This window comes from Thamnophis elegans, chromosome 2 (genome assembly GCF_009769535.1).
Source record: "Thamnophis elegans isolate rThaEle1 chromosome 2, rThaEle1.pri, whole genome shotgun sequence".
Taxonomy (NCBI): Eukaryota; Metazoa; Chordata; class Lepidosauria; order Squamata; family Colubridae; genus Thamnophis; species Thamnophis elegans.
In genome coordinates, this window is record NC_045542.1 from 90582184 (window position 1) to 90720288 (window position 138105).

At 40.0% G+C, this 138105-nt stretch overlaps 1 protein-coding gene and 1 long non-coding RNA gene across 3 annotated transcripts; one reads left to right on the forward strand and one right to left on the reverse strand.

The window, feature by feature from the left end:
* Positions 1-14683: 14683 nt before the first annotated feature.
* PDGFRB (platelet derived growth factor receptor beta) lies at positions 14684-117320 on the reverse strand. Of its 2 annotated transcripts, XM_032208652.1 has the most exons (24): positions 114246-117320; positions 107318-107410; positions 79794-79876; positions 73424-73699; positions 72286-72552; positions 70819-70958; positions 69611-69785; positions 67455-67647; positions 66498-66613; positions 63183-63309; positions 57809-58014; positions 57155-57249; positions 56244-56376; positions 49593-49697; positions 48581-48691; positions 38940-39093; positions 36880-37046; positions 34023-34132; positions 31960-32082; positions 24889-25000; positions 24555-24654; positions 24347-24452; positions 19942-20186; positions 14684-19551 (listed from the first exon to the last, which is right to left on the reverse strand). In XM_032208652.1, the coding sequence occupies exons 3-24, from the start codon at positions 79846-79848 to the stop codon at positions 19464-19466; spliced, it is 3204 nt and encodes a 1067-aa protein (XP_032064543.1). In that variant the 5' UTR covers positions 79849-79876; positions 107318-107410; positions 114246-117320; the 3' UTR covers positions 14684-19463. The 2 variants fall into 2 exon arrangements, with proteins under 2 accessions (XP_032064543.1, XP_032064544.1); XM_032208653.1 differs by lacking the exon at positions 107318-107410 and having other exon boundaries at positions 114246-117319.
* On the forward strand, positions 102179-106231 carry LOC116502747. Its single transcript, XR_004254586.1, has 2 exons — positions 102179-102281; positions 105236-106231. It is a non-coding gene; the product is annotated as an uncharacterized LOC116502747 (long non-coding RNA).
* Positions 117321-138105: the final 20785 nt, after the last annotated feature.

Genomic DNA, 138105 nt, shown 5'->3' on the forward strand with positions numbered 1-138105 from the left:
AAATTGGCAGCCAATGCAGCTCCTGCAGGAGAGGTGACACATGTGTACACCTGGGTCTGCCCATGATCGTGAGGGTTGCTGCATTTTAAAGCAGCTGGAGCTTCCATATTTTTTCCAAGGGTAATTTCATGTAGACTGTGTTGCAATAATCAAAGACGGGTGGTAACAAGAGTGTGACCACGAGTAGGGATTGTTGATGCAGGAAAGGATGCACAGTAACTGGTGCACAACCTGCAACTGTGCAAAGGCTGTCTTGGCCATGACTGCCACCTGTTCCTCAAGCAGGAGTTGTAAATCCAGGAGAAAAGGATTACGCACTGGGTTTGTTTGAGGCAATGCCACCCCATCCTAGATCAAAGATGGCAATTCTCCCTGAGAGAAAAACTAAACCCAGAGCCACTTGTTCTTTCCAGGGTTCAGTTTCAGCCCGTTGCTCCTCATCTAGCCCTTATCAGACTCTAAGCAATGTGAGAGGGAGGTCATGGCATTGCTTAACCTGCCATAGGGCAACACCAACTGAGAGTGACCACAGAGGAAGGAAGTAGACCAGGACATCACAGAGCCCCCCCCTTCACAACTTCTAAAGCCAGTCCAGAAGATATCATCGTTGATTGTATTGAAGCCACCTGAGAGGTCAAGTAGAGTAAGAATGGATGCACTACCTTCATCCAGGTCCTGGCAGAGATGATTAAAAAGTGTGACCATGCAGTTTCTTTCCCATATCGAGGTCTAAATTCTTACTGCTAAGGATCTAGAGGTTTCTGGATGAAATGGATTATCTAGACCTGCCATACAACTACTTTCTCAACCCTCCCCCCAAAAGATTTGAGATAGGTTGAAAATTATCCAACAGGGAGGAATCCAGCAATAGCTTCTTAGGAAGAGGTTGAACCACAGCTTCTTAAAATGTTGGGGCACTACCCACTTCTGCAGGGAATCATTACTCACCACCTTAACCCAGTGCATGTTGCCTCCTAGGAAGCTTTCACAAGCCAGAAAGGGCATGGGATTTAAGGCAGGTGCTGGCACTAATATTCCCAATGTTCACTTTCTCAGGAACAACAGATCATTTCCAAATAACAGGCGAGGACCTGCCCCAGGTGCCTCCACTGGACCAGCAACAATGCTGGCATATAAGTGGGGATGAAACTGAATGATTTTGTCTTCCAGAAAATCAGCAAATTCCTCAATGTGTTCCCTTAGATGACCTCTATATTCTTCTTCCCCGGGGAGGAATGCATATTTGGGCTGCAAATCCCGATGCTACCGATTCGCTTGTGCTCGTGATGCTTCTGCACATGTGCAGAAATGTCTGGGTGGGTGGGCGGAGCCTCCCGCCGCCACTACTACCAGTTTACCCAATCCAGGCTGAACTGTGAGCAACCCACATCTGAGAAGGTGGCTCACCTTAAAGAGGGTTGCTGGTCAATAATCTGCAGACTCAATTAGTTCACCACCCAAATCACCACAAGGTAGGCCTTAATAGCAGCTTTTACCCATGTTTGATCAAGTTCATCTCTTGTCTTGTATAAGCCATGCTCTAGAAGTCTCTATGTCCTTTTTATTCAATTCTGTCCATATATCACAGAAGACAAAGAGGTCTATGGGTTAGGAGAAGTTGCATAGGCACAATCCTATCTAGACTCTCAGTCGCTTCCTTTTTCTAAACATTGACTAAGAGGTTGACATGGCTGTGCAGCAGATCTGAATTTATAATCCTCAATTTCTTCTGAAAACTGTCTAGATTTATTAGTTGCCAAGGGTGGACCAATCTAATAGGTCCTGCCTTGCTGCAGGGGGATACAGCTCTCAAGAAACCCATTGTCACCAGACTGTGATATGACCATGACAGGGGTATGAAAGACAGGTCCACCAATTCCAGGTCACATAGCTACTGCTTCAACAAGAACACTAAATCCAGTGGTGACTACTCTTAGGTCCTGGATAATCTGAATCAGGCTCATGGAAGTCATGGTTTCCATGAAATTCCTCCAACTCCACGCCCAGGGATTATAGATTGAAGTTTGCCAGAACTATAATATAAGCCTGGGGTACTCTACTACTAACTAGCCTTGTGATATCCAGGAACCCAGGGAGGGAAGCTGCCACACAGGGAATTGATAAGTGATCATTGAATAAAATATGAGGAAAGGGAGACATCTTTATGTGCAATAAATGGAGATCTTAATATACAGTTTTCAGCCAGGTTTATCATTAATCAACACTTTTTTTTTAACCAACTTTCCAAAATTGAGGGGTTTTTTGAAATTTTTTTGATTCCCCTATTTATTTTTCCAGGAACAAATTAAGGAGAACTGACTCACTTAAAGGAACAAATATTAAATCTACTGCAAAGAAAAAGGAAACTATTTTTCAGTGGCAGATCAAGTTCTTTTGTTCAAAGATGTTTATTGCAGAAGAGGTGAGGCAGACATCAGTAGGTCATATCTTTGTATGCCTTTAGGTCAATGTTGATTCCTAGCAACTATCAGGACAAGTCCCCGCAGGACAAGATTTTTCAGAAGGCTGCCCATTCCTTGCTTCCTAGGGCCAAGAGAAAATGATTGACTCAAGGTCATCCAGCTGACTTTGTGCCCAAGGTGGCACTAGAGCACATGGTTTTGGGTTGTGCCTTAACCACTGTGCCAAACTGACTCTCTTTACTAAGTCATATGCCCTTGTTGAATTTTTAATCTTCATAATGATAAAATTCCTCGGACTGAATTCTACAGCTAGTTACCTAACAGAAGATGTGAAATGGGGAAAATATGTGGAAAAGGGGAAAAACACACACACTAAAGAATACTGGGAAACCTCAGGAGGTATAAAATACAACTGTGTGAGCAATTATGTGTGTTTATGATAGAAAACGTACCACACCTCTGCTTTATGAGCTGCATTTATTACCAGTTTGTTTTCGGGTCCAGTTCAAAGTGGTGGCATTGATATTTAAAGCCCTTTATGGCACAGGATCTGGTTATATGAGTGATCACCACTTCCTGATTTCATTTGCCCATTGTGTCACATCTGGCAGAGAAGGCATGTTACGGGTTCTGTTGCCTAGAGAGCCACACGTGGTGAGGTTTTTGTTGTAGCACCCCCCCCCCCATTGTAGAATCTTCCACCCTCTGAGGTAGAATGGTTGCGCTTCCAACCATTTCTGAAAGTGATTCTGCCAGTAAGGCTGGAATTCCAAGGCGTGGTTGAATTTGTGAGATGATTGTATTATTAGCATCCATTTGTTATCATTTCTTTAGTTTGATTTTTATATATTTTTTAGTCTATTAACTATTTTAGCTCTGTTATATGCTGCCCAAAATTGATCATTTATGAGACAGGTGGCTATTTAAATTGCTTTCATAAATCCCAAATAAAATCAAGTCACTTGTTCTAACACCTAATAGGAATTGAACAACAACGTTGTTGCATTTGAACAGTTGAGATTTTTACAAGATCTAAAATGCCAGGAAGAATGCATTTGCCAAGTACTGCAGAATAGCCCCCTGAGGCCCTTGTGTCAAGGAAGGCTTTTTTCTTACCACTTCTGGTGAGCACTGTCTCTGACAATGCCTCTCTTTCCACAATGAAAACTCCTCTGGGATAGACCTGGCTGTTTTGGCCATGCCCAGATCTACAAGACTGTCAAGACATTTTGGGTGTGCACTTTTTAGACTGCAAAGAACTGATGGCTTTTGTTGGAAGGAGAGAGTTTATGAGTGTATTGATTGGTTTGGTTTGGTTTTATTTGGTTTATATGCCACCCTATTCCCGGAAGACTCAGGGCCGCTAACAATCTGAAGGGGAGGGGGGTACAAAATAAAAATAAAAAGACAAACAATTTTAAATACAGCAACAGTCGTAACTTCGGATGGGGCTGGAAGATTCAACATCCCCAGGCCTGCCGGAACAGCCAGGTCTTAGTTGCTTTGTGGAAGGCCGGAAGAGTGGTAATGGTCCAGATCTTAATGGGGAGATCGTTCCAGAGGGCCGGAGCAGCCACAGAGAAGGCCCTCCCCCGGGGAGTTGCCAGCCGACATTGGCCAGCAGATGGAATTCGGAGGAGACCTAGTCTGTGGGATCTAATAAGTCTTTGGGAGGTAATTGGCAGGAGGCGGTCTCTCAAGTAACCAGGTGATGAGTGGAATAGGTTTTATATACACAATGGTTTATTCAAGATTATATATACAATGCTGTATTCAAGGAAATATGATAGGGAGAGGCAGAGCTTAACAATTATTATATGGAATACAACACAGCTGTTACACAAACCTGAAGGCTTATGAAGACATCCAATCAAATTTTCTCAAGACCTTGTTAGGTTCCCCCAATGCTTTGAAAAAATGGGAAATCCAGGTGCCTTTTGAAAAGAGCACCTTTGGGACATCCCCAATGCAGTATTAGGCTTGAAGCTAATATTCAAAGTATAAAGGCTGAAGCCTGGATCAGGATCTTAATCTCAGGTCTTAGAATCATGTTTAATCCTATAGGACTGATGTTGTCCAGACAAATTACCAATCTCATTGTCACCACATCTGCATGGCAGAATTTTATAGTCTCGATCTCAATCCTGAATATCTTGGCCAATTAACCCTGAGTGCCAAATCAACACTAAAAGAGAGAATCTGGGAGATTGATCAACAAAATTATATCACCGGTGTCCCTGAATTCTATAGACAATTGTTAGATAGTCCCAAGCCTTCTATTGTGGGGTACTTTCACGATTTAACATTAGGCAAATGTAGATGGATCTTTTCTAGAGTTTGTTTTGATGCCCTCCCATCAGCTCTACTGGAGAGAAGATTTCATGGGAACCTTTAATCACAGAGGATTTGCCCTTGTGGTTCTAGGAAAACAGAAAGTCTCACCCATGTCCTCTCATGGTTCCCTTTCTGTGATGCCTCAGGAGGTGTTCTGATTGCTCCAATCACTTCCAAATATGAGGGCCATGGAGACAAATTTTGTTTATTTTTAAAGGGACACTAACCGTAACCATTCATATACCTGGTGGGAAGGAATAATGTTGGGATAAAAAAACATGGCACCCCAAAGCCTTATGCTTGACCACACATTGGCAACAGAGCTAGTCAAGGGATAGGTAGCATACACAAATAGATTTTCAGGGCAGCAACTGGCAGAATCCTTGCTACTCTGCCCTTCCCCAGCCCGCATCATTTACCAGCAGACAAATGAAGTGCTCTCTTAAATGTATGGTGGCATTAGGATCAGAGGATTCCAGGTGCCTCCTGGCTCTTTATCCACAGTCAGCTGAAATAATGGGAGAGTGGATAAAGTCATTTTTAAAAATTTATTCCTATTTATTGCTGCTGCAAAATACTCAAAGAGACCCCACGTTACACCATTGCTTCTCTTCCTACTTTTATGCTAAGCTGTCAGCATCTTTTTTGTGTTGTTGATACACCGCTCCAAAGTGGGACTCTTTTTGTTATCATTTTGAGTGTTGCTTTAAGGAACAAAAGAGATTATTTAAATTTTACAGATGATTAAGAAATCAATCTTCCAATCGGTGAAACCTCTCCCCAAAGAGTTTGGGAAGAGTGGTACTCAAAATTTCATGGCTTGCAGCTTCTCAAAAGTTGGAGTCCTGCCATCCATAGGTACTGAAAAGATTTGAGACTGGGCAGGGCATGCGAGCTTTTTTTGGGGGTGGGGGGATTATGGTCCACTGTTGGCTTTTTAGTTAGAATAGGTTTTGCTAGGAGAGAGAACGGTGCAGCACTTTGAATTTAATAGCAAAAAAGGATGTTTTAGAATGTGTGAAGATGCATGTCTGGCACCTCTCTTAAATTACAATTGTACTCTTCCATGCTCCAAAACTCCCTTTTGCTTTGATTCGAAGCCCCGTGTAATTCTAGTGTGCACTGCTTTGGTTGTAAGGCCTTGTGATTTCAAATACGTATAAATGTTGATTTGTAGCTGCTCGATGCCGTTTGTGCTTTCATAGCACAAATACTTAGGGCATATAAATGCTTAATTTCCAAATACTGTTTCCAGGTTGGTTGTAAAGAGGAAAACCAAAAGACTCCTAACTGATTCGGGGAACTGTTTTGCATGGTGCGTTACATAAACAAATCTCTCCAGTGACTTCTGTTTGGAAGGTTGAAGTATAATAACCCTGATTGTGGGTATATTTGATTCCTTTCTTCCTCAAAACAACCATTGCATGAGCTGTTTAAAAACATGTCTTGTTTTCTTGGTAGGCAAGGCTGTAATTTCTTTCTTATTGACTCAGCTCTTACTGACTATTGATGGACAAAAATGGCCCATCATGTCTGCAACAGCTCATACTTCCCATGTGAATCAGGTCTCCCCTGATGAAAAAAAACATTTCTGTATCTCAGCAGTGATTCTTTTGCATCCCAGATTGCAGCTTGATGCAGCTCCTTGGCATCAAGAACTTTTGAAAGGCTATTCGACCTTGGGACAAATTCATTTCAGGATCTAAACAGTGAATGCAGTTGAAAAACTGCAACATCTCTCATTTCACATGTGTACACTTGAATCATCCTAACATCCAAGGACCATCATATATGCCACTACAAACAGTTGCAAAGAGGAATACATAGTATAATCCCAGCATAACTACAACTTCATTTAAAGGCAACAGATTTTTTTTTAAATGTTTTCTTTCTGCTTTCCAAACTCAAGGCAGCTATTTTATTTCCCTTTTTTGGTAAACATTATATTAATTATTTGGATCCAGTATCCCAAGGAAAAAAAACCCTAAAGCACATGTAATGACTGTAGTAACCATCATGTACGATGGGCAGAAGACTACTGGTAGCAGAGCACATCCATAAGCACCAACCAACAGTACAGTAAGAAGACATGATGACAACTCCTTATTTGCCACACATATACAGACTCAATCATAATTTCAACACAGGAGCATACTAGACCAAGTTAAATGGCAAAATGCTATGGGATTCCAAAAGCTTGGCATTCAAAGATATTGGCCATTGATAGAAACATAAACCACATAAACCATGGTATTCAAAGAGACTAAGATTAAAAAAACTAAGGAGAAAAAAAGATAAGAACCGATCCAGTAACCAACATCCCAATAAGCAGGAATTAACACCAGATAACCAAACATAATACCTAATCAAGGAACTACCAAAAAGAAAACCAACTCCTATCAACAGTGACAGGACAAGCTACTATTTATAAACTGGAAATAAACTTCACTAGTCCTTGTCAGGTAATGGAGACATCTGAAAGCAGACACAAACTCAGAGAGCTCCAAGGACTTCGAAGTACAAAATAACATTTTTGGAATGATATTAATTTCATTTGTTGACAAACATATCAAAACATTATGTCCAAAGATTCAGAACTTAGCACACTTTCATCCCTAGTTGAAGGTATATAATTATTTAATGTTATAATTAACATACTTCAAGGTGCTTCACAGGTTTCTATGACCAGTATGAAGAATGCCCTTAAGCTCATGCAGAAAAGAGCTCTGGAGTTCAGTGTTAGTGGATGGAAGTTGAAGGTGGAGGTTTGACTTTGTTAGGTTTGCTCATGTTAGACTGTTCATTGCATACTAGCTACTAGCCTGCTCTAGCCTGGAGACTTATAGAGGTATGGATTTGTTAGTCATGCTGGCTGAGGAATTGTGAGATCTTATTTGGAGGGGACCTAGGTTGAGAGAACTATTTAAATGCACCATTAATGTGAAGATATTACAAGTAAATCTATCGGTGGGGTTCCAGACTTACCTTCCATCCATCCCAACGATCTGTCATCTGCTCAATAATTAGGGCAATCCATTTGTTACCTATTCTCACTATGTCCTTTAGTTTATTCTCTTGCTATAGCTGCCTCTGTCACTTCTCTTGGTGCCACAACCAAGCTTTCTCTGTGCCCTGGGATTACACTAAGCGTATTAACATTTTCTGCTAACAGTGTTATCTTTATGTGCTAAAAAAAAAAAACAACTGGGAGAAATGTTAACCCACAATTCTTAGGATGAGCAAGAGAGATCACCAGGAGCAATTTTAAAAAGAATCTCCTTTAATTTTAAAAATCTTTTAAAACATTTGAAAAGTTTACAATGTAAAAATAGTACCTTGCTAAAATTTATGTGACTTAATAGCAATAGCAATAGCAGTTAGACATATACCGCTTCATAGGGCTTTCAGCCCTCTCTAAGCGGTTTACAGAGTCAGCATATTGCCCCCAACAACAAACCGGGTCCTCATTTTACCCACCTCGGAAGGATGGAAGGCTGAGTCAACCCTGAGCGGGTGAGATTTGAACAGCTGAACTCCAGAACTGCAGTCAGCTGAAGTAGCCTGCAGTGCTGCATTTAACCACTGCGCCATCTCGGCTCTAATGAAAGTCTTACATACAAGTTAATATTACATATTTGTTCCTTAATCACTTTCTTTTTACCTTTCAACTCCATCAGCATTTAGAGGAAGACTATATTAGAAAAAAATGTATTCCTTGTTCAAACTGTCAGAAAACCCCCCTACTTTTTCGACCATTTTTTAAAAAAAAACTTGGGGTAGTGCTTAAATGCATAAAAGTAGCTCAGGAGAACTGAGAGTGAGTTCCCTTTGTAAGAGTGCCTAGATTGGTTGACTTGGCTAAAATGCTTTCTACACAACTGCTTCATTTGCCTCAACTCTTCATTTGTCCCCCGTCTTACGAATTTTGCTAGGCAGCTATGTAATACTCACCTTCCTCTCCCTCAACTACCAGTATTCCCTCTAACTAGCCAATGGGAGAAAACTAAAAAAAGAAGGTCACTAACTTGTCCCCTTTTCTTGCTTTGTTTGCTTTTTGTGGGGGAAGGAGGAAAATGGAGGGCAAGAGAGCAACCTCTAAGAACGCCTCAGAGGAAGAAGCACTTTCACTTCTATGGCTCCTCACTCCTAGGGGAGAAGTATCCCATGGAGCCAGGATTTTTTCTGCCAGGGGGTGACCACAGAAGCAAAGATGCTGTTTCCCTGTTGCTTTTGTCCTACAGCATTTTCTTTGGTGCCGGATGCCATTCAGTTCTAAATTAGCATGTCGAGGGCATCGTTTGGGTGGTTTGGGGTATAGATGAAAAGTTGGGTATCATCAGCATATTGATGATACCGTACCCCAAAATGACGGATGATCTCACCCAGTGGTTTCATATATATGTTGAACAGGAGGGGTGAGAGAACCAACCCATGGGGCACCCCACAAGTGATGCACCTCGGGGTCGATCCCTGTCCTCCCATCAACATAAACTGCGACCGATCTGACAGGTAGGAGAAGAACCACTGCAAAACGGTTCCCCTCACTCCCAACCCCCTGAGTCGTCGCATACCATGGTCGATGGTATTGAAAACCACCGAGAGATCTAATAGGACCAGGACAGAGGAGCAGCCCCTGTCCCAGTCCCACCAGAGATCATCAACCAATGTGACCAATGCCATCTCTGTGCTGTACGCCTGAAACCCGACTGAAACGGATCCAGATAGGCAGCTTCATCCAGGTACTGGGGAAGCTGACATGCTACCACACTCTCGACAACCTTCGCTACAAAGCAAAGGTTGGAGACCGGACGATAGTTGGCTAAAGAGGCTGGGTCCAGGGAAGGCTTCTTAAGGAGGGGCCTCACTACCGCCTCCTTCAAGGCGGTGGGAAAGAGCTCCTCTCTCAATGAAGTGTTGGTAACCTCCCGGGAAGCTGAAACCAAGAGGGACACGGGTCCAGCAAAGAGGTGGCAGCACTGAGTTTCCCCATCCTTACTATCCATTCGTGCAGGCTCACGGCCTCCTGGGGGCACTCTGGTATTGGAACGAAGTCCACCCCAGTAGCTACCTGGAAGTGAGTAAACTTGGTACTACTGTGGACTGTAGTATTAGAGGCCATGTTGGCAAAGTCAGCCTGGATTGTTAGAGCAGTATTTATGCTGCTATGTAAAGCATTATCACAGCGTTAGCTCTTTCAGAGGCTCCATTATTAGTGCGGTGGAATACTGAACTGAGGCCTTGGGAGGACCCTATCATGGTCAGAAATGTTTGCCAGAACATAACGGTGAATTGCACTCCTCAATCAGATACAATTAGTGGCATGCCACGTAGGCAGTATATATGGGTGATGAATAGTTTTGCCAGCTTTCTCGCAGGCTGGAACAATGATGGAACCATGAAGTGGGCTTGCTTAGAAAAGAGGTCTATGTTCAGATCACCATGTTATCATGATTCCAAAACAAGCCAGTAAAACAAGAGGCTGCACTGTGAATAGAACAGGTCTCTTTACCAGAGTCTCAGCTTGGCACGTGGTGAACAACAAAGTAAAAGGGTTTCTAGCCAGCATTACTGGCTTCTGCTAGCCAGCTGGCTATATGGACTCAGCATGCTCCTCCTTCCTGTTCCTGGGTGCTCCCAGCTGACTCCAGCAAGTACTCTTCAGGCCTGGATGGGTTATGAACTGACCTCAGCTGGTTTGCCTTCCTGACTCCTCTCACAGCATGAGTCCCATCAACCGACATCCATCTGTGGCCCCATGCATCCCCTCCCCTTACACATATGTGGCACAGTGAATGCACTGAAACAGTGCATTGTGGCCACTTCGAATGGCATGCTGTCTTGGACATTGACATGTGATGCCCTGGCTCTCCAGGTAGGTCCACAATAAAGTCCATGGCCAACTCTTCCCATGGTCTGACAAGAGTTGCCACTGGCTGTAGGAGTTCGGAAAGTTTTTTCTTGCTGCTTCTGTATGGTGTTGTTTCATGATGCAACTCCATACGTAGTCGTCTAAGCCCTTCATCCGAGGCCACTAAAGCTGCTAATTTAGGTGTAGAGTCTTCAGAAATGCCCAGCCACTCAGGTGTTGTGGTAGAACTGCAGTATTTCCAGATGGAAGGCACTGAGTACATAGATTTTTGACCCCTTCCATGCTGCTAGGTCATCCCATTGGGTGAGTGTGTGTTGGTTCTCCTGGAACCATGGATCGGTCAGAAGTGCAGCTTGGATGGAACGGTGTATGTCCTCTATCTGTGCCTTCTGTTGGGTTGTCTCTGGTGCTTGTTGAGCTGCTTGCGCTCAGGGATGCAGTGTTGGTATCATGGTGTGAACTACTTCCTCTTGCCCACTAGCGTACTGTGGCTTCTGGGATACTGCATCTGCTAAGAAGTTCATCCAATATCTTAACAGTTAGTGCATCTGCTAAGAGGTTCCTCCAGATAAGTACTTCAGAGAGAAATTGAAGCACCTGAAGTAACACGCCCACTGGACTTGTTTGGGTGATAGTTTTCATGGGATTTGGAGGGCTTCCAGATTTTTATGGTCTGTCTAGATCTCAGATGCAACCTTCCTTCCAATAAGGTCATCAGGACCCATTAAACCACAAAGGTCTCCTTCTCCTATATCACCCATTGAGTTTGGTATTGTTTAGATTATGGGACATGTGAGCATATCCCTGTAGCACCCCCGCCCTTGTTGGTTTGCAAAAGAACAGCTCCCACTGCCACATCACTAGTGTCCGCTTGTACTATGAATGGCTTGGTGGGATCCAGGTGTTTTACTACTGGTTATCTGGTAAACAATGTTTTCAGTTGTTCAAAGGGTTGCTGACATGCTACTGTCCACTCTACAGGTGACGTAGGTGTGGTTTTCCAGCCAGATATTTAGTCCATAGGAGGCCCATTAGCGGGAAAGCCACATGAGTGAAGGATGGAATGAACTGGCAATAGAAATTAGCAAACCCCAGAAAACTTTGCAACTGTTTATGGGGTTTTGGGGCCTGCCAGTCCAAACATCACTCTCACTTTGGCAGGGTCCATTTCCAATCCCTTGGGTGATATGGAATACTAGATAGTCCAACTGTGATTTGTGAAACTCACCCTTGGATAATTTGATGTATAAGCTGCATTAGCACAGCTGGGGTACCTTGCAACCTGAAAGGCATGACCTTGAATTGGTAACTCCCCAATGAACAATTGAAGGCAGTCTTTTATTCATCTCCATCTCTTGATTCTATAATAAGCCTCCAATAGATCCAATTTGGTAAAGATGCGGCCCTCTGCCAGGCGGGCCAGCATGTCCTTCATGAATGGAAGCGGGTACGTGTGTTTGACACATACCATATTGATTCCCCAGAAGTCAATGCATAATCGCAAGCCCCCATCCTTCTTTTCCATGAAAAGGACTGGGGCTGCTATCCGGAATCCAGCCGATTGTATGAACCCGTTTCAGATTTTTCTCTGTATACTTCCTCATTTCTGCTAACTCTTGAGGGATCATAGAGTTCCCTTTTGGGCTTAGCAACCTGGCTCCTAGGAGTATCTCTATCACACAGTCCATGGGATGGTGGGGAGGAAGGGTGTCACACTCCTTTTCACTGAACACCTCCTTCAGGTCTCTGTATGTGGCAGGGAAAACTGCTGGCTCACCGCTGCTTTAGCCTCCTCCATGGTCCCTCCTCTGTCCCTCCCCTCTACTATGGTATGGACATACATTTCATGTGGGAGTGGGTTAGGCCCAACCCCTATCTGCAGATGCCAGCAACCCCCCCCCCCCCAATATCATTGGGCCCCACTTGTCAAGCCATGGCAGGCCCAGGATGACTTCCTCTATTATCTTTGGGACCACGATGAAACGTATGAGCTCTCGGTGCAAGCCTATTTCTAACGTGATCCCTTCAGTAACATGTGTCACAGGTTGGGCGCCCAACAAGGAGCTGTCCATTTGCTTGAAGCAAATGGGATGTGACAGTTTCTGGATTCTCACCCCTAAGCTGGTTGCTATGGCTGTACTCATAATGCAATGGATGCAGCCCAAATCAATCAGGGCTTTGCACTCTCGGCGCCTCTGAGCTATCAACACAACTGAAATCCAAAATGGTTAGATTTCCATACATACCATTGGATCAGCCTCTCCGTCAGTCTTCTTGCCCCCTCTTGTCAGCCAACTAGGGTTGGTGAACTTGTTTGTTGCTTCCTCATGACTTTTCTGGGGTTTTCTTGGCCATTTTCCTCATTGTTCCTTGCCACGTTCCTGAGGTGCTCATGGATGCTTTGGGGCCTGCTTTGGGGCATTCCGCTGCCTGGTGGCCCGGCTTCCCACAGTGGAAAGATATCACTGGTGGTGGGTGAGTGTGGTCTTCTCAGGCAGTGTCACTGGGGATGGTTGGGCCCTTGCGGTGGGGCTGGCCCATTGGTCCAGAGCTTTCTGGGGCTGCATGGTCAACTCCCCTCTTGGCCTATTGTCCCATAGCTGCACCTCCATTTTTGTGGTGGCCTGGAAGCAGTCTGCCATGCAGGGAGGCAAGCCTCGATACACACAAGCCTGCTGCAACATGCGGTCCAGGCCAGTCTTAAAGTGGTTTACCAACAACCATTCTGGCCAGCCCTGCAACTTGCCAGATAGCTTCCAGAACTCCCTTATGTAATCAGCTACAGGCCTGCCCCATTACCAGCCCACCAACAGTCCCCCTTTGCTCACTGGGCCCTGCTGTTGTCCTCAAACCACACCCAAAGGGCTGCTATGAACAGGCCAGTGTCCCTCAGTACCCTAGCATGTTCAATGTATAGATCTATGACCCAGTCAGCTGCCTCACTTTCCATCACTGCTGCCACAGCCATCACCATGGCCTATTGGGATGTATAGAGGTGTATATACCAATTCATATGATTGATCACCTGGCCCAGAAAGAGATCCACCTTATCTGGATTGTCAAAGGACTCTTGCAAGGCTGGCGGGTCCCAAGGTCCCAGTGGTCCCTGGCTGTGCCCTGCCGCAGCCTAGGCAGGTGTTGAAGTTTGCCTCTCATATCATAGGAGTCTCCCCAACTCCCCTCATTCTCCATATGGAACCTGGTTAGTCGGTGCAGGGTCTGGTGTTGGTCCCTAGTCCACCTCCCTAGTCTGTCCTGGCCTGTCCTAATGCTGGCCCACTGAAAGCGGCTGAAGCCCCTTCTGGGTGTTGGGACTTAAGAGGAGGCTGGGCCACCTACCCTCCCTCCCTTCCCCCCTCCGGACACTCCAAGGTCCTGGCTCCCTGAAGCTGGCCTCTCTGAATCTCTCATGCAGCAGGTCCATTGTTTAGCTATGGAGTAACTCAATTCGCCTTCATCATCCCTCAAGATATGCTGCTCCTACCACTGGCTAAAATGGCTTCCAGAGGGGGTAAGCATGGGAAAGGGAGTAAAAGGGCCCCACAGATCTGACAGTCCCTGAGGTTGTAATTACTAATCATACTAATTTAAGATTTCTGAAGTGTAAAGAGGTTCATTTTCTCTGTCTGGAGGATCCCAGAAAACAGCAGTGATATTTCACTGCATTTAGTACCATCATTCAGTTCATACATGCTCTGTAAGATACATTTTGATCACGTTGGCAGCCTTGTGTAAAATGATGTTTGCATTTTTCTACCGGTTTTAAACATATTGATGTATTCTGAACAGGAACAGTGCCACTTCATATAGCCAAAAAGCACCTAATATTTATTTCCATTTTCTAGTCTACAGTCAATAAAACATGGCGTGCATTAAAAAAGTGCATCTTAATGTTTATTCTGCTTTTGACTTTTGGTCCTGTGAACTTCATTGACCTGTTGCTGAATTTTTCCTTTTGCACTTATTAAACTATCTCTGAGGAGGATCTTGTGACAAAATTTTGAAAAAATGAGAACTGCAAATTTCTAAGTGAGACTATGAGGGAAAAAACGAAAGCAATATTCAAGATTTTTATTTTTAAAAAGGAAGGAAGATATGCTAAGTGGAAGATGGCTTTATGCAATGATAATCTAGATTATCCAGTAATTTAGGTGATAGAAATTTGTATGAAAACTTCCAAGAAGTAAATACAAAGGCCAGAGTAAATACATATAGAATCAGTATGATTCTCACTAGAAAACATGAACAAAATATGTTGGCTTGGTTACATCCCCTGTACTTTCCCATCTTGACCTAAATCTTCTGACTCCATATTTAATCTCAATTTCCCTTATTCAGAATTGCAAAACATATTCTCAAAGCAGGAAGGAAATGTATGCCACTATAGTTTAAAACATTACAAAGATGCAGGGATGATGATCAATGATTTATAGACTGCTTCATCAAAATTTTATTTGAAAATGGAAGTTACAAACCCCTTGCTTTGATCCATTTCCCTCTGAATCATTGTAGAGTAACATAAGAATCAGCTCCAAAAAAATTGAAAATTCTTCAAAGGATCTTCATTGCTGATGAAATATTCTTCTCTGATTTAACTCTAAGGTGGAAACTAAATTTCAGTTTGCAATGAGTAAATTGCTGAATAAGATTATGTCCATGAATTGAGAAAGGTTTCCCACTTTGTTTAAGAAATCTGTAATAATGAATAAACCAAAGTGAAGAAATTGATTTTCCAATCCCTCCTGATTGCCTCTAAACACTTGCTTGATTTAGAATTCAAAATGCCTTTGCAAGGTTTACTTACTTTGCAGGATCAACTTAAGGCCAATAAAGGCTTTAAATGCCAATACCCAGGCAACTTCCAAGAGAACAATTAATTGCATTGTATTCCCCATGTTTTAACCTACCAAAAAGCTTTAGGGAAATTGTACAATGCAGTGCATTTTTGTCAAATATTCCCTATACACTAGATTTTGTAATGCAACAAGCAAAACTCTACCCTATCCAATTTCTTCCAGTGAATGGTATAACCAATACAATCCAAAGGGAAAGGAAAGACAAATGATAAAAATTGTGTATGCATCATAAAGAAAAATATTATTTATTTTGAAAATAACACTAGTGTGACCATAGTTTTATAAAATCTGGCTAATAGTGGTTTCTGGATGTAGAAAGATACGTATTTATATATGAGCTTTATTGCAACAATTGTAGATTAAAACATTATAGAAAGATGGAAAAATAATAAAGATGAAATCAAGTTTGCAAAAATTGATAGATGTTCCAAGTTTATCATGTTTCATTCAAGACTGAAACTGTTGGTTTTGATTCACTCTTCTTAATATTATGAAACCAAACAAACATACAAAAGAACAAACTTGCAAACTAATCCAATAACCAAGCAAGCCAATTATCATCAATATAAAAGTACCGTAGTGAATGGTTGTTTAAAAATATTATATTATTATCTTATGTCAGATTATCGCTATTAAATTCATGACGGCATAAGGACCCTTTGGTTAGTTGACTCTTGCTTTCTCCTTTCCATCTAGCCAACGTGAAAGACTCATCAACATTGCTCACTCATCTAACTTCAGGAGGAGGAGCTAGAACTGGAAGGGCTTGGAGTCATTTGGGATAGGAGACCTAGCAAATCATAATGAATGGAAGCATCTGAGAAAAGCAAATGGCACCTAATAATTTGGAGTGAGGGGAAGGGAGATTTCTTATCACTTTTCTTTCTGACAGATTATCTGTCATTTAGCTTTTGAGTGAGAAGAAGCAGCAGCAGTAGAACAGTCTTCTATGAAAGAAAACTAATCTTTATTTTAGATCAACAAATGTTTCTGAAAATAAGGTCCTAGTACTTCACACTATGACATGGTGGTGATAGTGTAGTGTGGGTCCTCTATATTGGCAGTGTCCTTGGTTGTTTCACTTGGCCAGAAACAATTTTACCTAAAGCACTTAAACTCCAAGAAGTGCAATTGAAAAACTGCTCAGTTCAGTGTGCCGAAAGACAAATGAAGCTCCTCATCAAGGAAACTATTAAAATTAAAATAATAATAACCATCATCATCTTAGCTAATACTGCTGTGAATTGTATTTGGCCCTGCATTCTTAAAAAGCTAAGCAAATCTAAAACGATATCCCATCCCATCTCATCCCATCATTTTGTTAGCTGCCTGTCTAATTTTTGACCTGCCTCCTTATTATTTTAAGAAAAGATGCAAAGAATTCATATTGGGCACATCTGAAGTCAGGTGGCCTACCTGGGAACTAAACTATTTGACCAGTGAAATGATTAACTGTTCAATATAAATTTGTTTTAAATCAGTTTGTGACAAATGTGCAATGTGTGATTCATTTCAAAAAACTCTATAACTGTCTGTACAAAGTAGGCTAAAAATTAAAAATATATATCTTACAAATAAAATGTTTAGGAATGTAGGAGTAAGTTGTAGTGATGCTATATTATTAAAGACTAAAAAGCATGTCAGAGATCTAACTGTGGTTTACCTTCTCAGAAACCTTATGATACAATTAGAGGCCTGATGCTTTTTGTATTTTCAATAGACAATATAATCGATTGGGTGATAATTAGAAAATGTTATCACAAAATAATTTTAAAAGCTGATTGAAAAAAGTGTATAATATACGGTATTTGAAGGAGATAGGCATAGTACTGGCCATAATTTATAGAATAATTCATTTTAAGTATTGTAACATTGGACTTCAAATTGGCATGTTTGCCTGCAAACATTCCCTTACTCTATAGTTGCCACATCAACTAAACATTTAACAAATACTCTGTGCCTTAAAAAAACAAATATAACATTGACAAAAGCTAAGGAGGTAAATATGAATATTATTTCAAAAATGGGAAATTGCTAATAGATCAACCAGAGGGAAATAATCACTATATATACCCTCCTGTCTATCTGTATGATCCATACATACACGTACCCATATAAAATACTTTTTTTATTGAGGATATTGAGACACTTTAGAACTACCTCTGGTACGAAAAAAGACACTTGTATCCTTTTTTTAAAAAAGCCTTTTTGTAATAGGTTGCTTCTGAGTGAAGCAAAACTGGGATACATGTTTGCATTGTGCAGAGCAAAGGACACATTAAATGCGCAAAAGCATTTCAGCTTTCTGCTCATTAAACCTAAGTAGCAGCCAATGGGGAGTACTGAGGTATTGTCACTGGATTAAAAAAGGCAAGATGGCGGCCACAGCCAAAGCAATCCTCATCATTGTGCCATATTACTACAGATCCACTAGGGTGGTGGATCTCCAATTTATGTAGGGTAAGACACATAGGAACTGCTACGGGACCTACATCTCCTTGATTTTTCTGCCTAGTGAGTATAGATCCACTTTTGAGCATCCTGGAAGTTATTTTGGGCCGTGGATATTGCAGCCCAAAGTTATTAAGTGCTGTCTCCAGCCTCAGAAAGACTGAATAATGATAATTAAGTCCAATTACTGCAAGTGACAAATGCATGTCAATGAAGCTTAACTGGTCACAATAAAATAGCTTCTTGTACCCTGGGAAAGTTTTTCAATTTCCTGACCAGCCTACAGCCTTCGGATTTTGTATTAGTTGTTAAAATCCCATCAAAGACTAAATTAGGTCCAACCTCATTTCCCAAGATCTACCTGTTGCAACTGAATACCTCTAGGATTCAGCAGAATACAATGGTGGTTACCAATAACCCTCTGCAATAAACCAAAGGTATGGCTGCCAATTAGGCAGTGAGGCTTTTTGCTTACAAAGTGCACAAGCAGAAAGAGGGGAAAAAAAAGTATGATCCATTTTTCATCCTCTTACGATCTTGGATAAATCCAAGCATTCCTTTTAAATCTCTTCATTTCATCCAATGAAAAGGCAATCTGCTGAAAATACAGCATTGACTGTTCCTTTTGGTTCCTTGGCTAAATCTGTAGATGAGTCTCCATGCACTCTGTATTATTATTTCTTTCCACAAAAATTGCTGCTTTAGCTTACTGTCCATAGCTACTGCCTGGGCAGCTGCAGTATCTGAGTACCTGTAACTCATGAAATCATTTACCTTGGAATGCTGTAATGAAAGAAGTGGGGAACTTAAGAATAAAGCCAGGCCCCAGCTTAAATGTCTGAGTTTGAAGTTCAGTAATTATAAATCTTAAACAATGGACAAAACTTTTTTGAGTCTTGAGTGATTTCTATATTGGATTTTCCTGATCATCTGTCCATTTTCTATCCTTTCTAGGGATACATGTTTTAAAAGGCTTTCCGAGAAAATTCGGTAAAAAACAGTCATGTAAAGTTGCAAGAATCAAAAAGGCGTTTGTCCCAATTTAAATTGGTAGACTCTTTTGCTTGATCTTGTGGAATGTGAATTTGTCATGGGGAGAACCATTTCATCCAGAAATTATTGTGGCTATTAAGTGAAGAGAATGTGTCATAGAGTTTCTTCTGGCATTTTGATTTAGCAGGAGGAAACAGGAATGATGAACAAATGCATATCGTGATGGAAGAGCAAATTATGCATTGAAGATTGAAAAAAAAACCACAATCCCAATTCAGAAGCCACAATTAACACACAATACTGACTTGAATTGTTCTGATTTAGTCTGTGGTCCTACTCTGATACTCCTGGTCTCAGAAAAGACCTCTTTCAATAATTCCAGGCTTCTGTTTTAGATAACAGACAAAAGAGGGACAAGCTGCAACTGTATTTTGATATGACTGAACAAAGGGGGATATGCACGTTCTTCCGCTGGATGGAACTCCCCAGTACTACCATATACAGGAACACAGAGCTCTAGTAACCCTAGCAATCTATTTAGATGCTTTCTTGTTCTTCTTCCTCGGGGGCTAAAGGACTGTCACAAGATATAGTAGATGAAGTGTTTGCTTCATTCAGGGTTGAACTAAAATTGAGAAAGAAAAAGAGTGAGAATTAGGACCATTCAATTGTGGTAGACAGCTGAATGGCATGAATCTTCATCATTAGCATCCTCATCGTCACTATTATCATAGTCATTAGCATCAGAAACATCATCATCCAGCTTGATTTTGAAGCTACTGCTGCAAGATGACAGGAAAATTCAGGAAAACCTGCCCCTAATTTTGAGAAATAAATTTCCAGAAGATAATTTGGAGGGTTTATTTAATGAATATATTCTTCAAGAGAAGGCATTCTGCAGGCCTTAATTTTTTTTTCAACAATATTGTTCATATTATATGTTCCTAGTCAAGACAATAAGCAGTTGGGATGGAATAATGTCATGCTTGGCGATACAAGTTAAAAATATTCTAACCTTGCTCTGCTGCTAGAGGCCTCCGGGGGATGGTTATTGTCTCCCTCTGGTTTAGGATCAGGCAAAGGAATGATATAATCATTGTCCACTCCATTCTGCTCCACAGCTGTATAGAGGACAGAACTTGAACTGACATTGTCACTCGCAGTGGACCTAGAAGGACTGAATTCTGTGTTCCTGGGCCTTGTACGCATAATAGCAGGGTGATCACTTTTCAAGAACTCTTCATTGACCTGTTGATACTTCTGCTCACATGCAAGGCAATGAGAATAGAGAGAATGAATGAGTACATACACCTGTTCATCTACAGAGCTCTACATTGAAAAATGGTTTTAATTTTTTTTTTTTTTACTATAAACACTAATACACATTGACAAAAACGTACATAACACAAATAACATCGGAACTTCACGTTCCTTCTTACAGCAGATATCTATCAGCATCTTTATAAACACTATTTTCCTCTCAATAGATCTCTATGACATTTTACACTTATAATCCTATTATTTCTTACTCTTTTGCTAACCAGTCTATGTTTGATTATTTGTATCATGCAGTCTTTATTGTTCTTCTACTAATATATAACTATTCCTACTTTTGTAAATCCTACTTTCCTACATTCTTATCACTAATTCCTACTTCTATAATACAAACTCTTTCCAAACATTTTCCAAATTCTTATTTCCTATTTCTATCATCTAACAACTTATACCATTTTCCGCAAATTAAATAGTACTCTGTTTCCTCCTTTCCTTGAATTTCCTTGTTCAATTTATCCATCTCTGCACGTTCTAAGATCTTCCGTATTATCTCATCTTCATTTGGTATTGTGTTGTTCTTCCATTTTTGCGCATATGCTATTCTGGCCACTGTAATAATATGTAGAATCAGGTATAAAGTCTTTTTATTGTATTTTATTGTGGTTATGCCTAATAAAAATGTCTCTGGTTTCTAACCTACAGTATGTGATTTCCTGTTATAGTTTCCAACCAGTAAACCAGAATTTTTTGGCTGCCTCGCATGTCCACCATGTGTGATAGTATGTCCCATATGATTTCTCACATTTCCAACACATTGGGATAAGTTTGAAGATATTTTTGCAAGTCTCGCGGGCAGAAGGTGCCTTTGTACTGGTTTTCCTTGTATGCCACAGACATGGTCAGTTTCAAATTTGTTCTCCCAAATTTTTTCCAACTTTCCAATTCAATATTATAGCCAATATTTTTGCCCATCTTACCACAGTTTACCAAGTTTCCTTGACAACATCCTCTATTTTACATTTCAGCAAAAATTTGTATATTCTCCCAATCATTTTCTTCTACATACTTTGAATTATCTTATCTAATTCCTGTTGTTCCTGTTGTAGTTCGTATGCTTTAATGTCGCTATTGTATCTGGATTTGATTTACATGTATGTAAGCCAGTCTACCTTTATACCTTGATCCATCAATTCTTGTATTGTTTTCAAATTCACCTGCTCACTTATTAGGTGTTTATATCTTATTAATTTCTCTATGTCTGTAAAATTTGGGTGCTTCATTGCTTCTATTGTAGAAAACCAATTTGGGATTTTAATATAATGGGATTTTTTAATTCTTTGCCAATTTTGGAACAGCACATTTTTAATTAAGTGTCTTTGAAAATATTTGTGAGTTTTATTTTTCACATCCCACAAGAATGCGTGCCATCCCACTTGCAGGTCATGCCCTTCTAATGCCAGAATTCTCTTGTTTTTCAGTTCAATCCACTCCCTCAACCATGTTAGTGATACTGCCTGGAAATATAATTCTCAATCTGGGAGTGCTAAACCTCCCCTTTCCTTGCTATCCTGCAACGGTTTTAATTTAATCCTTGGCTTTTTTTCCTTACCATATAAATTTGGATGTTAATTTATTTAATTCTTGAAAAAATAGTTTGCCTGGATTTATTGGTGCTACTTGGAATAAAAATAAAATTCTTGGGAGTATATTCATTTTTATCGTAGCTATGTGTCCTATGAGCGACAGTTGTATGTTTTTCCAGCTCTCGAAGTCCTTTTTTATTTGTATTATTAATTTATTATAATTTATTAGGACAAGCTAGAACTGTAAGTGATTGGGAGAGAAAACCTAGCAAATCATAATGAATGGAAGCATCTGAAGAAAACAAATGGCACCTAATAATTTGGAGTGAGGGGAAGGGACGTTTCTTATCACTTTTCTTTCTGACAGATTATCTTGTCATTTAGCTTTTGAGTGAGAAGAAGAAGAAGCAGAACAGTCTTCTATGGAAGAAAACTAATCTTTACTTTAGATCAACAAATGTTTCTGAAAATAAGGTACTAGTACTTCACACTATGACATAGTGGTGATAGTGTAGTGTGGGTCCTCTATATTGGCAGTGTCCTTGGTTGTTTCACTTGGCCAGAAACAATTTTACCTAAAGCACTTAAACTCCAAGAAGTGCAATTGAAAAACTGCTCAGTTCAGTGTGCTGAAAGACAAATGAAGCTCCTCGTCAAGGAAACTATTAAAGTTAAAATAATAATAATCATCATCATCTTAGCTAATACTGCTGTGTATTTGGCCCTGCATTCTTAAAAAGCTAAGCAAATCTACAACGATATCCCATCCCATCTCATCCCATCATTTTGTTAGCTGCCTGTCTAATTTTTGACCTGCCTCCTTATTATTTTAAGAAAAGATGTAAAGAATTCATATTGGGCACATCTGAAGGCAGGTGGCCTACCTGGGAACTAAACTATTTGACCACTGAAATGATTAACTGTTCAATATAAATTTGTTTTAAATCAGTTTGTGACAAATGTGCAATGTGGGATTCATTTAAAAAAACCTCTATAACTGTACAAAGTAGGCTGTTATGCACTGTTAAGTTGTGCTTTGTGTTTTATTATCTCCTTTTTTTCTTTCTCTGACTTGTTTTGTGGGTCTTTCTGCAATTCTGCCTCCGCCTGAGTATGAGTACATACACCTATTCATCTACAGAACTCTACATTGAGCATACTTGAGTTATAATACAGCTGGATGGAACAGTAATAGTGAATATATTATCACTGCAATTCCAAAGATTTAGAAGTCATGGCTACTGAAAATGGATAGATCTTACTTTTAAGTAGATTTTTTTAGACATATATGAACTTGTGGTATCACCAGGAGTAAATGATGAGGTCAAATGCATCTCAACGTGGAATCTATGCATGCACACTGTGTTTACTTATACAATGCATTGGTTTTTTTTAAAAAAAAAGCCAAATGTTTTGGTCATGTATCTATACTTTGTTAACTTGAGATATGCCAGTTAGGTTTGAAGGGCGTTTGAAGGGCATGAACGAAGCTATTTGTCACATGAAATCTGGTTTAAACTGGGGCTGTAGGCATATCTTGGTTGCAGTCTGGTGCACCCAGCTGTAGCCATTACACTTCATCAGATTCCTTTTTCTTCTACATGCCTGACTTATTTCAGAATCATGAGCAAACTGACTGTCTTGTTGAGGTCACCAGAATGTAAGAGAGTCTGGAGAGAATAGTTCAGAAAATGCCAAATGTTAGGTTTGGTAGAAAATTGTTTAATATTTATGCTGTCATTCCCCGCCTCCAGAAATGTCAACAAATCGAGATTTGAATTTTGTAAATTACTAAGATTATAGCAGCAGTTCATAACAAGATGTTTAAAAGCTACAAAAGTAAAAAAAAAAACACCTATTAATTCAGTGTCACCTCTACAATGGCACTTTTATTTCCTGTCACTTATTTTACTTCAGATTTCAGGGAAACCTGAGAATCCCCTAAAATGAGGCTGATGTAGAAATTGGTTGGGATTCAACCCACAAATTTATAGCAATACATCTCAGGATTCCTACTACTGTTCCTAGTAAGTAACCTGATCCATGGTTAGAAAAATTATTATATTACAAAAGAGACCAAACTGGAGAATTTTGTTACAGCAATATGCATATAACTGGTTTATTTCCCAACCTCCCACTACCCTACAAAGTAAGCCCTCACCTACTAGTTATGATTGCAGCATGCTTTTTATAGAAAAAGATATTCGGATGTTGAGCTGCTTACTGAAACTGGCTCCCATTTATCATGATCATTCTAATATTAAATGACTGAGTACTGCATACAAAAGCCAAGATCTTTTAAGAGCTTATGACAATGAAGAACAATCGATCAAGATTTTAGAATTCTGGACGGCAATTAAACATTGGAATCACATCAAAAGTGCTTAATCAATAGAAAACATATTTTTTAGTACTTTCCCCAAATAATAGCCAACAACGATCAGATTTAGAGAAAAGTACTCAGTTCTCATATCCTTTTTATGGGTAAAAGAAAAGATACCTAGATAAGATTTTGATTTAAAAACTGATTCTCTTTATCTGTTCAGGTCAAATATAGTTTACCTTCTTGTAACTGTCTGTTAGCAGGTTCCCCATAAGTACTACCAGTTGAGAGAAAGATGGTCGGATCTCAAACTTTTCTTCCCAGCATTTCTGCATAATTTCATAGCTAAAAACATATGAAAGAAGATTTCAAGGTTTGGGAAAGTTTTGAAAAGTGGATGACATTTCCCTTACTTAAGAGAGACAATTGTTTACCCAAACCACTCACATTTCATTGGAGGCATGGGTAGGTTTGGACATCCGGTAGCCACGTTTAATAGCATTATAGAATTGCTCATTCATAGGCAATTCGGGATATGGCGTCCCACCTAAGAACAAAAGAGTGAACTTAAGCAACCACCATTTCTTTTTCAATTTCACATAATGACAGTGGTTGTTGGGAATGGTCCCGAAAAATGGATGGCAGAAAACACAAATATAAATCGAGAAGATTATGTAGATAAACTACAGAATAACAGTTTTATTTCATTTTAAAAACAGAATATTTGGAAGGTAGGATATATCAAAGGTTAAGCTGGACAATGTTGACCAAAGAGACATACCTAGAGTGAATATTTCCCATAGAAGAATCCCAAAAGACCATACATCACTTAAGGTAGTGTAGAGGTTGTTGAAGATGCTCTCAGGGGCCATCCATTTCAAAGGCAAGAAGGTCTATTTAAAAAAGGTAGAAAAAGGATTTTTTTAAAAAAAAAAAAAACTTCCCATAGAACTGACCATTGAAGAATTTTGAATGGTTACTTTGCTAATGATACTTTTCTGTGAATGTTAATGGCACATGTTTGCAACCTAGGAAGAACTAGGAGCCCTTCTCAGTCAAGAAGGGGAGCTCATGACTATAACCTTGCTATTGTCAGTCATACTCAGCACGATAGCAATATGACAAAGTGTGATTCCGATCAGTAGTAAAACACTTAATCAAGTAATAATAATACCAAATTCTGAATTTCATGTGTAGAGAATTGATTGCTGCTTCAAAAATAATTTACATGATGATCCCAACAGAAATCCAATTTCAAAGAAAGGACGGGTTTTTCAAAAACAGAGAGAGAGAGAGAAAAATCAAATACTCATTTCCTTCACAAGTTACAATGTATGGAGAAAATTCCACATATTGAAAACTAATAGGGCTTTAGTGAAGACATTATCTGTAATGTTTATTGGTCTCTGATCCAGTGGTGAATTCCTACCAGTTCCTACCAGTTCGGACTGGTTCAGGTGGAACAGTAACTTGGTGGACTGGGTCATTGAAACCGGCAGTGATCCAGGCCTACCACGTCCCCGAACCTGTTCTCCCGGTGGTGCCATAGGTGGTGCCATCTTGTTTTTGGCTTCTATGCACGCATAGAGCAATTTTCTTTTTTTAAAGAAATAGTTTTTATTGAACATTTTCAAGTTTAAAAACCACAAGTAAAAAGAAAAAAAGAAAAAAAACAAATAAAAATACAAAAACAAATACAAAACAGATAAAAACACAAGCAACATAACTATATAGTTTTAAGCTTATCATATCAGTATGTATATTCAGCTTTGTAGTTTATTATTTGATTGTTGCCTTCTCATAGTTTTTAACAATTCTAATACTAATGTGGTAATTATATTGTAATAGAATAATACATATAATCAGATTTTACATACATTTAGTTTTCTTCATAATATAATCAATAGTTTTAAAAAAATATTTTGTGTTTAGGCTTCTATTCGCTAACCACTTGTACAGTTTACTCCAAATTTTATAATAGTCTTTTAACTTCATAGTCATCCTGTCCATTTCAGCACATTTGAGTATCTTCCTGATTACCATTTCATTTGTGTGTGTGTATGTGTGTGTGTAGTTTTTTGTTTTTAATTTTACGCAAAGGCGATCCTAGCAGTGGTTAGTATGTGTAATATTATATATTGATATTTCTTGTCCATCTTTGGGTCTAGTATACCTAATAAACATAATTCTGGTTTCAATTTGTTCCGTGATTCCTTCCAGCCAATCCTTAATTTTAACCCAATATTTCTTGGCGTGGGGACATGTCCACCACTTATGGTAGAAGGTTCCAGATTTATGTCTACATCTCCAACATTCAGGAAGGAGATAGGTTTGGGAACATCTTGGCCTATCTCCCTGGTGGTAAGTGTCATTGGTAGAACATTTTATATAAATTCTCCTTATAAGCTACCGCCATCGGAAGCTTACAGCTTCTTTCTCACAATTTGTCACAATCTTCTAATTCTATCTTTTGGCTAAAGTTTCTGGGCCAGGTTATCACTGTCTCTTTTACAGTCTCTCCTTCCATTTTATATTTTAAAAGGAAGTTATATATTTTGGTAATCATTTTTCCTCCTGTTTCTTGCAATAATTTGTCTAATTCCAATTGTTTCTCATATATGCCATATTGTTCACGGTGCTTTTTAAACCTTGTTTTAATCTTTTTTTTTTTAAGTTTGTATGCCACCCTATTCCCGAGAGACTCAGGGCGGCTAACAATAAAAAGGGAGGGGATACAAAAAATAAAATAAAAAACAACAATTTAAAATTCTACAACAGCCATAACCTCGAATGGGGCTGGATAGTTCAACAGCCCCAGGCTGCCGGAACAGCCAGGTCTTAACTACTTTGCGGAAGGCCGGAAGGGTAGTAAGGGTCCGGATCTCCACGGGGAGATCGTTCCAGAGGGCCGGAGCAGCACAGAGAAGGCCCTCCCCCAAGAAGTTGCCAGCCGACATTGGCTGGCAGATGGAATTCAGAGGAGGCCTAGTCTGTGGGATCTAATAGGTCTTTGGGAGGTGACTAGCAGGAGGCGGTCTCTCAAGTACCCAGGTACAATACCATGTAGGGCTTTAAAAGTAACGACTAGCACCTTGAAGCATGTCCGGAAACCAATGGGCAGCCAGTGCAGCTCATGGAGGATAGGTGTAATGTGGGTGTACCGAGATGCACCCACAATCGCTCGCGCGGCTGCGTAAATAAGGCCACCATTCCATCACAATTCCTTCATGTTTCAAATCCTGGGCTGGTTTTAATTATCCTTTATTGTTTAATAATTCTGAGTAGCTCACTATTTTATTGAGGTCTGTGTTGTATGGGTAGATCATTGCCTCCATCGCCGATAACCAAATTGGGATCTTCATATAATGGCGTTTTAAAATTATTTCCCAGGTACCTAGCAGGGCATCTCTTAATATGTGCCTCTGAAAATATGAGTGGGTTTTATTTTTCCCCTCCCAGAGGAAAGCATGCCAGCCAAGTTGGAGATCGTGGCCGTCTATCATTAGTATCCTTTTATTTTTCAGTTGGATCTAATCCTGAAGCTACGTCATGGCTGCAGAGCAATTTTCGTTGTACTGCTCATGCGTGCATGCACGTGGCGCATCCCTGAGCGAACCGGCAGTAGCAGCTGATGGAACCTACCACTGCTCTGGTCATATCCTTGAATCTGCAGGCATACAAATGGAGCAACTTGTACATAGAGACCACTATTTACATTGTGAATATTACATGTATTAGATTGTTTCCATAGTGAAATACGACGGTGAGGAAGAATTGGAGATTCATGCAATTTAGAAAGACAATATACTGTAGCCGCAGACTTTTGGTGCCTCTTAAGTGAAAAGTAACTCTTGTGCTTCCCAAAATAACAGAATAGTTTCATTTATTTTAATAGTTTCTAGTTTTAATGGATTTTATTTGTACTAAAATACATCCTAAGAACTGTTAGTCATGGACTATCCTACATAAAGAGTGGATGTGAGCTTCTAGAGAGCAAAGAATTTAAAAACACAGCCTGAAATAACATTAAACTGGATAGGAAAAAAATGGTCTGGTTGAGCAAAAGACACCCTCAAAGGAAGGACATCTATATTATATTTGTTATCATCATTTCCTGTATTCCTCCCCAGCTTATGCTTTTCTGTGACATGCGAAATCAGTCTGCTTCTGTTTTTTTCCCCCTTGCTTGCGTGCTATTCTAATCACCATCTTCTAGGCTGAAAGAGGGCTCGGTTGTGCAACCAGCACCAAAAAAATAATAATTTCCAGGAAGAATTGCAAAGAACCAGGGGTTTCGTTTCCTATTTGTTGGGGAAAGCGAAGGGTAAGGGAGATTTAGAGACATGCCTTCTGTTTCCAGCTGTGCAGAATGATTTATATTGGGACTTTGATCATATTTTGGCTTCAGTCCCTGAAAGTCTCAACCTAAGTGTATGTATGCACCCCCTCCCCAAATTCAACATTCCCAGCATGGGAATGATAAGAAGATCAATAGGGTAATTTAAGTTTTATGCATGAGGAATTTGGGAGCTTGTGTATCGGTATCCATAATGATTTTTGTACTGTGTTAATGATATAACTATATAGCTATATCTATATAAGAAGAAACAGACATCACGATCTCGGGAAGTTAAAATATATTATCCACTTAGCTTTCGTTAGCCTCTGCTAACATCGTCAGAGTGTAGAAACTACCACTGAAGAGATTATTTGTCTTTATGCATCATTTATCAATTTGGCCATTGCATTTGTAATAGGCCCGTCCATCCACCTCCCACCTGTAGTTAGCTCTGTCATTTTTTGCTTCAGATATGTTAATCAATGGAGGCTTAGCTCCTGTTGCTTCCTCCCCTATTGCGCACCACTTGGGCTGCTCATCTTCAGGGAATGATTCTGAGCTGTCAGATGTTGCATTCTCTCTGCCCCCTTCCCACAAACCACCGCTCCTCCGCCTCACAGGCATATTTGATATATCAAACAGATTTATTTGTTGTTTTGCCCTTGATCTTGTAACCAGCCCGGCTCATTCCTCATTGCCCATGTCTATTATGGCTTGAAGCAGCTCTGCTGGGCTCCTCGGCATTCGGCCTGGGCTGGTTATACCTCTGCAGGACAAATCTGCATGCCCAAAGGGGTGTGTGTGTGCTGTTGATCTCTACTCCCCACTAGGAATCAGTCTCTGCTCATCCTGCATGATCTTTCTCGGTGCCTCAATGCTTGGTAATCTGGTAGCAGGTCAATGTACCTATTGATGGAATTATTGTTGGAAAACCAGGCTTCTTTCAGTAGGTGTCCCCCTTTAGTTGCATCACTGGCAACACCTTCTACCTCTTGAAAATTGAATATATGATTGTGCTCCTTCATATGGGTCCAGATCTGGGAATCGTGTTCAAGAACTCTAGTCTGTAGCTGTGTAGCCCTTTCCTCTAGATAGTTGCTTGCACAGTTACTGCAGTTAATACTGTAAACCATCAAGGATGCCTCCTCTTTGGTTAATGTTTCTTTTGGACGCATCACTCTCATTCTCAGTTGATCCAGTTTGTGCGCCACCTGACCCCATGCACTGAAGGGATGCGTGAGGCTGTTTCAGATATACCTGTATATATGGGAGCACCCTCTGTGCAGATGTTCCACTTGGACCCTCAATGGGCTGTCCGGTCCTGGGTGTAATACATCATCAGACAAAGTCCATAGAATAACTATTGAGCGTGCATATCTGATAGAGATGTGCCTGCTACTTCGCTTTGGCCATTAGTGTATTGCAGTGGGTGCCTACCCTATTGAATAATGCCCAAATGCAGCTAACTTTATGTGCAGTGGGACGGTTGCTTTTGTTGTGTAAAATGTGGTCCATGCTCATGATTTTTCAATACACACCTGTGTCAAGCCTCCTATCAGGATTGCGGCTGACAAGCACATCCAGGATGGCCAGTGTGGTATTGGCCTCCTCCCCCATTGTAAATTGAATCTCTGAGTATATGGAATTAAGGATTCTCATGAATCTGGTCTTGTCTTGCTGTTTAATAATTGCAAATGTGTGGTCGATATAACATGCCCAAAACTTGGGCTTGTAGATTTTCATTCCTCATATCAATGGTGTCATTTGTGATGTGGTCAAGAAGGGAGATGCCCGATATCCAATGGAGCATTCACAATTTTTCATGGCATGGGGAAAGCTTTCGGTCACTGTTGTTGCTGCCCAGCATTCAGTGCCATACAGTGTAACAAGGCGATGGTTCTCTTGTAAATCTTAGATTTAAGATGGGTTGGCATTTGTCTGTCACATAACACACCAATGAGTTCTAACCAATGCATCCAGGCTGCAATCACCCTTGCTCACACCTCGCCATTGATATTGCCATTGCCTTGGAGGTTGGACCTAGATACTGAAAAATGTCCACCTTCTTCAGGTTTTCTCCATTGATTTGAAGCATTCCAGGGGTGGTGACAGTCTCTAAGTTCTCAGTTTTCATAATGTTGAGGCGGAATTCGAAATGGTTGAGGCGATCATTCCATGTTTGAATTTGCTGCTGTTGTTCATGTCATTTGAACTTGCTGCTGTTGTTCGGTGGTGGAAGCAAGCATAATATCATCAGCATAGAGCATAGTTCAGGGTGTGTTTTGCTGAAGGTCATGTGTAATGATATCCATGACTAATATAAACAGAAGTGGTGACAGTGCAGAGCCTTGGTGCACACCAAATGTCACTGGGAATCTGTTGGAAAGGCCAGCTGGGCATCACAGTTGGCTGGCTGCTGATATTCTTGTATAGCGTTTTAACCCAGTCAATGACTGGTTCAGATGCTGTGATCCTGGAGAGCATACCAGATTAGTTGGTGTGGAACACAATCAAACGCTTGCTCCAGGTCTAGGAAAGCCACACCTTCTCATGGTGTTTTTCTATGAGTTGTTGGGCTGCAAAGATGGCGTCAGTTGTTCCACATCCTTTAACAAAGCCACATTGGCCGATGGTGAGTTGGGTGATTCTGCAAATGCATTGATCAAGGATCCTCTCAAAGATCTTCACAGTGTGACACAGAAGGCAGCTTGGGTGATAGCTGGTAGTCAGCTGGGTCACCCTTGTTGTTGAACATGGGAATTGTAACACTTGTTGACCAATCAGTTGGTACATGGCCAATGTTCATTATAGCAATGAAGAACTCAGTCAGTCAAGGTGTCTTGCATTTCCTTTAGTTTCTGGAAGTCCGCAGGCAGGTCAGGTCCAGGGGCCTTCAGGTTCTTCATTCTGTCCACAGCATTGTCAACTTCCCTCCCCAGTTATGAGTGAAATGGCTCCATGTGTTGGTGTGTCTTCTGGAATTGGTGGATGTGGGACTTCGATGTTGGAGATCTCATTGAAATGATCCTTCCATCATTGCAGGATCTCCTGTTTGTCTTGGAGTCATTTGCCATCCTTCACACATATGTAATGCTTGATGTCGTGTGCTAAATTGGTGAAAATCTCTCGTTAAATTCAGGAAAAAGTTCACATTCCAGAGACTTAGAAATGAAGATACTTCCATGCAAAATTATTTATGAAGAATGTCAAAACAGGTTCAATTATCTGGTGAGTGAGATCAAAACAATCTCTGTGAAATATTTTATGTTTGTTTCTGAAACATAAGCTCCTTGAGATACTTTGCGATTTCATGATAAAAAATAAGCCACACTTTAAACAAATGAATACATTTAAAGAAAACAAAAATAATTAAAACAGCAATCAAATTGTGAAAACAATAGCAAATTTGTGGGTATATGCCTTCCCGAAGAAATTAAAAAGATCAGGTGTAGCAAGGAACCTACCGTAACTCTCTTTATTTTGGATTACAGCCCAAGTAATCTTGCTACTCACATTTCCTTTGGAAATATAATTTGAATCCCGCATGATGTCCCTGGCTAGGCCAAAGTCACAGATCTTCACCAGTTTCCCTTCGCAGATCAGTACGTTTCTTGCAGCCAGATCACGGTGCACACACTGGATAATAAGGGAAAAGACATGCTGACTGTGTAGACATATACTTCGGGTGTCCTGATTTTTATTTCAAAAGTAATTATTGTGCCTCGGAATTCCTTGGAATTAAGCAACAGCACAACATGCAGTGAGACATGTAACGCACATGATGAAGAGGTTCTTGGGCAGCTGCTCTAGAGACATGTGGAAATACTGCTGTCTAAGCTTTATGACTTCATTTTGTCCTCTCACACCACAGCCTCATTTTGTAAACTTCACAATTCTTTAAAATACTCTGGAAAGGCAGTGCAGGAAGAGCCACAAATATGCAAGTACCAGTGTTTTAGAGGTACTTGCAAGACCTTTATCCCTGGCACTGTCACATTTTTTCTATTTTTATATTAGACATGTGAAAATATTCCTTCAGGTAGCAAGTGCCAGGAGCCCAGCACTTGGGCTCTTCTCAACTTGTTCATCTTGAATTTGGAAACAGAGTTTGCCCCCACCAAACCTGCAAACTACCTGGTTCCCCATGGTATACACATCCTATCAGCAGTGTTGAAAGAATATTTGGTAGTCAGTTGAACAAAGATTAGGGAGAGAATACTTTCTCAGATATTGGATGTCTTGGGTTAAATCTAAGGCTGCTACGTTCTACCTCCTTTGCCTTGCTTCACACACAAGTGTGTGGAAGTAGGAATTGCAACCAGTCACAAGAGAAAGAAAAACAAAAAAATTGTTTCTTCCCATTTCTTACTATATTGTGGCATTTTTGCTCATGTCCCAAAGAACCTAGAATCATACAAAATCAGAGAATATGATTTTGAACACTAAGTTTATATGTCATGTAAAGCCATCTTTTGTTTAACCACAGTTTGTTGAATAGCCACAGTTGCCTGGTTCAAATAAAATGGTGTGTTTTAGAAACTACAATGGCTGAATTCATACTTCATTGCAGAATTAATTCCTTGTACTTTGAGATGCTGCTATTCTTTTGTCCTTCAAATTCATTATTACATGTACAGTATATGCCACCTATCCGGCTATTCAAATTCATTGCTGGGTAGAACTTGAGAAATTCTCTGTCTTACATGTTTCCCACCCATATATTTTTTTCACTGTGTGGTACTAGCGACATCCATACTGTATGTGACATCTTAATGCCGGCTTGTGAGGATGCACTTCAGGAAAAACAACCACAGATTATGTGGTAACGTAAAAGCAGTTTCTTTGTCTGCACAAGTTTTATCCTTTTTCCCCCTCCTTGCCATCACTATTAGTCAAATGCCTCACATGACCAAAATCGCTCAACTCTGATCAAGATTATTACTACAAAGACATGCCAATGAGTGAGCCATTATGTCTGAAATGAACCTTGTGACACAATTAATTGGATTTGTTGTGATGCTTACTAGGCTGTACTACAAAGCTTTTTTTTTTACTACCTGAAGGAGAAAATCCCCCCCCCCCTTCATTTAATCCAAGGTTGTTTAATACCCCAAGTTAACCAGGTTTGGGAGCATGTAACGCAAAATATATTCAGAAAATCTTCTATTTAATTGGTAAGGAAGAAGACAAACCAACAGTCAGCTTCCCATTCACGACCTATCAAATCTGTATTCTGAGGGACTACCTCACTTTGCTTGAAAAAGCTGAACATACTGAGCTAGTCTTTTCTTACTGAATGTCATGGCTTTTGGTTGGTGCATGCAGGGGGCATTAGGTAAACATGGGTGGTTGTGAAAAAGGTTGCAGTAATGTCTAAACAAACAACATACCAAAGTCTAGTAACACCTACACTAACAGCCCTCCTATTTATGCTTTTGAGAGAAACACCCTTGTTCACCTCCACCTGTTTCTGCTTCTTTCTTGAGCACAAACACGTCCCCAACCACGTCCCCTTCTCCTTTGAAACCAGATATCCAAAAATATAGTTATATAATCCCGAGTGCAAATATATTTACGTTTTTAGAAGCTAAGAACTCCATTCCCTTAGCCACTTGGAAGCTAACTCCAAGAAGATCAATATAGCTGAGGAGAGGAGACTCGCTGATCAAGGTCACTTTTTCTGAAGCTGGAAATATAAAATAATAGTGTTTATTAACCCACCACCCCTTTAAAAGACAGACACATAAAACCTTTCTGCACACTTACATATAGCAGACTTGGTGGAATATAAGATCAATGGCATATAAGATCAATGGAATCGGAAGTTTCCTTCTCCCAGCATTAAATTATAGAGGTAGTCCTCAATTTATAATACAACTAGGACCAGAATCTCTGTCACTGAGTGAAGTAGTCTGTCATGCCTCAGCATACAATTTTTATATATACTGTTGTTGGTCTCTAGCCCCATCTAGCGGCCACCGGGACAAATACAATTATATTGTTTTGAAGCTGATCCAACTCTTTTACCCATCAGCCTGCACTCTCAAAATAAGTGCATGCTGGGAAGCCAGATGTTCTGCCCTAGTTCTCAAACATGACAAGCACATAGTTTTTTAACTAAATGTTCCCTTTATTAGGAGCACCAGCAACTCCGGCAAAGAGTCTTTTCCCCCCCTCCCAATATATATTTAATTATTTTTACATTTAAAACAATGCAGTACCGCGAAATCAAAGTGACCATACATTCACTTTATGTACAGCTAGTCTCAACCATTAACAATTAGCCTACTTAATACATTGTCTATCCTTCTGTCCAATCACAATATATACAGTTTGTTCCAGTCTGGTCACCTTGTCTTATACAAGTCATAAAATCTGTTCCAGACTTCAAAATATTCTGATTCCCCTTTATTTTTAAGTTCAAGAGTGAGCCTATCTGCGTCCGCACAGGCCAACACTTTTCTGATTATATCTAGCTCTGATGGTGTGTTTTCTTTTTTCCAATATTGTGCATAAGTTATGCACGCCACAGTTAGTACATGTATAATTAAATAAAGTGTATCTTTCTTAAACTCCTCTGGTATTATACCTAGGAGAAAAAATTCCGTTTAAACAAGATTTGGTCTCCCACCATTTGTTCTAACCATGATTGAATCATTTTCCAATATTTTTTGGCCTCGTTGCACGTCCACCACATGTGATAAAAAGTGCCTGGTATTTTTTTACACTTCCAACAATTTGGGGCCAGATTTTTAAACATTTTGGAGAGCCGTGCTGGGTGGGGGGAGATGTCATCTATAGAATATCTTATAAAGATTTTCTTTATTTGCCGTAGCCATTGTTAGTTTCTGATTAAGTATCCAAAGTTTTTTCCATTTAGCCAATTCCACACTGTAACCGAAATTTTTTGCCCAGGCGACCATAGTTTCTTTGACATGTTCCTCCTCTAGATTGTATTCCAACAAAAATCTATACAACACGTCAATAAGCTTGTTTTCTGTCTGTATCAGAAGTTTAATGTTGTGTAATCTTTGGCAATACCTTCCTTCTTCCTATCCTATGCAAACCTTGACTGTATCTGTAAATAAGGCCACCATTCTACTTGTACCCCTTGTGATGTCAATTCTAATCTAGTTTTGATCTCCCGCTGTCTGTTCAATAACTCTTTATATGTAACTATATTTTCCATATTAATTAAATTTGAGTGTATGTATGCTTCCATCGTAGATAGCCAAATAGGTATTTTGGTGTAGTGGTCATGTTTAGTTTTGTTCCATATTAATAAGAGGGACTGATATAATGTCTACTGAAATATTTATGTGCAGGTCCTTTTTCATACAAAAGGAAGGCATGCCATCCTACTTGGAGGTCATGACCTTTCAATTTGAGTAATCTTTTATTTCTCAACATTATCCATTCTCTTAGCCATGTTAGAGTGGCCACAGTATAATAAAGTTCCCAATCTGGTACGCCAAATCCTCATTTTTCCTTAGTGTCTTGCATAGTTTTGAGTTTTATTCTTTATCCCTGCCAAATACATTTCGAAACCAGTGGATTCAAATCCCTAAAAAAACCTTTTTCTAATTTAATGGGAATATTCTGAAATAGGAAAAGAAATTTTGGCAATACATTCATTTTTATGACTGGGATCCTACCCATCAGGGACAGTTGTAGGTTTTTCCACCTTTCTAAGTCTTTCTTAGTTTTATTGATCAAATTAGTATAGTTATCTTCTTTGATGGTCACAGACCTCGCAGATAAATGTATACCAAGAAATTTGACTTTTTTGACAGTTTGGATACCCAATTTCTTTGTTAACGCCTCGCAAAGAGTCTTTCTCCCTCAGCAGGATAATGAAGTCTAAGTTGTGTGGAAAGTGAAGCTTACTTTCCTTCGCCCTGAAATGGCTCCAACACACCAGGAGTCTCCCTCATTCACCACCCTCTTAACGAAAGTCATGGAAGGTGCGTCCACTTTTTTCCAAGTAGCGGAGACACACACATGCACACACTCCAAAGGTACACCCAAATCTCACTTCCTATTAACACCTTTCCTTGGAGAAAGGAGCCGAACTAGCACAAAACTGTGTCTTAGCCCCCATAGCTGCCACCCAATGGTTGATGGTACCAAAAGTCATTGAGAGGTCAAAGAGAAGAAGGATGGTTGCACTACCCCATCCTGCTCTTGCTAGAGATCATTGACAAGTGTGGACAATGCTGTTTCCATCCCATAATGGCCACGAGGGCCCTGCAATTGCTGCAACTTTGGCCACAGGCTTGTAAATTCTTTTGTTCTACACTGTTGTAATTTTGAATGGCCACTTAATGAATGGTCATAAGTTGAGAACTACTTCTCAACTGGATGAAACATTTAAGAATGAACAAACCTTCATTTTTTTTAATTTATGCAAACTGTTTTTCGGTAATCTCTTACCTGATGGCGAATAGCTGTCCAGCTCATAGGTCGCGCCATAATTGGAAGAATCAATGTCTACATACTTGATTTCACCCTTCATGTCAGACATGGGCACATAATCTAGTGATTCATCCTTACTCATGTCCATGTAGCCCCCATCGCTTTCTATTGATCCGGATGCATGGCTGTGAAGAGGGATCAGTTCTTTAAACCGTTTGTTCCCTTAGAACAGTTTTCTGATAATAAGTCCCCTCTAGTATAAAATCAGGAAGGCAAGAATCAAAACTTAACAGTGTTTTCTTTCCCCATTATTTGTTTGCAATAGTAAAAGCTGGCCATAGGCAAAGAAAAGGAACAAATGCAAGAGGAATTATTTCACAGAGGAAAAGAAAATTAAGTGCTGTGATTTATACACACATTATTTACCAACAAGACTGAATCAAAGACTACTGTATTTGAGACGTATGCAGAATGTGCATGTGGTCAAATATCTGAGTTATGAAGCATCTTTAGACATTTTTTTAGACATTTTATTAAGATTTATAGGCCGCCCTTTTCCCTGAGGGGACTCAGGGCGGCTTACAATCACAGGGAAGGGGGTGCAATATCAGAAGACAAACAATGTGCGAACAGAAGAAAATAATAAAACACAACTTTCATTCAACAGTCAACACTCGGGCGGGTAAATTGGGAACCTATCCCCAGGCCTGATGGGAGAGCCAGGTCTTGAGGGCTGCGCGGAAGGTCTGGATGGTGGTGAGGGTACGGATCTCGACGGGGAGGTCGTTCCACAGGGTCGGAGCTGCAACAGAAAAGGCTCTCCTCCGTGTAGTCGCCAGTCGACATTGACTGGCGGATGGGATTCGGAGGAGGTCCAGTCTGTGCGATCTAATCGGTCGGAGGGAGGTAATCGGCAGAAGGCGGCCTATTATCAGTAATTTAAGGCTATTATCTGCATAATAGGGCTGGACCTCTCACTTCCTATTAACACCTGTCCTTGGGGAAAGGAGCCAAACCAGCACAAAACTGTGCCACCCAGCCTCAGCCCCCATAGCTGACCCACAAAGGACACCATGGTTGATGGTACCGAAAGTCACTGAGAGGTCAAGGAGAGTAAGGATGGTTGCACTACTCCCATCCTGCTCTTGCCAAAGATCATTGACAAGTGTGACCAATGTTGTTTTCATCCCATAACTGGGCCTGAATTCTGAATGAAAAGGGTCTAGATAACATTTTATCCAAGTCCCTTAGAAAGTGCTAGGCCTTTCTACAACCTTCACCAAAAAGGGGAGGTTGGAAACTGGATGAAGGTTGTCCAGGCTGGTGGGTCAAACCATTCCCAAGTAACTAGGCAATGTCCCAGCATGTCATATGGATTTATTCTATGCATGAGAAGAAACTCGGAATGAATCCGAGCAACTTTGTTCATCAGGAGTTGAACATAGTTCACTGTACAGCCTTGAAGATGATCATCTGAGCACCTTGGTCCTAGGAGGGACTGGGTGAGCCAGTACAGAACTGATAGGTGACACACTGGGGATGCATTAAGGGAAGAGAAGTAATGGTGTTTCACCAGGCTAACTTGTATGAGATAGACCTTAATAGCAGCTCTAAGCTTGGAACTCCGTTAGGTTCCAGGATGCTACTAAGGCTTCAGTAGGATCGTGCAGTAGAACTACCAGGATATCTCCCAGTTCCCTTTGGAACCCAAGATGAGAGAAATCTGATGTAATTTTTTAAAAAAAATAACATAAAATGAATAAGTACAATCTGAGTTGAATTGACTTTTATTGTATTTTATATATAAAGAGGAAGTAATCCCCAAAGTTCTTTTTCAGAGTACCAGGAAAATTATAACTAGAAGAAGCAGGGTTTGGGAAGAACACAAAACTCCTAATCTCCAGTGCTGTGGCACATCAAAGAATAAATCTATTCTGGTTTTTCAGTGAATTTTTGCATATGATTCTATTTTGTGGGCTTTGTGATTTGTTATATTTGTGTTTATAAACTTAGACTCGCTATTGATTTAAGTTGGGTATGATTATGTAAACAGATACTGTAATTAGATTTATAGGCACCTTTGCAGCCGGTCCAGACGCATGCCATTCCCATATAATTCTGCTTCTTGTTTGGTCTTCTCACTGTAGCACTGCAGGAAGGTGTGTTTGTTCCTGTGAAGATAGTCCACCAGGTCTCCATTGCGACAATATTCGGTTATGATGTAGATGGGACCTGTACAGAAGGTCATTTTCAGGAAGTTAGAGAATACCCTTTTTTGTCATAAACTAATGATGGACTTGCTGAAGTTGCAAGTCTTTACAAGCATTCATTTGGGGTCTTGAGATAATTGAATGCTCCACTAAATTTCAAGACTACCATTTCCAAACAAAAGCTCATCTAGAATATTTCTTCTTTAAATACTAGATTTTTGCATGATGGAACATTTTACTTAGCGAAGCATGTATTTTGGGGGAATTTCACAGGTGTAGTGAATATAGTCCAAGTTAAAACAGTATTCCTTAAATGTGGGAAGTAGACTTCCAACTCTTTTTCTGTATCTGAGAAAGATATTGGTCTTTTTTCAAGGTTTATTTATGTATTCATTCATTCATTCATTCATTCATTCATTCATTCATTCATTCATTCATTCATTCATTTATAGATTTATTTATAGATTTATAGGCCGCCCAATCCCGGAGGACTCCGGGTGGCTTACAAAGTGAAGAAAAGTAATTAATAAAAAAATAAAGAAAACAATTTAAAACATCACCCATGCACCCAATCTGATTGGGGCTGGACCTCAGCAGTGAGGTCAACAACCCCAGGCCTGCCGGAATAGCCAGGTTTTTTTTAACAGCTTTTCGGAAGGCCATGAGAGTGGGCAAGGATCTCTGGGGGGAGCTCATTCCAAAGGGCCGGAGCTGCCACAGATAAGGCCCTCCCCCGGGTAATAGCCAGATGACATTGGCTGGTAGACGGAACCTGGAGGAGGCCTAATCTGCGTGATCTAATGGGTCTTTGGGAGGTAATTGGCAGCAGGTGGTCTCTCAAGTACCCAGGTCCAATACCATGAAGGGCTTTATAAGTGATGACTAGCACCTTGAAGCATATCCGGACACCAATCGGTAACCAGTGCAGCTCGTGGAGGATAGGTGTAACGTGGGTGTACCGAGGTGCACCCACAATCGCTCACACGGCTGCATTCTGGACGAGTTGAAGTCTCCGAATACTCTTCAAGGGCTGCCCCATGTAGAGCGCATTGCAGTAGTCCAGTCTTGAGGTCACGAGAGCATGAGTGACTGTTGCGAGTGCCTCCCGGTTCAGGTAGGGACGCAATTGGTGGACCAGGCGAACCTGGGCAAATGCCCCCCAGGTCACAGCCGACAAATGATGTTCTAAGGTCAGCTGTGGGTCCAAGAGGACTCCCAAATTGCAAACCCTGTCTGAGGGGCGTAAAATTTCACCCCCCAGCCTGAGTGATGGAATACTAGCCAAATTTTTGGGAGGGAAACATAACAGCCATTCGGTCTTGTCTGGATTGAGCGCAAGCTTGTTGACCCCCATCCAGACCCTGACAGCCTCCAGGCACTGGCACATCACGTCAACCGCTTCACTGAGTTGGCACGGGGCGGACAGATACAACTGGGTATCGTCTGCATACTGATGGTATTTTATCCTGTGCCGCCGAATGATCTCGCCCAACGGCTTCATGTAGATGTTAAACAGGAGGGGGGGACAGGACCGAACCCTGTGGGACCCCATATTTCAGGGGCCTAGGGGTCAACCTCTGCCCCCCGACCAACACCGACTGCGACCTGTCCGAAAGGTAGGAGGAGAACCACCGAAGGACGGTGCCTCCCACCCCCACCTCTCGTAACTGTCACAGAAGGATACCATGATCGATGGTATCGAAGGCCGCTGAGAGGTCAAGAAGCACTAGGACGGAGGTGTGACCTCCATCCCTGGCTCTCCAGAGATCATTGGTCAGTGCGACCAAAGCAGTTTCCGTGCTGAAGCCAGGCCTGAATCCAGACTGAAAGGGATCCAGATAATCAACTTCATCCAAGGACCGTCGGAGCTGAAAGGCCACCACTTTCTCAACAACCTTCCCAACAGAGGGAAGGTTGGAGACTGGACGGTAGTTATTCAGAATGGCTGGATCCAGAGATGGCTTCTTCAGGAGGGGTCTCACTACTGCTGTCTTCAATGGTGGAGGAAAGAAGCCCTCCCGAAGGGAGGCGTTCACTATTGCCTGGATCCAGCCCCATGTCACCTCCTTGCTGTTCGCGACCAGCCAGGAGGGGCACGGGTCCAGTGCACACGTGGCAGCACTCACCGCTCCCATGGCCTTCATCAGGAGTAATAAGTTGAAAGTCAGTCCAGAGATGTCGCTCAAGACCCTCCCCCGGTACCCTGGCTGGCTCTGCGCAATTGGAGTCCAGGTCTATCCGAAGCCGAGCAACTTTGTCCGCGAGGAACTGGACATACTCCTCCGCTCTACCTCGTAAGGGATTATCTGCAACCCTCCCATTCAGGAGGGAGCGGGTTACCCTAAACAAGGTGGCAGGGCATGACTCAGCGGACGCAATCAGAGTGGCAATATAGGTGTTCTTAGCTGTCCGGATTGCCAGAAGGTATGCTCCGATGCAAGCTTTTAACAGTGCTCGGTCTGACTCGGATTTACTGGACCTCCAGCGGCGCTCTAAGCATCTCTTTTGGTGCTTCATCTCCCTGAGGTCCTCGGTAAACCAAGGAGCCCTCCTGGATCCACTGCTGCGGATCAGCCATAAAGGCGCAATTCGGTGGAGAGCCTCAGACGCTGCTGAGTTCCAAGCAGCAACTAAGGTCTCCACTGGACTGCGGGCGAGAGTATCAGGCACAACACCAAGCGCCATCTGGAAACCCTGAGGATCCATAAGATGCCTGGGGTGGAACCACCTAGTCGGCTCCTCCTCCCTACATTGGGGGATTGGTCTCCGAAAGTCGAGCCTCAGTAGGAAGTGGTCCGACTAAGACAGGGGCAAGATCTCGTTACCCCTCAAACCAAGATCACAACTCCACTGCTTCGAGAGAAATACGAGGTCGAGTGTGTGACCCGCTGAGTGAGTCAGGCCCTGGATTATTTGAGTCAAGCCCATGGCTGTCATGGAAGCCATGAACTCCTGCGCTCCATCAGAGTGCTCACCGAGCGAAGGCAGATTGAAGTCCCCCAGTATCATAAGTCTGGGGAACTCAACTGCCAGATCAGCTACTGACTCGAGAAGCGAGGGGAGGGCTTTGGTTCCATGTAATTTGGTTATTTCCTTTCTCAAAACCTGAGCAACAGAGCTCAGGCAGCCATCTTCCTTCCTTGTGCATGAGTTCAAATCACCAGGACTGGATGGATTACACCCGAGGGTTCTGAAGGAACTGGCAGACGAGATCTCAGAACCACTGAACTATATCTTTCAGAGATCCTGGAGCACCAGGGAACTGCCAGAAAACAGCTAATGTGGTTCCCATCTTCAAAAAAGGGCGAAAAAATAGATCCAGGAAACTACAGACCTATCAGCCTGACCTCAATACCAGGGAAGATTCTTTTCTGATCTACCCCAGTTCCTTTTCTCCCCTCGGTATCTTGAAACGGACTCAACCCCCAGTTTTCATTTGAAATCTGAGTTATGTGACGCTCAGCAACGGTCTCTGGAGTTTTCTCCGGGAGAGTGTTAAAATGGCACTGCATGCTTTTGTAGAAACTTGTAAACATACTGTTAGATCGGCGCACAATGAATAGACTCTAGGCTTCAGAAACTTTCAGCACTTTTTATTTCCCTAGCCGCTGCAATATGAACTGCCGGCAGGCTGCCAGACCTCTCTATTTAAGGAGCTCCAGGAGACTAGCCAGCCACTGACAGCGCTTTAAAATTCCTGCTGCTTGGCAAACCAATCAGTGGTGACATTCAAATCTGTGTGACATCTGTCCATACGTAACACCCCTCCCCTCCTAGACTGAGCATTGTCCAATCCATGGCTGATGCAAGTCACGTAGTCCCAAAAGTAGGCAGGATGTTTAGAGTTCCTACTGGACCTCCACAATTCAGTTGTTCCTGTGGCTTCTGCCAGTGAAGTCAGGCCTGCTGTCGTTCAGGGATTTTGGGATGGAACCTCCTGGAACTCCTTGTGCTGCGAGTTGAATTCTGGCCTGCTCCTCCATCCTGTCTCCCGTCGCTGGACACCAGCATCCCCAGATAAGTGTCCACTTTCTTTCCTCAGGTTTGAGAATAGATTGTTGTGATGCCTTGTATGTAGGGCTGGTTCTTGTTTGCCGACCTCTTCTGTGTTGGGTGTGTATGCTCTGCAGGGTGGAGGCTCTGGCCATTTGGGGTCCAGTCTCAAGTCTGTTTGGGCTTCCTGGCTGCCTTGATTCCTCATTTCAGAGTCCCCCAGTCTGTTCCGGAGTTGGTCTTCCATACCCGGCCGTCCTCTAATTCTACTTGGTATGACTTGGACCTGGTAACTGTCACTACCTGGGCCCTCACTCAGGTTGAGTATCCTGCATAATTATGGGTGAACAACCTGTTGTTTATTGCGAAAGATCTGATTTTCTGGGCTGACTCCACAGGTGCTTCAGAGTAGTAGTTTGGGTGCAGCTGGTCCAATCAAGACCTCAATTTCTATCCCATCAATAGCTCAGCTGGGCTTCTGTTGGTAGTCACACTGGGTATGATGTGTTGTGCCAACAGGAACTGGCTGATCTTTTGTTGCCAGTTGCTGGGCCCCATTCTGGTGAGCATCTCTTTGGTCAGTCTCTCACCATTCATTCTGCCTGTCCATCGCTCCAACGATGCGATCAAGGTGCGTCAGATGCCTTGCTCCATAAGGAACAACTCCATGGCTTTAGCTGTCAGTTGTCAGACAGCAACACATCTGGTAGGCCGTGGATTGCGAAGATTCTCCAGAGTGCCCTGATGGTGGCCTCCATTGTGGTGGTTGACATGGTCACTACTTCCAGCCATTTGGAGTAGGCATCAACCACGATCAGGAAGGTTTGGCCCACGATTGGTCTTGCACTTTTGGACAGGTGTTTGCAGGGGTGCTGGTCTTGTCTCTTGGCAGGGCCTGTAGGTGACCACCCACTCTGTAACATCCTGGTCCAAATTTGGCCAACAAATATAGCTCCAAGCCAGCACTTTCATGCGCACGATCCCCGGGCACCCCACATGCAGCATCTCTAAAACTTGCTTCCTTAATTTCTGAGGTACTATGACTCTTTCCCCGATAACATGCACCCTTTAATTGTTGACAGTTTGAGCTGTTTGTTTTGGAAGCTTTTAAATTCGTCTCCCAACTTCTCTTGCGGCCACCCCCTCAAAACCCAGTTCAAAACTTTATGCATGGTCTTGTTCTTCCTGGTGTGTTCTGCAACGTCGATGGAGGTGACTGGGCTGGTTGGGTCAATGTCAATCATTAGGATCTGTGAGATGGGCACTGGGTCTTCTACTAGGTCAGGCACAGGGCAATGGCTGAGACTGTGTGCATGACTGATGCTCTTTCCCAGGCGGTGGACTAGCTTGTAGTTGTATCCGGTCAGGAAGATAGACCACCTGGTCATTCTGTGTGACATGTAGCTCGGGATTTGTTGGCAATGGTTTGTGATCAGTGAGGAGTTCAAAACTTCTCCCATAATCATATTTGTGGAAGTGTTTGATGCCCACCACCGCAGACAGTGTCTCTTCGTCGATCTGGCTGTAATTTCTTTCCACTGGTGAAAGTATCTTTGAGTGTTGTGGATGGGGTGATGGGGGCTTCTGAACCATCTGGCAATCAATGGCTGAGGACGGCTCCAATTCCGAAAGGGGATGCATCACAAGTGATCAGCAAGGGAAAAGTTTCATTGTACTGGATGAGGATGGCATCAGACAATAGAAGTTCCTTGACTGTGGCAAAGATTTGGTCCTCTTTCTGTCCCCAGCTCCACAATGGCATCTTCCCCAGCAGCTTCTGGAGATGTTCAGCAATGGTTGCCTTCTGTTTTAGAAAAATGCTATAGAAATTCAATAGCCCCAGGAACATTTGCAGTTCGGTTGTTGGTTGGGGTAGGGGCTTCTTTTATACTTTGCTGTCCTTGGGGTGGATATTTGACCCATCTATCAAGTAGCCTAGAAACTCTACTCGTTTTACGCCGATTTTGCACTTTTCCTCTTTGAGTCCTTTCTTTTGGAACCTCCCCACGCTCTCTCCTAATGGAGCCATAAGTTGTTCTGTGGATTTCCCCGAGATGAGGACATCGTCAAAATAGGATGCCACTCCTGGAATTCCCTGTAGGAAGTGCTCTATCATGCTCTGGAAGTTCTGGGGCCACGCTAACTCCAAATTATAGCCATGTGCATTTGAATGTCCCCCCTGTAACTATTGTTTGGGCCTCTGCAATGGCGGCGTCCACTGGTAATTGCTGTTAGGCCTGTGCCAAGTCCAATTTGACAAAAACTTTCCCATTCCCCAGTGAATGCAGCAGATGTAGCATCACTGGCACTGATATGTGCTCTGCTCTAGGACTTTGTTCAGAGTGCATTTATAATTGCACAGAGGTGGACTGAGCCATCTGACATGACTGGGGTGACTACTGGGGTCTCTCCCATGTGGCATGATCTACTGGCACCAGGATCTCTTGGGCAATGAGCTTATCCAGTTGCTCGTCCACCTTGGGCCATAAAACAAATGGGAACCTTTGGGGTCTGAGCCTGATGGAGTTACACTGGGGTCTAGGTTAAATCATACGGGAATGTCCCACAGTGGTTTGGTTGAGGTCTCTGGGAGTTGGGTGCTGCTCCTCTCGGCTCTTCCTTCCCTGGGGCCCAGGACGCATGTGTGATGATCTTCCCTGTCCCATTGTGGGCTTAGGCTGGTACAGGGTGGGTTATATTTTTATATATATATAAATATATATATATGTATGTATATATGTATGTATATATATACATACATACATACATACATACATACATGCATACATATATATACTTTATTTACGGTCACAGACCAAAACACAAGTACTATAAAAGAGACATAAGGGAATTGATCATAGCATTATAACAATCAGTCACCAAAAGCTTGACTAAGGGAAGTTACAGCATTCTCCTCTAATGGTTTCAGCTCTTAGAAACCTGAGAGGTGATGTATGAGGAGCCATCTCCAAGGCAATATACAAACAAATTACAGCCATTAGGTCTAGAAGGGGTGATTACAAGAAGAGACAGTAACTTAGATCTGTCTGTGTTATACATGGGGCAAAATAGAAGGACGTGCTCCACAGTTTCAACCTCGGCTCTGTCACAAGGGCATAGCCGCTCGTTAATCGGGAGCTTCTAAAAATGACCATCCAAAAGTGCTGAGGGCAAGACATTAAAGCGAGCTAGGGAAAAAGCTCTTTTATACTTGGGAATGGTTAAAGTATAAAAATAGGAAGCCATCCTCAATTATTGTTGGTTGAGAGTCAGGGGGGAGCAAGTTTTGTTGGCTCTGGCTCGTAGATATTGTAAATCAATGTGCACAAGCCATAGAACTACCCTAAATTGGGCATCCTTGAAGAGATAGGTCTCTCATGCCAGGAAGATCCTATCCCTCATCATTTCCTCCAGGTTGATGAATTCGCACTTGGTGGCAATCTCCCGTAGCCTGGCACAAAATCATTCATTGTTTCCCTCTCCTGTTGGTGCCCATGATAAAATTCATTGCATCTTACCATGGGGGTTGTTGATGGGACAAAATGGTCTTCTGCAACGTTGTCTATGTTGTGGCTTCCACAGTGGCAGGGGCGATCAGTGTCTGCACTATTTTATAGATTTTTGTGCCACAGTATGTGAGGAATGGCACGATCTTGGTTCTCCAGTAGATCCTGGTAGTTGTTCGCCTCCAGGAACATCCTGAACCATCCCAGGTAGGTGTGCCAGTCCTCGGATTGTGGGCTGAAGATTGCTCGTGCAGGGGATGTGTGTGATGCCAGAGCAGGGTCGTACTTGCTGTAAGATGACCGTGGATGCCATGAGGTGGATGGTCAAATCTTTTGTCCTTTATCTCCTGTGTCAGATCGATGCACAATGAATAGACTCTGGGCTACAGAAACCTTCAGCACCTTTTATTTCCTTAGCCACTGCAATACGAACTGCCGGCAGACTGCCGGAGCTCTCTATGTAAGGAACTCTGGCAGACTAGCCAGCCATTGACAGCGCTTTAAAATTCCCACTGCTTGGTGAACCAGTCAGTGGTGACATGCAAATCTGTGCGATATCCCTCCGTACGTAACACATACCCTGATATTTCCCAGATATAGGTCTAATTTTCTTTATTAAAAACCAATAATTTGATGTCAAAGATCATTATTATTGCCAAGTATCAGAATAATACAATGGGTTGATATTTTGGGGATATCTGATGGCCAAATTACCCTCTCCTTACAGCAGATGGGTCAATTCATACGCTTATTGGTTGATATTCTTCTCTAAGTAGTGGAACAGAAAACACAAAACTCCTTTTCCCAATGAAGAGACACAAGGAGTCCTGCATATAAATAGATCAAACACATGTGTGTGTGTCTGTTTGTGTGTGTGTGTGTGTGTCTATATATCTGAATCCATATAATCTATATATTTATCTATATGATCAAATCAATATGGATTGCAATTGCAATCAGGTTAAAATAAAATAGTGATTATAAACAAATGATCAAGCACATATTGATTGCACAGACAGATTTGTGCTGCTGTCTCTTGGAGCATTTATATCACACATCTGCCATCTGCTGACTATTCCACTACAAAGCAAGAACTTTTAACTGGATGAGCATATGAACCAGCTCCTGGTACCCTGTCCTCTCACTGCTTTCATGTTTCTTTTTTCTTTAAGAGTTGCAAATACCTGACAAATTACATAGTTTAGCATATCTCCCTTAACACTGGAACCTGTTCAAAACCAGGAAAAGTAGGCAGGACAGGCAAGTTATGATTTAACCGTAAACCGTAATGTGATTTTAAACATTTCAGTAGGTGGCAGTAGCTCTATCAGATGACGATCATGTTATTTACAAACCTGGCTATTAACATAATCTTATCAGCATAATTGAAAGACAGCTAGCAATTTTAATGCAATGCATTTAGAAAAGAGGACTTTCAGAACTAATCTCCATTAACATTTGAATTTATTTTGTGATCAGGACAGTCTCTATAATATTAAAAGTAGCAAATAAAGTTGTGGGTATAATGGATTCAATAAAACTAACAGAGCTTTCATTATACATCAAAGGTGGTTTCATTCAAACTGCACTCACTAAGTGGTAGCACACAACTGGCCTTGGCTGATCTTGAAAAGCTAAACATAGTTAACTGTCATCAGTAATTGGATGGAAGACCACCCGGGAAATCCATGGCTGTATATTAAACTGAGATGTTTAAAAAAACGTCCACATTCTAATGAAGAAACTGAAATATGTGTGGTTTGAAAAGAGGTAAATGGTAGTGTTCTTATTTGCACTGGATGGAAATTGGGAGGGTGATAAAAGGCAGGTTATGTCCTCTTCAGAAAATAGTCATACAGGAATAGCTCATTAAGTAATGAAAACATGAACATCTTCATCTATTTGCCAAACTCCACGCCAATTCAAAAGAGAGCAATTCCAGTACGTGGAAGCAAATGGCAACGGAAGAGACAGGCATCCGGGTTGAAGAGATTAAAATGAAAACGGTACCTCCTTTGGTGCAAGCACCAAGCAAGTTGACAATGTTCAAGTGAGGCCCAAGGTGGCTCATGATCTTCAGTTCTGACATCAGAGCCTGCTTTTCACTGCTTCGGGCTGTGGCTGTAGGGTGGATGAATACAGTAATGAAATACAGTTATTTCTTTAAAATGCAGTCCACACTGGGCGTATCCATGAAGGAAGATTGGGATGATCTCGTTGGATACTCAACCAGATTAATCATGTAAGCTATTATTTAGATAACAGTATACATTAAGGACACAGTTATTTATACCATGGGATTGCTACCAAAGATAATTGAATAGGAAGGTACATTAGTGGCCAAAATTGTAGAAACCTTTTGGGAAAAGTGTATTTTTGAGGTTTGCTGGCTAATAATATCACTTTTTTTTGCAGTAGTACCGTAAAAGTACATTTCAATGGGAATATAATTTAATCAAGAATGTAACGCAAGAAAGATTGTTCAATTATCTGTATTCTATGAAAAGTGATAGCCAAATATAGCCAGCAATAAAACCCAGTTAATAGAAGCAATCATTCAATCTTGGTTTCACATTATAACAGCTGCAGAACTAAAAGATTTGGTTCGCTCTGTTGGAAGATGTTGTAAGGCTGTAATTCATGCTAAAGGTTACCCAAGTAAGTATTAATTGACGTGATAATTTTTGTATATCTCTTTTTTTTCCATGTGTTTCACTTTTTTTCTTTCTTCTATTCTAATAACAAATCTTCCATAAAAGTTATTGCATTACATTCTTGATTAAGTTAAGTTATCTTTCCATTGATATATAATTTTATGCTACTACTCAAAAAAAGTGGTGTTATTAGCCATCAAACCTCAAAAATACTATACACTTTTCCCAAAAGGTTTCCACAATTTTGGCCACTACTGAAGATAAGCAATGAATATGACAACATATTGTTAACCACCCTAAAGGAGAAAGCCAGCATGATTATTTGTATTTCCATGTGCTGGGAGGAAGAAGAAACGGTCCAAACTCACACTTGAGCATTTTCACAGCAACTCTCATGGTGGACTGGGAATGGCTGAGGCTGTGAGCAATTGCTTCCACCACACGGCCAAAAGCTCCAGAGCCCAACGTACGCCCTGCAGCAACAGAACATCAAATAGCTTTGTAATTTTTGCTTCCTATAAAACAGTTGAGCATAACAAGATTGCAGCAGTCAAAAATTCTGATCAAATTAAAATAAAATACACCAACTTCTCTTAACTACAAACATTTTCTATTTTCTTTATTTTTATTCATTCACTTATTTGTCAAGCATGTATAAGATAACAGATGTAAGTATAAGCATGATTATGAATACATGAAATGGATACAAATATATGGGGACATCAGGACAGGGAAGGTAGGCACTTTGGTGTGCTTATGCACACCTCTTACAGATCTTTTTAGGAATGGGGTGAGGTCAACAGTAGACAGTCTAAGCTTAAAATTGTGGGGGTTTGGGGAAGAAACCACAGAGTCAAGTAGTGCATTCCAGGCATTGACCACTCTGTTCTGAAGTTGTATTTTCTGCAATCAAGTTTGGAGCAGTTTACCTTAACTTTGTATCTATTGTGTGCTTGTGCTTTGTTGTGGTTGAAGATGAAGTAGTCATTGACAGATAGGACATTGTAGCAGATAATTTTATGTACTTAGGCTTAGGTCAAACTGAAGGTGGCATAGTTCTAAGTTGTCTAAGCCTAAAATTTCAAGCCTAGTGGCATAAGGTATTCTGTTGCGAGCAGAGAAGTGGAGGACTCTTCTTGTGAAATATCTCTGGACTCGCTCAATTGTATTTTTTAATTTTTTTTATTGTTTTTATTACACACACACACACACAAAAACCGAATAATCTTTCGCTACATCTTGTAGAAAGCGTGTCCATTGGTTACAAATACACTTTGTGCGTTTCTTCCACAATCATTACATATACTTTGTTCAAATTAAGTTGTACATTTTAGAATTTATGTATTTTACACTTGTTTTTATCTAAAATCATTTATATTTAAAGACACAACCACCTATTGGCATACTTTCACAATATCAATGAGTCTACCATAACTTTACATCTTTATAACATATTCTAAAAAAGAGTCAACTCGTAGGATGTCTAACATTCCCTCCCCTTCCCCCCCAACTCATAAATTAACGCTTCTGTCTGATTTGCTTTTACTAGTACAACACACCTGTGTATATCAATAAGTATTATCCATCAACATTTCCTTATTATTATTGTAGTTAACTAAAAATTATTTACTATTTATCTCACCTCTCCTCTGCTCAGGCCCAAAAGAGATTATACCTTTATAACCAGCTTTCAACAGAAATTTATTAATAAGATTTATAGGTCTTTTCCCTAATCCCCAAATTGCAATTTATATCCAGTTTATTTTACTAATTAAGGTGATCATTTCAAATGTATTAATGTCCAATATGCAGTGCGGGTTCCAGACAGATGAGCTGTATTCGAGAATTGGTCGAGCAAATGTTTTGTATGCTCTAGTTAGCAGTGCAATATTACTAGAGAAGTTACATAAGATTAGGTTAACAATTCTTAATGCTTTTTTGGCAATGTTGTTACAGTGGGCTCTGGCACAGATCATTAGAGAGGAGTACTTCAAGATCCTTGACAGAGTGGGGGTCATTTTCGAGGTCAAATCTGTCCAGTTTGTATTTTGTTTTCTGATTTTTTTTTTACCAATGTGTAAGACAGAGCATTTGTTTTATTTGTAGTCCATAAATTGAGTTTAAACTGTTGCAGAACATGAGATCAAGGCAGTTGTTGAGCCCAGTGTTGTTAGTTACTAGTGATCCAGCCCCAGATTAGTAACAACATTGTACAGGGTTGCATGTATGGATTCACATTAGTAGTGAAGTTAACTTGTTCACATGTATGAGATCATAATCAGAGGCTCTGTAACATAGTAAGAAGCAAATTGTGCTATTTAAGGGCAGCTCGCAGACAATGCTGTCAAAAAGAGCGAGCTTCTGTGTAACAGAATATTTTTTAGATTTAGGGACTTTTTATAGAAGATAGCAACACCAGCTCTTCTATGTCTGTCTCGATTGGACTGGTAAACATGATAGTCTCTTATTGTGGTAATGGAGTCAGGGAAGGATTTGCTGAGCCACGTTTTGCAGACAAATATAATGTTAAATATAGCTGTATTTAGTGAGATGAGGAATTCAGGCATTTTGTTTACAAAGTTTCTTGCATTCATTAGCTTGTATTTAAGATAAGTAGTGGTTGGTATTGAGGAAGTTATCGGCATGCATACTTAGTTTTGGATGGGTGGTTGGATGTTGGGACATGGGTTACGAGACTTACTTTTGATACAGTCAGCATGATAGTCAATGTATAAGTTAGTCTTTCCTAGGTTTTGGCATCTTTTAAGTTCTGAGTAGTGTTCACGGGAGCGGGCATGTTGCAGTATGGATAGGTTAGGCTGTGAGCGAAATGTATTATGGTTGGTGTTTGATTTGTTGCTTGCTTTTATTGTATAAATGAATTTGTGTTTGCTGGAGTCATTCTTGCAAACAACTCTACAAAATCGTGGGATTACGCTGGGCCGTCGCTGTTCTTGAACTCAGGGCCATCTCTGGAAATTTTGATGATTTCATCAGGGGAGATGGTTGATGCATGAGAGCTGCTGTTAATGTTGTAGACTTTAGTGATATTATCATGTTCGTTGGTGTCATCTAGCCCAAATAAAATAGCGTTTGGACGTTTCTGTTCACGTTTGAGTATGGAGATACTATTTGCTGGGTTGGTGGTTTATTTGTGGTTGTGGTTGTTGAGTTGGGATAGGATTTGGAGCTGTTGGGTATTCGCTTTTTCTGTGCTGGAATTTCTATTCCTCTTTCATCCCTCATAAGGCCTCTGTATTTTTTTTTTAAGAGATGTTAAAACATTCTTCTAAATGTGCTTCTATGGTCAATGGATATTAATGGTGTTTCTATGGTTTCAGCCCTATCAGACAGGAGATTAATTTCTCCAGTTTAGGTAAGCTATGATGGGGAGGGCTTGACAGAATTGTTGTATGGACTGTCCTTAATATGAAACAGCTTCATGGAGTTTAAAGAAACACCCATACTATTGTGTCCTCAGAGATACGACCGGCGGCTGCTGAGGGACACGGGAGAAGCTCTGATTGGATGAGAAATGCCTGCCGGCTGGCGGGAAAATAATAACCCTCTCATTGGTTCCCCGCCTGACAGCCCCACATATAAATAGCTGTCAGTTAGGGCTTGCCCCTCCATTCTGTCCTGTTTTATTCCAACAGCTTCATGTTAATAAATAGTTATTAGAACCAGTCGCCTCCTCAGTTATTGCGCGCACCTGTAGAAACTATAAAACTGGAGACGAAGGTGTTTGATTTGGACCCAACTCAAGTGTCTGATATGGGCGCCACGACTGTGTTTGCCCCTTTCCGCCCTGAGGGAGAATCCTGGGACGCATTCCTTGAGCGCTTCGAATGTTTCCTTCAGGCTCACAATCTCACTGGGCTCTCCCTTGAATGGAAGCGGGGAGTTTTCTACTGTGGCCCCGAAATGTTCGCCACAGCTCGGGCATTATCCTCGCCAACCCCAGTACACACAATGCCATGAGACTTGCTCCTCACTAAGCTAAAAACTCATTACGCTCCTACACTGTCCTGTTTCGCTTGGCAACAGTTTTTCCATAAATGTGTACAGGCTGAGGGGGAATTGATCAGCCACTACATCGCTTCCCTCAGAGCGGCCGCCATCCATTGCGAGTTCGCTGACTTGGATGAGGCGCTCCTGGAACAATTCATTTACAGACTAAAAGATCTAAACCTCACCGGTTTAGAACTCTCTTTGAAAATCGCTGTGGATGAGGTTCGCGCCTCTGAGATGGCTGACTAGTCCACACCAGACCTCTGCAGGTTCCACCAGGCAAATGTGTCACTTCCCCCTGCATCCTCAGTCCCCTACCAACAAGATCCTGATAACTTCAAATCTGAAGTGGATCTAGCCATAGACCACTTCAAGCTACTGACCTGCAATAGCGCGGCTACCAAAAAAGACAGGAGAAGCTGTCTGAGCTGCGGGGGGAAGCATTTGCATTCCACCTGCAGGTTTAAATCTGCCATTTGTCAAAAATGTGGGAAGAAGGGACATATCGCATCTGTCTGCTGTTCCGGGACTGCCCACTGACTTTGCTAACTCTCCCCGACGCACCGCTTGCCCACCCGCCACCAGTCGTCGGAGTTGTTTCACTATTGGAGACTCGGAGGACACCCATTCTGAGTGGGCTATTGACTCTGCCTCAACTCCCCTGGAAGGTCATGGTAAGCTGCACCTCCAGATCTCCTTTGAGGGTCAGCCCTGCTCCATGAAACGGACATGGGCTCCGCAAGGTCCATCATGTCTTGGGATACCTTGCACAGCCTTCTACCTCATCTCCATCACCACCAGCTGCGTCCGTCCACCTGCTGCTTGAGAGACTATCAGGGGAACCCCATCCCTATTGTTGGCTGCGTCCATTTCCTGATACAATACGGCAGTTTCAAGGGGTTTCTGCCCCTCATAGTCGTGCAGAACCCTCTAGCTTCCTTACTAGGACTTGATTGGTTCCGTGCTTTAGAGCTGTCTACCTCGGGTATTCATTCGACCCTACTGGGGAATGAATTCGACTCCCTAATCCAAGAATTCTCTGATGCGTTTGACCCATCCTTAGGCACTTACAAGGGCACCCCCCCTTTCCCTCAATCTCGACCCTCAGGTGGCACCCATCCGCCTTAAAGCCCGACAGGTACTGTTCGCATTGAGAGAAAAAGTCGATGCCAATCTCGACCAACTACTGGCCCAAGGGATTTTGGAGCCGGTAGATCACTCCAGGTGTGAGACGCCTATTGTGGTTCCACTTAAGTCCAACGGATCCATTAGGATCTGCACGGACTATAAGTCAACTGTAAATAAGGTGTTGCAGGCACATCCCTACCCTATGCCAGTCGTGCAACACGTTTTGCTTTCTCTGGGCCAAGGTAAGGTATTCGCCAAGCTGGATCTAGTGCAGGCGTACCAACAACTCCCAGTTGACAATGAAATCTCAGCTGCGCAGACTATCATCACACACCACGGCGCTTTCAAATGCCGGCGCCTGCAATTCGGTATTAGTGTTGTCCCAGGCATCTTCCAGACTTTAATGGAGCGCTTGTTCCATGGCATCCCCGGGGTCACACACTATTTTGATGATGTCCTGATTGCCGCAGCTGATTGGTCAGGACTCATCGAAACCCTTCAGGCCATCTTGACGCAGTTCCATGCTTCCGGCCTCCATTTAAAACATGCTAAGTGCCACCTAGGGTTCCCTGAGGTGGAATTCTTGGGGTATTTGATTGACCAATATGGCATCCACCCAACACCGGCTAAAATCGACGCCATCACCTCAGCGCCGGTGCCCTCCAACAAGGCCGAATTGCAGGCCTTTTTAGGCCTCCTAAATTTCTATTCCTCTTTCACCCCTCATAAGGCCTCTGTTGCGGAGCCACTCCATAGATTGTTGGACAGCTCCACACAGTGATCTTGGCGAGCCACGAGGCACATGCACTCACGGCTGTCAAGGAACTGTTGACTTCGCGCCCGTTTTGGCCCAATACAATGAAAAATTACCCCTTGTGCTGGATTCTGACGCCTATCCCTTTGGGGTTGGTGCTGTCTTGAGTCATTCATATCCCAACGGGTCAGAAGCCCCTATAGCGTTTTACTCCCGCACCTTATCCAAGCCTGAAGCCAGCTGGGTAAGGAGGCATTAGCTGTCATAGCAGGAGTAAAACATTTCCATTACTACTTGTATGGTTGCCCATTCCTACTGCTGACTGACCACAAGCCCCTTCTAGGAATCCTAGCATGGGATCGGCCTAATAGTTTTTAGAACCAGCGCGGGCCTGTAGAAACTATAAAACATACCAACATTCCTCCTTCATTACTATAGTCTTAACTGTCAAGGCCACTGTTATGATATTCATGCAATTCAATTTAATAACTACATTTTATCTAGAGTACTGCAATGTATATTGTTTATACAAGCTGCTGATTATTTTTCTAAGCCCCCAATGTAAGGGCTTTCTCCTCTGGCATTAACATGGCTGATGTCTCCTTGGCAACCTCTTTTTGTTCCTCCTGACTCAGCCTTCATCTTATTCCCAGCCCAGTTCTTCCATGTTTATGAATCACCTCTCCACATAGATAAATAAATGTGAAATACTGGGTTTTCCCATAATATTAAGTAATGCATATTATATTACAATCTGAATATAGTTATGCCTTGTCACCCATCTTTCAGCATCCTTTAAAAGTCTCTGAAAAATATGCTGCAGATCAAAGGATGAGGCTTCACAGTCTAAGAGCCATCTGGTGAGAAACGAAACTCAGACCTGGAATTCTGAATGCAACCTCCTTTAACCTCATACAAATGAACTCTTATCCTCCTAAGAAGAATCAATAAAATGGTTTCATTGTGGGTTAAGTCTTTCTGTTCCCCATAGAATTCCATTTTTAAAAAACCCCTAATTTTAATTGCAAGAATGCTATCTTTGTCATACAGTGGCAAGGGTGGTATTTAGTGGCATTTGGCTTCTATGTATTAAATGTCTCTCTTATCCTGCTCCTCCTCTTCTCACCTAAAACCAGCCTGTCCCTTGGGACTTCCCAGCTGGAATCATAAGGCAACTGCATAGGGTCCACGTAGATATATTCATGCCCATCGGAGCTGACGGATTCAATCACCTTCCAGCGAATTTCATATCGAGGCTTCTGGTAGAAGGAAACAAAAGCTTTAGAAGATGGTAGATGCAGCACACTACAAGAAGAGGCTCAATCTGGAGATCTCCTCCTTGTACAATTTGCACAAGGTATTATTGCACACCCAACCTATAGTCTGTCCCTACGTACAAAGGCCTTTCTCCAAGGAAGGGTGCTACCTCCCTCCCTTCCATAAGACAGCTAAAGTAGCTCAAGTGGTACATTACAATATCAGCAGAAGTTTCTGCACATAAATCAACGGGTCTTTGAATAAGAGCCGCAGCCTGTAATTTATCCCACCCATTCACTGGGACCCCAAAACAGCCATTTAAAAGCAGCTCCATTAGCTTTGTTTCCATACTATAAAGCTAAAAATCCTTTTACAAACTTGAAGAATGCTCATTCCCTTTTTGACGTTATCATTTTGATTATAGTTACACATTTTAAAAGTTGACACATTGTCACTAAGAAAATTGAGAATATAATTTCAAAATAAAAAAAAGAACATTAATAATCCTATAGACAAGTATGTACTTGTCCTACATTATGGGGAGTTTTATAAGTACTGTAAACTCTGATTGGTATTTCAGATTATTCTCAGAACCTTGGCATAGTAGACTTACAGTTCATAATAATAATAAGTTAAGCAAATCAACTATTATTTTTAGAGCTATTATTCCTATGGCTTCAGGAGTTTGTTCAGCCAATTATTCTCTGAAATTCAGCATAATTATTCAAAAGCTGAGAACTTAATAGTCTGAGACACTAAGGGCTAAAAGCAAATTCTTACTTTTCGCCACAAGAAAATGAGGATCACCAGGAAAAGAACCATGAGAATCACAAAAGCCACGATTACTGAAATAACGATCACTTTAAAAGGTGGATCTAAAACAAGAAACGTAAACAGAATTATTAAATTTACATATACATTTATGGCCAATGCTGTCCCAATATACATATTTAGATTCTTAATCCATTTTTCATCTTCAAGGTTTACAGAGACTTAATATTACCATATTTCTTTTTAGTCTGTCCATGCCAATTACCCACAGTATTGTTGTTAGTAATTTTGAAAACTTTTGTGCTTTTTGATAGATACATATATAATGTAATTTTTTTGCCTGTTATTCATATATTTTTCTTTCCCTGTCTGTTTCATGTTTTTGCTAGTTAAATCTTTTGACATGTACTGATGTTTATTAAATAGCATTAAGCTATATTTTTGCTAGTTTAGCTGAGTGGCGATTATGCTTGTTGTGATCTGAATATGGGGACTAACTGGGATGATGCTGGGTGAAAACTAAACTGGAAATTACCCACAGTTATCACCAATGTACGGTACAGCTAGGGGACACAAAACCACTTCTGCCCACGGCAGTATAATAACACTCTTGCACATCTACATGTGTGTCAAAAACAACAAGATGGTTATTGTAGGACTCACTATATGGAACCAGGGTGATTTGCTGAGTGTGTGCACCAAGGAGATTTTGAGCTGCACATTGGATAAAGATAGGTTCATCTACTCTGTGGAAATGGAGCTTGCTTGTCACAATGTATACTTTTCGGTCATCTTCATAAGTGAAATTTGTTTGCAGATTCATTTCTTCTGAGGTGTTTCCCAGGATCATAGTAGTTTTCCCCGCACACCTGTTTCGGAAAGCAATCAAAGGGAGTTTGACCAGTGCCTCCATCACATTGAGTAATATGTTACATCTCTACTGTAGCATATTCCTTTGTCTGCACATCTAAAGGTTAGTCCCACTAAAGGTTTTCTCAGAAGTAGGTTCTGTACATTCATGCTTAGCTTCTCAAGCTGTCCTATTACAGAGTGAATTATTCAACCCAGAGCAGGGCATGCAAACATGTATTTCAGGCATATTCCTAAAGTAAAAAGATCTTGTAGTCTGGTTGGACAGGAGAGGAGCACTTGGGAACTCTTTGGATGTCCCTTTGGTATCCATGATGGAAGGAAGACAGAACACAAATTCAATTAAAAGAAAAGTCTTAAGTGTGTCCATACTTGAAATATACTGCTCCTGTCACCACATTTCAAAAAATATATTGCGTGTGCAGAAAGGGGCAAAATGGTTAAGAATTCAGAAATTTCCTATGAAGAAAAGTCATAAGAACTGAGGCCTTTTAGCTTAGGAAAAAGATATTCAATCATAAAGCAACAGAAAACTGTAACCACAAAGGCATCCATTGGCAAGCCAAAGAGCAGCAGCTATTATTCTTATAATTATTTTGCAGTTCTCTCAGAGTATTTATGGAAAAAAGCAAAATAGCCAATAATTTTGGCCAAAAACGTCCACTGTGACACCACAGTGATGATTGGGGAAAGTTTGTGGAAGTAAACAACTCCTCTTCCACACACCCCTTCAAAAATATATATGGGATAACAGAACCATCCCAAAAAAAAAAAAAAAAAAAAAAAAACCACCGCGGCCCAGCTGATTTGGAAAGGCGTTTAAAGATACTGCCCGGGTGCCGCTTGGAAGCCGTTGCGGCCCATTTCGGCTGGAGACGCTGGGTAATTATTGCTTGGAGCACTGTTGGAGTCCGCTGTGACCCGGCTGATTTGAAGAGAGCCCTGACCCCCCCTCTTCTAGTGGGCTGAGAGAATCCCCCCCCCTCACCCCCTTTTATTACTTTTTCTCGCCCCAAGGAGAAGACGGTTAGCCTGGGACAGTACTGGGAGAGAATGGGAGGCGGTTTCTATCTGCTACGATTGCAACCCCATTCCTCTCCCCTCGGCTTGGCCTCCCCTGTTGGGGCATTCTTTCCTCCACTGGACCGTTGCCATTGCAGGCCCTTTTGCTGGTTGAACTTAGACTCCCCTCGGAATGCGGCTATTGGACTTTTTGGATTATATTTTCATCTATTCCTTTATTTGCACTTTCATCTGCCACGGCTATTGGTGCCTGATGCCGCCCTGGACCTGCTACTTCAGATAACATCATTACTGGACGAGTGGGGGTATCTACAGTATATAGGAGGCTCTCTCCTTTCCTTAACCACCTTGGACTTTTTTGGACTCTCCCAGACCTATTCGCACTTTACATTAATTAACTTTTTGCGCAATCTATAATTTCTTTCTTTCCTTACACCTTTTTTTTTCTTCCTTTGTATGGGCTATGCATGAGGTATGCTTGATTGAATGAATGTCCCACTTTTATGATTATATTGTTGTAAATTTGTGTTTTTTAACTTTTTACGTGGGGACTGTCTGGGGGAGTGTATGAGTATGCGTGATTCGGAGGACCTGTCGGGAATTGCGGGGGCCACGGGGGTGGTTGAGGGGACCAGAGACACGGGAGAGGGTCGGGGTATTGCGGTCGTAACAGGGAGGGGCAGATACGGCGGGGACTTTAGGGCAGGCCATTACCGGGGAAGGAGGGTTCGCTACATTACAGAGATCCCTCCTTCCGGCCCTAGGAGTCCCACTCCAAGACCAGATGGCGCAAGTGGTCAGGACCCTGGTCTCAGGCTGTTGTCGCTAAATGCCAGGTCTGTTGTACATAAAGCACCTCTCGTCCGGGACTTAATTTTAGACGAGAGGGCAGACCTGGCATGTATTACTGAGACCTGGCTGGGCCCAGAGGGAGGAGTCCCCCTTGTAGAACTGTGCCCAGAAGGATTTCAGGTGCTGCATCAGCCGAGAGCCCAGGGAAGGGGTGGGGGTGTGGCCGTTGTTATCCGGGAGTCGTTAGTTCCTCGTAGGGTCCCTGCTCCGGAGATTGTCGGGTGTGAGTCTTTGCTGTTAAAGTTGGACCTCAAGGGTCAAGTGGGTCTGCTGCTAACGTACCTGCCTCCCAACAGCGTTGCAGCAGCCCTCCCCTCGCTCCTCGAGTCGGTAGCCGAGCTGGCAATTGAGTTCCCTAGGTTGATGGTCCTGGGGGACTTTAATTTGCCGTCGCTCGGTGAAAACTCTGATGGGGCGCAGGAGTTCATGGCTTCCATGACAGCCATGGGCTTGACTCAAGTAATCCGAGGCCCAACCCATTCAGCGGGACACATGCTTGACCTCGTATTTCTCTCGGAGCAGTGGATGTGTGATCTTGGTCTGAGGGGGAGTGACATCATACCCCTGTCGTGGTCAGACCATTGCCTACTGAGGCTCGACTTCCGGAGGCCAAACCCCCACTGTAGGGAGGAGGAACCGACCAGGTGGTTCCGCCCCAGGCGTCTTATGGAGCCAGCAAGGTTCCAGACAGAGCTTGGGGTTATTCCTGACACTTTCGCCCACAGTCCGGCAGAGACTCTGACTGCTGCGTGGCACTTGGCAGCGTCAGAGGCCCTCGACCGGATTGCGCCACTGCGGCTCCTCCGAGGCGGCGGATCCCGGAGACCTCCTTGGTTCACCGAGGAGCTCCGGGAGATGAAGCGCCAGAGGAGATGCCTAGAGCACCGTTGGAGGTCCGATAAGTCCGCATCGAACCGAGCAATGGTAACCACCTGCACCAGGGAATATACTAGGGCACTTAGGGCAGCTAAAAGATCACACATAGCCTCCCTGGTCGCATCCGCTGAGTCCCGTCCAGCCGCCCTGTTTAGGATAACCCGCTCCCTATTGAACAAAAGGGAGACGGGGGAACCCTTGCAGGGCAGAGCTGAAGAATATGCCCAATTCTTAGCGGACAAAATTGCTCGGTTTCGGACGGACTTGGACTCCACACCTGCAGTTCCAGCCGAGGCACAGGGGGACCAAGTAGAACAGCTCTGGGTTGAGTTTCAGGAGGTTACCCCCGGGGATGTGGACAAGGCCATGAGAGCTGTGAGTTCCTCCACCTGTGTTCTGGATCCGTGTCCCTCATGGCTGGTTTCTAACTGCAGTGAGGTGACACGAGGCTGGATCCAGGCGGTTGTAACCGCCTCCCTTCGGGAGGGGAACTTCCCCGCCGCACTGAAAGCGGCGGTGGTGAGACCCCTCCTGAAGAAACCATCCTTGGATCCAGCTGTCCTTAACAACTATCGCCCGGTCTCCAACCTCCCCTTTCTGGGGAAGGTTGTTGAGAAGGTGGTGGCCTTCCAGCTCCAACGGTCCTTGGAGGAAGCAGACTATCTAGACCCCTACCAGTCAGGCTTCAGACCCGGTTACAGCACAGAAACCGCTTTGGTCGCATTGATGGATGATCTTTGGAGAGCCAGAGATGAAGGACATCCCTCCATCCTGGTCCTCCTTGACCTCTCAGCGGCTTTCGATACCATCGACCATGGTATCCTTCTGCGACGACTGCGGGAGGTGGGAGTGGGAGGCACCGTGTTACGGTGGTTCTCCTCCTACCTCTCGGACAGGTCGCAGTCGGTGTTAGTGGGAGGGCAGAGATCGTCCCCAAGGCCCCTAAAATATGGGGTGCCGCAGGGTTCGGTCTTATCCCCCCTACTATTTAACATCTACATGAAACCGCTGGGAGAGATCATCCGTAGGCACGGGATCAGATACCATCAATATGCGGACGATACTCAATTGTATCTGTCCGCCCCGTGCCAAATCAATGAAGCGGTTGACGTGATGGACCGGGGGCTTGAAGCCGTCATGGACTGGATGAGGATTAACAAGCTTGTGCTCAACCCAGAAAAGACCGAGTGGCTGTTGTGTTTTCCTCCCAAAGATTTGGCCAATAATCCAACACTCAGGCTGGGGGGTCAAATTTTACACCCCTCAGAGAGGGTCCGCAACTTGGGAGTCCTCCTGGATCCACAGCTGTCATTCGACCATCATATAGCGGCTGTGACCAGGGGGGCATTCGCCCAGGTACGCCTGGTGCGCCAGTTGCGACCCTACCTGAATCGGGAGGCCCTCACAACAGTCACTCGGGCCCTTGTGACCTCTAGGCTGGAATACTGCAATGTGCTCTACATGGGGCTGCCCTTGAGGAGCATCCGGCGACTTCAGCTAGTACAGAACGCAGCCGCGCGAGTGATTGCGGGTGCACCCCGATTCACCCGCATTACACCTATCCTCCGCGAGCTGCGCTGGCTACCTGTCGATCTCCGGATGCGCTTCAAGGTGCTATTGATCACCCATAAAGCCCTACATGGCAGTGGATCTGGATACTTGAGAGACCGCCTTCTGCCAATTACCTCCCTACGACCTATAAGATCCCATAGATTAGGCCTCCTCCGCATTCCATCGGCCAGCCAGTGTCGGCTGGCAACCACAAGGAGGAGGGCCTTCTCAGCAGTGGCCCCGACCCTTTGGAACGAGCTCCCCGTAGAGATTCGTACCCTCTCCACCGTCCAAGCCTTCCGCACAGCCTTGAAGAACTGGCTCGCCCGTCAGGCCTGGGGATAAGGATTCCTACCCCGCCCGAATGTTGTATGCATGTTGCCCATTATTTTATTATGTGTTGTTGTCTCAATGTTGTATTTCCCCCTTCCCTGGTTTTCTGTGAGCCGCCCTGAGTCCCCTCAGGGAAAAGGGCGGCCTACAAATGCAAATAAAACCTAAAACCTAAACCTAAACCTAAAAGGACTGAATATGCTCAGTAACTATGGAAAGTTGATGGTCAATTGAACAAATGAAAAGAGAAGGGGAGGAATGGAAGATAACCTGCTGGAATTGTGGGCTTGGAATGCTAGATAACCTTATTCCTATGAAAGCACTGAAGCATTTTGATGCTTATTTTACTTCTTGTGAGATTCAAATCATGCTCTAACCAATAACAACATATGAATTTACCTCATGTACAATGAGATTATAAAAAGACTGGTCTGCAGCGAAATCCCATGGCAAGTTCTTTCCTGCTGTTCTCCCCACCCAGGGCTTTAAATGCAAAAGGACTCAATATGTTTGGTGTAAATATTCTCCTTACCATTTGTCATTATTACAGGTATACCAGGTAACCTTTGGTTGAGGCATTCCTTCTGTAGTACAAATCACTGTTTGCTCACCATTTGTTTTGTTGCTACTGTCTCTCAGTTCAATCACTGTAGCTGGGACTGGTTATATTGGAGAAAAGAATATGAGATAACAAATGATTGGTGATAGGGGTATACTGTTTTTGCAAGGGAAACTGTTTTCCTGAAAAATGAACAATACAGTACAAAAAGTACTTTATGAGTCAGAAACATGGCGTTTAAATTCACTGCTATATCTTGCTCAACTGATATTCCACTTACCCTATAATTTATTTTTTAGAATTTTTTAAACTGAGTGCTTTCGGTTTCATATTCATGAACCTCTGGAATGAACTTCATTAGGAAATCCCCTAAAGTTCTGGAGACATACACAGTTTCCAGTTACTGAGCAATATTGCTACTTGGAAGATTGCAAATAAATGATGCACTATAGTTACAGAGCCTGTGAGTAAATTAAGGATCACATTAAATCTAAGAAAACACGGCTACATTAATATCTACTACTCAGACTTGGTATGGACACAGTGGTCCTGCCACACTTTAGAAGACACATTTTAATGCATGCATAGCAATGGGAGAAAATTTCCACCCCCCATAAAAGGCAGACTGAAGGAGCAATATGATTTTCATTCATGTGAACCACTGCAAATATCCACTAAGATAACATGCCAAGATTTTACTTAACAATGATTGCATAAACAACAATTGGCTAGGTATGCTGAATCATAAACCATAGTTTTTGAGTAATAAAAATTGGGTTTACATGATATGCTAGGCTATAATGCAGCTTTTAGGCTTCAGATTAGCACGTTGTATGAATCTAACCAGAACCCTTTAGATGAATATGAATAGACTATAATTACAATCACTTTAGCTAAGAAGTACAAGATAAGTAATTGTTAAACTGTGAGAAAGCCAGAAAAAAATAATTAAATCCTTTAATTAATTAAATGGTCATAGAGAAACTAAGGATCTCCACTTCCTGTTGTCAGACAGCAAGTTAGCTTGTTAAAGCAGCTTTATTCTAATAATTAAATGTCAAGATGGTACCCACAACTTTATGGTTGAAGCCCATTTAGTAATGTTGCACATGTGACTCTCATAAAAATGGTGCAGTTTCAGCTGCACCGTTGTGGCTCCCAATTTAACTTTAAAAATAAAATAAAATTCCCATTCTTTTATCTCCCACAGATGGCCCTGCATTAAAATTCTTGTCATGCAATGTTGAGTTTCTGAGTAGTTTTTACTAACTTTGATCCAGGGAGCTGGACATGGACAGTAACACATGACAAAGGAAAGTCTGGAGTAACAATAACAACCACACTGCGCACTTGGAAGGAAGAATGGGAAACTGTTCTACTCCTTAATGGGACAATTTCAAGACCCACTAGAAAGTGACAGCTTTAGGGAAGGAAGAAGTTTTTTGCTCAAGAGGCATAAGAAGCCCTTGAGAACAGTGTCGAATGAAAATTGCATTAGAAGATAAAATGACCCATTTATTTATTAGCCACCATACTTCCCCAGCCAAAAAGAAAAAAAGAATACACCCAAACCAAAGATTCTGGGAAGTTTAGAACAATAAAAATAAAAGGAACATTAAAACAAAAAGCAATAAAGAATACACTATGGCCCATAAATTTATCTTAGACATTATAATCTCCCTTATTAAATAAAAGGCTTTAGCATCTTTTTGAGATGTGAAACATTGTGAGCCAGGCTCTGGGGACAGAATGTTATGCAATTTGGAGGTTGCACAAGAGAAGGCCTACTTTCTAATCCATGTCCCCCATGATACTTTAAGACAGCCTTCCCAGAGGTGGGATTGAAAATTTTTAGCAACAGGTTCTCTGCCCGGTTGCTGGGTGGGCGTGGCCATGGGGGGCATGGCCTACTCAGCCTTGACATGGGGGGGGGGTGTCTGTTTTTGCCCTTCCCAGACTCTGGAGGTTTTTCTCGAGCCTCCGGGAGGGCAAAAACGTCCTCTCCCAAGTTCTGGAGTCCCTCTGGAAGCCGGAAATAGCCCTGTTTCTTGACTTCCAGAACTTCCAGTAGGCCCATTGTTCACCCTCCCAGAGCATCTGTGCGGGCCCTGTACTTTCACTGGCCACATGGAGACTCCTGGGAGGGGCGAGATGGGTGGGGACAGCCAGTCCTTGTAACAACTGGTTTGGCAAACCAAATGCAAAATTAGCATCCAGTTTGCCCGAACCAGTCCGAACCGGCTGAACTCCTGAGCCTTCCTTATTATTATTTCTCCAATACTACAATTTCTCCTATTTATGTTTATATTTTGGATAAATATAAGGATAAGGAAATCATAAAATCCCAAATTCTTCTCTTTCAAATCCCATTATACAGATTTTGCAATATTCAGTCTGTCTTGCCTTCGAACCCAACTCCATGGCTCCCCTGTTTAGACTGTAATCATCCAAACAACCGCTAGATGGAAGCAAGGCTTTTATTGAACAGGAGTAGGAGAGAAGAAGAATATATTTGGAAAGCATGACGGATGAAAGGAGCGTCTCAAGCTCCTTATTTTAATGAGAGTCCCCTCATCGTTTGATTAGCCTGCATGAAGGAGCTGCAAGTGTACCAGAGACACCCTACTGCGTGCTAATGTTCAGCTGTAGCTGATAAAGGAGGAATGTGCGGACATTCACAACTTGCTTCATTTTCCAAACTGCCCTCATCTTTTTCAGGTTCTGAAAAGACCAGAACAAAAGAGGACAGTCAATTTCTTTGATTCCCCAGATGGCATCGGCCAGAAATACGATTATGTTTTCAACCAGAGACCCCAACACATGCCTGTCCTTCATTCTGCCAGTTTCTGCCAGTGGACTGTCTTTGAGTACTCTCATTAACATTGACAAATGATAGCCAATAGCTACAGCTCTTGAACAGAAGTTCCAAGCAGGGGTGTGGCTAGTCAAGAAAGCTACAAGTGATTTTTCTCCCCCATCCCCATCCTTGCTCAAGGGGAAATATATTGTCTTTCGATAGCCAAGACTATCCCGTTCTAAAATTGGCTCTGGAAGAAAGTTAAATCCTACTTACGACCAGGTCCTCAAGTTATAGCTGTTATAGCACACCCACCCCACACACATGGTGATTCACCCTACTCTTGGTATATTTAAGTGAAAACTAATTGCTCCGTCCTGATATATTTAAAATATGACTTAAAATAAAAATAGGTTGAATAAAATATAATCTTTGCCAAGAGATACTTTTGGCGTAAATAAAACTGATTGATTGTGAGGAGGTGTGCTCACCATTAATCTGCAAATAAAAGGAGAGCTCTTTGAAGTCATCTTCATGAAATGCTCGGACAGTGTACAAACCTCCTTCACTTGCTTTCACCCTTACAAGGGTCAAAGTAGTTTGATACCTGGAGGGGAAAAAAAAGAGAATCTTGCAACGGTCGAGATAATGGAGCTTATATAGAGGCAAAAATTATGTTACTTTTAAGGGGCATACTTTCCACTCAAAGAGAGAAACCCATTTTAGTTAAGCCAGAATGAACTGTGATATTTGTTAAACTAGAATTTGGCATCATGTATTAAATGATTAAATGAAGTGATTAAATTAAATGAAGGGTGGCTCAGTGGCTAAGACAGTTCGGCGGTTTGAATCCCTAGCGCTACGTAACAGAGTGAGCTCCCGTTTCTTGTCCCAGCTTCTGCCAATCTAGGAGTTCGAAAGCATGTAAAAATGCAAGTAGAAAAAATAGGAACCATCTTTGATGGGAAGGTAACAGCATTCCGTGTGCCTTCGGCATTTAGTCAAGCCAGCCACATATCTTTGGACAGCGCTGGCTCTTCAGCTTTGAAATGGAGATGAGCACTGCCCCCTAGAGTCAGGAACGACTAGCACATATGTGTGAGGGGAACCTTTACATTTTCCTTTATTAAATGAGAACTGACTTAAATATAATGTGCCATCCCATTCTGATTTATGATTTAGGAAATATAAGCTCCTGGATGCTTGATTTATATTGGACCAATGCCTACAGAGAAAGAGAAACAAAAATATTTCCCTTATCTTTATATTATTGCTATTATCAATTTTTTCCACATGGGTGCAAAGTTTTATAAAATCCACTAACAATACTAGATTTTTCTTAGTAAAGGCAGGATAGATACCTGTCCATGATGTATACACTACATCAATTACAAATAATAGATGGCTCAGCGCTGCACATGCTAAAATATTGAGAGAAAACACTTTACCTGGTTTCTGACAAATTCCTGCTGTTGATAGCAAAATCACTGTTGCTCTCAGAATTCAGGGTCTTGTTATTCTGAAACCAGACAATGGTTGGAGTTGGATAGGCTTCAATCTGTATCAAAAAGGTGTGACTTTTGTGCAGTTCTGCAAATACGGTCTCATTCAGAACAGTGTGAAAAGTCACAAAGCCACGCTCTGCGTCAGAAAAGGTGAACCGAAAAAAAAACAAACACAAATGGACCTATATTAATTTTTTGGGCTTCACAATGTGAGTTAATGATAGTTAATTGGCTTTCTGTTTTAGCACAAATTGACTATTTTAATAAGCAGCATAAAACTATGTGTGAAAGAGCTTCCATTTAACATTACTATTCTAATTTATAAAAACTGTAACCTGGACTTACTTAGCCTTTCTGTAATTAAGCTTTTTTTTTTAAAAAAAAGGGGCAAAAATTAAAATTAAAAAGGGCCAGACTGTTTTGCTAGATAGAACGTGTGTGAAGAAAGCTCATGGTTCAATTAATAGAGTTACTATTGCTATAACTGAATGCTATTGATGTTAGGATGAGTTTCTTTTTAAAGTTTTATTTTAACTGATCACAGAACAGAAATCACTTATCGCTGCTTTGTATTGTACTGGCACACTACCTTCTTTTTTAAAATGAGATATAAAGCACAGCAAATTTGATGATCCTGTTTATTACCTCCTTTTTACAGTTTTGGGTTGGTCCAAGGTGAGTTGTATTAGACAACCTGGAATATCTATTTTCTTTCTTGGAGACTAGAAAAAAAAATCCCTTGCTCTTTAGCAGGGGACAAGCTGATCTGCAAAATAGGCTGTTTTTTAATTTTTGGTGGCTTGCTTGTTTCAGAGAGATAGCAACTGTTCTGAAACAGAAGTTCCTCTCTATGGAAGTACCAAAACGTATCAAAATTTTAGACAACTGCAGTGGTAACATTGGCTACTCACATAGTTAATTCTCTCATGTCAAAACCCAGCTTTTGCCTAGAAATTCCTTGCTTTTTTTTAGTTCCCCTTTAACACAAAGCATCATTTTGATTAACTTTGCAAGCAAATATTATTCAGTGTTTCTGAATGAATAATACTATTAGGCAACTAATAAGGAAAATACTGTTTTGCTATTTTTGAGAGGCGTTTGAGCTGAAGCTTGACATATCTATTACATAAATTTTGTGAAAGAAAACCAGAGTGTGAAACACAATCTCAATTTAATTTTAAAAAAGCCCAAACTCCTGTGCCACTTAGGCAATCTATGTTTTTATCTGGGGAAAAAAATAGTTGACATCTTGAGCAAAATATGAGAGATGCCTTGTAATTTTGTTTATAATCTTACGACAAATGTGCATTTCTTAAACAAAACAAAATGATACTGGTAAACTGATTTACACATTACAGGTGGTTCTCGACTTATGACCACAGTTGAGCCCAAAACTAATGTTGCTAAGTGAAATGTTTGTTAAGTGAATTTTGCCCCTTTTTATGACTTTTCTTGCCACTTTTGTTAAGTGAATAATTGCAATGGTTAATATGTAAAGTATAAAAACATTAAATACAGAGATAAAAAGCAAAAGGCAAGATCGGTTACAGGTAGTCCTCGATGTACAACCAAACTGAGCCCACAATTTCTGTTGCTAAGTGAAACACTTTGGAGTTTTGCCCTATTTTATGACACTTCTTGCCAGAGTTGTTAAGTGAATCAATACAGTTCAGTTAGTCACATGGTTGTTAAATGAATCTGGCTTCCCCATTGACTTTGCTTGCCAGGAGGTTGCAAAAGATGATGACCTTGATCCTAGGATACTGTAACTGTCATAAATATGAAGCAATCGTCAAGCATCTGAGTTTTGATCATATGACCATGGGGATCCTGTCACGGTTGTAAGTGTGAAAATTGGACATACGCCACTTTTTTCAGTGCAGTTGTAACTATGAATGGTCACTAAACAACTGTTGTAAGCAGGGGACTACCTGTATTATTATTTTTCAGTTGGAATGAATTAAGAGAGATTTGTTTTCCAATGTTGCCTATAAAAATCAGTACTATGTATACTACTGAAATGCCTAAAGCCATAAAAGTTATTTGAGGAACATTTGATATCAACCTGATGACTAAGAAAAATATTTCACCCAACATACCAATCACTCTGATAAAGATATTTTTTTCTTCTTTTTGTCCAAAATACGTGTCCGTGGCCTCACATGCATATAGACCTTGATCATCCAATTCTGCATTTGGAATAGTTAGGACGGAACTAGTATAATGTTTGACTCCTGGAAAAATATGTGTCACGGGTTTTACCTCCTTGCCTACCTGTAAAAGATAGTAAAAATAATGCAGAGGCAGTAATACAGAGTTTCCAAAGCTCAAACAACAATGAATGTAACATTTTGGAACCTCAAATGATGACATGCTTTCATTTAATATATTTTCTTTACTGTGAAAATATGACAATTGTTTCTGTCTTGTTGGTATGGCACATGTGACACACAATATTTCAGGAGAAAACCTACCAGTAGTGAACCTGAAATATATATGATAAAGTCATGGTATACCTTTTCTCTCCTCCAGCAGAGGAGGCTAATTCTCTTTTGTAGAACACTTTTTCAATGGGGATATTTGATAGTAATAAAAATATAAATCTGCTATTCTGGATGATAAAATGCACATCTTTCTCAGATTCCATGTTGCATTTTTAAAAACAGACACGAGTTGCAGCAGAAAATATCTGTGGAATACTGCTTTGTCATATCGACAACCTCAGATGCACAGAGGAGAATCCAATACACATGTTGTTATTTTGGCTTTATTGTGATTAGGAAAGAACATCTGCAGTTATTTCTATAATAATTAAGAAAGGAAATTTGTTTTGCTTAGCAGACCAAATGTTTAATTGCCATTTTGCAGTAATATCTAAGCATACGTCTGTAGAGAAGATATCTCAGAGTCTATTTTATTTCCTATGACTACAATAGATATTCTTTATTGGCCAAGTGTGTATGGACACACAAGGAATTTGTCTCTGGTACATAAGCTCTCAATGTACATACAAGCATCAGGGGATAAATTGTGATCACAATCATAATCCAATCATCATGAATAATAAGATGGAATACTCAGTGAGAGCCATAAGATACTAAATAAAACAAGCAGCACAAATCATAACAACTAAGTGATAGTCATAAAATGGTAAAGGAATAGGTAACTTGAAAGATAAGGATAAATAATAGTAATATAGCCGTACTACATGGTTTGAAATCCTAGGGCATAAGGCAGTGTTGTGGGTATTTGAAAACACAGACACAAATGCAAACACTCACACTAAGATCTATGTCTACTTGCTTACCGTCTGTCCAGGATAACTCCAGATATAACCGATCAGCTCAATGCCTCTTACTGTACATGTCACAACGACATTTTCACCTTGTTTCAAAATAGTTTGCAACGCACTGATAGAAACATTGATGAAGGATGTAGGAGGAGGAACTATAAAAGAACAAAACTAGTGAATAGGGAAGAAACTTAGCTCACAGCAACTTATATGAAGAAAAAAAAACAACTGCAGCAAGCTCAATCAATATGCTGCTGTCTCAGAGTGAGAAAAATTGTTTTCTGTGGGTTTCACTGCATAGAAAATTTGAAAACTTCAATATTAATAAAGCATAAGATGTTAACAGTAAATAATAACTTGTCCAGTACGGAACTACAGTGCAACGAGAGGACTCCCTAAAGTGGAGTTCTTGATGCTCTATGGGTTTAGTTGTTTGCTTGCAGATGTTTCATTATCTAACTAGGTAACACGCTCAGGCTGATGATGTTACTTAGTTGGGTAATAAAATGTTTGCAAGCAAACAACGAAGTTCAGAGAGCACCAAGGATTCCATAGTTCAACCCTGAGGTAGATACATTCTCTTCTCTTAGAGCCTAAAATCTTAAAATCTTGTGGAGAACAGGGCAAAGGCCTTGGTCTGGCTTTTTGAATTTAATCACAAGGGAGATCTGAGTATGTCTCTGCTCTGCCAAATCAACAAGGTGACCTGACATGACCATTTCCTCAACTTCAGGCTGAAAGACAAGTCAGAAAAATACATTCACATTATAATAATCAGACACATGCCCTAGATGCAAAGCAGTTTAAGTATTATAGCTCAGATCAAACAGATCAGCTTCCTATAATAGACGTATCAGCCCTGCTCAAGTACCAAAGAGTAGCCCATTACTTTGGCAAGTAATGAGGTTCATTTCTCAGTTGTTTAAGGAATGTGCTCTCACTGAAAACTGAGGTATTTTTTTTCCAAAGGAAGTAAAGATGGATCTCTTTGCAAAGCTTGCTCAAGGTTTTTAGTGAAGCAGATACACAAGGTCTGTCAATTCCACCCACCAGAATGATTCCAGGCAGCAATGAGCAGAATCAGCTCTTTCTTTTTCAGATGAACACAAGGATTTTTTTAAAAAAAAATATAGGGCTTCTGTGTGGCATTCCCATTGCTAGGTGGTGCAGTGGTTAGAACGTAAGCCAATTCTGCTGACTGCCAGTAATTCGATTCTGATTGGCTCAAGGTTGACTCAGCCTTCCATCCTTCTGAGGTGGGTAAAATGAGGACCCAGAATTGTTGGGGTAATATGCTGACTCTGTAAACCGCTTAGAGAGGGCTGTAAAAGAACTATGAAGCATATAGAAGTCTAAGTGCTATTCCATTGCACCCCTATATAGGATGATGTCTTGTTTTCATTCAGAGAATCCTTTCTGCTCCACACACTGGCTAATGCTGTGCATAATAATGAAAACATATAAACATTGATCCAAGATCACCTTGGAGATTGTAAACATAGAATGTTTCAGACTCAAACTCTTCATCTTCTATTGTTGCCTTGCAGATGTAGGCCTTGTCTTCAAACTGCCCTTTAAAGCCTTGCTGTGGAAAATACACTCCAGGGGCTGGATCATTAACCCTCTTTTCATGAAGAGAGACCGTGGCATTGGGGTTTGTCACACGGCAAGGAATAATGACTTCACTGTAGCCTGTGCTGAACACAAAGGTGTCTTCCTGGTTGTTTGGTAGGAAAGGCATGGAGAGATCTACAAAGAAGAATGGAGAGAAACTGGTTTTGTCATCGACTAGGGAGGTATCTAAATAACAAAGACTGAAGACATGTTGATTTTCCTCAAACAGCATCCTAGATGCAATAAGGGATACACTTATGACCAGAGCAGCTCAGTATGGAATGTGGAAGAGAAATGCAACAATGATGTTTCCTCTGCAGAGAGATGTGGTTTGGTTCCTCTCTATTACACTGTTCCACAGTATAATACCGTAGATCTGTGTGTGTTTTGGGGTTTAGCATGTGTATAAATGTATGAGTGCATATACACCTCCACAGCTGGTATGATAGGTATTGGTTTTAAATAGGCTGCAAGTTTGTAACTTTTATATACTGTATGGAGGCAGCAGAGGAATTTATCTAAAAGAAAAAACCCTGTGTATTAATCCAGTATTGACACCATAGGTCAGTTTAAAGAAGGAACAGGATTTTTGCCTTCATCTCAAAGTCTTTATTGTCATAGATGAAATTTGTTAGGCTCTGCATTACATCGGTGGCCACAGTCAAAGCACAAAAGTAGGTAGAACTTAAGGTGTACAGTATATGAAAAACAAAGATATTTAAATCTAGGCATCCTACTTCAACTTTTGAAGGTCCTCCCCAGCAGGTAGAGATGATAGTAGGAAGAAGCAAACACTGTATTATTACTATTCAAGGAAAAGTAGTGTGGCCTGGAAAATGTATACATTTGAGTTATCTGGAAAATGCCATGTCTGCATCCAGAAGAGAGTCCTTGTTTTTTTTATTTCTTCTGAACTTTCTGTTCATTCCACAGAACCAAACACCTGCATACACATGAAGCATAAGTTACAGGACTAGAAGTATCAAAATTGTGCAGCCGCCAATACCTGGTACAAAAACGTAGATGGCCTTTCCATCCAGGTGTTGATCGTCGGAACAGGAATATTCACCTGTGTTCAAACCAGTCAAGTTCCTTAACGTAAGGGTATTGGTAAAAATGGTGTCCCTTTTCTCCAGGACAGTGTCTAATTTGGTATGCTTGTTGTCTGTTTTCCAGATAACCTCCTTGTGGCCTGAACATTTCACGGTAAAATCAGTGTAGAGATTGAGGACAACTTCGTGGGCACTGGGAGTAATTTCCAGGGAGCTGATTTCTTTCGCACCTTAAAGAGATCATTTGGAAATCAAATGAGCAAGAGACAGAACATAGGGGATAGCGGAAGAATGTACAGAGATGAATGTACAGGGATAAAAATAAAGCAACATGTTTCTGTAAAATCTAAACATTTGAACTGCTTGAAAAGCAAAATCATTTTCCATTTGGACGCAGGGGTTAGAGGCCAGCCAGTCAAGATATTTGACTAAAAACGAATTCATTGCCCTGAATGAAAGGGTCTTGTTTTCCATCTAATGCCTTTTCCTTCTAGGAAGAGCCTGAGATTGGTCTCCGGCAGAACAATAAATTATGAGTAATTGCATGATGTGAATATAATTCAGGCATTGTGTACAGAACAACTGGAAAACTCCAGTGTAATAAAGATTTTTTTCCTTCCTAGAACATGGCATATTTTGACCCATTATTTTTGACCCCTGTTACTGAAGTGTCTGCTGTGATTTGTGTTGAAGAAATCTAAACAAGCTAAGGATGTGAAAGGAAAATGAAAATTGCCAGGAAATCCATAGGAAATGATACAGTAGACAGCATTTTCCTGAATTGCTTCCTCCAAACCGCAACAATGTGCCTCTCTTCTCTGCTGGCAGTAGCACCAGGCAAACAACTCACCTATTTCAAAACTTCCACATCCTTTCCTAAATAGACACTTCTTACAGTTGAGTCACCAACCAGAAGATGGCTTCCCTTTTTAGATAACCTACTCACCCCATATTGCTGATTTGCAACACCTACAACACATGCAAACCTTCCTTATCCAAGACCTCTTTTTCCTTGCAGACTACAATCCCCTGCCTAGTTCAGTTATCATCACCATAGACAGCTAAACCTGTCACCTTGATATCCCTATGAAGTTCAGTAGGAACACTTAACAATTTTGTAGGGACACAGCAAAAACAGCATGCTTATAATCCACAGCTCTCACTCAGCCAGATCCAACAGTTATCCATACTGCCCTTCTCCTGCAGGGTCTTTGTGGAAGAGAGGGCTGGCTGGTCTTTCTGCCAGGAGCACAAGATCATCCGCGTAAGCTAGACAGTCAATCTTCTGGCCAGCTAGATTGAACCCAATTGTGGCCAAAGAAGCCCACAAGATGTCATCGATGACCAGGATTAATAATGGGTGAGAGAGGATCTCCTTGCCATACCTCCCCTTTTGCATTGAATAACTACACCTGGGAGTTGAATGGTGGAAGACAGATAAAGGTTGCTCAGATAGGAATGCAGCGGAGGGGGAAGGCCTGCCCCAGCGGCAACCCTAAAAAGGGAGTGATGTGAGATCATATTGAATGCCTTGGTGACGTAAAGAAATAACATTGCGCAAGGCCCTTGATTGGTGTGGACCCTCCGTAAGATCATATGGAGGAGGGTCGTTGCCTCGAGACAGCTGTCCCTCTGAAAGAAGGCGTGCTGGAATGGGGAAAGCTGTAGTGTGTCTCGGAGGTCCTTTGCGAGAATTTTGTGCAAAGCCCGCAGCAATACAGATGCTACTGAGATAGGACAGTAGTCCCCTGGAGCTGCTAGGTTCTCAGTTTTTGGTAGGAACACCACTCGGACCACACAAGATGTCTAGGAGGACCCCCGGCTGCTAGCAGCAAGTTGAAATAAGCTGCTACAGATGGCTGGTGCAGTGCCAGAAGGTCCGTGGCAGAAATGCGGTCCTGGCCCACTGTACTGTCATGGAATGCAGGGCCACAGTAACTTCAGACAGGGAAATAATGAGCAACAACCACAAAAGAGTCGGTGGTTGCACAGGAGATGTAGTATCAACTGTACTGGGTGCTCCAAACACAGATGACCAAAAGTCGGTCATCCCTGATGGGAGTGGTGCTGAACCTTGATAAGCATGCCTCCAGAGCCCTGACAGCACGGTGGCCACATTATCTTTACAGTGGAGCTTGTAGAGCCGCTGTATGACAGCATAATTAGCTCTCCATATGGTCCGATTGCCCCACTTATGGGTGGCCTTATGCCGAATCATTGATGGCCTCCATTTATAGGGGAACCATTCCTAGGCATGTTCTTGTAAAAGGTACGAGCCTGGCTATCATCGATCTTGCCGGACTTAAGGGTGCTAGCTATGTACTGCAACACTGCAGCCCCCAGCTTCGACTCCTTAGTTCTAATAGCGGAGTCAAGCAGAGCAAGTCTCCATGCTGGAGGGCCTAAAGTGGACACTAATGGGATAGGGACAAGGACGATACCAACAGGTTGTTCCCAATTAATCGTTGCCATTGCTCCAATAAGCGGATCATATCTGGTGTGTGATTACTGTCCTAAGGTGGACTTGAGATGATTTGGATTAGACCCATGGCTGCTATGGTAGTCATGATCTCCTAGGCCCCTTCCAAGGGCATACCACAGATGGCAGATTGAAGTCTCCCCAGGACCATAAGCCTGGAAACCTCCACTATTAACCCTGAGATGGCCTCCAGCATCTGTTATGTAGCTGGGAGGCTGATACAGTAGGCAACACTCCTACCCGATCTTATGAGTTCAGCTTCAGGAACGGGTCCCATAAGCCCAGCTTCCCAGCCAGAAACTTAGGAAGCAAGTCCCCTGAAGGCCAAAAGAAATTCTCAAATGGTGATTGCCACCCTTCTTCCCCTGCCCTGGGTCTTGGCTGGTGGCAAACCCTAACCCAGCTGGGCACATCTCTGAGAGTGGGACCACCCTCTTCCGGAGTCTGCCAGGTCTCAGCGATGTGTGCCAGGTCAGCTTGCTCCGTCTCAATAAGGTCTTGGATGAGGACAGCCTTACTACTACCCTGGAATTTACCAGCAGCAGCTAAACCACAAGGCCTCCAAGGATTTCGAGGGGCTGGAAGTGAACTCAGCGCACAAACACATGCCACTGGTACTAAACATTGGTGGCATCGTCTGCTGAAATGGCATGTCCTGTGGCTCCCATAACAACCCATGCCCATCACTAGGGGTGGGATTCAGCCTGTTTGGACTGGTTCGGGTGAACTGGATATAAATTTTACATCTGGTTCGCTGAACCAGTAGGTGAAAGAACTCACTGGCCCCTACCACCCCACTCCGCCCCTCCCAGGAGTCTCCACACTACCTGTTTTGGATGCCAGGTAAGTGCAGGGCCCGCATGTGAAAAACAGGTCTCCGGGAAGTTCTAGAAGTCTGGAAATGGACCCATTTCCAGCCTCCGGAGGGCCTGTGAGAGGCCGTTTTTCCTCCCAGAGGTTCAAGGAAACCCTCTGGAGCCTGGGAGGGTGAAAATGTCACCACTACCCCACCCCACCCCCCGTTGTGGTGCAGGAGGCCATGGCCCCCATGGCGACACCCATCCAGCAACAGGGCAGAAAACTGGTTGCTCAAAATTTTCAATCCCACCCCTGCTCTTTACCACTATTATGTATTGCCAAGCCCAAGAGTCCACAAGATGGTCTTCATTCTCCAATCCTGATCTCCCTCCTTTTGGGCCACAGGATTTGCCATTCCCTTCACTCCCGTCACATTCACTCCCTCAGACACTTTCAGTTAGTGGACTTCTGTTCCATAAAACTCTGAATTCAACTCAAAGAAGTATTAAGAGCTGCTCCTTTTTTTAAATAAACAAATGCCCTAGTTTACTTTTACTTTCCCCCCACATCTAAACAGACTTTGGACTGGTCTGCAGAATATTCTTTTCAAACAGAATTCTCACCCTGTTCTTGACTGTTATTTTATTTATAAAACTAAAAAATGAAAAGGTATCATTATTGCAGAAATAAAACAGGGTGTAGAGAAAGTCAGCAATGGAACTTAAGCACTAGAATTTAGGGATGGGATTTAAGACAGCAACGGTGGCAGAACTCTTGGAAACTGGAAACTGTCGTGTTGATTCATTTTATGCCAAGGCTCTGCATCTTTATTTTGTGAGTCCCTGGCCTCAAAGATGTCTCTGAGACGGCTTCCCTAGCTCCCTTAAGTCTTTCTGTTTATTTAACAGACCACTACAGGAAAGCCATGCAACTTTCACGCTCCGAAAACGATCCCAACTCATAAACTGCAATGCGGCTGTGACCTGCCAGTACCCAACTGCTCTTTCTTTCCTTCTTTTCAGAGAAGGGAAAGGAGAAGGCTGAAAAAAACTAATGAGAGTTTAAAGTAAACTGAGGCAGGCTCTCCCTCCCTTTCCCACACTGCACCTAATGAATGCCAGGTTTGTCATCTGAGACGATGTAAGTTTCACAGGAGTAATTTCGGTAGGCTAACCTGCATCTGCTTTTGCTTTATACTCATTAAACACCTGCTAAAGATGTAGAAGTCAGCTGAGAGGGTTTACGTTGATGATCCCGGACTCCTCCTTTAGTAAAACAAATGCTGCAATTAGAAAAAGAAAATCGGGTTCTCCAAGGTAAAAGTGTGGATGGGGTACAAGCCACTTCTTTGAATTCCTTTTTGAAACAATATTCATGTTCCTACTGAAACAAAACAGCATTATCAACTAAATTGGATCTAGAGAAAAAGGTATTATTTCAACATATACCCAGGGCTTTTTTTTTTTGGCTTTTTTTCTTTTTGCATAAGCCTTCCTATCCTCAGGACTAGGGAAGCTTCTAAAGCAGTAGCCCAGTAAACTCCGCCTGTCCTGTGTACACACACAAATGATTTGCACACACAGCAGGGCTTCTATCCTGGGACTCCAACTTTAATAGATTATATCCGATACCACCACCCTTAGAGTGCTAACCAAAATGGTCATCAACATGAAAGTAATTTTCATGGAAATCAATGGGACTTGTATATTAAATGGGTGGTGAATTGGTTGGCTTTTGTTTAATACAACAAATTCTCTAAGCCTGAGTCACAGAAGTATGCTAATGTTACACCTATCCTCCGCGAGCTGCACTGGCTTCCCATCGGTGTCTGGACACGCTTCAAGGTGCTGGTTATTACCTATAAAGCCCTACATGGCCTAGGACCTGGATATCTCCTGCAACATACCTCCCAGCGCCCAATAAGATCACACAGGGCGGGCCTTCTCCGGGTACCGTCAGCCACACAATGCCATCTGGCGGCTCCAGTGGTGGGTTTCAAAAATTGTTCGAACCTACTCTGTGGGTGTGGCCTCCTTTGTGGGAGTGGCTTGCCACCCATGTGACCGGATGGGAGTGGCTTGCCACCCACATGACCGGATATGAAGATGCCGACAACACTTATCAGAACCACCCTAAATTACCTCACACGCAGCACTGGCATGCATAAGAATATGATGTAAACTTGTTTTTTAAAAGGCATCTTTGGTTTGCGTTAAAACAACTTCAACACACGCAATGTTCTGATTGCACCACAAACGCAGTAGTAATCCTTACCTTTCACAGAGGCACTGAGTTTTATAAATATGAGCATGATAGTGCAGAATAATCATATCCATGGACCAGTAGTGGGTTTCAAAACATTTTTGGAACCTCTTCTGTAGGTGTGGCCTGCTTTCCGGGTCCACTGGTGGAACCTCTTCTAACCGGTTCGGTAGATTTGACGAACCGGTTCTACCGAATAGGTGCGAACTGGTAGGAACCCACCTCTGGGCGGCTCCCCGGGGTAGAGCCTTCTCTGTTGCAGCCCCGGCCCTTTGGAACGAGCTACCCCCTGAGATCCGGACCCTCCCCACCCTCCTGGCCTTCTGTAAGTCTGTTAAGACCTGGCTGTTCGGCAGGCCTGGGGCTGTTGAGCTTGACTGAACTTCAGCCCCATTATAACTGAGTGCATATTGTGTTTTTAATTCCTGTTTTAAATTGTATTGTTTTATTTTTTAATCTTTTAATATCTTAACTGTTTTTATGTAAGCCGCCAAGAGTCCTTCGGATTGGGTGGCATACAAATCTATTAAAATTCAAATTCAAAGTATGTGTGCATGTTCATGTGCATGTTGCAGCTAAGAAGCAAATGCTATTCTTTAAGATTAAGATGTCAAAGCAATTGTATATAGACAGTAATGTCACAAAATGTGATTCGGGAGAATTTTCTCTCTCTCTCTACATGAAAGATAGCCAATCATAGCCTCCCTCAGTACAAAACGGAAGTTTTGTGAGCGCTTTCCATAGAAGCATTTGCGCATCCATAATATGCCCAGGTGTTTGCTTACTTGTGAGGAAGAGGACCAAGAAGACCAGCATCTTCCGAAAGAAAGCAGGCATCATGGCTGTCAGTTCTGTTTCATGCAGTACCCTGTAAAAAGAAAAGCCAAACCAATGATGCATAGGAATCTGGAGAGTGGGTAGTATATGCCATGGCCAAGGGTAGATTAATAAATATTGATATATTAGGATGATATTAATACAATGAATGAATGATGACTAATCTGTTCCTTTCTTTGGGGTTGTGTATGGCAGCCAAGGTAGTGGCTATCTGCTTTAATGGAGAAAAGCAACGGGCAAAGGAAATTCAAGCCTAACCCTAACTTAATTTGAATTTGAATTTACTTTATTTGTATGCCGCCCTTTTCCCTGAAAGGGACTCAGGGCGGCTCACAATTCAAGGGAGGGGGAAACAAACAAAGTTACAAAATATAAAGACCATACACAGTTAAAAAACACAACAATCATACCATTCGAAGTGGGGCTGCAAGTCTTTAGCCCCAGGCCTGTCAGAACAGCCAATTGGTGCCAAATGTCTCCACAATGCAAATCTTTGGGATTGTTACTGGTTTTAAAAAATAGATGATGTCTCTTGCTTTTTACTCTGTTAACAATATTGGTTAAATAGGGCTTGGAGCTCATTGTTGTGGGAAGAAGTCAAAAAATACAAGAGAGCAGCTTGAAGCCATTACTGATGACTGCATGACTTTAGTTTTGGAAAAGGGCTGGCACTGAATCATAACCACAACATCCCAATGTAATGAGATAAGAAGTATCTTGTGACTATTTTCATAATTTGTTACGTCATCCAAGGTCAATTTACTTTACAATTTGGACATAGCAGCTGAATGAGGTATATATCTATGAAAACCACTGTAACTTATTCTTTTTTCTGTATGTATGTAGTGATTCATATTCCGAGTTCCACACATCTTCTCTAGATGGATGACAACCAATGCTCTGAACTTGGAGATAAAGAAGTGTTCCAGAGCATATTCCGAAGTCCTTTTTCTTGTCTTTGAAACAGTATGTGTGTGAGTATGCTCATATTTGCAAAGTGCCCATAAGTAAATTATGTTTGTAGCATAAGTAAGTTCTATTTGCATTTTATAAGTGAAAAATTGAGCACCAAGAAACTAGATTAAGCAGACTGCCTTCTCAGGTACAGTCAATTTCTTAAGGCTGAGGTCTGTATCGTTTTCCAGATGGAAGAACACCAAAAGAAAAAGGATTTGGAGAGAAAAAAATGTAACATTCTAGGAAACCCTTTTGCAACTATTGCAACTATTACTTTTGAAGAGAGTGCAATAAGAACTTGTGATATTATCATCTGATACTATAGATAGCCTCTGGTATTCCAGATCCTTAAGCACATTTATTTGCCTTCTCAACACATTTTCATATGCAAATCTGGAAATACAGTAGGGTTGCAAGGCTCTATATAGATTCTATATTCCTTTCGCATTAAATCACAGCTTCTACTGGCAGCCTAAAAACTGTACAAATGTAATGGAGGGTACAAATCCTTCTATGTCAGGTGTGTCAAACTCAAGGCCCATGGTGCTTAAATCCAGCCCGCAGGACTGGCCTGGAAATATCAACAGATCGGCCCATGGTGCCACTGCTAGCCAAAATGGGCCACGTGCGCCCCCTGGCTTCCAGAAGCACTCTGCTGGTCAAAAACAGGCTGTGCGGAGGCCTCCACGTGGAGATCTATCTATCTATCTATCTATCTATCTATCTATCTATCTATCTATCTATCATCAATCATTTTTCACATCTCCCTTAAAAGAGATACCGGTAATTAAAATCTTTAAAGCTCCACTTTGTTCCCACTAAACTCAGACATGGAAGGGGATATAAAGTTTATCAAATAACAGTGCATTGACAGCTCTAGTTAAAATATTTTCACTATGCGTCTGTGAAAATTATGAAATGGAAACTATCTTTTCAACCCAAACAAAGAGATGAGAATGTAGAGCAAATGGAAAGTATGCTATTGATCATGAATTCCGATTACTATCAAGTATAATAACATGTTTTTAAACATCTATTCCAACCATGCTATCATTATTATGCAGATGCATCATGTAGCAATGTGAAAGCCTGAGAAATACCTGAAAGGCCAGTAGGACATACAACATTTGGATTTAAAGGCAAAAAGTTTCCCGAGGAGTAGCTGGATGATCCCCAGAAGGAGCTGCAGACAGTTTCTACATGCTCCAGAGCTCCTATCTTTTTGCTATGAGTTTGAATTGTTGCATAACTTAGAGATTATGCAAATTAGAAAAGATGGCATCATGTCAGGCACTATCCATATCCATAGAGGGGCAAGGGGTGATGAAGCTGATGTCAGCAATGTCATGGTGTCACAATATATGTTCCCACCCATTTTCTAGATGCCCCAAAGGGATGGAGTTGTGGCACGAAGGCTCAACACTCCCTTTGCCATTCTGGCAATTTAACGTGGACTATATGCTGAGGCCCGCAAAATGATATAAGGAAGAGTATCTTAGAAGCAGGTATTAAAAATAGTAGAATTAGCTTGGAAATAAATGGCTTGCTGGCTGCCTACTATTAAGGCAAGATACTTTATAGTTTTGAAGATTAACCTGAAAATTATCTGCAGCTAGGAAGGAGCTACCTGCCTGTGAATTGAACTCTTTCTGTAACACTTAAGCAGAACTTTTCATTTTGCATAGATATAGATGTCCTAAGTTGTAGCTATTTCTATAACTGGATGTCTATTTCTTTTTTTTTTAAAGTGACACCCTTATGTAGTGTAGTACCACTCTAATTTAAACTGCACATTGCACTAATGGCCGTGTGGGGTGACATTTATTTTTCAGGACTCAAGGGTTCAGGACCCACAGGATGAAGCACAAGTAATAGTATGTAAACTTTCTTAGTCCCAGGTCCCAACGTTCTCCCTGAAATTCCTTCTTAATGCAAGAAGAAAATAGCTTTGCAGAAGCCTTTAAACTTGCTCAACAGTGATCATGCTATTACCTTTATTATTTCCAACACTGGAAATAGATTTCAGGAGAACTGAAAGGCCATGAGGATGTGAACATTTTTTAAAAAAAAAATTGATGGAAGTAAACTAGGCCCAAACTTCGATGCAACAGTAGAACCAGGGCATGCTCTGGCCTGTTGGTTACGTGCTCAGCATGCTAGAGAAATAATTTTTTAAAATGATATGTGATCATCATCTATTTTTGTCTTGCTCAGCTTGAATTAATTGATTTTACCAGTAAATCCCAATGTGTTTCTGATTTATTCAGCAACTTTCCCCCCAAAGCCTTGGGATTCTTTCTTTTCCTGCTTTCCCAGGTTTTGTCTACAAGAAGAATTTGTTTCCTGTTTATTTAGCTTTGGGAACATTTGTGTGCCCTAAATTGCCTAACTGCCTCTACATCTAATCTACTCAAAATAATCCTGACCTAAAGTAAGTGTTTTACTGTACAACACTCAGCTCAGAGTTATTTCCAGTATAATCTCAATTTATGAACAGATTCTATGTTTCCTCCTAATTTTTTCCAAGGATAAAGTTCTGCAATGTATGGCAGACAAAATCATATTTCATTTATAGAAACAAGTTCGAATACCACTGTTGATATTTTCTTATCTGATGAGTTTAAGAAAAATAATAAGTTATCACTAGAAAAAATTAGAACTGTATGTTGGATCATCATGGCCATTGTTCGGCAAAAATCAACTTCAGGCAGTATCAAAGTGATACTAAAATGTCTATATGAACACAAAGAACAGCTAAAAATGATATAATCCAATTAAAACTTCTAAAAGTTATGGCAAATAAAAGGCACACAATAAAAAAATGTTCTGTTCTCTGACATGTCATATTGCAAGTAGACATCACGGCACAGTGGTTAGAATGCAGTACTGCAGGATACTTCTGCTGGCTGCCAGCTGCCAACAGTTCGATTCTTATTGGCTCAAGATGAGAATTACTGACAGCCTTCTATCCTTCTGAGGTTGGTAAAGTGAGGACCCAGACTGTTGGGGCAATGTGCTGACTCTGTAAACCACTTAGAGAGGGTTGTAAAGCTCTGTGAAGCGGTATATAAGTCTAAATGCTATTGCTGTGTAAGTTATACATGTAAGGCAATATTGCAGGTTTAGTTTACCATTAAAAGGATAATTTCTCCACCATATATGGCAAAGGGGAAAGAAAGCTAATGTTCCCAAGTGACTTTGATCTTAAGAGACAGTACTTGTAGCTTGTCAATCTCAGAGGACAGTTTGAACAATCCATTCTGAATAGGTGGTACACACTTGCTAAAAAAACAGCAAGTGAACAGCTAAGATATCCAAGAGTGATACTCCCCTTCTCTGGTACTACTTTTATAATTTACAATTACAATTAACTAATAGAAGCAACTACCGTTGACAAATAACAGTTTGTCAAAACAGTTTGTAAAAACACATCTCTCCTTGAGACCCACATGTGTGATTGTAGAAAAGTAAAAGAAACAATGAAATACAAAATATTAAGAAAATGAGCTATATTATTGAACAGAAGAGGACGTGGTATTACAAATGTGAATTGAGCAAGTATTAGCATGTTTATACTCAGAGACAATATAAAGAAATGCTTGTAAGAATAAGCATTAGTTGTGCTAATCCTGATACGGATTGTACAAGGGGATTAAACAAGTTGATTCTTGCATCAATTTTGTATTTATGTAAAGAACCAAGTCTTCCACACTGTTATTTGTCAACTGTAGTTGCTTCTATTAGTTAGTTGTAATTGAAGTTACAAAAGTAGTACCAGAGATTGGAAATATCGCGGTTGGATATTTTGGCTGTTGTGGTATTTTTATCCGTTGTAGTGGAGGGCCTCCGATATGCAGAATGTAGTAATACAATGTTGTTTTTAAAAAACAGGCCCTTCTCTTTGACTTGTTCTCTGAATTTGACATGGTGAGAAAGACAACAGGTGACTGATTCCTCTTAGGAGAGCACTCTCTCTATCTCTTGTGAGTCCCTTTCCCAGAAGAGTTCGGCGTGCCACATTATCCACAGACAACCAATATTTCCAATGCTTTAAAAGTGGCTCTTTCTGTCTACTCATGTTGTTTATATAAAAGGTTTTAAAGACTAGTCATAGAATCCATGTTTATTTAAAAGCCATATGGATTCCATCAAATGCTGCCTGTTTGACCTTGCCAGACAGAATACAAATAATTAGCGTCACACATTTGCATCTGGAGATAGGGAGGCGTATCAGGGAGTTGAGGTTGCCTCTGGATAAGCAAGACATGATAACAAGGGTTTTAATGATAAACAGTACTTGAGTTACCCTGGGAAAAGAGAACTGAGAAGAAATTAGTGTGAAAAGATGGCAATGCTTGCAAGCATTGCAGAATTAGTGGAAACTGAAGCAAAGCTAGATAATGTGTGTCCAATTATGGGCATGTTCATATTAACATGCAAATATTTACAACCCTGAATCTTATTAAAACAGAACTTTTTTATTTTATTTCTTTAGGCGTCTTTAAGTACCTCTTTTTCCATTCTGATCTGTGGGCAATCGGAAGATGAAAGTTTGGACAAATGCATCTTTTCTTATTGTACTATATTAAGTTATATCACACTCTAATCTTACAGGTCATCTCATCTAACATCCTGCTCCCTTAGTGACCAACTAGATGATCATAGGAAACCTAACAATAGGATATGAGTGCTGTTCTCTTTATATTCCACACTGACTTTATAGTCAACAGTGACTACTGCTCTGAGGTATCCTTCCCTCTTAACCCAGGGGGAAAATATAATGCATAGTTCCTTGTAGTTATTGGGAGCCTCCATGAATTTGCTTAGGTGTCAATATCATGTTTCCTTCTATTGCTATTCCGTTAGAATCAATAGCAGAACCTATATTTTCCTCTAGCAGGAAAAAAAACCACTTTCTTTTTGTTCCTAGCACAGATTGCAAAATAGGAAACTACTAGCCCATCATGGGGACTGAAAGGAACCAGTAACCAAACTATTTGTTATTAAAGCAAAGGAATGTGACTGGAAGAGGTGAGAGGTCATTTCTTTCTGTGGTCAGCCTGATTTGAGTGAGAAACAGGCACTTCTGCTCCCTAAAATCCACTCTGGGGAAAATACAGCTGTCTCAAAAAAAAGTCTCAAATGAGGCTATTCAAGAATAGACAGTAGCATTCCTCACATTACAACCAAGGCCCACTCCTGCCTACTGAAATGGCAATGAACAGGTGACTCTGTCTCTCCTGCTTACACCAGAGAAGAGCCATTTGAAAGCAATCTACTTCAGATGTTATTTTATATGTAATGAACATTGCAGTGTATCAGCATGCATGTTGAATTTAAACACAGTTTTACTCTAAGATATCTCTGGGGTGGAATAATTAGTGGATAATTAGTTCAACATTGAGGCCCATATTTGATATATATCCTCAATATATAACATATTGTTTTATAAATCTGTATTGTCCTGTAAACATATAACGTATATATACCACTCTTTAATATTTATCACCTTCCAAATATTAGAGATGTAATGTAGAGTAATAACTTACTGTATTTGATAGTATTCAGAAATATATTTTAAAAATTAAGCCAGTCTAAGAAATATTTGATGGGCTAAGAAATAGTTGAGAATTGTGCTTTTTTAAAAAAAAAACTGTATCTAATTTTCATTAATTCATCTCAAATGTAATTTCTCAAACATGCCCATGGCTATATTTCCTTTATTCATTTTTTCCCCCGTAAAAATGCATAAGCTTCACAGTTCATTGGGAGAAAAGGATCAACTTTAATCCATTCTTGGCCTATAATTATAGTGAATTATCAGTATCAGTCAAATACAAATATAAGTATATATGCTCTTTACACAAGATTTTACAATCTTGTACCTATTTTGAAATCTCGTATTGTCTTTCTATTGCCATGGTCAATCTGCAACACAACTGATAAAGTCCCCAGGAAGATTGCAAAATGAGACCAATGAAGAGAACCAATTCGTATCTTGGTATTTTAGATGTATGGTATGTGTGACCAACCTTGTTTGCAGAAGAAGCAGTAGTGGAAGAAAACAAAGAAGAAAAACATTCTTCAAGTCTAATGTAAAATAAAAGGTAACTTATTCTGACTCAACATAGCCAAAAGGTGGGTAAATGTTAGACACTACTAGTTTATTTTTTTCACTGTATTATATTTTTAAGCAACTTATTATATATGGTGAGTGACAATGTAATTGACATTACAAGTATATGCATAGCAAAAGCTATTCCTGAAATTTCCAATCAAGATTAAGATTGCAACTGAAATGTCAAGATGCCTCTATAAATCAAAACTCCAAATATTCATGTTGACTCAAATCTCCTTGTGCACCAGCTACCTGATTCAAATTAAATGAATATCTGTTTTACCTCTGACCTGTGATAGATTTGAAACTATTAGGAAGGGGAAAATACATTTCTTAATTTAGATGGTCTTCATTATAATTATCCTCCATTGATTAGTGCTGAATTTTACATTGCAACAGTAAGAAAGATAATTTATTTAAGGATTTTCTTTTATCAGCTGCATCTACCATGTTTGATTTTTGCTGATAAATTTAGTAAAATGACTGGCATCCTATGACAGGCTGGGCAGCATAATAGATTTTACCTTCCTATTTACCTTTTATGCACTCCATATGATTAGGGGAATAATCCAGAACAACTGTAGAGCATCAAGGGAAGGAAGTGTTTCACCATAACTGAAAACATTCACATCTGCATAGAATGTGACATTATGTGACATTGTCACTTTATTCCGCAAGAACCTAGCAGCTATTTTATAACAACTGCAATAGTCAGTATCAGTATCTTCCTCAAGATGTAAATAGCACCACGAGCATTCCTTCCAGTAGGCCAATGGAGGCCTATAGAATCTAACAACCAATCAGAATCCTCTCCCTCTTACCGAACTCTGGTTCCAATTACGTAATTGAGGGCTTAACTGTATTTGTAGGATTAACATCATCCGATGTATATCATTTTGACTATCATTACAATTTGGGGAAAATGCTATTGATACCTACTTCAAAATCATTTAAAATAACATTTGATCACCCTTGGAAAAAATATTCTAATTTAATATGACTTACGTTTTATGCACTATGGCCAATAGTATCAGCATTATGTATTTAACATAACATGTAGTGGTAAGAATAATCCTACAAACCTGCTGGTTATTATGTCAATGTTTAATTGTTCATAAGTCTTAAAAATTCTTACCTGGTCTATTATTGGAATTTTTAAAAAAGAAAACCCTTATTGAACCAATGTGATTGCAAATGTCTTATAAATAGACCACTTTTATCTGAAGTTTTGTTCTCCTTTTTGCATTGCAAAATATATATTACCTCCCTTAATTCAATATTTCTTACAGATTCATATTTAATAGCCAAAGAACAGGGGTACTTTAAGCTGGTTTACCTAATATAGAACAGCTAGGGTTTCTGATAAATATTATATTGAGTATTTTTTGCTACAATCATTGTTATCAGAGTCTATAAGAGTTTTCTTACTTTTTCCAAAGTCTCTTACTAACTCTAAAGTCAGTTAAGTCAGTTAACTCCTGAAGTCAGTTAAAAGTCAGTTACTCTGAAGGCAGTTAAAAGGCATTGTTCCCCTGGACTGGCTATCCAAACTTTCCTACTCAGCCACCCTGAGTCCTTGGGAGAAGGGCGGCATATAAATCCAGATCCTAAACCTAAACCTAAACCTACTCAGAGGAACTTTTCATGATAATTGACAAGTCTGGCTAGGAATCCTTTGGATTCTAGTCTCTAGGACCCAAGAAAATGACAGACTTAGTGCTCTGCCAGCGATCACCACCCAAACCGCTAACACAACTCAACATGCTATTTTTCTCAATGTGGCTAAGGGAATTCATAAGAGTTATGAGAGTTGTTGAAGAATATATTTGCTGAATAGAATATGTGTCAAGTTATCTTCTAAGCTGTGTGTCCAGTCATTGATAAAATAATACTTTGCACATATTCCCACTTAACTTGTTGTGAAGACACCTCACTGACTATTTCTTGTCAGCATTGGTATCTTATTATTAGCCAACATAGATAATGGCTTCAAAGCTCAATCTTTTTATGGACATAGACCAACATATAACTCAAATATCTTATTGTTCAGGTTTGCTGGAGATAGCTTTAATTCCCATTCCCCACTCTCTTGAAAAAGAGTAATTATTTGCAGTTAAGAGCTTATGCAAAAATAGCATCCAGTTCTGCTATCTAAATGATGACTGATCAGCTGAACCATACGCAAAAGTAGGCACAGGATCTGTAGAGCCACAGGAGGGTTTCACAATCACTTATGCCATGATAAATATATAATTAAGCAAATTCCTAAGCATATTTGTAATTAAGGAAACAGCATTCTGTGCCAAGATCAAAAATAAGGGCTGTTTAGAACACCCTGATGCATATACATCAATGCTAAGATAACAGCAATTGGTACAAAGCAAACAAAGGATTTCACATTTTTAAAGAAAAAAATCTAAAGAAAACTGGGAATATACATGCTAAGATTGATAAAAAAATAAAGGTATGCAAATGGAATAAAGTGACAGTATATATATTTCCATGCTCTTTTTTGCTTCAATGAGCATTTTAACTGCTTGGACCAAGTACAAACACCTTAGTAAATAACAAATTGGTTGAGCGCCCTTTATAAAGATTGGTATTCTCCCTTATACGCTTGAGGAAGAAAGATTATATCTTAGTCTGATGCGGTTTACAATGAATGCATAATTTGTAGAGAAACAAAATTCTTTTTAAATAATAGCAAGAAGAGATGATAGTGAAATAATATTATAACAGAAAGAGAGAGAGATGTAATTTTATATTGAACAATAAATAGGCGTTCCTAGCATGTTGAATATCACATAAAGGAATGAAAAGCATTTCACTTCTTTTCTATGTGTTTTCTTTGCTTTTCAAAGATGGGCTTGGCTCACACATGTTTCCAGGAATTCCCATAATGCTTTGCCAGGCTGAGATTCTGCCAAGCAAACCCAGCACAGCTGTTATAAATTAAGAGAAAATAAAATACAATATATTTCTCCTTTTTAAAAATGGATCTGAGTCATTATTGAGATCATAGATGCCCATGTGTAAAAGGAAGCATGGCAGGAGTTTTAGTATTGGCACTTTTCAAGGTTTTAAACCAACATTTGGCTTGACTACATTTCACACTTTTTGGCAATCAATTATTATTTCTCCTGGAAGATAGAGAGGTAAACTTAACTTAACTTAAACTTAAACTGTAATATCCATCATCTCATGCAAAACTTTCCTTTGCAGTAAATTTAATCACTATCCTTTGTGTTGACATGGTCTCTGTAAATCCATTTCTTTCCCACTCCATAAAATGAATAAATCAAAGGGTTTTTCCTCCCTCTTTTCCTGGAAACATCTGTGATTGCAACATCTGTCCTCTGGGGTCTTCGAGAATCCCATGACATTATGTTTACTCATAGGCCAGATTACTATCACAAAGACATTTTCCCAACCCCTAACTGAAGTCAAAAAGAATATACACATATGGATTGGCTTTGAAAATGCATAAGCAGTTGATAATAAAACACAGCAGTCTGAAATTTGAAATCAAGCTAAGACTGAGGATCTCCAAGGACTGGCGGTCTTAATGCATGTGTGTACTGATATTCAATATCTGATAATTTCTTTTCTCTCTCTTTAGCTTCAATCCAGAGTGATTATTTACTTATCTTTACCCTCCTGGGGGAATCAGAAAAGAGGAAAATGTGCCATTTTGGTTTAGCAGAAAATCTCTGCCTCAGTTTACATTGTGCTCTTGGTATGAGGTGGCAGGTGAGAGCATTGGAAAAAGCAAAATCCCAATAAAATGTTATCTATTGGCTTGAATTGATTTTCAAGTGTGGGAATAATTTTTAGAGCCTGATCAGAGTATGGAATACAGGGTAGTCCAGTGGTGGGTTTCTACCAGTTCGGACCGGTTTGGTTGAACTGGTAGTGGTTTGGCAGCTGGAACCAGCAGCCACCCAGTCTGCCACACTCCCAAACCGGTTCCCCGGTCGGCGCCATTGATGCCACCATCTTGTTTTTTTAATTTTAATTGCACTGCGCATGCATGCACAGTGCATATCAAGCGCACAAGGGCGCAAAGCAGCAGTAGTGCTGGTCAGAACCCACCTTGGGGTAGTCCTTAACTTGCAACAGTTCAATGTTAGTGAGTGTTCAAAGTTACAATGGCACTGAAAAAAAAGTGAACCATTTTTCACCAATGCTACAAACTTTGGCAGCAGCCTCATGGTCCCATGACCAAAATTCAGATACTTGGCAACTGACTCATATTTATGACGGTTGCAGTGTCCCAGGGTCATGTGATCACCTTTTGCGAACTTGTGACAAGCAAAGTCAATGGGGAAGCCAGATTCATTAACAACCGTGCTACCAATTTAACTTCTGCAGCGATTCCTTAACAACTGTGGCAAGGAAGGTCGTAAAATGGGGCAGAACTCAATTATCAAATGTCTCAGTTAGCAACAGAAATGTTGGGCTCAATTATGGTCATAAATTGGGGATTATCTGTTCTGTAACCTGCTGTATTTTTTATTTATTAAATTTATATGCCATCCATTTGCTATCCAGTGTGACTCTGAGACGGCTTACAATGTAATAAAATAGAAATCCAAAAGCAATTATGGCAATTAAAATGATAAGACTTAAATAGATTATAACGAAGACAACTTCAAGAAGTTTTCAAAAACATCTAGTTGACCAAAAACGCAGTTCAAAGATTCAGGTAGGCATTTATGCAGATACTTGTTATACTAATCCTGTAATAGCCACACAAATCATTAATCCTTAGTCGAGCAATTTATACCATTTATACATATCTTTAAAATACGTTTTAAAGTTACATTAGGAATAATTTCCCTCACATTATCCTGAAAAACCCAAAGAAACATTTTTCTGCAAATCATGCAAAGTGCAACAGATTGAATGAGATCAGCTGTATTTACTATAGGTAGTCCTCGGATTAAGACCACAATTGAGCCCAAAGTTTATGTAGCTAAGTGAAACATTTGTTAAGTGAGTTTGCCCCATTTTACAACTTTTCTTGCCACAATTGTTAAGTGAATCGTAGCATTTGTTATGTTAGCAACATGGCTGATGAGTGAATCTGACTTCCCCCATTGCCTTTGCTTGTCAGAAGGTCGAAAAAGCTGATCACATGACCAAGCTGTCATCAATATGAGTCAGTACCAAGTATCTGAATTTTGATCACTTGACCATGGGATGCTGCAATGGTCATAAATGTTAAAATGGTCATCAATCGCTTTTAAAGTGCTGTGGTAAGTTTGAACAGTCACTAAATGAACTGTTGTAAGTCAAGGACTACCTGTAGTTGAATGCCAGATTCAGAACATGCTTTAGTTATGATGCTCCATTTGCCCCTCCCTCATTTTTCTTAAGATACTACCGAATGTTTCATTCTATCAGGTTTCGTTGGGTATAGTATATCATGTTTATATAATTTGGATTTAATTTCTGATCCCATATTCCTGATTGCAGTTATTATATAGTTTCCAATAATTTTAGATGTTGTAAACTACTAAAAGATTGGAATATAAATAAGATGTAATCAAATAAAATCTGATTCTCCAATAAAAGACTGAGAATCATTAATTCATAAATATCTCAAATATGAATAGAAAGATCAGCATAGCAAAAGATTGACCTGGCACCAGGTTGATTCTAGATCTAGGCCCAGTTTTCTCAAGTCTTCCAGATATGTTGAAGTACAACACACCTAATTCTACTGGCAGTTGTTACCTCTACTATGGAAGTTGCAGCTAGAGTCATCTGGAAGGGCAGCAGTCTGAAGAAAATTCATTATATATGCAAATTTAAAGAGCAAGCATTGACAGTGATTTATATCTGTAAATATAACATCTAAATAGCAGCAGCAATTAAAAATTAAGACTAGCAATTAGGAAAAGAAAGTTTTGTTTCTTAGTATGCTGTAAATGTGGCCATCAATCGTGATGGCTGAGTTGAATGTTCTTTCTGACAGATATCTGCTGGAATTCACATGAGCAATTTGAGAGCAAGCAACTCTAGGTCAAGCCACAATTAACTTCCTAAGTTTTATTCCAGATACTTTTGTTTATAGAGCAGGGACCATTCTCCTTACTGGCACATGGTCCTTATCACAGAGCATACAGTTTGAATAGTCTTTCTGGTATACAACATTTGGTTAAAGGCAGCCTTTCTAGGATTCTCAAGAAACTAAGATGATGCCAGCACTTAGACCAAAGGTTACAAAATCCTATAAGGTGCTATTTAAGCCACTTGGTCCAGTTCAGCAATACAAATTAAATCTTTCATGACAGCTGAACACATCCAGAAAATACAAGCTGGATTGTGTGGGCATGGCTTGGTGGGCGTGGCAGGGGAAGGATACTGCAAAATCCCATTCCCACCTCGCTCCTGGGGAAAGGATATTAAAAAATCTCCATTCCCACCTGACTCTGGGGCCGGCCAGAGGAAGTATTTGCCGGTTCTCTGAACTACTCAAAATTTCTGCAACCGGTTCTCCAGAACCTGCCAGAACCTGCTGAATTTCACCCCTGGTTTGAAGATTAGAAAGGGTAATTTATGAAAAAAAGGAAATAATGAAGTAGCCTTAGAGAGAGAGGTCAAGTAAAAATGTATAGCTGCTGTCAAGAGGCAATTTCTTTATAGTCTTTCTTTTTCTATTTTCTTTTTCCACTATTTACTGTTCTTTATTATTTTTTTTCTCTTATGACTTTAAGAAATTTCTTTAATACAATTAAACACATGCACATTTTAATATACTGTACACATCTCTTGAACAGGAATGAGGCTGCGGAGCCAACCTGGAATATTATAACCATCACATGTGAAGGTTCCTGTGGATTTGTATCAGATCAAGTTGATCCCCTGATGCCTTCCCTCATCCTTTGAACGAGAAAGTTGTCAGCAAGACAAATGAGGAATTTCTTGCTGAAATGTTCTTGGTTGAGTTTATCTTCCAATAGATATCAGGATAATTAAAGTCTCCGGCCACTATTACTTCATGGCTCTTTGAATGTCTGCATTTTGTTTTGGAAAACATATCTTCTGGGTAAATAGTTGGCAGGACATACTTCTATATACTTAACCCAGTACGTTCTTTCTACTTGTTTAACCCATATGCTCCTCCCTCAGTGCTAAGTTCATTCCCTCAAATTTTGTGCAGAAATAAATATATATGAAAGCTCCTCATCTCTTTATGTACTGTCTAGATAGTCTGGGAGGTAATGCTGAGGAGCAACCAATAATTTGGTGTCTGCTGATACCAGTTATCTGAGAAATGGTCTGAATTTTAAATTTGGGCTGTTGTGTAGATCATTTTCCAGGACCCCCACAATAGCTTTCCCAGAAATGTTACATGTTCCACAAGCAGACCAATTAAACTGAGCTGAGCTGAGTAATTCCTTGCATGGATTAGATAAGAGTGCTAACAGGTTACATTTAGATTTCTGAGGCACTGGAAACAAATTTGGAAATAAGCCTAGTTATAAAGGATGGGCTCCATTCGAATCAAAGGGTATCATACTGCTGGTGTGTAATATATATTTATGGTAGAGAGCTTTTAAATTGATATTGAACGAGAAGGAGGGAAACCATTGCTGATATGATGAGTACATATTTTAATGGTACTTATAAGTCATCCTAATAACCAGCAGATTCTGGGCAATATAGACTACAAATACAACTAAAGGAAATAGAATATACGATACCTCACAATAAAAAGATCACTGGCAAGCAAAAACAACCTCAAAAACAAACCCGAAGGTTGATTGGAAAGAGGGCAAGGGGATGGGGGGTGATTTTTCTAAGAAATAAGAATAAGCAAGAAAACACAGATCATGTGGGTAAATGTGCAGATCACAGGAAAATAATCACAGAAAAGGTGAGACTGTTTAGGAGCTTATATGCAAATGCCTGGAACTGAAAGCCAAGGTGGAGGGTTGGAGGATTAGAAAAAAAAAGTACCACAGACATTAAAGAAACATAAATAGAAATAACCAATAGGATACAGTTCAGGAGTGGGATTCAGTGGTTTAGATCGGTTTGGACGAATCAAATGCTAATTTACATCTGGTTCACCAAACTGGTAGTTGCAAGGACCAGCTGACCCCGCCCACCTCTCTCCTCCCAGGAGTCTTCATGTGGATGCCAGGTAAGTGTAGGGCACACACAGAGGCGCTGTGAGGGCAAAAAGTGGGCCTCCTGGAAGTTCTGGAAATGGGGTTTGTTTCCGGCCCCCGGAGGGCCTCTGGAGCCCGGGGGAGGCCCTTTTCACCCTCCCGGAGGCTCAAGGATAACCTCCAGAGCCTGGGAGGGTGCCATGGCCATGCCCACCAGCAACCAGGCAGAGAAACCAGTTTCTAAAACTTTTTGAATCCCATCTCTGATACAGTTGTGTCTTGAAAAAGGCAGGCGAAGTATACTAAGGGCAGAAATATCCTGCATGTTAGAAATGGAGCAAAACCCTTCCACTGAACCATTCTGGATGTCCAGAACCAAGAAAATATGAGATGTCTGCTGCTTACGCTTGGTCAAGAAACTAAAGATGACTTACAAATAGAGGAAAATAAATACAGAGGCATTGTAAAAGAGGCAGTCACAGCATGGATGACATGGAAACACCAGGTGAATATTAGGAAATAAGTATTCTGGACACAACAAAGGGATCACATTTCTAGGTACCTTAAAAGATTGTGTCCTGGACCAGCTAATTAAAAAGCCAGCTGCAAAATTCACATTCTTGTGATAGAAAACATTCCCTGTGGGAGGAATGGTTTCACCATATTTTCTTTTGATACTGTGTAATGGATTGAACTGACATCAGACTGTTGCTTGTGAATTGTGTGAGAAGTGGCTCTTCTAGCATATGTTTGAGTTCAAGCTCACCTTGGATCCCCCCCCCACCCGCCATTACCAAAGCATTCATATACAGGCAATGAAGGTCATGCAGTTTAATCAATTCATATTCTTCCTGATTTCTCACTAAGTGTTGTAACAAGGGCCTGTTAAAGCAATGCTCCCTTTTCTTCTATGGATCTGACAGCCAAATTTCCAAGAATTTTGGAAGTCATTCTATTACATCTGGAGAGCACCAGGTAATTACTTGTTTGTCTGTTTGTTTTTTATTTCACTTAAAAACTGTCCATCTCCCTCACAGAGTGGCTCTGGGTGGTGTAAAATGTTAAAACATAAAAACTGAAGATAAAAAATTTAAAATAGAAGTGAGGAGCAGGGGTGGGATTCCATTTTTTTTACTACCGGTTATGTGGGTGTGGCTTGGTGGGTGTGGCTTGGTGGGCGTGGCAGGGGAAGGTTACTGCAAAATCCCCATTTCCTCCCGACAAGCTGGGACTTGGGAGGCAGAGAATAGATGGAGGCGGGGTCAGTCGGAGGTGGTATTTATCGGTTCTCTGAACTACTCAAAATTTCCACTGCTGGTTCTCTAGAACTGATCAGAAGCTGCTGAATACCACCTCTGGCAAGGATGGTTAAAATCGATATTACGTATGAATTAAAAGGCAGGGAAACGGACTTCTGGGTGCTAACTTTATGGTTTAGAGTTGGAGATCTGGCTACATAAAAAACCTCTCTGCCACATTGGAGGATTTACTATTCTCCAGCAATAGGAACTATAAAGAATGACAAAACACCAAGTCTGATGCTACATTTTTCACCCTGGCACCAGTGAGACAAGCTAGCAGTTGTCAACATTCTCCTGATGTTAAGCAAGCCCTACCTGCTTAACACCAGTATACTGTTATATGCAGTGAGATACCTCTGAAGCAGTTCTTACTTTCCAGATGTTCTTCGCTGCTTGAGTGTCTGACCTCTGAAAATGTTTGGGAAGTATTTGTAATGAGCAACACAGATATAATAGAGGAAATGACTATTGGAAACAATTATGATTGTTTTTATATATTATGCATGACCTCAGTTATGTGACTCAGCATCTCTGATCTTAATTATTTTCTCATAACAAAAAACAGAATGCCTCTGAAGCTTGTGGGATTTAGTATATATTTGAATACGTAACTTTACTTCTCGTCCGACTTATAATAAGCAAGCATGTTAAGTAAATAAATATATACTGTATGTATCTTTTTAAACCTTTCTGGAGCTGAACTTGTATTTGTGAGCCTTTCTCATGGAGGTAGATTATGCACAACAGGCAGAAGAACAGTTCTGTGCAGAGCAGGACTAGCAAATGAGCAAGAATCATGTGCAATCATGAACAGACTTATTAGTCAATCCTTCAGAAGAATTAGTTAATTCTTCAAAAAATATATAGGACCACTACGTCATAACCTTCCTACTCCATTTCGGGATAGGAGAGAAAGAGAAAAGAAGTGGTTTGTGTTGTAAAAGCTTAAAATAAATGAAACATCTGTTTGGCAAAATGCCAATGTTATAAATAAGTCTTGGAGCATTGATATTCAGCCCACTCAATGTATGTGCTTCCTCTTTCTCCTTGTTAGCATCAAGAAACAGCCCCATAGAGCATTAGATTGCTTTGGAAAAGCAGACCAAAAAAAATCTTGGAACTGATTATGGGAAAATACCTTTATGGACACAGAAGGGTCAGGCAGAGAGAGTGTTTGCTGACGTACCTGAGAACACAGCAAAAAACAGGAACCAAGTGCTGGATTAATCTCCAGAAAACACAGTAGCTATTGCTATTTCAGTCATATATATTATGACATCTATATGTTAATATACATTGTATGCAAGTTATAAATATATGCAGTTTGTACTCTTTTTATGGTTCCACCACAAAACCGCGGTAGACTAAAGCGCGCTCGACGAAAGCGCGTACCTGACGTCATCACAGCGCGACGAAACATCACGCTGTGAGCAGTAAAGTTAAAATTAACGCGAAAACCTTACCCTAACCCCCCCAAACCTAACCCTAACCCTAACCCTAACCCTAACCCCTAACCCTAACCCTTAACCTAACCCTAAACCTAACCCTTAACCTAACGCTAAACCTAACGCTAACCCTTAACCTAACCCTAAACCTAATCCTAACGCTTAACGTAACCCTAAACCTAACCCTAACCCTTAACGTAACCCTAATCCTAACCCTAACCCTTACCTTTACGTGAATTGGCTTGCTTTAAAAGTGCTTTTTAAAGCGCCCTTTTTTCTCCGCGGTCGTATTTGTCGCGCTGCTGATGACGTCAGGTACGCGCTTTAATCGGGCGCGCTTTAGTGGACCGTGGTTTTGTTGTGCCACGTTTTTATTTGAAGCTCTTGTGCCATTTTTTCATTTTTAGCAACCACAATTCTTTCCATATCTTTTTTTTAACTCCAGCATAAGTTGATGGCTTCTTAAATTTAACTCACAGATCTGTATAATTAATGCTATTCGGAACTATTCTTTCTGTTTACTTGCATTTATGCACCATCCTGAGATCAGTCAAGCTTTAACAGTGGCAGGCAGGCAGGCACCTAGTTGGGCTATCAGGATCAGCAAATGTTTTTTTCATTGTCCAGTTAGAAAAAGGGGATATGCACACTAACAATATGAGTAACTTTAGTGATGGACTGAACTAGAAAGCAAAATATTTCTGGCTAACTCTGAGTCAAAATTCAGCATTAGCATAGTTTTCACTTGCATTGCCTGTTTCTTCCTTTAGAAAGTAGCCTGCATCCTCCCAACTTGGCCAAATCTCTTGGGACAAGTGCTTGTGATTTTTAATTTCTCTAAGTGAAGCAGTCTGGAACATTACTGAGTCATAAGGGCCCATCTTGAAAATATGGCATAAAGTTAACAAATTAACTAAATTAACAACTTGTACACTGAGACAGCTAGTCACAGTTTCCATAGTAATAGTTCTTTGCCAGTTACCAAAATCTTTTCTCCACATTAGAGTCAAAAATCTAAGTGGACATTTCCAGATTTAGGAAAAGAAACTGTAGGAATCAGCCTTTAGTGTTGTGAGGAAGGTAGGGGGAAGGACTAAAACATTTTTAAATCCTGGCAACTAACCATCTTGACTTCTCTTCGTACACTGAAAAGTCCTGCCTTCTAATCTAGGCTATGTAATTAATTTATCCTTCCAGTTCCCTCCAAACACTTTTGGAGGTGAAAAGTACTGGCCAGGTGATTTTTCTTCTAACACTTAAAAAAGAAAAACTCCAACATTTTAAAAGCACTTTTAAAAAACGTATTTTATTTTGGAATAAGTTGTTACTTCGTGTTATTTGCATATGAGATCTTCTAAGGTTTGATTTTAATAGGAATGCCCTTTTATCAATTTCATGTCATAAACAGTCTTCTTCAACCTGGCATTTTCCAGGTGTGTTGAAATGGCAACTCCACAAACTCATCAGCCTGCATCTGGAGAATACTGGGTTGGGGAAGGTTGTTCTAGAAGAATCATGTTCAGTGTTTTCTCATTGAAGGCATGTACAGTGGTAAGACAAGATGCCTTGCTCTTTATATTATTAATCAAATGAAAAACGAACCATTGTTTCAGACATGCAGAACATGAACAATATAAACACACTAATAGAAGGTTAATAGAAATACCCATTAAGATTGAATATTAAATGCTTTTTGGGGGGGGGGGGCAAAGAACTTTCTGTACCCTAGATGCATGCCAGAACTTAGTAGGATTCCTAGATTCAGAATTCAAACGAACTATATTTTCAGTACTTTATAAAGTTGATTTATCTTTGACTTTTTTCCAGAAATTCAAGATTTAGATCTGTGGGCAATTCTTTCACCTCACAACCTAAGGTACTATTCAATTTCCTACATTTAAAAACAAATCTTGAGTAACATCAGTGCCCTACTTTATTTTTTAGTAGTGCCTCTAGATTCTAAGTGGACCTTACAAAAATGAAGTTTTATTTTCTTAGAAAATAATTCTCTTTAGAAAAATAAGAAGGATGGGCAGTCTTATTTTAGACTATGCCCACCTGCCCAGAAAATTGATATTTTTTTATAGGTAACATGGAGCATGCTGGGAGCGGAAAGTGGTTAGCAAGGAACATTCTAGTAAATCAGTGCCTTACAACTAGTCATATTCCTCTTGGCAGTCATCTTGAAGAAACAACCTAAGATGTCATCCAAACATGCCAATCACCACCAAATTGCAGGAATCACTAGTTTATACATACACAGTTCACAGTGCTAAAATAGTATCCATGTATCTGGTACTAATTACAAATTTCAAGTTATACGAATAAGCCTTCATTCCTATTTGGTCATCTTTGTGTTTTTATTCATCATAAAGTGAAGTCTATTATGCTTGAAACAAGAATGTTCACATTGTTTATTCCAATCACTTTGCTTGAAAATGCTTAAACCTCTTCCATGGAAGACATTTTTGTTGACCAATATTAAAATATATTTTTATTCATTTGCCTTATTATTTTGATTAACATTTTCAGATTTTTTTGCTTGACACATTATCTATGTCTGATTTTATCCAGTGTGGGTTTTTTTTGTGAGTGGGTGGGTGGGATGGGGAAAGTATGAGGGAACCACTGGCTGAAGGAGAAGAGGCCCCAATTGGAAATGGATGAGTTAAAAGATTTTCCAGTTTAGAGTCGATTTAGGGAGAAAATGTTTGAAGTCTAGGTTTATATCTGTCGTTTACCAAGGGAAGGCAGACAATCTGGCGAGGTTTTTGTAAACTGGTCACCAACAATTACAAAAATCCCCATTTTATCATTCTGGAATTGTTCTGGTTGCTTACGCTTGACAGATATCACAGTTGAAAATTCAGCATAAAAATATATGAAAAAGTAAGCAACTGAACTATTCAGTACCTATACTGATATACCATCTTAATGTAGACCCAAAACTTGTATTAAACAAATCAGAGCAAGAAAATCACATTACAGCAACAAAATCGATGGGGAGCTGAAAAGGGGAAGTATGAAGAGACTCAATAATATTATTAAGTTGATGGGAAAACTTCATTAATTTGCGAAGTAGTTTGGTGCATCAGAAGATCTGGATACAACTTCAGTATTTCAACCTGTATGGCTGCAAACCAAATAGCTCCTCCCAGTTTGCATGCTGCAATGCTTCATGATAGGTCAATTATGTGTTTCCTCCCTAATATCAGCCGAATCAGATCATAACTAAGCTGAGGCATTGAAGCTTCCCCTCCTGATATTGTACAGGAACTCTTATTTTCTGGATCACTCCGTGAATTACATCAGTTTGCTCGAACCATGAACTCAATGACTTAAATCCACTGAGTAAGCTAAGAAGAGTTACGCGAAAGTGCAGGTCATAACTTGCATTGATAAATTGATATAAAAACCAGAAGGAAAGATATGGAGATTAAGACTGGGAAGCAATAAAAACGAGGGGACAAGTAATACTAGCATGCGAGTTAAAATATCTTGTGCACATTTGAATGTTCCTCTCTTTGAGCAATAAGTGTGCAAATCAAATCTGCATATAAGGACGCAGTACTTGCATAGACATTAAAAAAAAAACTAAAGTAAAACATAAAATCCTAATACATTATATCAGATAAGTTCAAATAAAAATCACATTTAGTTACACAGGAAGAGAAATGCTGATACCTCATAAGAAGGTGATCCTAAAATACAAATAATCATTAAGAAGTTGCTGATGCTTTCAATAAGTGACAAAATGTAACGTGTGTAAATCTCACACACTTACAGGAAACCCAAACAGGCAATAGATTCCCAACACATCAAACTAATCCATTTGTATCGCTTTTCCAGTACTACCACTTTCTTGGACATGCAGGATTTTAAGGAGTTGTGGCTGAATTCTCAACATTACCAAGACACAGTAATTGGCACCAATTAAATTGCTACATTCATGTTTGAATTGCTTTTACTGGCAAGTCTCATTGTCTTATTTATGCTGAAAGTATACTGAAAATATGTTTGCTTGTGGTTTACTCAGAATCAGGGCCAGGAAAAAACAAATAATCTCGAGCCTCCATTCTAAAGATGGTGTTTCTCTCTTTGTAAACTAGACGCCACCTCAGTTTTGTGGCATTATTTATCTTTCTCTCTTGCCTTGGACAAGCTATAAGATAAATTTTCATTTCTTTGAGGCTTGTGGATCCATTTTTTTTTTTAAATATTCTACTTTCTAAAGAACTGCAGACTTGGGCATTTTCCAACACATAGTTGAAACTAGGAGAAAAATTCTTTCAAGCTGGAGAAGCCAGAACATTAACTGTTCATTCTCCAAATATCAGAGCTCGATATAAAACTCTGAGCCAGCAGTGGTATTCAGCCAGTTCTGACAGGTTCTGGAGAACAGGGAACCGGCAAATAGTCTGGCCCCACCCTCGCTGTCTCCCAGTTGATCTTCTTTTGTTGCCCTGAATAGGAGAACGGAGCTGGAAAGCAGGTTAGTGGGGTGGGGAGGGAATGGGGATTTTGCAATATCCTTCCCCTGCCATGCCCACAAAGCCGCACCATCAAAGCCACACCATGACCACAAAGCCATGCCCACAGAACCGGTAGTAAAAAAAAAATTGAATCCCACCACAGCGTCTGAACCAGAGGTGGGTTGCTGCCGGTTTATCCCGGATTGGCTGAAGAGGTAGTAGTGGCGGCGGGAGGGTCTGCCCACCCACCCGGAGGCTTCTGAGCAGGCAGGAGCATGCCTGAACTGGTAATAAGTTTAGCAACCCATCACTGGTCTGAACTATATATAGATTACTGAGAATGAAAATTAGCTGAAGGCATACAATGTCCAGGTTTCTCCCCTGCCCCTGAGAATTTTAATACCATCGGATTAAAAATACAAAATGTATAAAATTTGTCATAACAGGAGGAAAATCACAGTGATCCATATTGTGTATATACTAAGCCAGTAAGGAGAAACCTTATCAACCTTCCTATCCTATATTAGATAATTGAATAACAAAAATCTCAATAAATATGCCCATGTATGTTCCCAGAAATTTTTTTGTCATTCCCTATTTCTGGCTGTTCTTTGCCATATTCTTCCAGTTTAATTCTCCTATATTCTCTCCAAGTTAAAGTTTCCAAACAGATATTTTCAGAATTGTATCTTTCTTCCAGTGCTAGGAAAAATATGTTCTTGCTGCTGTGAGCATATATTTCTTGTGGGACACCCCCCCCCCCCCCGGATTCTATGTAATAAGAAAAAAATATGGTTTCATTTCAAATTTGATTTGCAAAATGTTCTGTATTGCACCATGTTTGTCTTTACAGGACTTTTCTACTTGTCACCACATAAAGTAAAATGTTCCTCCTGTTTCATGTCATTTCATGTTCTGTGGCATTTGTGACATTTATTACTGGATGATTTATGAATCTTAAGGATTGTAGATAGAGTTAGATAACTCCTGTATATATTTACCATTTTATTAATTATGGTACCATGAGATGCTTTGTCACTGCTGTGATACAGAGCTATCACATAGGCTTTTAATGCATTCACACTAAAGGCAGTGTTCTGGGAATGAGTTGAAGCATTTCTTTGTTTCGTTATTGCAAAAGAACTACCCACTAAGACTTGCAGAAATCCTACTGCCTTAGCTTTCATTTTATTTCTGCTAGTTTTTTAAAAAAATCTTTCATTCTTTCTAAAAACAAGCCAATCTCTGTAAAAGTCAAAAGACCTCAGTGGGAAAGGAAATTATTCTTACTGCTGGGAATATGAAAGAGTAGACCCTTGTGTTCCTGACATTCTCTTCTTTTCCTGATTTAACTTAATATGCTTTTTTTTTCTTCCACTTCACCCAATGAGTTTTTAAGGAACATTGAAGGCTGGCTGAATCTGTTCTTAGCTTAGTCCTTATAACAGGGACAAAAGAGATTGAAAGGATTGTAATCAAGAATGAAGAGGAAGGGATCCCTCCCTCCTACATCTCAATGGCATGTTGGTACCTTAGTTTTTTTTTTTTTGCATGCCTTGCTTACAAAAACATTTCCTTTTAATAAAAGATGATGGCTCACAGCTCTCATGCAGTTTTATCTGACAGCATGAAAACCCTTTGTTCCTGTAAAGATAGTTCCTTCTTATGAGCTGCTTTTTAAGTTCAATTATCTATGATCTACTTGTTGCTCCCCCCCCCTTCATCTATTTGAATTGGCTAGTCTAGACTTCCTGCCCCCTTACAATTAAAAAAAAACAAATATTTGTATAAACAGTAAGTAGGAATCAAATATCTAAACAAAGCCACACATTTTTTTGTGTGCAAGTTAACTTTGGCAATTTCACATTCCAGTAGCAACTGATCGGTAGAATACCAAAGGGATATTAATAAGCTTAGAAATACGAGTGTCCATTCTTGAAACAGAGGGTATACCCATGGTTTCTTCTAAAGTAATATTAATATATTCAGAGAATACAAGCAATATCAGAATAATGCATAATTGATCAGAAAATTAATTATGCTCTATTACTCATTTGTTTAGAAAGGTCCCTGCAGATTTATTTAAGTACAAATGCCAAGAAACAACACATGCATTCCTTTCATATATTTGAAAGGGATTTCTACTCTTTTTGTTTATACAAACAAACACAATTCCCAGCATCATTTGTTATGTCTTTATTTACCAGAGTAAGCCAGGCTAGAACAATTTGAAAGTTAGAACAAACTTTAATTTTGCATCCAAAATGAGAACATACGTCCTGAACTGTAACAGAACTAAATGATTCAAATCACAATTCTCAGGTCATAGACTCATACTAACAATAAAGGGTATCTATTAATTTATGTGTTCTTTTAAACAAGAGTCAAGAAGTAATAAAAGAAACTTATCTCACAGGGTTATGGTAAGGAAAACAGGAGGCAGGAATATAGGTAGTCCTCATTTAGCAATCATAATTGGGCCTGTCAACTCAGTCCTTAAGCAAAGTGCTTGTTAAATGAAAGCATGGCCATGTTAATGATCTTACTTCAGCTAATACTTTGCTTTATAGACTTGAAAAGGTCATAAATATGAGCATTGGTTGCAAAGTTATTTTTCATCACTGTTGCAAGTATGAATGATAGCTAAATGACAACAGTTACTAAGCAAGACTGCTTGTATTAGGTATGTTTGCCATCTTGAGTTATACATAAAAAGGTGAAATTATCCTGTGAGAATACCCCTAATACCATAAAATATCTTCCTATTTCAAGTCCTTGGGAAGGACTTGATGTGGAGTCGGTTTAAAAATGTAAAATCCAGTCTGAACATTTGGCTGCGTGACTAACCATAATTTTAAAAAAATCAGCATCTGTCAATTGCAAAATTGACAGATGCTGTCAATTGCTGTCAATTGCTTTGCATAAAGCAGCTTACATCCAGTACTTTTCACACAACATCATTTGCCTCTTCCAGATCTTTGGGAAGGATTCAATCAGTGGATGAAAATGCCAACTCCAGCCTAAGCATTGTGCTGACTGTGTGACCAATCGTCATCCTCACCATCATAAATCTGCCTACCCCAGGCCCTTGGGAAAGACTGGATAGGAAGGGGGGAAATGCCAAATCCAGTCTAAACATTTGGCTGGCTATGTGACCAACCCTAAAATTGTGATGCTAGAGGTGGTTTCCGAACTTTAAACATTGTAGTCACAACCCAAGAATCTTCCTGGAAGAATTGCACATAAGCTGCTATAGATGAAGATCATCCTTTTAAGTAGATGAATTGTGCCATCTGCAATCAGAACCCTGAGATTAACGGGAGGTGGTTAATGTACCAGACCTCCTGTCTTGTTTAGTGACAGTAACTGCAAGGAGCTGACAGTTCTGATTGCCTGATACAGGATGCTTGCACATGTCCCACTGCACGTTAGCTTTACTACTTTGTCATACTAAAGCTGGAAATAGGTTTAGAGCTAGAGAAAGAACAGAAGAGGTCAGTGGAGAATACCATAGAGGTCAGGCACTAGGTCAGGCATACCAACAAAAGGCTAGAGGTTAAAGCTGAACCCAGGCAAAATTAATGTTGGGCTTTCAACAGAACAGCAGTAGGAAAATGCAAGTGGGATCACACCAAATAAAAGAAGAGTAAGGGGCTCTGACAGCTGTCCAAACTGTAACATTCCTCAATAAATGCCAGACTCAGGACTAGAGAAGTAAAATTTCCAGAAACGTTGAAGTCTTGAAGAAAAACTCCAGTGTCTTGAGTTTTCTAACACTTAAGCCTATATTCTCTGCTACCCTTATTTTCTGTGATATCAGGTTAGCACAAGAATTTCACTCAGAAAAAGGAAGCTTTTTTTTTCTCCATCCAAGAGAATTTTCTCTTTGGAACTACCACTTCCTGCTTCTGTCAACTTCAAGGTCATACTTCTTTTGGTTTTCTAACTTCAGAATTTTGAGATTTTCTTCCAGGACAGAGAGAACATCAATCAAGTTACAAGCCAAAAGAAAGCTGAATATCCAAAACAAGATACAGAATTAGAATTTAGTTACCACAATCCATGGCAACAGTTAGGTAAAGCAATGCACAGGGTTTTTTCTACTCAATACAAGTTTTACTACATATATTTTATATGCCTCACAATTGTTCTTACTCTCAGATCAATTAATGCTTCTTAGAATATGTGGTGTCCCAACTAGTGCAAATACTGTGTCAAACTGTTAATAATAATTTATATTTTTTTTCCAGGCAGGAAGTATTGCCTAGAAGACAATTTTCTTCAAATTCCAGCATTCTTGATACTTGGAGATCTAAAATGTTGAAGGGCTATGTAGAGTGGCTAGAAGTTCATTTTCATAAATGATGGTCTAGAATTTTAAGTTTTCTGGCTGATATTTTAATTCCCACATATTTGGTGACCTAAAACAATCAACCAGCTGACCAGAACAAAAGCAGCCATATAAATCTTTAGTATCTAGGTTTCTCTCTCATATACATGGACTAATTTATTAATTATATGGTAGCAAGTCTCACAAAATTTAGAGCATCATCCTCCAAACCTAGCTGGTAGACCTACTGTACTATTTTTATATTCAGATAATGCAGCCTTTATCTTTTATTTCACCCATTGGCTTGAACAGAGCCCTAAGTCAAGTGCACAAACTATTTAATTATTAATTAGCAAAAATTAAAAATCATGCTTGTTTCAAAAATTGTAGACAGAATTATAGGAGACAAGGAAAAGGGAATAACAATGAATAGGTTCAGACCTTGAAATATCTCAAGCTTGTTTTCTACACTGGCTTGTGAAGGTCCCAAACTCAATCTCTATAAGAGGTCAGAAGTATAGTTGCCATACTAATATTTTTCTGTATGGTAGAATCTATCCACCTATCTAGTGGAATAAAAGCATTTGAGGCCAAAATATAATGCAGCTGTCTTAAAACTTACAAAGATAAGAATTTAGAACCATTAGATGTTGTGTGTGTCCCCCCACCCCACTCCCCGGTTGTATAATCTGTTTTACACTTTGTGTGGAAACTACTTGGTGTTACCTTAAGGCACTGTAGAGTTTTCTCTGCTGTATTGATTTCAATGGAACTGATTAGGCCAAAGCATCTTTCAAGCAATATGCCAGATATATGGCCCTGCAAAATGATCAATATTAATTTAGCGAATTCACAAAAATGTGCTATTGCACATTACCTGTACAATACTATCCTTCAAACCACAAGAAGATATTTTACACTTGCCTGCTGCCCCTCTGTTCTTTTGAAAGATGGATTCTGTAACATAGCTAAAGAGTTGCTCCTACCTCTATTTCCTCTGTCTCTACAGTGAAGGGGAAATTGAAAACATGGGTCACGTGATATTGCTGTCTTTTTAATAGAAATTTACAAGACATTTATAATGTATATTTCCCCATTTATCATATGATACCCAGGCAGGTTGGAGTCTAATTACCTTAGTCTTCTGCTAACTGACCAGAAGGCAGATATTTTATATAGTATAGCTTAGTTTTGTGTCAGAGCTATGATCAAACATAAATAGCTCCTCCAAGGGAAGTGATGCTGAACTTTGGCTAGGTTGCCATGATTCAATATATCTTATAATCCCGTCTACTTTATACCCATTTTATCTTGCTATTTTCTTGCTGTAGTTGGTTGGATCATAATCCATATACTTCGCAATTCTACACCAATAATTCTACAGATTACAATCTATACAAGTAGTAGGATCTATACAAGTAGTAGTAGGATTACAATCTATACAAGTAGTAGTAGTAAGACCTAGGAGAATGTAAAGTTATCCAAACTTGTATTGAGCCTCGTACCTGTTAATTTTACATTCTCATAGGGTCTTATAGATTCTATTACTTCTGTAGATTTTAATTCTATAGGTTTCTATCTGACCTTAATCCATATGCTTTAAAATTTTATGTCAATAATTCTTATTTTCTACTTTTGTATTATTTCAGTATGATGTTTTATTTCTATTTTAGAATGATTGCTATGTTGCTTTATGCTGGTCTATTACCAAATTAAGCAATGAACACAGAGACTAATAAACCAATTGGAAATAGTGACTACAATGTAATTCCTGTGAAAATGTGCACCAGGAGGGAAAAAAAGACTAGTATCAGAACATTTGATTTAAAAAGAACAAATTTCTCAAAATGGTAAATGTTTTTTTTTAAAAAATTAATACAAATTAAAAGGAAAAGCAGAGGTCTAAGTCTTCAGAATGCTTAGAGATCTCAGTATTTTAAAAAATGTCATCATACAAGGTAACTAGAATACTGTATATTGAAGCTAAAACTACGATTAGAGACTTTCTTGTTTCAAGTTTAGATCCTGGTGTTTACAGTTTACAGTATAGTGATCCATCCATGTAATTGGTGGAAGCAATGTGGAAGTCATTTGCCATTGCCTTTTTCCAATGTTTTTTTTTTTCCAGTTTCCCATATGTGTTCCTAATGGTCTTAAGGTTTATCCAGATCCAACCAATACAGCCAAGCTCTTTGCTCACATTCAAGCAATGTTCGTTAGAAGCTGCTACTTACAGTAAGAAGTTGCAACCAAACGGAATGTTTTACAATACATTTGAAGTAAGAAAAGTTGGGAGAGTTGGCATTCTATCAGACAACAGATATGTTACAGAAAGAAATGGAATTGGAAAATGTAAGATAGTACTGCAAACAGATGTTACCAGATGAAATCATAGGCCTTCAGGACAAATCATGACTAAATAAATCATTGGGTCCAGAAAATATCCACTCAAGGATACTGGGTGGATTCTTGGATTTTAATACAGTAAAAACAAATGTGAAGTTGCTGATCTTCTAATGCAAATATTCAACTTTTTCCTAGAAAATATCTTTTGATTCTGAGGACTGGGAAATAAATAGCCTAAGCCCTTTGCTTTTTTCGTAATTCCAATGCATTCGCAAATGCACATAGTGCATTCCACTCCTACTCTGTTCAGTACTTTTTTTTTGGGGGGGGGGAGGGACATGTCATTTTCTATTCAACTTTATGGCTGCATTTGCGCAATTCAGGTAGGCAGAAAAGATAGCTGAGCTAACAGATTAACCAGTATCCACTGCTTAGAAGCAGAAAATAAGACCAGGCACTGAGCCTTGCAGTTCAGAAGTAGCTGCCACAGCAGCAATGGGAGAATGGAAATGGAAAGGGAACGTATCCCTCCTGCATTTGCTTCCTTGGCTGGGCAGTAGTCTAAATGTCTCCATGTTTCTTCAGAATGAAGCCTAGCTGGAAGAATAAAAAATACCAAATTCAGTCTAGGCAAGGAGCCCTGGGCTCAGGGAATATTCTCTGCAGGGTTCTGGCACTCAGGATGTGCTTGTTGTTTTCTCGAAGGACCCAGAGTTGAGTACACTTCAAAGAAAAACTGTAGAAAAGCAGAGGAGAGTTAAACGACCTAAAATGCATTACGAGAAGTCATCAAACTCTAACTGCAGTTGAGCTGCCAATATTATTATTATCATTATTGTTATTATTTGCAACAACAAAATTGTATCACAGCGGCCAGTTGTTTCGCCGGATTTGGCATTGGTTACTAGTCGGGCCCCACCCAGGGGCCTAGGACGTCGTAACGTATTTTCGTAATATGCCTGCAGATCCAAGCAGTGCGGCTTTTTGCATTTGACTGATGGTGATTTTGTCAATTTTTAACTGTTTTAAATGTAATTCCAGTGCTTTTGGTATAGCACCCAGTGTGACAATTACCACTGGAATTATCACTGCTGGTTTGTGCCATAGTCGTTGAATTTCGATTTTTAAGTCCTGGTATCTTGCCATTTTTTCATGTTCCTTCTCGGCGACCCTGCTATCACCTGGTATTGCGATGTCTATGATTGTGACCTTATTTTTCTCAACCAGTGTGATGTCTGGTGTATTATGTGCCAGTATTTTGTCGGTTTGTATACGGAAATCCCACAAGATCTTGACCATCTGATTTTCGGTGACTTTTTCAGACTGATGTTTCCACCAGTTTGTTGCTGTTTTAATATTATAATTTTTGCACAAATTCCAATGGATTATTTGTGCTACTGAATTGTGCCGCAATTTATAATCAGTCTGCGTGATTTTTTTACAGCAGCTGAGTATGTGATCAACAGTTTCATCAGCTTCTTTACAAAGTCTGCATTTGGCATCATCAGAGGATTTTTCGATTTTGGCCTTAATGGCATTTGTGCGGATAGCTTGTTCTTGCGCAGCCAGGATTAGTGACTCTGTTTCTTTCTTTAAGGTACCTGTTGTTAACCATAACCAAGTTTGTTCACTGTCCACTTTATCTTTTATTTTTCCAGAAATTGGCCATAGAGTGCTTTGTTCTGCCAACTCTCCATTCTTGATTTTATCACATCTTTTCTGTATTGTTGTTTCGTCTGTTGGGCCTTCAGTAGATTTTTGTTCTTTACTTCGATTAATAGACATTCTTGACTTTCTTTTAAATAATCAGCCAGTGCATGTTTTTCTTCTTCAACTGTTTGCTTCACTTGTAATAATCCTCTCCCACCTGATTTTCGGGGCAGATATAGTCTATCAGTATCACCACGTGGATGTAAACTGTAGTGCATTGTCATTAGTTTCCTGGTTTTTCGGTCCAAAATGTCCAAATCAGCTTGTGTCCAGTTAACTATACCAGCTGTGTATCTTATAACTGGTATTGCCCAGGTATTTATGGCCTTGATTGTATTTCCACCATTCAATTTAGATTTCAAAATTTTCCGAACTCTGTTGGTGTACTCTCGCCTGACAATAGTTTTTACTTCTCCATGCTTGATGTTATCCAACTGCAGAATGCCTAAGTATTTGTAGGCTTCATTTTCTTTGCATTTAATTAATTGGCCATTGGGCATTTCAATTCCCTCACATGCAGTGATTTTGCTCCTTTTTATGGATACAGTGGCACATTTTTCCATGCCAAACTGCATTGAAATATCGGTGCTGAATACTCGGACTGTGTTTGTCAATGATTGGATTTCTATTTCTGACTTTCCATAGAGTTTCAAATTATTATTGTTGTTATTATTATTATTATTATTATTATTATTATTAACTTTATTCCTTAAACATGAAACTCAGTCAACTAAACATTCAAAAATGCATCACAAATACCACTGACTGGTGCTAATGGTTGATACAGGTTGCTGCCAGTGTCCTAGGTATCAACCAAGAACCACCACTTCCACCACCACCTCCTCCTCATTATTATTATTATTATTATTATTATTATTATTATTATTATTCCATATAATGTGGAAAAAGTCATCAAAAATGAAAAACCAAAGCATACAATTTATTGATATTGCTGTACCAGGAGACACAAGAGTCAAAGAAAAGAACTGGGGAAAAAAATCATGGAATGTCATGACCTGGCCATCAAAACTACGTCATTATGGATGAAACATGTAACAGTGATATCCACTGTCATTGGGGCACTTGGTACCATGTCCAAGATTTTTATAAAAAACATCAAGAAATTGCAGTTTTTGCAATAACACCAGTGGAACTGCAAAAAAATGTGCTACTCAGAACATTGTACATCTTAAGAAAGTACTGGGTTGATACCTAGAATGCCGGCAGCAACCCATATCAATCATCAGTGACAGTCAATAATATTTGTGACACATTTTAAATGTTCAGTTGACTTTCATGTTTTAATGATTAAAATAAGTAATAATAATAATGTTAAAATATTGTAGGTTTTATGAATACAGACTGATAAAATCTTGGCTCATCACACACCAGATATAACTACAGTTGAAAGAAAGTGTGGATAATTGATGTGGCAATTCTAGGGGACAGTAAAAATAAAGACAAAGAATTGGAAAAGATAATAAAGTATCAAGATCTGAAAATAGAAATTGAAAGATTATGGTATAAACTGGCCATGCTACATCAATACTAGTGGATGGCACATGGAAAACCTGTACATTGAAAAATTTCTGTCAATTGCAAAAGGCCATATTGCTTGGATCTGCACATATACTATGTTGATACATTTCAATATTCTAGATTCTTGGAAAGAACTCAATGCATAATAAGATCAACACCAGCTAATAACTTTCAGTCATAAATTCGCATTATTGGGAATAAATACTAGACATTTTGAAACATTAATATTATAAAATTAACATTTATGACATTGTTTAGTTAAAACCTTCCCTCCCAAAAAAGGAACATTATAAAATATGGTGGCACTAAAAGGATAACATTTATTTTAGTAGCAAGAAATCAAGCCTATGTTACAATTGTGTTTCTTTCAAATAAACAAAAGGAAGTTCAAATAAACAGCTATGGGATTTATGCTCCTGCCTCATAGCTGTATTTTAGTTACCTATTCACTTTAATCTAGATGGCTGAATATTAAATATATTAGCACTGTCATCATGGCATTCTATAGACTAGTTAATTTTGCTGTATCACTAACTGGATTTGAAATGAGGTTGTTTTTCTCAAAGACCACCCAGGAAGTTAATTTTTGAAACTGAAATCAGGATTTGCAGCAAGTAGCTTGTGTTCTTTTCACGAGAGTGGTTAAGAAGATGCCCTACAAACACACATGCACTGAATGTACTACACACTGTGAGAAATACTGGTGTGATGAAATACCCACTCTGAGTTCATAGGTCAAGTAATAGAAAAGTTCTAAATGAGCTCTTCTGAGCTCACAATACTTGCTTCAAATTCGAGACAGGTTGTTCCAGCATTACTGGAAGCATCCCAATACTGTTCCAGCCATTCCAGAAGTGTTTCATGCTCAATTGTTCTAATTTGTGTTCAGAATGGGGGCTTTGGATCTTGCAATGGGGATGTTTCAAGTTTCAGATACTTGCAAATTGGTCAAAACAGCATAAGGATATGACAGAAAAGTCAGAAAAATGGTCATGAACTCGAACTGGAGTATTTTGAACTTGTAGCTAGGACCTCCCCTGCTCAGAAAGTTTTGAATTCAATTTATTTTTCTTGTGGCATAAATGCCAGCACTGTCTATAAAAGGAGAAAAATTAAGTAGCAGGTGATACAGAAGATGCCTGAAGCATGGGAAAGGATAACTAGCCATTTCTATCTTTGCAGGAGATGTTGTTGTAGTAGCAACTATGCTAAAAGTTTTTTCTTCTTTCAATGGGTCAGCAATATTGTGATAACAGAATATCATATCATCCCTTTTCACACTTTTAGTGTTTTTAGGCTTTCTCTCCAGAGAGCCATTTTTCACTTTTAATACTGTACTGGTTTTACTTTCATTAGTTAAAGATGAATACCAGGATGTGTGAAAATGGCTTTCTGGAGAGAAAGCCATTTTCACACATCCTGGTATTCATCTTTAACTAATGAAAGTAAAACCAGTACAGTATTAGCGCTCTTGAAATCTGATCTTAAAACTATTACAAAAAAGGATGATAAACAGGACATAGGGAGATGCTTTCTCCCATCCTCAGGCAAACCAATAGACTTTTTTCTTTCTTTTTTGAGCCCTTAGGATGTTGCAAACAATTTATGTTTCAAATGCTAGCCACTATATTCCATTGGATGGATACAAATAGGAGAAAAAAATCTGAAAGAGAAATGGGGACAAACCTGAGCCTTCAGCCCAATGACTCCCATCTCCTAATTTCACTTTAGGGCAGTGAAGATCTTACTTTCAAGCAAGGTTTGTCCCCATTTCTCTTTCAGACTTTTGAAGTTCAGCCCCTGAAACAAGGGCTCTGTAACTCCCCTTTATATTGAGATGGAGAGCAGTGAAAGAAAGAAATTGATGGAAAATGAAACATTTAAATCTTTGCAAATGCTGCGTTCTGCCCTTTTGGAAACTGATCCCAAAAGCAAATATGGTTGAACCCTCCACATCTGGATCTGTTAAAAAAAATTCCATTTGCAACTTGTTTTTAGGCTGGTGCAACAAATAACGAGCTGAAGAACTAAAAGCGAAGGAGACCACGGAAGGGCTTACCTTAACTTAGCAGAAAGGGCTTTCGCCAAACGGCGCCCAGAACTTGCTGGGACTCCCCTCCAAAACTTCGTTTTATCTTTCCTCTGAAGTTTCTCCGACTGCTCCGAGTCCTTCAGCTGAGTTATGCAGTCTTGCCAAAAAAAAAAAAAAAAGGAAAAGGGGAAAAAAATGCCTAGGGAGGGTTGTCTGAAGCTTGAAGGGGCGGGACTGGGGGGGGGAGGAGGAGAAGGATGCCCACTGCCTGGCTAGAGCCTCTGGTTTGTTTTTTTATTACCCCCCAGAGTATTCGTCACAGGATCCTAAACCGAGCCTTTGCTCTGCAGCGGTTCTTTTAAAATCAACAAGAAGCCTCTGCCAGGAATGAGGCTTTGCGGTTGTTGATTTAATCCTACTTTGGGTTCAAACTTTTTGGATCGCGCTCGCAGACAGAGACAGGAAGGATGGAAAAGGAAAAAGAAAAAGAAAGGAACCCCTTTGATTCTTTTCCTTTCTGGAGGAGAGGGGCAATTTAGCGGGTTGGGGGGGGGGGGATAGGTTCAAGTAACTGGAACTGAAAAGCGCAACAGCCCAAAGGCGCTTTGCAGCCCGAAGCGGGTCAAAAAAAGTCAGAGGAAGACGAAAGCTGGAGGAAAGCTGGTGCGAACGGTTCGAATCCCATCCTCCTTAGCGGAACGACCCCATCCGAATCGGTGTGTGCGCGTTCTCTCTGTGCATGGTGCAGATCGGTTCATCAAAACGGGACTTTTTTAAGGGTTGCGAGTTTCTCAACCCCATCTCTCTCTCTCTCTGATGTGGATGCCTGCTTTCGATTCTGCCCCCCCCCCCCCACGCCTCGCCTACCAGCCTCCATCTTCCCCTCCTCCCTCGGTTCGCCCCTTTCTCAGGATATGAGGAAATGTTTAGAAAATCCGCGGCCGACGCCAGCCGCTGACTCATGTTTTCATTAAAGAAGAGAGGCCTCCCGCCACATGTGAGGAGCGCTGCCCGCCCGTTCGCTCCTTCTCCGGCCCCGCCTCCGCTTCCCTCCCTCGCACCTTCTTGGCGCGGAGTGGGAAGCTTGGAAGGGGCGTCTGGGCTGGAGGGGGGAAGAGCGGACGTGATAGGGCTTATCGGCGGAGATAACCTTGAGTTAGCGGCCTGCCTTGTTCTTTGTCTGTTGGGAGGGATCGCCGTTGAAAAAGTTTTTGCGAAGGACACAACCGTGGGCTGGTTGACATAGTCCCTAGGGGGTTACGTGCGTATGTGAATCAGAGTTTGCTTTCTGTGTGTCGATAGCTTCCCCGAATAGGGGCTGTTGAGGAGGCCCCACACAAAAGGCCATAGGGTGGTGGGTGGGTTGTTTGAGTGTAGGCATGAAGAAAAGAATGTGTTTTGTTTTGTGGTCTTTTGACAGCTCAGCTCAGAACAAATTCCTCAAGAAGTCATTCTGCTGCAAGGCTTGGTGTCGACTCCTGAGAATACTGGCCAGCTGAAAAAAATAAATAAATGGATCTTGAAAGAAATCATCCCAAGAGCCTTCACTCAAGACACAAATGACCAGGGTCAAATGTGCAATGTGCCTACCGTCCCTTGTCCTAATCTTTCTTTTTATTCGTATCCATTACATGTATCCAAAATCTTGTTTATGCATATATATGTTGTCTAATTCATGCTTGATAAAATAAATAAAATAGAAAATAAAATAAATTATCCTACTTTAGAAATGTTGTGAAGATATGGGTCTCTGGGAAAAAAGCTCTAATGTTGGGAAAGGGGCAGAAGGAAAGACAGAAGAGGACAAACAGCAGCAAGGTGGATGGACTCAGTTAGTGGGGGGGAACATATTTGGAAGGACCATTTTAGGAACAAATTGCATAGAAAACTATCTGTGTATTCACTATGGGTTAACAACCTGATGATACATAATCAGCCTAAGCAGATTTGTACCTGACTGAACATATTTAAGTGTGGATGATAGCCAGGGGTGAACATGTTTAATACGTGGATGGGAGACCACCAGAAATCTCAAGGACTTAAGACAGGATATCCTGGAAGAAGACTATAGCAAACTAAGTCTTTTTATTGCTAAGAAAAAGCAACTGTGTATGTATGTGAAGTTAGAGCTGAGTTTTGCTCAGAGAACATGTATTAAAAACTAAGATACCAGGGGTTCAATAATATAATACCTTTTAATGTATATGTATATAATTTGAATATGGAAAATAAGTAGAGAATTATAAATATATGGGCATTGTATTCATAATTGTTTTGCTCAAAGTTGAGAAATGTTTAAAAAAATCTCAGACAACTTTTTGGGGCCAATTGTTGGAAAATGTCAGTGAAACATTAAAGGGTTAAGCTATGAATACTTTATAAACTCTTCCCTAGACGCTCTAAGAATCCTTGGATATTCACCAGTAAATTAAACCAATAAATTAAAAAACCCAGTCTATAACCTTTAGTTTTTATCTCACTGCTCAATGCTATCTCATTGTTGTCATTCAAATACAGTTCTACTGCCAATCCAGTTGCCTTCTGCACGAGATAAAGTAAGGGCTCTTTTGTCCTTGATTTCAAATGCAAAATATCTTGAGCCAACCTGTTTAGGGTCAAACAAAAAAAGATATAAACAGTTTCATGTTCTCTGAAACATAGCATATATAAATGTGACTGAAAGCTATCATATCTAATACCATTGAATCTGGTATCATTAGAAGATCTACTCAGTTTTTGGAATGTCAACAACTTGATTTCACATCTAAGCAGTTATATGTCTACACTATGAATTGATCTACTAGTATGGCTGAATTCCTAAGGGGCTAATTTATCAGTATTCATATTCAGGCAATTTAGTAAATACATTATTCTATGCTCAGAATTTACTTACTGAGTTCAGAAGTTGCACAATGCAGCCTTGTTTGTCTAGCGTAGGTGGAATTTGAGAAAACACAATGCTTAGTAGAGAAGCAATAGGCATAAAGTTGTACTGGTTACCAGTTTGATTCTGAGTGTAATTTAAGAGATGGCTCTTATCTATAAAGTCCTTCAAGGGCAGCTTATCTCCAAATATCTCTGATGTTGTCAAGCTCTATACACAAAGCTTGTTACATTCCCCAGGAGACCTATCTTCTCCATTGCTGTTCTGACCTTTAAAACAGCTCCTCCTCCTCCTCCTCCTCCTCCTCCTCCTCCTCCTCCTCCTTCTCCTCCTTCTTCTCCTCCTCCTCCAGGATCCAGTTAGCTCTGACCCTGCCAAGCTTTCAGAAGGCATTAAAGACCTATTATTTTCTCCCCAGGGTTTGGATCTGGAATTTGTATGACATATTGGAAGATTTTGCTTCCCCCCCAGCGCTTTTTATATTTACATGTCTTTGTATTTTTATTATGTGGTTCTATTATACTGTTCTTTAATGATGAGTGCTGTCTTGAATTGTATGTTGAATGGGTGTCTGTAGAAATTGTTCAGCTAAATAAAATAGGAGGCCTCTCTATCAACTTGGTGTTTTCCAGAAACTGCTGAATGCTTGCTTGGATGCATCCTTGTTAAGCTTAATTTTGTTGGCCTGAATGACTAAAGCAAGCTGAGTTTGTAATTGTGAGTTTGTGAGCTGTCACAGATTATGTGATTGAACAGACTTACAAGTAGTCCTCACTACTTGTGAGACTACAAGTAGTCCTCACTTAACAACAGTAATTGGAATTATAGTACTGAATTTCCATTGCTAGGCAACATGCCATAAAGCACAGTGTGATGTGACTCCATTGCTTAGCAAAAGCAATCCTGGCAGTCCCCATTGCTGCTGTTAAGCAAGGATCTCAGGTTTTTATTCGAAGACCTCAAGTGAGTTTGACTTGTGACTTCCTGCTGGCTTCCAACAGGCAAGTTGATGGGGAAACCCTCAGGGAGTTTATGTCCTGCACCATTTTCAAGCAGGCTTCAGACAGGTGAGTAGTATGGAGTGTGGCCAAATGAAGTGTGATGTTTCTGCATGAGTGTGTCTGAATGCAACTGCTTTCATGCACTTAAAAATTTGTTCAGGACACTCTCCACTTCTTTCTTCTAGTCCTCTATTTAGCAGCTGAAAGATACATGGAATTCAAAATGAACTTCAGTCTCTGCCAATTGAGTTTGTTAATCTCTAAAAAGACTCATCTTTAGGCCAGTGTTGGCTGATTTCTTTTATCCTGGAAGGGCTTTTGAGCATGTTCCAATTGTTTTTATAGTTTTTTGACATTTCCCTCCCCCAAAAGCACATAGCTTAGACTTCTTGTAAGGTCAGCTACTACACACCATACCCCCTAGAGCCAAACTATTTGTTAATTCATTTGTTTATTTATTCACTTGGTGGAATGTGTAGTAATATATCAGGAATAAATAAGCTTGTAAGGGGACCATGGAATGCTAGGGTGGGGGTGGTATTCCCTAGGATCTCATAATGGGCTCCTCAGGGGGAAATAGCAGCAAGAGCAACTTAATGCAATGTGTAGTGGTCCCTGCCAGTTTCCCATAAATGGCAATTGCAGTTGGCAGTCACAATGGCAGTTGGAAATGAGAATTATGTGAGCATTGAATGCCGCAACTGTCATAAGTGCTAGCTAGTTGCCCAGTGGCCAGATCATGATTATATACCCACAGGGTACTTCAACATCCAGAATTTTGAAGACTGGTTGTACCACTTACTCACTGCCATTGCAACTTCAAACAGCCGCTGAATAAGTGGTTGTTAAACAAGGACTACCTGGGCTTTGTGCAGATGACATTTTATGTTGCAAATTCCCGAGAACTTAAAGCACAAGTGGAAATTGTAAACATCTTTACCAAAGTTTGGAGGGTTGCTTTCATCAGCGCATAAGGTGTACCTGCGATGAACTAAGATTATTTAGCTGCAGGTTGAAAGGAAGGAGAAGGTTGCATTACAATGATGCAATGATTGTTGGAGTCTGTATGCCACATTAATTCCTGAGCTTAGATGGCATCTCAAATAGCCACATCAGCGAAACAACAATAGCTCCAGGGGAGAGAAAGCTTTTCTATAGGCTCCATATGCTCCTTTTGGAACACTGAAACTAGATCATCTTGAACTATTTTATCAGTATGGAAATTGGTGCAACATGAGTCCTGAGATGAAAGAGCAAATGGTTTATTTTATCTGCAATAATGGCAATACGTTCTGAAATGGAGCCCAGAGAGAAACAGGAAGTTCTGTAGTGATGTCTGGAGATATCACATATCCAGGCTCTGGATAACCATTCTATATAGCTCAGTCCTGATACCGATGGATTCCCATCTGAATTTTCCCCCCTTTAAGAACTGAAAACCTGCAGACTCTGCATCAGAAAATGAATAGCACAGCATTATATGGAATCTTTCTTTTGTCATTTATTTCTCATAACAGATTTCCCCAGGCAGCACCTCCAGATGAATTAGACTGCAGCTCCCATCTTTTCTAGCTATAGAAATACTTGCTAGATTGATGGAAATCTAAAGAGGTGCCAAGTAGAAGAAGGTTGCATTAATTTGTGTGATGTTAAACAGTATTTTTTTCTTTTGAAAGGAATTCCTGTATTGTTTATGTTCTGTATAGATTTGAGTATGTAGCAGGCAAAAATAAATGACTAGACTGCACACATTTTTACATTAAGGATAAATAGTCTGTTGGATGTGAATTCTATAGTGTATGTTTTATATCTTGCTGCTCTCATTCCTTAGAAGGCTGAGACAAGAATTAGTGATAAGACTGGGATATTTAACTTTGCTTAAAAGTATCTTCATTTTAAAGAGGCATTCCTGAATTCATGCCTCATGCTGAAAATATGATCCCAGTAAGTGTTGCTAATTCAGTTTGAGCCCTGTTATGAATGCTGTACTTCTTACGTATGAGTAATTTGGGCAAGGAATACTCATTGGAACATTGAGTTCATTCAGAATTAGAATGTTTTCTGATTTTCTGACTTTCTGAATGCTCTAGAGAATATAAGAATAACAGTGCTGTGTTTCTTAGGAATTTTGCAAAAATAGATTTAAAACCATGTCACAACTTTAGGGATAGTGCTTTAGACCTCTATGGTTCTTGAAGTCTCCCAAATGTCCAACATCAGCAATTAGTAGGCAGATACAGATGTGTTGATCTTAGAGAGGAACTAATGGCAAGTGTGGCTAGCAACATCCACACCCCTGAACAAATCTGATAGGGGTCCCTCAACTTGAGACAAACTCAAGGCCTGGGAGAACAGTTGTGACTTTAGGGCTTTTTCTCTCTCCCCCTCCCTCTCCCTCTCCCTCCCCTTCCCCCACTCATCCATATATTTCCAGGAAAACCAGCCCAAGGTTGTTTTATTCCATTGTTGTACACTGCCCAGAATCATCTTTTGTTAAATGACTGTATATATAAATTTATTTATTTGTCAGCACAGACAAACCCTACCTGTTTTCTTCATGCTGAATAATGGGAAAGAGAAAATGCACACTGGTTATCTATCAGGCCAGCTTTACCAATGTTGTAAAACTACCTTGACCATTTTTTGGGGTTCCCCCAAACTTCCCAACAATAATAAGCAACATTTTGGGATCAACTCAGCACTATATCAGGCAGATTGGGAATGGGCATACCATTTAAAAAACAGTAGAGTAAGCCAGACTGGAACTCAGATATGCATGTAGGTGCAGATTTTGATTTAATAGCATATGCATAACCTTATTTAGGTTGTCGCAGGCAGTGGAAAATATTACATGGAGTGCAAGAACCTTAGTTAAGCCTAGCTAAGAGCAATGTACTTGTTGCCAGAAGAGCAAGACAGCCACTTTTGAACCATATATAAGAGTAGTTTAGCATGGCAGATGAATCCTATTTCAGCACTGGGGATCGGACAGTGTCTTTTACTGCCCCCAGGGACAGCAAGCCAGCTCAGGAATGCAGTTACATGGCCCATAAACTCTGTTCACTAATGCTTTCCTGGACTTAATGGTAGGGGAGTTCTCAGTATTGAAAATGGGTTGTATTCCTTCTTTATATGCCTTGGAAAAGATATTTTATCATTTCACAAGAAAGCACCAAATGCCACTGAAAGGTTACATTTTGCAGATAACTTTTTTAAAAAAAAACTGCCTTGCTCCTGCTCAGCCCTGAGTTTGTTATCTGCAGCAGGAGAGGGGCAGTCATGCTAAGAGGATGTATGTTACCCATGAAATAATCAAGGAGCTTCTAAATAATAACTGAAATAGGCAGCCTGGTCCCAAGTCACTTATACAAACGTGGGAGTTGTTTGGTTTAGTTAAATGAAAAATCCTGTGACCTCAGATGTGTGAGCTGCTGATACCTCATTGCTGAAAAAGTCATGCTTTCCTTCACTGTCTGTTCCAGTGTTTGATGCATTTCTGTTTCCTAAAGTAACATGCAAGGAAGAGGCTTCTTCCTTATTTGTATTGATTGTGTGGATCCAGTTACCAAAAATGAAACTTTTCTGTTGAGGAATCAGAAGCACAGCAGTGCACTATTCTCCCTCTCTTGTAGCATCAGTTCTCCAGTTGCATTGCAATAGGGCAGTGCATAGCCTCAAAGTGCCATATGGCACTGACCTTTTGTCTGTAGGTCTGGCTGTTCCCAGAACTTAAGTGCTTTGCATAACTAACTTGGTGGGAGAATATTCTCAGAGGCAGCAGCCCCACTCCAATGTGAGTAATAATAGCAGTGTCTTCCGGTGGCCCAGTCATTTGAGCACATCTGGAGGCACTTACATTCTGAAAGGATTAACCATTTGCTAACTGAGATATTGAAGATTTATACAAACCAAGATAGGGGAGGGGCAGTTCAGATCATCAATTGGTCTGGTCTGTTTCCCTTTGCTCATTTTGGAGTTTCATTACACATTGCCAGAATGGTTTCAAACAAACCTGGAGTTTGGCTGTACAGTGATGCTGAAACTTTTATGAACCCTTTTGAATTTTTGATATTTCTTTATAAACATGATCTAAAATGTGATACGTTCTCCACATGAGTCCTACAATTAGATAAAAAGAATCCATTAAACAAATGGGTCAAGAACATTATACTTGTTCATTTATTTATTGAGGAAAATCCGTAGCTATATAGGGGTGTGCGGCAAAAAATATGTGAACCTCTAGGATTATCATTTCATTTGGAGGGGAAATTAGAGTCAAGTGTTTCAATCAGTGGAACAACAATCAGATGTGAGTGTGGGAGGTCTTGCCTTATTTAAAGAGCAGAAGTCTGAGTATTCATTATGAAAGACTCATCTGTATATACTTTTGTTTTCCACTTGTACATTTGCTTTAGTTTTATACTTTTGATATGGTCAAATAACTAAATAAAGTTTCTATTTTATTCTACAACATAGATATGTGGAAGTTTGTTAATGGCTCAAACAAAGGAGATTTCTGAGAAACACAACTGCTGATGCTCACCAGGCTGAAAATGGGTACACAAATTATTAATCCTATAGACATGTCATGGAAGGATTTGAAACAATAGTGCTCATGTAATGAAGCTCTCCAATATCCCTGAGTTGAACTCTTCTGTAAGAAGGAATGGGCTAAAATTCTTCTAAGGTGATATGTAGGACTGATTTGATCAACAGTTATTGGAAATGTTTGATTGCAGTTATTGATGCCCAAAGAGGAATACACCAGTTTGTAAAAACAAATGTTTATGCATTTTTGTCATACCCAATTATGCTGATTGCCAGTCCTTCAACCCCTTTCTAGGTTTTTAGATCTATATGTAGGAATTTGGAGGAGATAAGCAGCTAACATTGGTAAGCATCCCCAGTTTCTAGCAGTTTTACTCCTTCAATATATTGCCTTCTAAAACTGCTTGATATGGTGAAAAAAAAGGTCATAAGAGCTTTGTTACATTCTTACAACAAGCATATTAGGCTGTTTCTATCACTTTTAATGGCTTATTATGCAGTGAGGGGAGTTTGCCTCCTAAAAACAGAAGGTATCAATCTGTTCTCATTGCCGTAATAAAGGCAGTGTCCCAAATAATGAAATCATTTGGGCAGAGTTGGAAATGTGGGTTTCCTTTTGGCCTTCAGGCAGGGTCCTTCCTTCCTACATCTTTAAAAGATTGGTTTGCGTCCTCCCTCCTTCCAGCTCTGCTATGTTTCATCTTTATTAATTTATTAATGGTAAAGAATCACTTAAATTGTATTTATAAATGCACTGCACAGTATCTTTCTTAATTTCCAGTCCTAGAAAATGTATAAAGCAAATGAGAATGTATACATGGACAGATGAAAAAAAAATATCCCAAGTAAGTATGTGGGTGGGACTCAGGTGAATGTCAAGTATTACAATGGTTCTTTTACCTCTCTATGTTCATGACAAAATCTGTTATTACACCAATACCTACCACCCTATTACACCACCCTTGTCTGGGTGGATCTTTACAGCTCTACCAGTCTGTGGGCCAGTTCTTTAACTGGGAAAATATTTTGAGATATTATAAAGCAAATTCAGCATAGCATTAATGGTTATGTGCAAGGTTGCTAATACATGATGATGGACAGCTGTTTTACTTGTACAGCCCACTCCTTGCTCAGCTATATAATATTCTATTATAAGCTGATATACTTTTGAGTATTGGCATATACTGTGGAACATACTTGGCACACCCACACTTCCTCTTGCCCAATTTTACTACTTCATACATGGTCATGGGCTTTATTCAGAATCGAGCACATGGCTCTGAACATCCCACTGTACAGATATTTTTGGAAGATAATTCTGTGACTTCAGAAAAGTATTTGTTTTTTTTCTTTAAGAGTATTTAATTCATTGCTAGGCTTTTTTTTAATAGAGTTGTGGCATATAATGCAGATATAGTTGCTGGAATGTTCACTGACTGAGTGTTATGTGAATACATTTAGCACCCATATTGTTCTGGATCATGTTTTTAAATGTCTCCTTTTATTTCTCCCAGTCTTCAACCCTTCATCCTAGATCAGATGAAGAAACAGGAATATTTTATTGTTAGAGGATATAATAACATAACCTTGAAAGACTAGCAGGTTTTCTCTGTCCCCTGTTATACTAAAAAAAAAAAGAAAAAAATCAAGGTAAGATTATTTTAAATGACTCTGTCAAGGTTGCTTCAATCTCTGGACTCTGTAATCACTTCTCCAAGTCTCTCCTTAATAGTTCATTCCTTCCTCCCACCTTAGCAGCTGTTTCATACCTTCTCAAGGTCAGCTTTAAGTTCCTGTGCAACTCTACATTTAATTTCTTCTTGCAGTTGGTATTTTTCTTTATAACTGTACTGGGACCATTGCTTATGTGTTGAGTTAATCTTTTTTGAAAAAAATTACTTGGATGTATGTTGAATAACCAAGGTTACTAGAACAACTGTCAGTTGAGTGCTTCTAGGGAAAATGCTAAATGTTCAAATCCTGTTAGGGCATATTATATCTATTACTGTTTGCTACATGTCCATCATTGACCTCTGTGTTGCAGTACTTCCTGTGGCTTTGGCACCGATTCAGCAATAGTTTTCATTCATTCAGCATAATCTCCTTGCTTCTATATTCATCACTCTGCAATTCTGCTTTAAGACAGTAGAGACACTCACATTATATATGCCATGCAAATTTTCAGTCATTTCTCCCTACATTCTCCCCTTGTAAAAATTATACCTATTAGTGTGAAATGTTTCCCTTTTTAAAAAAAACTAGTCATATTTATATTTTATATCATCTTCAGTGATAAAAGTAATGGTTAACACACATCCAAAATATATTCACGTACAAACCTCAAAGCCCAACCTTATACTACAGGATCAAAATGTGGGCAGCTTCATATTTTCAGTTCAATTTGAAGCCCAAGACAAATTAGGAATCTTTTGAATCAGACCATTTAGACTGTTTTTCAAATCATTGATTGTAGATTCCAGGCATACAAGTTTTCTAAACTGAGTATGTGCAAAAGGAAAAAGTTTTTTTACTTTGTCCCTTATAAGAAATAGGTGTCAGTTCCCTACTTCCTGCACCATCTACTGTTCAAAGGAGGTAACTAAAGAAAATTCACTCCTGGTAAAAAGTTGTAACAAGAAATTCTAAAACAGATTGTGAAATGGCAGTCCCTGACAATGATCTGTGCAATGCAAAAATTTTGGTATATTGGTGTGGAAGAAATTGAATGGGGTATTGAAACATATCAGAAAGTTGACCTGGAGCACAAGGATTTTTACTAACAATAAGTGGAATTAGATAAATGTACTGATTGTGCAATCAGTACATGTTTTAAAATAAATAATAAATACATTTAAATATTTTAGAATGTTTTTTGTTATTAATGTGGTTTAATAAACCCTTAATATTATAAAAATCACATTCATAGTATTTCTTTGAAGACTATATTTGCATTATATGGTACTTGTTCTGCAGTAAATCTTCCTTTTAGCATTGTGTAACATTTTAATATTATGTTTTCAAGTGACTGTGGAAAGTTCTACATGTAAGTCATCACTACGTTTTTCTGAAATAATTCAAACAAATAGCATTTAAAACAAATATTAGAAATTGATTTATTTAGAATATTTTGTGTACATTTTGGAAGTAAATGTATTATGGATAAGGAAAAAAAATTCCAAGAGAATTCTTGCAAGTTTGCACAAGAATTTTTACAAGTAACATTATAATCGGGATTGGATCTTAAAATTCTGGGTTGAGTCTTATTCTAATTTCCATGAGGTGGCGCTGTCATTCTGGAAAAATAAAAAACAACCATCTTTTCTAAAGCAGGAAGACATACAAATATCACAATGTGATGTGTTTTCTTGGACAGAAAAGTATCATAATATCAAACTCAGTTCCTCGTTACAAGGAGCTCTTCGTCACGTCCATTTCAATTGATTGCCAATAAGAAAAAGTGGCTTCCATTGTCACCCTCCAGGATTTAAAAAAAAAACAACTTTCCAGTTACTTCCTTTCCATTCTTTATTACCCCAAGATTCTCCTATTTTACTCTATTTATAGCTTTGCCTACAATTCAAAAGCTTGGATTATCTTTTATTATTTCACTTCCTAGTTCCCAATCACCCTCTGTTATGAATTCATCAAAATAATTCTGGAATTAATTTTGAAAAAAAAACAAAACAGGGATCCCCAATGTGAAATAGAATAATAAAATTGTGATTCTAAAATTCAAGTAAGCTATATAAGATCAGGTCTTAGCAAAAATAGCATTCTTTGAACGTAAGGGACTCAACCAGGGAATGCTCTGACCCAGGTGTCAAAGTGTTTTAGATCTGACATTGTTCTGGATCCATTTATTAATCAGTTTCCATTGGTTTGAAATACATGGGGACTTTGGTGCTCTCTGAACGTGGTTGTTTCCCTGCAGACATTTCATAACCCAACTAGGCACCATCAGTGTTAACACTGTTGATGTTACTTAGTCAGGTAATGAAACGTCTGCAAAGAAACAACCAAGCTCAGAGAGCACCAAGGTCCAAGGATCCTACAGTTCATCCCTTAGCTACAAATATTGTCTTCTATTGGCTCTGAAATCTGCAACTCTATCCAGGGATTGTGGTGTCATGATTTCAGTTGTCCACATTTTTATTACCCTTGGAGAAAAGTATTATAATGCTCTTTTATTGGATCTAACTGCAAAGGTAATCTGGAAGCTCTGAGTAATTCAAGGCAAATTAAAATGCTAGCAGGAACAAACAGGACAATACACCAAACTGTTAATATTGTTGCTTATTTGTTTCTGGTACTTTGTGGCATATATTTAATGAACATCAGCAGTGTGCAGCAGCTGCCAATAAAGCCAACACAGTTCTAGGCTACATAAACAGAGGGATAGAATCAAGATCACGTGAAGTGTTAACACCACTTTATAATGCCTTGGTAAGGTCACACTTGGAATACTGCATTCAGTTTTGGTCGCCACAATGTAAAAAAGATGCAGAGACTCTAAAAGAGTGCGGAGAATAGCAACAAAGATGACTAGGGGACTGGAGGCTAAAACATGAAGAATGGTTGCAGGAACTGGGTATGTCTAGTTTAATGAAAAGAAGGATTAGAGGAGATATGATAGCAGTGCTCCAATATTTCAGGGATTGCCACAAAGAAGAGGGAGTCAAACTATTCTCCAAGGCAATTGTGGGTAGAACAAGAAGCAATGGGTGGAAACTAATCAAGGAGAGAAGCAACTTAGAACTGAGGAGAAATTTTCTGGCAGTTAGAACAATTAATCACTGGAACAGCTTGCCTCCAGAAGTTGTGAATGCCCCCCACACTGGAAGTCTTCAAGAAGATGTTGGATAGCCATTTGTCTGAAACAGAATAAGGTTCCTGCCTAGGCAGGGGGTTGGACTAGAAGACCTCCAAGGTCCCTTCCAACTCTGCTATTGTATTGTATTGTAAGTATCTAATTGCTGTATATCACCCTCTTAGTGGTGGCACCATTGTTTTTCTATTTCCTGTAGGTACTGAAAACGTTTTTTTGTTACGTATTGAAATTAGTAGCTGAAACTGGTTGCTGAAGTTCTCACTCAGATCCGCTATTGAAGCAGGAAAATACTTTAATCTGATTGGTTGACCGGCTGACAGCTTCCAATAAAAGGAGCACTGTCACCAAGGCTTTTGCTGTTGTTCGAATGAATTAAATAAAAGAGCTTTGCTGAAATCACTCAGGCCTCGTCTCCATTCTCAGCCCAAACCTAACATTTTTTTCTTTTCTTTTTTTCAACAGTTGTCTTAATTATGCAATCGAATTCATATTAATTTTGCTCTTTTTAAATGCTTTGCTTATTCAGTCTCCTCCTTATAGGAACCACCTCAATTTTTAAAAAACACACATACAAACAATTAATCATTACTTTTGTTTCCGTTATGCTTTTCTTTGATCTCTGCCTTCATTGATCCATGTTCCTGTATCTGGATTGCAAGGAATTACAGAGCTCAGAGCCTCCAAATCTCTTCTTTAATCTGCCCTTGACTGGCTGTAAAAGATTAAAGAAAGGACTGGTGCATCTGACTTTAAAACAATAAACTGCTTAGTTTGTTACTACCTTTTGATTCAGTTAGTTCTAATCGGGGAAGGAGGGTGGGGGTGGCATGGCTCAGTTGCTCAAGGACCTCTGGAGGATATTCCAAAGCAGACAATGTTTGCTGTAGGTTTTGCCCCGAGAAGTTTGTAGAAGGACCGGGAGGGCCTTGCAGCAAAGCTGCCATGAATGCATCGCTGGAAAAATACTGAGGGGGAAAAAATCCGTTTGCAATTTGGTGGAATGTTGCAAAGAACTCTCGTCCCCCTCAATACAAATATGCACATAGATTAGAGCTGGTTCAGTCAGAAGCAAGGGTGGGAGTAGAAAGGCTAAGGCCAGTCTTTCTTACAGTATACTGACCCAGTCCTGTTTGTATGCATGTGGGTGGGTGTGCTTTACTGCTCTATGTGTTACACCATCCCTGCAGAACTCAAACAGTTTCTAGCTGTTTTGCATTGCAGTTATGTCCTCCTGTCGACCGAAGAGCAGCTTAATCCAAAGATAAATTGGAGAAAAATTAATTGTTCCATATTTTTGCAAGCTGGGGTTGTTCTTTGTACAGCATTGTTGACAAATAATGATAAATTGTTATATTGAAGCACTAGGACAGGGCTGAAGAACCTGTGACCTTTCGGATATTGCTAGGAAATTGTAGTATAACTATCACAAGGTTTTCCATTCTTGAACTAAATATTCTTCTGGTTCTTTGCTGGGTGGGGTAATCATCTGATTCAAAATTCAATCTCTGTCAGTATTTAAGCAGTTGCTTTGAGGAAGTTTTCTAAGACAAGAGCAGCAATATCAATTCCCACATGCTGGGCCATCTCCCTGTACTCTGTCTTGGGAATGCATATGCAGTGCACAGCCCAGAAGCTCATGAAGAAAGGAGGCATGTTAAAAAAGTAAATCCATCGCATCATGTGTTCTTTTTTTTATAGCTAGTGTGGTCCACATTTCTTTTTGAAAAAGGATCCAAATTTCCTACTCCTGAACAGGAGTATCTAAGGCAATCTTCTCCAAATTTGCTCAACTGCAAACCTCCAGCTAATATAAAATTTTAGAACTTGTAGTACATCAGAGTGGGAATTGCTGGTTTAAAAGATGTATCTATAAGACGAATGTATGGGGTTCTCTGACCAATAGCCATTCTCCAGTTCAAAGTGTTTTATCTCGGGCTACTAGATCTGAGTTGCAAAAATCTAGTTCCTCACTAGATGACAGCAAACAGACACAGAAAACTCTCATTCTTTGCTATCATCTAGTGGCCATATTGGGTGTATATGGCCCAGATATAGGAACAATATCTATATTATATACATTACATTCTTTTCCCTGTCTTTGCATTTGGAAGAGAAATCTTTGGCCCTTGATCTCAAGCACATTTTAAGTTAATTTAATGCAAGAATCAGGGGACAATCCAGAAACAGCGAAGGAAAGTGAGGTAGAAAAATATCGGGGAGAAAGCAAATGTTGCTGGAGGAGATAGATGCTATTTACTCAGAGGTGCAAGATACTTTCCCACTATTGCTACACACTCACCAAAAAGCAAACATTTTACATTTTACAAAATTGGCATTGGTTCCATCTCTTTTGAGCAAAGTTCTAATGTGGACATCATCCTACTTAAAAGTCTGTGGTTTGGGTTAGTGTCTGAGCTGCATATATTTTCTTCTTCTTCTTCTTCTTCTTCTTCTTCTTCTTCTTCTTCTTCTTCTTCTTCTTCTTCTTCTTCTTCTTCTTCTTCTTCTTCTTCTTCCTCTTCTTCCTCCTCCTCCTCCTCCTCCTCCTCCTCCTCCTCCTCCTCCTCCTCCTCCTCCCATAGCTGTCATCAGACATTGACGATCCTATTTTTATTAACAGCTGCACGAAAAAGATTTGCTGAGTTCTATCCAAATCAGTTCCTTAGATTCTGAATCCATGATGTTCTTCTTCTGTCTGGACCTCGTTTGCCTTCAATCTTTCTCTGGAGGATTAAGTGAAGTATGCTGTATTTTTCTGGGTGTTGCATCACATTTCTGAAATATTCTAACTTTTGCTTTTTAATTGTTTCGATGATTTCCCTTGGCTTTCCCAGGCAGCTTATCACCTCCTCATTTCTGATTTTGTCAACCCAGTTTACGCATAATAGCCGCCTGTAAATCTGGTGGACAACTGCTAGATGGCAGCAAAGAGATAGAGAAAAATAAATTATGTCACTGTTTGCTGGCTGTCTAAATGTTTGGGAACCAGCCAGAGTAGTCCAGCCAATTAAAGCAATAATTGGGTAGGAACTTTTGCAAAAAATATCACAGAAGAGTGATATTTGGTGGTACCACTTGTAGAATTTTTATGACACCAGAAAGTAGCTATTAAAAAAAAAGCTCAGACCAACCAGCTTTTAAACGTTGATTATGAATTAGATTAATTGAAGGCATTACCAGCAATTAGCAAGATTTAAAGGGTGGGGGTTTCAATTGATCATCTTAACCAGCTGCGATAGATTGTTGGTGATTTCAGTGTCACTGGAAGGGGCAATGTAATTTCTTTGGAGGTTTTGTTTGTTTGTTTTGAGAGGTTGGTTAGAAAGAAGACTGGGGGCCCTGGACATGTGGGTGCTCCTCCCAAAACAATGCTAAATGTTGCCATCAATGACCAGGCATTCTACTATAAAATACTGTTCCACAAATTGCCCTATCCTGTTAATGCTGTGCAAGTCTTTGCCTCAATGAAGATTTGAACAAAGTGTATATACATGACCACTTCAAAGTGACCAATTCAGTTCCTATTTGCATCAAAATCCTCCATCACTGCATAAGGAAGCTGGGATCTGACACCCTGAGAAAAACTCAGCAAGGCCATTGATTGGCTGCAGAGGATGACTGGAAGTTCCAAACAGGCAGAGATAAATACTGGAAAATTTTATGGATATACAAACATGATGTCTCGAGCTCCTTACCTTTTAATGGGATCATTTGTATTAATATATGTTGGTCATTTCTTTTTTGTACTTTTTTTTTCAAGCAGACAAAACACAATTCCTAACTTGCACTTTATTTGTGCAAAATTACATAATTTATCCTCTCTTGCCTTTGCTGAAAATTGACGCCTTTTCATCAATACGTTTATTTTCTTTAATAATTTGGCAGAGGGGGAGGGGTATTTTGTTTTTCTCTTGTTTATTTGCAAGTGTATGAATTAAATCAAAAAGGCAAACAAATAATCAAACTTTTTTATTGAAGTTGCCTCTTTCTTCTGCCTCTTTTTACCACTGTCGTGGCAATAAACTTTATGAGATCGTAACGGAGAATTCAAAAGCATAGTGCACTGCAGAATCGCAAAGATAAATAAAGCCATTCCTGGCAAATTATGGAAAAGCAAAGTCTCAGTGGATTTTAGCATCCAGCAGACTATCAAAATAAAGACATGCTTAGAGAAAACTGAGGATTTGGGGAGCTTACACATTTAATCTTGCCTGTACTTTTCCAACTGGATGGGATAATGTTAAAACATTTTTTTAAAAAATAATCGTAGCATTCTCGTATTTGAGAAAATGAAACTCATTCTGAAATAATCATTTTCCCACTGTTGATAACATAAACACTGATGAGATCAGTGCCCGAGGGAAGGTCCAAGTTATTCAGAGTGTTGGGACTTTTAAAAGATCCCAGGAGAAACAGCAAAATGATAACAGTGGATTCTGTTAATTACATCTGAGGCTTCAGTTTACCAAGGAGAATGCTTGATAATAGACCTGGCATTAAAACAAATGATTTCATGCTTCCTTCCTGATTCACAACTTGGATTAATGGTGCATCTCCCTCCCTTCCTCCCTCCCTCCCTCCCTCCCTCCCCCCTCTCTCTCTCTCACACACACACAGAGAAAAATGATATGTGGAGAAATATACAAATTTTGAATTTACAGAATGGGACACTACATTAAATGACTGGAAGAGTTTGCGCAAAATACCTGATTGTAGAAAGGAGATCTACCGCTAACACCTGAGGGCTTTGTAGAACTTTAAAAAAACCTTTCAGATACCCCAGAAGCAAAATAGTAATTTCACCAATGCACACTTTCCTCTCAGTGAATCCTGTGATAGTGTAATTTCAAAAACGTAACCATAGTCCTCTTTTCTCATTGACCCTTCCCTATAAAATCACCTGCACACATGACCTTCTGAAAGAATGTCCTGAATATGCCATTTTTAAAAATCTAGCAATTCCATGTTGGCTAGAATACACATCTAATTGGAGAAAGGTTTTTTTTTATTGTTTGTTATATTTTATTTCTTTCTCTGTGTAACAAAGGTCCTTGATACCTAAACACATACGTATACTAACTCTTCGATTCTCATAATGTATTTATTTATTTATTTATTTAGTTGGTTATTTCATATGTATTCCACCATTATTTCCACAAAAAACTCAAGGTGGTGAACATTATGCAATGCATCTTCCTCCTCCTGTTTTCCCCACCACGATAACCCTGTGAGGTGGATGTGTGCTAAGAGAGAGGGTGACTGGCCCAAAGGTCTTCCTAGAATTCATATTTCCTGCACTGCACCCTGCTCTGCTAGAGCATTTTTGCCCTATTTAGGTTTATATATCTCCATGGCACGAAAAGTTCTAAAGGGCAAGAAATACAGTAATGCTCTTTGGAAAGAGACAAAGGAGCTGTGATTACATTCCCTAATGTAACACCCTCTTTTATTTTCAGGCAATACGTGCATGGCATTTATTAGCTTTTTCCTACAATAAGAAAGTAAAATTTGATCGAGGGCTACTTTTATTGGGCTTGCATCATCCAGCAGTGAAGAGAAAGTTATAAAATCATCAATGTTAGTTGAGTGGCATTTTCTTTGTATATATGGTAAGCATGCAAATGTTTTTGGTAGTACCAGAAAGGTAGATGTCTTCTTCATGAATTCACTCTTCCAAACATAATTCTTAAGTTGTAAAAGAGACCAAAAGAAAACCTTATCAGTGGATCTTTATGATCCTATTGTCAGTTCAGTTGATTTCTCTTGTCCCATCTAATCCTTCAGACCAAAGTAAACTCATCATAAAGAAAGCTCACATAGACTTAGAAGGGTGGTTCAATTGTATAAGAAATTCCACATCTTAACTGTTTCATTTCTTCTTTGGAATACAACAACCAAAAAGTCATAAGATTCTGGGGCTTAGTAGTATCACATATTCCATAGGTTTGTCCTTCTTACAGTTCAGCAACTGTTCATGTGTTGAACAGCATTTATCCCAATCCATCTAAGGTTAAGGACGTTCTGGCAAAAAAAACCTTGTCTCCTTATGAATAGACCATACAGGATAATTTTCAGTGGCTATCTCAAATAATGATAATCCTTTCCCAAAATTCTGCTGTTTCCTAAACTAAAGTCCAGAGCTACATTCTGGTATAAATGATACCAAGTTGCTACATACTTAATATAATTTTTGGCATGTGTTTGTATTTCTTTACAACTTTACTAGAGACTGGCTCACAACATATAAGAAAATTAAATATGAAATATGAAATCATAATGTAGGACTGGTAGAATAAAAGTGATTTCAGTTGATACACTAAAGGAAATGGTGGGTGTATATTTAGAAGATGGAGTCATAATAGTCCCAATTGATCTTTGAAAAATGATAGAAGATAGGAAATAAATGCAACTGTATCATTATAATTAGCCATATCAATGAGATCATTTTAGAACTATTTGAGGCCTGGTGTCCAGAATTTTATTGTGGATTTTTTTTCTTTATAAATGTTAAAATGTTATTGGACTTTACATTAGAACTATATGTTTTGTTTTGCTATCAGAGTAACAATAGGTCATTCATAGTTTTGTATATTATTTTCATGTTTACTGAAAATTAGCTACTACCGTGTTTTCGCTTTCATAATCCCAAGAACAGAATGGGTTAATTGACAAAGGCAGAAAAGATCTGAATTTTGCTGATACCTCACCTTCTCTAAATTTTTCCACTGGATTGTGAATGGGGAGATTTGATTAGAACAGAGAGATTACCACATTTTGGTAATATTTGGAATGTTCTTTATATGCTACATAAAGACAGGCAATTCCTACAGTAAATTGTGCATGCTATGTTTCTGCAAACTTTTTCATGGATATTTTAACAGGAGGTATGATTTTCTGAATCTGTTGACTATTAGTTATTTCCTGATTTGTTTATGAATTTAAAAAGTGTAGCATCAGAATAATAATTCTTTTTGTTACTTAGTAAATTAAAGTTCCACTAACCAGGACTAGTCTATTTATTTCTATTGTGGGAATAGGTGTTTGTGTTTTAATTTATTTGAAAGATTTATAGTACATGGCCATCCATTTTATGTATCATAATCCTGGGTGGGTCAAAGTAACAATAAAAATATATACCAAAAAAAAAAAAGCATGAACCAGCCTCTAGGCAAAATCAAGTCCTGTTGCTCTAAACAACAGTCCCCAGTAATTAATCTACTGGGTTCAGCCTCACTCTATTGCCAAAACATACATTCATTCATCATATTTATATAACTGCCCATCTTATACTAAAGTGACTCTAAACAGCTTACAGAAAAATAATAAATTACAATAAATTACAATATTAAAACAGACATAATTACAATATTATTAACATTAATAATATTAATAAGTATTACAATATTATTAATAATAAGCTGATATCTTGTATCTGTTTAATAGGATTTATTGATGATGGAAATAGTAGTAGCACTGCAAGACAGTAAATGCATTGTGGCTTTTAAGCATTGTGGATTTTATGCATGGAATAGTTAAGTGGGAAGATATAGGCAATGTTAAGTTAGGATAGCCAGAAGCTCATGTGATCTGTAATGACACCTTGAACATGGCTCTGACTGTATTTTGTTCCCACTACAACCAGCCATGGGGCAGAATGCTGTGTTCTTATACTAAAGACATGTCAAATGCCCATTGGATGCACGTTAACTATTGTATTTCAATATCAAACATACGGCTGTAAACTCAGGACAACTTTACAATCAACAACAAAAACAGAAGACTTTTTAATAGAGATTGTCGAAAACCATTGAGCCATGTTAATCCTAACCTAACATAGATCCTCTTTAATCTAAGCAAATGCTAGTTTGTCCTTGCTAGTCTTAGAAGCTTACCAGTTTTTATATCTATGTTCTGATTTCTTGTGTTTAGATAGTAGATCTTAAATACATTGCAAAGAGATACAATTGTGAAAAAAATAAGGTGAGTGTATTTCAAGTGAATTAATGCTTTTATGGTATTTTACTATTATTGCAGGAGTGAGAAACCTGTGGTGGTTGAATATTACCAGAATCGTTGGGCAATGCAGCAGATCCTATTTGACTGGCTTAAGGAACTGTTACAATTTTACACCAGTCTTTGACCAATAATTGTAACAATATTTCTAAAAATAATTAAAAACCAAGATTACATATTACATTAAATTCTGTATATGCTTCTTATGAATTACTGTAATATGATTCCTAACTTAACAGCCGTGAATTTCCTTTCGCTGTGGCTGATGGCTGCAGTGCACTGAAATGACATTTTAAATGCGCTTTTCCCTGCTTGTTATGTGTACTTCCATAATGGAAATTAGTGTTTAAATCGGTATTTCTTCTCTCCAGTATGACATCTGCCGTATAATGTCTAAGATAATTAGGGAAGGTCCCAATTTACAGAGATATTTGGAAAGATGTGGAAGGTTATTAAAGAAAAGAGGAGTGTAAAACCGTATTATTTTAATCTAAGTTACTAGATGCTTCATAATCTCCATCAAAAGAATAAATGCCAAACAAACCAAGATGGGAAATTATATGTTATTGGGAGAAATTATTAGCTTTTCCCAGATTTTCTAATTCAGCATCTAATCTTATCTGTGAGAACTTTTTTGTGGTAAGCCATTTGTGATACAGATAGTCTTCAGTGGTGGGTTCCGGATTCCATTGCAACCGGTACTCCACATGAATGCTTGGGGCATGTGCATGCGCCGTACCTGCCAATTGGGCTCAATTGAGATTGTAAATCGAGGATTACCTGTTCACATGCTACAAGATACATATAGTAGCACAGAAAAAGGAGAAGGATTAAACATTTCCTTATCAACATGCACCAAAATGGCCAGCATATTTGTGATACATTTTGAATTCATAGATAATAAAGGAGCTGAGATTCATAGCAAAGACATTCTGTTCAAAATATTTCTTGCATTGCTTGTTTTCCATCTGCTAATATACAGGCCCTCATTTCTACATAAATCAGAGCACTCTTTCCAATATCATATCTCCATATGCAGATTCTAAATGATGGCATAATAAACAAATTAATTTAAATATGTCATATTCTTTATAAAATCCATGTAAACATTCATAGTCCCCTTTATTTTGAATAAATTGTTTGAGAATTGGTTTGTTAAGACTGCATTAATATTCTATGAATTTTAATTTTGGTTTACATTGTTTTTCCATAAAAGGTGCCCAGAGTCACAATGGCATCAGGTAGCCTATAAAGGTGATAATGTATGTATAGCTGTAGTAGAGTTACATCAAATAATGACAGCTATAAACCCAATGCTTTTAATATCTTGCTTACTTTAATAAATAATATTCTACTATAGGAGATAAAAAGCTTTTTTTTAAAAAAGAACTTATCAACAACCATGGTCTAATAAGTAAAATATTTCTTAAATTTTCATTTAGAAATAGATGAATATTTGGGGTTTGTTTTCATTTCCTTTCTGATAATGGAATTTATAAGAGTATTATTTTCCAAAATTTATAAGAGTATTATTTTCCATAACTTAGCAGTTGAAACATTGTGCTCATTCTCTTGATGTTTTCCTGCAACCGTTGCTTGTTCCAAAAGAGAAATATTTGCCTGTCTCTCAAAGGACCCTAGGTCCTTGAGTGGAAAGTGTTATTAAAATTACTTTTATACCTCACATTGTAACTTTCTACCATGGTTATTCCTCCCCTGTTTAATTCTATCCGTATTTCTTTCTAAGCACAAAAGGACAACCGCACCCCATCCACCCACTTTTAATGAAAAGTGAGTCTCAAAATGTGGGTGACATGTAATTGAAGCTACAATTCTGAAATATTCCCAGAATATCTTTCCCAGAATATGGCTAAATGGGGTAGAAGTGGTGGCAAAATACACTGCAAATAGTATGCTGTCAGATGTATTCTTTGGCGTAGGGGCCCGTCCTCGTTAACCATCAGTTCTGTCATCCCGCCGTCCCCTTCTAAGCAATAGGTCTATGAGCCTTAAAATGAATTATGTTCTTGAGGGAGAGGGGACGGGACGGGACGGGAAGAACCGAGCTCCGTTGATTAATCATTCCGTAAACTGGGGGATACGAAGAATTGTGGCTTGAGGTTTCTTTAGAGAGGCAAAGCGCAGAACCTTGTGGATTGAGTTCTCGTTATGATAAGAGCAACTATAGGTGGGAAAAACGCTGGGAAATGTTGTTCGAGGTTCCGTCCGTATTCCTGAGTAAGCCGCATGGTTTTCAAAGAGAATCAGTAGAATCATCGCTAACCTACTCCGAAGTAGTGCTAACTTACTCTTTATTATTCGCACTGTAAGGTTGCACAGCCCCAGGAATGGAAGTTCTGCCTTTTCCCGCTTCTGTCCCCCCCACCACCCCAAATTTAAGAAAGGGAATAGAAGCCTCCTTCTGCAAGTTGCAGGTTGTTAGGATTCCCCTTCTTGCGAGAAAGTCCCCTCGTCCTAAGACCATCTTCTTTGCGCAACGGAGAAGTGTGAGCTGGCATCAAAAGGATAAAAGGGACGGCTGGCCGTTCTTCCTGGACCGGCAAAAACAACAACAACCAAAAAAAATCAGGTGCTTCAACATCTAGCGCCCCC

Coding starts and splice junctions, on each gene's coding strand:
- PDGFRB (XM_032208652.1), bottom strand. CDS start 79,848: ATGATGCCTGCTTTCTTTCGGAAGATGCTGGTCTTCTTGGTCCTCTTC. Junction 63,310..66,497: donor CTTTTATTTGCAGATTAATG/GTGAGCACACCT, acceptor CAATATAACCAG/TCCCAGCTACAGTGATTGAA. Junction 24,655..24,888: donor ATGGGAAATATTCACTCTAG/GTATGTCTCTTT, acceptor TTTTGTTCTTAG/GTGGGACGCCATATCCCGAA.